The sequence below is a fragment of the Prionailurus bengalensis genome, chromosome A1, assembly GCF_016509475.1.
Source record: "Prionailurus bengalensis isolate Pbe53 chromosome A1, Fcat_Pben_1.1_paternal_pri, whole genome shotgun sequence".
Lineage (NCBI taxonomy): Eukaryota > Metazoa > Chordata > Mammalia > Carnivora > Felidae > Prionailurus > Prionailurus bengalensis.
This window is the reverse complement of record NC_057343.1, coordinates 118,944,657-119,081,862: the sequence shown is the minus strand read 5'-3', so window position 1 is coordinate 119,081,862 and position 137,206 is coordinate 118,944,657. Positions and strand designations below refer to the sequence as shown.

The window sequence follows — 137,206 nt, the reverse complement described above, 5'->3', positions numbered from 1 at the left end:
CCAACCCAAAAGTCACACCACTGAGCCACTCTACCAACAAAGTAACCGTCCCCTCCTCCTTCCTTCACTCTTTAATAGGTCATGCAACCTTCCCCTTCAGGGTCTTTATTTGGACCATGGACTCCCATGGCAGGGTGGCGGGTGCCCCCTTGTGGCTCAAATGGAAAACTTACGTGAACGGTAATGCACTCGCTGTAATCCTTCAAGTTTGCCGAACAAATTTAGTTTTATCTGCCTGACAAAAGATCCACAGAAATCTTAGATGTTCATCATTCACCAGGAGGGATCCAAGAGCGACTCAGGTGTGCATTGTGCCAAGTGCTTGGCCCAAAGGTGCTCCAGGCAGCAGAAATGATTTATTCTCATGGCTTGGGATTTTGTAGGGTGCGAAGTGCTTTAGAAGTCCAAACCAGATTATTCCCCGCATTCTTTGCTGGTGAATATGCCTCAGTAACTTAAGTTACAACTGAACAATTTCAAAGCCCTGTAAGTGCTATGTGGCTAAGAAGGGACTCTGAGTGAGTTGGAACCATGCTTTCCCCCCACCTTTCCCAAAATTAGAAAGGTGGCATTATTGAGTGTGAGGTAGTGCACTGGTGCCAGCTGTCCCCAGTTAATCCAGCGCAAGTATGCAGTGTCTCATCTCAGCTTTATGCAGGGCTTACAGTTATCTGGTCCCGTTATTCTGGTCTGCTGCCACCTGCTGCTCAGGCATGGAGCATGCGGGAGGAGGTAACCTGGGGACACGGTCAGCTAAACAGGCTTTTCAGCCTTGAGAGTGTATTACAATCACCTGCAGGGCTTGCTTGTTAAACCATAGATTTCTGGGCTCCACCCTAAAGATTCTGATTCAGTGGGGAAGGGGCGGGGCCTAAGAACATGTGTTTCTCATAACTTCCTGCTTGGTGATGCTGCTGCTGGGGGCGGGGGGGGCTACCCAAAGCACCTGGATGGCATCTGTAGTTCTCCCTGTGCCACACATTTCTTGACGCTTGATTATTCATCAAAGTCTGTAAATAACCAAGAGTCTCTAACTCAGGGCTGCTCACCTGGGGTACTAATGATATTTTGACCTGATCCTTCATTGTCCTGTTGGGGAGTGGAGCGGAGGCTGGGCTGTACATTGTAGGATGTTTAGTCTCATCCTTGGCCTCTCTCCTCTAGATACCTGTAGCAGCCTTGTCCCCCTCTCCCCCCCCCCCCCCCCCCAGGTTTCGACAAGCAAACGTGTCTCAGACATCACCAGATGGCTCTGGGAGGTAAAACTGGCCCCAGCCGAGTATTGCTGCCCTAAAAGGTGGGCAGATTTTCCTTTCCCATTTGGTGGAGTGTAAAGGCATCCTCAAATGTTGCCTCAAATTCATAATGATACTGACATAAACTAAACTGTCAGCTCTTTGGAATTAAATCACAACAAAAAAACCCCCATAGCTTACATATGTTGAATACCTACTATGTGCAAGTCACCCTGCTAATGCTTCTTAAACTAGCCCCTTTAGAGGAAAAAGAGAGAGGGGCAAACCAAGAAACAGACTCTTAACCATCAAGAACAAACTGACAGTTACCAGAGGGGAGGTGGAGGTGGGTGGGGGATGGGGCAAATAGGTGATGGGAATTAAGGAGTGCACCTGTCGTAGCAGTGCTGAATCACTACATTGTACACCTGAAACTAATATCACACCATAAACTACACCAATTTTTAAATAAAACCTTTAAAAAAATTTTTTAAATAAATTACCCCCTTCAGTTCTTGCCCAAGGTCATGGTTACTACCAGTGTGGCTGTGGGTGGCACAAAGGGAATAAAGGGGTATCCAGACCACCACAGCCCAAGAAAAATATAAAGGAAGTCACAAGGAGGAGCCGTGTGCATATTTTTACATTTTAAAGAAGCCACGTTTACAAAGAAAAAGAAATGGTAAAATTAATTTTAGTATATCTTATTTAACTCAGCATTTATATCCCAACTGTGATCATTTTAACATGTGATCAATATTTTTAAAATTGTTAATAGAGTTTACGTTCTTTCTATGTCTGGTACTTGCTCTCTGAAATCTGTGTGTATTTCACACTTCAATAAAGCACTTCCTCAATTTCCACTAGCTATGTTTCAAGTACCCGAGAGCCACCCGTGCTACTGGCTGCCCCTCTGGAAGGCACAAGCCCAGACTCTCTGCTCAGCTGTCTTCAAGCCTTTATTTGTAGAATAACATGTGCCAATTTCACTTCAATGTCCTTCAGTTTCTGCCTGCGTTTCAGCCATTTTGTCAGACTCACATACCTATTCATGTACTCTACAATCTGTTCCTGAAATATCTCTACTTATTTTAAAACGAGGTCTACAGTTTTATCACAGTAGATGCCTCCTCTGGTGGCCAGACTGTTGACTACTGTCTAATTTTAGTTCTGATAGCTTTTCCAGTGGCTGTTTCCCCACACAGTCTGTGTTTGTACTTGCATAACAGAGATGTTTCATCTTATCTGATGCTAACCACACAGGCACATGTTCGTCATGCTCTTGTGCCTTCTGGTTTATCTCCTGACATCTAAGAATGTTCATCCTCATGCGAGAATGCCGCCTTTCTTGCGCCCCCATGCAAGGTTTCTCCCTGTAGTTTCTCACGCTGTCCCTTTTAAAAGTTTCTGATCACTCAGGAAACGAGTGATTCTCTAGAGAGTTTTGCAATACACCTCTTAGCCTTATCACATGTGTTCATTCACCTTTTACAAGATGAAAATCAAGATGGACTTAGATACTGAGGTCAACTTACACCCATAAAAAGTAGTGATGAGAGTGATTCCTTACGAAATGGTTCCTATGAGCCACGCAATACGCTCAGCACAAGACACGCACTGTCTTACTCATTTTTTCCAATAGTCCCATAACATATGTGCTATTGCGATGGCCATTTTCAAGCTGAGGTGAGGAGGCACAGAGAGTTGAAGTAATTTGCCCATAGTCTCCCAGGTAGCAACTGACAGAGTTGGGGGTCTCTCCAGGTATGTTTGATGATAGAGCAGCTCTCCTCGCCTCTAGGCTCCACTGTCTGAAAGATGTTTCGCAAAGATTGTTCTTGTTCCTGAGTTTGTAAGGATATAGTTCCATAGATCATACTCTTTACCTGGGTTACCATACACCTTCATGGGGAAAAATAAGTATTTTTGGTATTTTAGGGACTGCCTCTGAAGCTATATGCCAAGGCTTCTCAGGATGCTGGGCCCTTGCTGCCTTGAACAGGAGGCTGAGACTCAGGTCCATCACAAGCTCAGACCAGGAGACCCAGCAAGACCCATCAGAGGAAGAAGAGCACAGAGGCAGAAGCCAGAGCAGAGTGGGTTAAGGAGTGAAGTGAAGTGGGATATGAAAGGGGATGGTGAAGACAGGCTTGGGGGGGTGGGGGGTGGGGAGGGCAAAGACAGAGAGAGAGAGAGGGTGGAAGGTGAAAGACAGGGCTCAAAGGAGGGGTTGTGCTTTTGTCTTGCGCTTTTGTTTTGTAAAAGACTTGAGCATGTGGCAGCGCAGAAGGGGTTAAGTGAAGAAGCCACTGGAGAGCTCAGGGAGGGGTAAGTGGGAATCAACAGGGACCCTGGAGAGTCAGGATAAGAAGGTGTTTGGAACCCATGTGGGGGAGACATGTCTGCCAGGTTTAATGCCAAAGCCTTTTTGTGCCTGCATCATTCTGTCACCTCCCAATGTCACTGCCTGATAAAAATACCCACTGTCAAAATTCCCATGGCCAAGTGGCTTGGGAAGTTAATTGTTTATACATTTTCTTCCCACTCGGCATTACTTTGAATCCTTTCCAGTGAGGAAATGCAAAATACATGTATCTGGAAGCAGTCCCGTATGCAGGTGACATGGTTTGATGCAAGGGACACTAAGTCTCCATCTAAAACAACTCTCACCGGCTTTCTTGGGTTCTTAAAATATCCCGCCATTTGAATTATCTTCCTGAAGAGTCCTGTGAAAATACAAACAGGTCAAAACAATCTTGAAACGAACATCTATGTTCATTGTAGCATTATTCACAATAGCCAGAAAGTGAAAGCAATCCAGATGTCTATCGATGGATCAACGGATGCACAAAACTTGGTTTATACATACAAGGGAATAGTAGCCTTAAAAAGGAAGGAAATGTTGGGATGCCTGGGTGGCTCAGTCAGTTAGACGACAGGCTTAGGCTCAGGTCATGATCTCACGGTTCATGGGTTTGAGCTCCACACAGGGCTCTGTGCTGACAGCTCAGAGTCTGGACCCTGGTTGGGATTCTGTGTCTCCCTCTCCCTCTGCCCCTCCCCCACTCACCCTCTGCCTCTCTCTCTCTCTAAAATAAATAAATCCTTAAAAAATATTTTTAAATAAAAAAGGGAAGAAAATGTTGATACATGTTACAACATGGATGAAACTTGAGGACATTATGCTAAGTGAAAGAAGGCAGTCACAAAAGCCCAAATACCGTATGTTTCCACTCATATGAGGTGCATACAATAGTCAAGATCATGGAGACAGAAAGCAGACTGATGTTTGCCAGGGGCCAAGGGGAGGGAGCGATGGGAAGTTGTTGTCTAAGGGCATGGAGTTTCTGTTTTGCAAGACAAAAAGAGCCTCTGCTTTTCTGCCTGCTCCCTGCTTTCCTCCCCAGTGGAGCACTGCTCAGGCTGCACCACTCCCTCCAGGCTCCCGGCTCCTGCTCACCCAAAGCCCCACTTGGCTGTCTCCACCTGCCACTGTGATCATGTATTGCGACCTCATCAACCATGATGGTAAGTCCTCAGACGTCAAGACCTGGGAGATCAAGGGTGGGCAGCCCCTGGAGGTGGAGGAGAAGATGGTCAGGGGGACAGACGTACCACTGGTGACTCACTCATTTATGGCGTTGCCTCTGCTAAAGACCCAGAGAACGAAGGTACCAAAAACAATCGCCGGTGTTGATACTATCAACGAACTATCACTTGCAGTAAACCAGCTTCACAAAAGAAGCCTACAGGAAGTTCATCAAAGACCACATGGACCCAACCAAAGGCAAACTTGAAGACCAGAGACCAGGAAGAGTAAATAAACCTTTGATGAATCCAAATCAAGCGTATCTTGGCTAACGGCAAAAACCACCGGCTGTTTATTGGTGGAAGCCAGATGGCAGCGTTGCCCGGCTAGACTACGGCGGTGAGGATGGTGTGGCTCCTTGTACGACTTTCTCTTAGGACGGTTTAGAAATGGAAAAATGTTAACAAGTTTGGCTATTACTTTAGATCTGTCACCTGGTGTCATCACTGCTGCTGCTTTTGATCCATGCTACCAGGACTTCGAAAAGTGGGAGACGTCATCTTGAGCTCTTCATTCATTTTCACCTTGATTTATTTGGAGTAGAGAAATTGTTTTTAAGAAAAAAAAAATCATGGGGCACCTGGGTGGCTCAGTCGGTTATGTGTCTGACTTTAGCTCAGGTCATGCTCTTGCGGTTCGTGGGTTCGAGCCCCAAGTAGGGCTCTGTGCCGACAGCTCGGAGCCTGGAGGCTGCTTCGGATTCTGTGACTGCCTCTCTCTGCCCTTCCTCTGCTCACACCTCCGTCTCTCTCCCCCTTTCTCTCAAAAGTAAAGACACATTAAAAAAACTTTTTAAAGAAAAAAATATCATGTAGGTTGTCTGAAAATAAATACATTTAAACTAAAAAAAAAGATGGAAAGAGTTCTGGAGATGGAGGGTAGTGATAGTTGCACAATAACATGAATGTACTTAATCCCACTGAACCGCACACTTGAAAATGGCTAAAAAGTCAAATTTTATGTTACATACACTTTATCATAATTTTTAAAATGTTTTTTTAAAGATTTTGTTTTTAAATTTTTTTAATGTTTTTATTTATTTTTGAGAGAGAGAGAGAGAGAGAGAGCCAGCAGGGGAGGGGCAGAGAGAGAGGGAGACACAGAATCCAAAGCAGGCTCCAGGCTCCAAGCTGTCAGCACAGGGCCGTATGCGGGGCTCGAACCCTCAGACCATGAGATCATGACCTAAGCTGAAGTTGGACGCTTAACTGACTGAGCCACCCAGGCGCCCCAAAGATTTTGTTTTTAAATAATCCCTCCACCCAACGTGGGGCTTGAACTCACAACCCCAAGATCAAGTCACATGTTCTGCTGACTGAGCCAGACAGGCACCCCAACACAATTAAAACAAACACACACAAAAAAGCCCATTAAAAACCCAGGTCATTTAACAGGGCCACTTGATCACTTGTTCTCGTCTGCTGTTAGCTTGGCTCAGCTTTGTTTTTCAGTAAAGGACCATTGGTCTCGAGCAGGACCCCGAAGAACAGGTGACATGCATGACGGTCACCAGGAGAGTTCAGGGGGCTCTAGCACGTGCTTTGAGGAAGGCCCAATCTGGCGTTCCCATCCTGAGCTGAGGGGGACACCTCTGCATGTCCTCGGTAGCACGAGGAAAATGTGAAAGCCTCAGGCACCGTGAGGAGCTGCTTTATGAAGGAGAGGACATCAGCCTCTGTTTGCTCTGCCCTTTTACCGAGGGCTGCCTGGCCAGAGGCCTCCCTCAGGGAGAGTAAGACTACTACAAAGGTATGGTTATCAATCAGGTTCCTATGCACCAGCAACACTGGCTAGTCTGGAAAACCTTCTCCCAGCTCCCCCATCTCACAGGCTGGTGGGGCCCTTGACACCATGTCTCAAAGTCAAGGGTGGGTGTGAGGATGGTAGAGCCACACCCGACTGGCCAGAGGGGGCTTCACAGCCTGGTAGCTTTCCTCAATTCGGCCAGCACCACCTCCACCTTCAGCCCTGGGAAGGAGAGGCGTTTTGGTCACAGAAAGCAGCATCTTAAGCCTCTGTCATTAATGAGGGAGACAGAATTGTTATCCTAGTAGGGGAACACTCAAGGAAGGAATAAATTTCATTTCCATGCATCTCCAGCTTGAGTCCCCGGCTTAACAGACGCTATTTTTATCAAATGCTTTCTATTCTCTGACATGCTTTGCTAACTTTCTACTATGAGGCAAATCAGGAAAAGTCCACATTTGATTTCTCTTCCTTCTGGCTTCTCTCTCCCCATTTGCGAGAGGGGTGGTGGCATGGGTGGGGGCCCTGTCCTTTCAGTAGGAGGTAAGTGACAAGGCAGGCATCCGAAAACTCAACCTGGTGCCAAGGCATCCCGGAAACGGGCTCTGCTTCCTCTGCAAATGACATCGCGTCCTGGCTTCACCCCATCCCAGATGGCAGAGCTGATGGGACAGGGAAAAAATACAGATTTTAGAGTATTTACAGCATCCTGGCTCCCTACCCCCACTTCCTGTGACAGAGGATTTAGTCTTGGCAGCTAGGTTTTGGAGCCTTTCTTGTGTGGAATATAGGAAAATGCTGGAAGGGATTCTGAGTCACGCAGCACTGTGAGCGTGGGTGGCTTGATGAGCCCACCAGAGAAAAGGCAGGGAATTACCTGCAAGGGAAAGCAGAATAGATCAGAAGGTAACAGGGAGGATAAAGGAGCTGAGAGCCAGAGATGAGATGAACTGAGGGGAATTCAAGAGAGAAATTAAAGGGGATTGGCATACCTGGTGGGCTATCATGAGAAGGATTTGGAAGAGAGATGAGAGGAGATTTTCCAGAAGCCTTGTTGGTGTTATGAATAGACCCTATCCTCCTGGTTGGCATATTTAAGACATTTCAGTAAAGACACAAATTTATTTCAAACTTTTTTTTTCTTTTTTTGATATGAGGGACTGGGGTTTATTCAAGGCAGCCTGGACTACTGGAGGCTAAGGTTAATAGTGAAAGATGACCACCTTTAACCCTCCTTATCCCATCAACACATCCTGTAGTTCAGATATTTCAAACTGGTGTCCTATGGGCTGGATTTGAACTGCAAACGTGTCTTCTTTGGTTTCTTGAGAGTTAAATTTTTTTTTGTAACCACCATTGAAAATTGTGATTTCACACTTAAAAAGCTTGCAGTTCCTACTTCTTTTGAAAAAAAAAATTGAAAAATCTGGCAACATGAGACTCCCACTTCTATAAAGCAAAAAAGACTCATGCTCTCTGGTTAACCGCAGTGTCCACCACTCACATAAGGTGTGCACGTGCACATATACCTGGCCTGCTTCCTGCATTTATATTTCCTACCATCTGGAAACAGCAGACTAGATAGTTGGGGCCTGCTCTCCTGCTTAGGACAATTACAAAGGCTGGACAAAATAAAAATAAAATCAACCTGAAAGCATCAAACAATTAAAAAGACAATAAAGAGGTGCCAAACCAAGATCTGGGAAAAGACGGGCATTTAGGGAGGCAAACCCAACAACCATCTTTTCCCCCTTGGGATATTTGCTGCTTCTGGAAGAGACAACTGAGAAGCTCAGACGCTTCTTTGTAGGCAGTTTTGCATGTAGGCAGTTTTGCATAGTAAGCAGTTTTGCATAGTAAGGGGATGAAACTTGGAATCCAGTGCCCATCAAAGGAGAGGAGGGCCCGTAATTCCCCATTTTAGGCTAGGGGCCATATGGATTGCACCTTAACACTGGATGAATAGGAGACAGACCACATTGTGCAGGGGCTCAGCTCAGCTGCCAATGAGCTTAATCTTCAAATTGGATTAAGGTGATCCTAGATTGCTAGTATCCCCAAGTACCTAGCAGAAGCAAATGTAAATACTCTCTGGAGGAATATAACACCATACTGTCTCGTGTAACTTCTACCAATAATTTTTCACACACAATTTCTGCACACATGAAACTAACCAGATATATAAGGAAATAATATGAATGAGATCCAGCAGAAACAACTACCATAAAAACCCAGAAAACTGCAGTTACTAGAGTTATCAGACAGACTATGCAAAGGAGATAAAACATTAAAATTTCTGGCAGAGAATTAGAAACTTAAAAAAAAAGACAACGATGATTTGTAAAATAACCAAATAGAAATGTACAATTGAAAAGCATAATAAATAACAAAAGAGCTCAGAGGATGAGTTTAACCACTGACTAGACACAGTTGAAGGGAGAATTGATAAACTGGGCAGTAGGTTAGAAGAAAACATCAGGACAAGACATGAAAAGACAAAAGGATGGAAAATACGGTGAGAGAAGAAGAGATATGGAAGATAAAGTGAAGGCTGAAGTTCTAGGAGGTGATGAGAGAGAAATTAAAACAGCAGCAATATGTCAAAGTAAAAATAGCTGGGAAAATGCCAAGATTCCAGAAGACCTGGACACCCCAAGCAGTAAATAAAAGAAAGCCACTCCTAGGTACATCAGGGTAAAATAGATGAAAATCAAAGACAAGGAGGATAAAAATGTTAAGATCAACTTGGAAAAAAAAAAAAAAGAATAGACTGTTCTCTTGCTTCTTAACAGAAATAATAGCAGCTAGAAATTAGGAGAATTTAAATGTCTTTAAAGTACTGATAGAAAACCTAGAATTCCATACTCAGAGAAAACAGCCTGCAATCATAAAAATGAAATGAAGATAATCTTTGGGATTCTTTACCAGCAGCAGATACTAAAGGAGTGTTCTTTAAGCAGAAGGAAAACGATTTTAAATGACAGGTTATAGATAATAGGAAAAAATGAAGAAGAATGCAAAGGCTAATTTGAAGAATCCAAATGAATTAGACTGTACCAAATAACTTAACAATGTCCATTGGGGATTTAAAATTTTTTAATATATAACAAATATATATAAGTCAGAATGAAGGGGTAAATGAAATTAAAATGGTCTAAGATCCTTGTATTACTGTGGAAGAAGACAAAAATATCAATTAACACTAGACTTTGATTCAGTCAATGACACACACTGTGGTCTAGGATAACCTCTAAAGAATAGTCAAAGGCGTATATAATTTCCAAGGTAATAGACAGAAATATAGAATATTCAACCACACCAAAACAAGCAAGAAAGGAGGAAAAAAAGAATATAGAACATGTGGGACAAATGAAAGCATTTAATAAGATGGTAGATTTAAATCCAAATATATTAGTAATTACATCAAATGTGAATGAACAAAGTACTTCAATTAAAAGTCAAAAAGTATCAGGGCTCCTAGGTGGCTCAGTCAGTTGAGTGTCTAACTCTCGATCTCAGCTCAGGTCATGATCTCACAGTTCATGTGTTCGAGCCCCATGTCAGGCTCTGCACTGACAGTGTGGAGTCTGCTTGGAATTCTCTCTCCCTCTCTCTCTGCCCCTACCCCATTTGTGCTCTCTCTCTCTCTCTCTCTCTCTCTCAATCTCTCTATCTCAAAATGTATAAATAAACTTAAAAATTTTTTTTAAAAAGTCAAGGAGTATCGAACTGGATAAAAAGATATGCATGCTATCTATAAGAAACAGATAAACATTAATTTTAAAAATGTTGAGTGGTGCCTGGGTGGCTCAGTCAGTTGAGCGTCTGACTAAAGCTCAGGTCATGATGTCATAGTTCATGAGTTTGAGCCCCACGCCAGGCTCTGTGCTGACAGCTCAGAGTCTGGAGCCTGCTTTGGATTCTGTGTCTTCCTCTCTCTCTTCCCCTACCCCGCTCACGCTCTGTCTCTCTTGAAAATAAATAAACATTAAAAAAAATTAAAAATGTTGAAAGTAAATGGTAGAAAATATGTAAATGTTAATTAAAATTGTATTAATATTAATAGTATACATTGATATCAAATTATATTTTAAGGCAAAAACATTACTACAGCTAAAGAAAGATATATCATCATAACAAATTCACAAGGAAGATACAGTGATTATAAAACTTGCACACATCTTATAATGTACAGTCAAAAATATGAAGCTAAGATTGGCAAAACCACAGGAAGAAGTGAGCAGGTAAATGAATAAGGATACAGATTATTTGAACACGATTACCAAATGACTTAATGGACTTATATAAAATATCATACCTAACACTTATAGAATTCAGGTTCCCCAAATATTTAGGACTCCTTACCTTCCAAGAAACTAATAGGATTGAAATTCTCTATATCGGGGCTCCTGGGTGGCTCAGTTGGTTTAGTGTCTGACTCTTGATGTCAGCTCGGGTCGTGATCTCGCAGTTCATGGGATGGAGCCACGCCTCCAGTTCTACATTGATATCAGGGAGCCTGCTTGGGGTTCTCTCTCTTCCTTTCTGTCTTCCCCTCCCCTGCTCTCTCTCTCTCAAAATAAATAAATAAACATTAAAAAAAATAAATTCTCCATCTCATTTTATGTAAGATGTGGTCATAGGATTTGTTTTGGTCAATGAAATGGGGAAAGAAGTAGCTTCTAGGTTCTAAAGTAGTAGTAAACGTTATCTCTTTTTTCTTTCCTGAACACAGAGGACGAGTTCCTTGACCTCCTTGAGCTCTGGGTCCTTGATTAAGGATTACACGGAGCAGAGTTGCCTAGCCAATCTGAAAATGGACAGGTTGATGTCCATTAATGAGAAATACAGTTTTGTTATTTTAAGTCACGAAAATTTGGGGATTATTTATAACCACAGTATAACCTAGTCTATCCTAATAAAGGTATAAAAAGAATAGGACTGCTTTTCAGGCACAGAGGTGAGCTTGTCTTGAAAGGATATGGCATAATGAAGTCCCAGGAGTCCACCGTGGGACTCCCAAAGCTCCAGGGAGGTGGGGGTGGGAAAAAGGCTGGGAAGGGCGAGCAGCTCCCAAGAACAGCCTATGAGGACTGACTAGAGGCAAGTTTGGAAGGGCCTTGTATTTAATAATAAGGAATGGGAATTGTCCTAGAAGTTGAAGGATCTCCAGAAGTTGGTGAGTGGTTGAATATTGGTAGTAATGAAGAGGATAAACTGGAGACAATCTAAATGATGTGAAAGGAGGAAATTATGTAGAGGGTTACTAACAATGAACATGTTCCAGAGTTATTTTCCATTCCTTAGAGGGAACCATTAGTAGGATTTGGTGACAATTTCTTTAGTAATTGCATGCATATGCAAACACACACATAAACCAATTTAAAAACACAAATCACATCAGGGTGCCTGGATGGCTCAGTCGGTTAAGTATCCGACTTCAGCTCAGGTCATAACCTTGTAGTTTGTGAGTTCAAGCCCTGTGTCAGTCTCTGTGCTGACAGCTTGGAGCCTGGAGCCTTCTTTGGATTCTGTGTCTCCCTCTCTCTCTGCCCCTTTCCCACTCACACTCTGTCTCTGTCTCTGTCTCTCTCTCAAAAAATAAATAAACATTAAAAAAGTTAAAAACACAAATCACATCAATTATACTCTACGTGCTATTTCCCATTTTGTTCCAGTTATCAATACCTTCATGGTTATTTTCTGTGTCATCTCAAGGAGACTTGCTTCTTTCCTTTTTATTGGGCGCTATTATATGGATATACTAGAATTATGTAACCATTCCCTTATAGACAGATACTTGGGTTGTTTCCACTATTTACAAACAATGCTTCAGGGACCAACTTGCTAATAATACGCATACATTTTTATCTCTTCTTTCTCCAGACAGTAAGACCAGTTTTGCCACTATTTGAACAGTGACAGTTTTAGGCTGGGTCACAGAAACACAACCGGGCAGGCCATTTGAGGTGACAATTTTGGTTAAGGGGTACCTGGTATGCCTCAATTATGCCCAGAATGGTGTCTTGAACATAGTGAGCACTCAGTAAGTATTTGTTGAATGAATGCACAAATGAATCCACATCTACTACAGACACTTGTGTGGTCTGCCCTGCCCTCTTCTTCAACAGGGTTTCTCAAGCTCAGCACTATTGACTTTGAGGGCTGCCTGCTTTGATGTGGGGGCTGTCCTGTACATTGCAGAATGTTCAGCAGGATCCCTGGCCTCTACCCACTAGATGCCACTAGTACAACCCCAGTCGCAGCAACCGACTATGTCTGCAGAAATTGCCAAATGTCCCCTGGGAAAGAAATGAGTCCCAGTTGAGAAACATTGATTTACAACACGGATTTACTTGTGTAGGGACAAAGGCCCTTTCTAAAAACACTTCTGCCAATCCTCCCATATTACAAGGGTTTTCATGGAGATTCTGCATTATTCTTGGTTCAGATGTTATTTCCCTGACATCTCCTTCATGACTTAAGTCAATCCTCATTATTTGTCAATCTCCCTTATACCTTCTCTACTCACCAAATGCTCCTCCTTAGTACTTATCTAAAATGAATTTTAGATATGAGTATTATTAAATTAAGCTATTTGCCTCACTCAACTCTCTAGAGGCAGCCACAAGTAAAAATTTGGCATGGAACATGGAACTTTTTGCTCACCATGTTTCTATCTAGTGCCTGAAACAATGCCTGACATATAGTAGGTGCTCACTTCTCTTGGATGGATGGACAGCAATCTGTTACCAGTCAGCAATGGCCAGCCCCAGGTACAACAGGCTTCGGCCAGTTTTTGTTCCTGTGACTTCTGAAACAATTTTGAAAAACGAGGCCATCTCTACCTACATTTTATTTTTTTTATTTATTTTTATTCTTTTAAAAATTTTTTAACATTTATTTATTTTTGAGACAGAGAGACAGAGCATGAATGGGGGAGGGTCAGAGAGAGAGGGAGACACAGAATCTGAAACAGGATCCAGGCTCTGAGCTGTCAGCGCAGAGCCCGACGTGGAGCTCGAACTCACGGACCGCGAGATCGTGACCTGAGCCAAAGTTGGACGCTTAACTGACTGAGCCACCCAGGCACCCCTCTACCTACATTTTAAAGTTGATGTGTGACATGCTCATCATTAGGTTCATAGGGCTTCAAGATAATACCTTCCAGCATATTGTAAATATTGGAATTAAAAACTTAAGTTGTGACATCATTCTTTAAATATACCTATTCATGGGGCGCCTGGGTGGCTCAGTAGGTTAAGCGTCCAACTTCGGCTCAGGTCATGATCTCGGGGCTCGTGAATTTGAGCCCCGCGTCGGGTTCTGTGCTGACAGCTCAGAGCCTGGAACCTGCTTCAGATTCTGTGTCTCCCTCTCTCTGCCCCTCCCATGCTCATGCTCTGTCTCTCTCTGTCTCTCAATAATAAATAAATGTTAAAAAAAAATTAAATATACCTATTCATCTGTTATTATTTCCGAGATTCCCTATGATTCACTTTCACAGTAGTTTCCCTCAAATTCAAGGAATAGAAGAAACAAATTTTGTTAAATAAATAAAAAAAAACAACCTTGGGGCACCTGCGTGGCTCAGTCAGTTGAGCGCCCAACTTCGGCTCAGGTCATGATCCTACTGTTTGTGTGTTCGAGCCCCGCGTTGGGCTTCTTGCTGACAGCCTGGAGTCTGGAGACTGCTTTGGATTCTGTGTCTCCATGTCTCTCTCTGCCCCTTCCCAGCTTGCACTCTCTCTCTCTCTCTCTCACACACAAAAATAAATAAACTAAAAAAAGAAAAATACCTTAATTAATCATTAAAGGAAGCTGAATTAAATTATTAAAGGAAGTTTCCAGTTTGGGGACCTGGAGCCGGAGATTTTCACATTTGGAGTAATGGCACCTTAGTAAGATTTGTGGAATGAGGGGTACACTTTCCAGTAAGGGTTATTACCAACACAGGCACTTTCTTAGGCAAATCAGTTTTAGGAAGGTGTGCCTAGAGGAACCAATTCCCTAAAAACAATCCTTGTGAAGTCTGGACGGCCATTCTGGGGGTAATGCAGCCTAGAGGCCTGCAGGGGGCAGTATTGGACAAGCTGTTCGACTCGATCTCGGGGCTCTATCTCAGGGGTAATGGGCCGCCCAGCCGGGTCCCCTCTGGCGTGTTTGTGTTTGCACAGTGAATTATTCATAGAAAACGGGCTCCAAGGAGAATGGAGGCCAGACTCCTCTATCCTGTATCTAGAATCAGGGCCCAGGACTGTAAACAGATGAAAACCTTTTTCTCTGTTTCAAGAACTGGAATTAGGAAAGAAATTGAGGAGTGAAGTCATGCATCTGAATCCACTGTGAGGTTTTTTATTTTCCTCTTAGGAAATGAAAACAATAGTGAAATCTCAGTAATTTATAGCTTCAGCACACAGTAAGCACAGTGGCCCAAAACTCCTGCTCTGGAATCAGACAGATGGGTGGCTCGGGTCTTTCCCTGGCCAGCTCACCTTTCCCAGCCTCTGCTTCTCTTGCTGTCCTATCGGAACATGACTACCTTCCTCAGAGGGCTGCTGGGAGGAGAAATGAGCCAGCGCAGGAAAAGGGCTCAGCACATGAATGGCATTTAGCAAGAGCTTAATAAATAACAGTGATGGTCGTGAAGATGATGATACAGCGTTTGTCAGGCATGAGTGTTTCAAAACTTTCCATTCATGTCTGAAGAGGCAAACTCAGAGGTGAAAAACCAAGCCATTTAAAAATTTTAAGTTTTATACCCCTGGGAGATAGAAGCAGAAGCAGCCATCCGGTTGGGAGAGGGGGGAGTCAGGGCCCTTCAGTGTTACAGCCTCACTCTGTTCCTTGACTTTGCTCCTGAGCGCCTTCCAGGTCTGAAGGTCCCACCCCAGTGCTGATAAGAGGGTCTCTATGTCTAAGATAGTGTTGTATGTTGGTTATGGGACAGGTCCACCAGCCTCAGACATAATAGTGATGGCACTGTTCATTATACTTGTCTTCTGTGAAACCTCACAGGATGGGGGTAAGCTAGTTGACATAAAGTTAGTAATGTGGACTAACTGCTGGGATATATGAAAAGTAAGGTTCACAGCAAGATCCCCACAGTTTTGCCGTATACGGGGAGAGGCAACAGAGACTAGCTCAGACAGAGGCACGGAGACAACTTGGATAAGATAATGGTCCTTTCACCTGGCAGCTATCCAGCCCCCAAATAGCTTTTGTATCCAGCCCAAAAATAAGATCACATGAGAGGGGAGAAAGAAATACACAAGTGCCTGTCCTTGGGCTTTCGCGGGTACACCAGCATCAGCCGCACTGGTGGGGGGCCCCCCGGAGAGGGTGGCCTCCCAGTGCACTGGCTGCCTCCCTCCCCTGGCTCTCCCGGGCTGGGAAAACAACCTGTATCAGGGCGGGTGTGGTGTGTGCTTTGCACTCAGCTCTTCTCTCAGGACTCCCTTGAGCTCCACTCACACCAGAGAGGGAGCAGGAGAGAGAGGACAGGCGGAACCAACAGCCTCAACTCCAGGGGAATAAGGGCATCGCCTCCTTTTGGTGAAGGACACTCCCTTCTGATGGAGAATGGGAACTCCCTTCCTCCTGCAGCGGCCTGCCTGCAGCACTCCCGTTAGGTCACCCTGGACGCTGTAGGCTGCTGTGGCTGCCTCGCCCCAGAAAGAAAGTGCCCCAGAGCCAAAGCAAAGAGGTGAGTGCATCCGTTTCGTTTCTCTGAGGGGCTCATGACTACAGACTTCGTGCTCGGGTCCAGCATGAATGCTCTCCCCTGCCCCTCTTCTTCCTCTTCTCCTCCCTGATCTGGGTCTCTGGCAGACTTGAGTCTGTGTGATGGATGCTAGCTTAAAATACCTGTACTCTCTTCTCTTATTTTGAGGCTAATATGTTCCCAGAAAGAACAGGGTAGGTCCAGTTCTTAGCGGGGAAGTGAGAAATGATTCCCACCAAGTGAATTATGTTTGCTGAGATCCAAGAAGATGTTTTCCAAGAAACCATTAGACAAATCCCATTGCAGTCGAGTTCATCTTAGTTTTAAAAAGCCCTGTATGAAATAGGAAACAAAAGGAGGCCGGCTCATTCCTTATTATTGGACAAAACGGGGAAAAAAAAACCCACAAGGGAGATGTGCAGATCTTCCTCTCTCCTCATTCCTTCCACACCTTTTCCTGACTTCTTAGAGCCCTGTAAAATATACTTAACAGATCCCAGAACTCATTTCTTTGGTTGAGAACAAGAGGGATAAAATGCAGGGTTTGGGGAGAATTGCTCTGTAAGCCAAGTCGAGGGACAAAGAAGACAAGGCAATTTTGCAGTGTCGGCTTCCCCTCCCAAGCACATGACATGTACTTGTGCCTGTCTGGGGATGTGTACAGATGTCGCCATCACTAGCAAATGCGCACCACTGACCCTTGTTACACACCACGCCACCCCCTGACTATGGACTACAAATACCTACGCTAAGAAGAAGCCCACAAAACATAGGTGGGAGCAAGACACTTCAACAAAGCAGGATTCTTTCAGCGACAATAGACTGAAACCCGGTTTGAAGAGACTTGTGCCAAAAGAAGGAAATTTGTTTGCTTGTGTAACTGAAAAGGCTGTGGTATGGTGGGATCCAGGTGCCCAGATGGCAGCATCCCAACTCTGTCTCTCTCCGTTTCTTGGCTCTGCATCTCCGTGTCATTGTATCCCAGGAAGACTCACCTAAGGCAGTAGCAAGATGGCCACCAGCAACTCCAGGTTGACACCCTAATGGCAAAGCCACCCTCTAGAAGAACAGGCATGTCCTTTTCCCAAGAGTCTAGAGTCTCAGAGTCACATCTCACTGAACCAGTGTGGGCACTGTGGCCATCCTTGCCATGGGGTGTAGTCATCCCCACCCAAACCACACAGACTGGAAGGAATGAAGGGCTGGGTCCCCAAAGATAACCAAGGTGCTAGTCCTAGAGGAGGGGCCTGGACACAATGCTTGCCACTGTGCATTGCTATTTTTGTGATGGTCTGGATGAAGACTTAAAACTCCTCCAACATCACTTCTCCTCCCTCTTATAGTCCACAAAAATCAGTGACAGAAAGTCTCATAATAAGGATAGTTATTAGTAGAAGTGACTGAAAGACACCATGGCATCTCATTCCTAGAGAGACCCCCACATAGTGCAAAAGAAAACAGAAGGCTTTTCTCGGGCTCAGTGCCCAGACGACCCATCATGACGAGACCTACCTAGGCCCCCAACCTTGCCCGTGTGCAGACAGATCTCCCCTCCTCGGTCCCCTGTCCTTGTCCACCTGTATCTCCCTCTGCTCTGTGGATGTGAACCCACCCTGCCTTTCAAGGGCCAGCCTCAGTGCTGCCTTCCCTGAGGCCTTCCCTGGCTCGTCGAGCCTTTCTGCAATCTCGCACCCTGTAAAAAACTTGAATTTTACATTCCTGGGGGAAACTGGATTTTATCCCTAGCCCTCTCTGTGGTGTCTGACACATAGCAAGTGCCAAGTGACCAATAGAAACCCAGCTTCCCTAAATACCTGAGAGAGGATGGCTAGGTTATGTGAAGTCCTAAATTCTGATTTTAAAAGTAATGTAATAATTATAGCAAACATTAATTGAGCTCCAGCTGTATGCTGCAGCCTCAGAGGCATCATCTCAGGTAACCTTCACAATGACCCTACAAGGCAAATATTGGCATTATCCCTCATTTAACATATGGGGAAACTGAGGCTCATAGAATTAACTTACTTGTCCCTTAAGCGGTGACATGGGAGTTAGAGCCCAGGCATGCCTGCCATCTCATTTCCTATTAAATTTGGCATTTACATACTTATCAGGGGAGCTTCTGGCTGCCTGATTTTCAAGACCAAGGAACACCGTTGGCTGGTCAAAGAGCATGAGTAAGCCTGGGTGTTTTGGACCCACCTTCTGCCACTTGGGGCTCTGAGTGCCTCTACAGGGGGGTCCTTATTAGTTTGTATCCAGGGGTGAAGAGACACTTGCCTACCCCAAAGCCACAAAGGTCAGGGGAGCATGGATTTCACAAAAGGAGATGCCTCTGGGGCCCTGAAGAGGGAGGTACTTTTGAGGAAATGTTAGCTGAAAGTGGGTTTTAGAATTTCAACTTGCCCTTTTGGCTGTCCATCATTGGGCAGATGGCCCTGACGTTTCTACCCTCACATGGTAGCTCGCAGGATTTGGAAAGCAACAAAATCTGATCTCAAAGGAAACCAAAATGTTGAGACTACGGTGAGTATTTTTTTGGCCTACCTATGCCTCTAACAACCAGCCACTGGCCTCTTGTCTGATGCTGTCACCTCTGATGCCAGCGAGGCCCTTGGTTTGAGGGTATGCAGTTTTCCATGACACACACTGACCTATTCGTATGGGTCAGCATCTTCTCAAGAGCAGATCCTATTTGATTTAGGCCATTAATCCTCACAAGGTCCTGCAGGAGGGTCAGAGACCTGGCGCCCTCACAAGTGAGACACGGCAAGACTGATCGGGTCCCAGATTACCTAGAAGCAGAGAAGGGCCTAGCCTGGGGGTAACAGAGCTCTGAGGTCTTAGGATCCAAGCCTGCTCGCTTCTCCATGAGTTTACTGTAAAAAAAAAAAAATTAAAACCAAAAGAATTATACAGGCTAAGTAAAACTCTTTGGGTAAGTCTTTCAGAGGAAAACCACTGTCAGACCCAACAGAAATGAAAATATATGTTCTCACAAAAACTATACATGTCCATGGCAGCATCATTCATCACAGTCCAACCAGGAAAACAAGCCAAAAGTCCATTCACCGATGAATGGATAAATAAAATGTGGCATATCCACACAATGAAATATTACTCAGCGATAAAAAGGAATGAAGTGCTGAAACATGCTGTAACACTGATGAACCTCAGAGACATTATGCTTTTGAAGGGAAAGAAACCCATACTGTATGATTTCATTTCTACGAAACGGCCATAACAGGCAATTCTACAGAGACAGAAAGTACATTGGTGGTTGCCTAGGCCTGGCAGGAACACGGTGTGGGGAGTACTTGCTAATGAGTATGGGTTTCTTTTTGGGGATGACAAAACTGTTCTAAAATTAGTGGTGATGGCTGCACAACCACGTGAATACACTGAAACCATTTAATTGTTTACTTTAAATGAGTGAACTATACGGTATGTGAATTATATTCTCAAAGTTGTTTAAAAACCCAACCATGGCTAATCAAATAATGAACCCAGTGACGGCTTCCCTGAAGGATGTGGCCTCACCCCATCTGCTCTGATAAGCTTAGGTCTTCTCCCACAGAGCTCGGCCACAGACCACCCAGACAATCCAAGTGTTAAGAATACAGATGGGAAAAACGCGATCCTTAGATTTCTCCACAGAGTCTAAGCTGGGAGGATTTCTGTTCCCCTCTTTCCTGTGTGGATTATTCAAAATGTTATGCAAGCAATCTCACTATTCTCTTTTCATTTCTGGGTTTCAAGTCCTGCTCCAAAAAGCATTCTCCCTTCTAAGATTATAAATCTTATTGGGGCTCTGAGTGCCTCTACAGGGGGGTCCTTATTAGTTTGTACCTTATTTAAAATAAATAATAAGATTATTAATCTTACTAATTCATGTTTTCCTCTAAGGTTTGTCTTCTTACATTTAACTTTCTGATTCCTGAGGAATTTAAATGCTAAACTAAGGATCCACATTGTTTTTGGTTTTTTGCCACATAGACAGACAATTCACAAATCAGGAGTTTTGAATTTTGACTTGGGGTATCTTGTAACTTCCAGGAATTAAACATAAAAAAGGTGTGTGTGTGTGTGTGTGTGTGTGTGTGTGTTCAGGAAAAGGGTTACAGACCTTGTCAGATTCTCAGGGGTTTTGTGACTCACAAAAAAACCACTGGACTCCCTACATTTCATAACCTGGGGTCCAGATAGACTATGTATGTATGTTCCAAAGCACGAGGCAGAATCCAAGCCAAGGGGACAATTATTAAACAACTACAGGGGAGGCCTGAGCGATTACTTCTGGGCAAAATTCTCCATCACATGTCAAGTGAGAGTCATCCCACCTTTTGTCCTCATGGTTTACTGAGGCAGAGAACAAGATGGGACTCCCATGGATCTCCCAGGGCCTAGAAAACGTTACGTTTTTATTCATCTGCTGACGAATCGGTGGAGCTAATAAATCATGTTCTAAAAGTAGCTGACAAAACTTGGACCCTCTTGTCACAAAGAATTTGAGGAGACTTACAGACATAAATATAAGTAAATAATGAAGTGGAAAAGCCATGACAAATAAGGTGGCAGTCCCTCAGGTGCACACTCATACATTCATATGACAAATACATATGCACACCCACTGTGGGCCAGGCACTGTCGAGACTGAGGGTTCTCAGAGTTTGGTTCCTGGACGCAGTTTCACCATCATCTGGGAACTTGCTAGCCGTGCACATTTCCAGGCCCACTCCAGACCTCCTGAATTAGAAGCTTTGGAGTTGGGGCCCAGCAATCTGTGTTTTAATCAACCCTCCACGTGATTCCGACGCACATCCAAGCTTGAGAACCACTGGTCTAGACACAGAGGATGTAATGGTGAAAAGACAGATGAAATCCCTGCTTTCCTCATGGAGTTTATATTCCAGTGTGTGTGGCAGAGGGGCCAGGAAACAAACCAGTAAACAGCTAACTGAATATCATAATGTTCCATGGCAGTAAGGTCTGTGAAGGAAAAGAAAGGAGGATGTGAAGAACAGTGATAGGGGCTGATTTAGAGCAGGTGGTCAGGGAGAAGGTGATCTGAAATGAGACAAGAATGATAAGCAAGAGCTTGCCATACAAAGAGGGGCAGAAAACAAATGTGTACACCTCAGGAAGCAGGAGTAGCAGGGGCAAAGGTCCTGAGGTAGGACGTTTGGCCTAGATGAGTAGTATGACTGGAACAAATGACCAAGCAGTTCATAGGAGGTGGACTTAGGGAAGCGGTTGGTGATAGCAAGCTTAGCTTTCATTCTTAGAGCAAGTCAAAGGCCCTGGACAGTTGTGAACAAACAGGTATATGATCTGATTTATCTTTTAGCAGGATCCCTCTGGAATGAACTATAGAGAGTAAGTTGGGTAGAAGCAGGGAAATCAGCTAGGAGGATTTTGCAATAGCCCAGGAACACTGGCGCTTGGACGGACTACACCAATGTGCAAAGATTTATTACTAAGTGAAAAGCAAACAACAATGCAGGACATTGCTCGTAAATTGTTTTTGAGCATATACACATTCAGGTGTATGAAGCCGTTTCCCCACTAAAGGGTCCAGGAAAAAAAAAGTTAATAGTGGTTATCTTTGGGGAGAGGGCTTAATGAGGGTCATTTTATACCCTTCTGTACATTGTGCATGTGGCCATGTGTGCAAAGCATTACTTTTATTTAAAGATAAAATATTTTAAAATAAAAATTTAAAAATTGAGATAAAAGAAAACATAAAATAGAAGAGGCAGTGGGTGATCAATATCACAGAGAAGAAGAAGCCCACCCCTCACGGGTTAGTCCCTTCCAAGTACAATCCCCGGAAGAAGCCAGAGAGCCAGGCTGACCCTGGGGTGAGCTCCTGTTCTTGGATTACCATAGGATCAGGTGACTGCCCCCTTGAGAACCACTGGGCCCTGTTTCTGTCCTGCAGCTCTGTGACGTTTGTGGCTTTCAGGTCTCCTCAGGCAACTAATACAATTTCCTGTAAACGTCTGCGGCATTTCCCTATGCCCTGTGTGTCAAATCCCTCCCCTCCGTCATCCTGGCAGTTGGTTCGCCATGAGGCCAGCATGCCCTTCATTTAATTGCATGATTTGGCATAAACAGAAGGAAATACTTTGCTAGGGGAGAGAGTAGAGTGCAGCATCTGATTTCTCCTGTCAGCTGATTAGGATTTGTTGTGTCCCAACAAGGTCAAATGGAATTAGAAAGAAAATGCAGTGTGTCTGGTGTGTGTTTCAAATAACTGCATCATTTATGGAAACAGGACAAACGAATGGGGAAATTTTAAAGCCAATACTGACTGTCAGCTTCAAGATTCAAGGCACAAGAAGCCACTGCTTCTATGTTATGCCCAGAGAGAGAGAGAGAATAGTTGCTGGGGGCATTTTGAATTCTGCTGATTCTATCTATCATGCTTTGGTTCCACTCTCATGTTGGGGCAATTAAAAAGTGATGTCTGCTTTTCAGAGGCCCCAAGCACAGAATAAGTCAAGGCATGGAAATGCCACATTCTACTTTTAGCACTCTTCTAAGGCTCTTATAAGAGGTTTAGAGCCACGTTCTGTGATAGCAACTGCTGAAGCGTTCCATTGTGAATCAATCTCTTAGGATGTGGAAAGAAAAATCTCACTTCCAGAAGCAGCCACAACATTTCAGGTGTGGATGACTCCGGCCATGGCCACACCTCTGTGGATAAAACTGCAAGGCTTCTACCAGGATTTCTGTTGGTCTTGCAAATCTGTCATGTTCTTCCTTTCACAGACCCACCCCCTGCAGTGTTAGTAGGCCTGCATATAGGGTGTTTTTTTTTTAATGTTTATTTATTTATTTTGAGAGAGAGAGACCACAAGCAGGGGAGAGGGGCAGAGGGAGAGATAGAGAATCCCAAGCAGGCTCCATGTTCAACACGGAGACTGATACGGGGTTTGATCTGCCAACCCTGAGATTGTGACCTGAGCCGAAACTGAGAGTTGGACACTTAACCGACGGAGCCCCCCAGGCATCCCCCTGCAGATAGGTTTTAATCATTGCAGAAACGGCTTTAAATGTGGTCTAAGAGCTTTGAGGGAAGGTATGTTTCTGTTACGTGACCTGCATAGGATCTAGAGTATTATGGATGCTTAATGAACAGCCTCAACAGCTATTATTTCCTGGCCCAGAGCTGGAGGGCTATTCTGAGGCCAGACCTTCAGACAAGGCAATCTCCAAGTCTCTTCCCAGGCTAAATAATAGGCCAGAAAGCATTAACATTATCATGTCTCATGACTCAAAACATCCAAATGTGTATTATTTAAAAGACAAATTTAGACGTTTGATATGAAAGTTGAAATAAATGTGGAATTTGGGGGATATTAAAGTGAAATTTTTAAAAATTCAATATTGAGGGGAATTATATTACAGTAAATACTCTAAGGAACTGAGGATTCATTATTTCCCAGTATTTGGACAGTAACATTGCTGAATATCAGATATGCAGTAAAGAAATTAGTTTAGGGGCGCCTAGGTGTCTCAGTCTATTAGGCATCCAACTTTGGCTCAGGTCATGATCTCATGGTTCATGAGTTCAAGCCCCACATCGGACTCTGTGCTGACAACTCAGAGCCTGGAGCCTTCTTCAGATTCTGTGTCTCCCTCTCTCTGCCCCTCCCTCGCTTGCACTCTGTCTCTCTCTTGAAGATAAATAAACATTAAAGAAGAAAGAAAGAAAGAAAGAAAGAAAGAAAGAAAGAAAGAAAGAAAGAAAGAAAGAAAGAAAAAGGAGTTTATATCAGTAGCCAGGGATTATCTTTGTGGAAAATCCTTGTAGGTTTTTTTTTTTTTTTTTTAACAGCAGTTCACAACTGGATAGAATGGAGAAATAACACTAAAATAATGACTTACACTTGTGTTACCCATTTTCAAGGTGCTTTCACACATTTTGGCACACTGGATGGTCCCATTACTCCTGTTGGCTTGCAGGGAAGATGCGGTTAGCAGTCTCATCCATCCCCTTTAGGAAGGATGGAATGGGAACCTGGCCGAGCTGCACAGGAAGGGTCAACCACACAGTGTGGGCAGGTTCAAGGGCATGACCCTGAGCTAGGGACACCTGCTTTTAGTCACAGCAAAGGCTTTTATTAGGGGATGCACGCTGGGTGAGACCCTGAGCCGCATCTCTGTCCTGAGAATTTTTAGTTAGCTATTTAATGGGTTTAATTTCCTAATTTACTGTTTCCTAACCTTAAGATCTATCTTTCCATGTGGTTGAAAGTTAACATGCACACTGGAGGTAGCATAATAATTCTCCAGTATTGAGAAGACGATTATCCGAAATTTTTTTTATCTTTCTGTGCTTCAGAAGGTCCTTTGGAATTGTGTAGACACTCAGGAAGATTATTATTTTTGAAAGCAAATTATGAGTATCTTTGAATACATAGACATGGCAGCTCACGGAGGTTCCAATTAATAAAATTTAGTGAAATCATTTTTTTTCTGTACTTTTCAAGTCCCTTTCAGGAGAGCCATGGCTTATCCATCCTGTTCCAGGGAATGAGCTTCTCGGAGGCTCATCTCCTCAAAAGGCACAAAAACGGCTCCCTGGATGCCACGTGATGCCTTTGGAGAGAGGCTCCCACCTCCACCTTCCAAGGGGAGGTGGAGACCAGAGAGCATTATTTTTTTTTTAATGTTTTTGTTTTTGTTTTGATAGAGTAGGGGAGGGACAGAGACAGAGGGAGACACAGAATCCGAAGCAGGCTCCAGGCTCTGACCTGTCAGCACAGAGCCCGAGATGGGGCTTGAACCCACGAACTGAGAGATCATGATCTGAGCCAAAGTCGGATGCTCAACCGACTGAGCCACCAGGTGCCCCCAGAGAGCATATTTCTAGCTCTCACAGGTCAATCCGTACCTGTCTATCTGAATCAGCAGGCAGGCGGGCTGGGACAAACATTCATGCATACAAACACATACCTCCCAGGCTTCCAATGCCTACATAAGGAGTAGAGACCTTCTTCAGTTATAGGAAACTATTCATCATGTTTCCATTTAGTCTCTTCAAAGATACCTCCTGATCCACATCCTTTTAATCCAATTTCCAGCTTCATTCCCTACCTGCCAGCCAAAGAGTTATTTGTACAGGCAGCTTCCTCCCTTCCTCACCCTGTCCCGGCCAGCGGCATGAAGATGATGCCTGTGGTCCTTTAATGAAATCCCCGCCCCTGGAGCTGGGCTCACCTGAGGATTCGTTAGCCCGGTTCAGCAGTGACAGGCTTGACCACTGGTCAGGAACGACAGAAATACTCGCTCCACAGCCCCATCCAGCCCTAGCCTGGACAGCCATTGCCTTGGATGGCTTTGCAACATGCCCGTTGCAAGGCTTGGCCCTAGGAATGGCACAAACAGACACACACACACTCTGCCACACGCAGACACCTACACCCTGCGCAGGGATGCCAGATGACAGAACAGAAAAGGACTCTTTCATCCGGCAGCCTTCTGATTCCAGAGGAGCGTCTCTGAGCCACGACCTGCTGTTTCCCTGGTGACTGAGGCTTCCAAATAAACAGGATTCTGCTCAGACAGGCCAGTAGTCTCCATTCGGCTCAGCCATTTGCCCCAAGACAAACCACGTTAAAATAACACCCAGGATAGCTGCCGTCTGTCGTCTCTGCCTCCCTTCCCTGCTGGCCAATAGCTCTGCCTGCTGCTGGCTGTCCAGAGTTGGGGGCACTTAGAGCTCTGTGTATGTCCCTGTGGGTGGGGTCAGTGCGGGCTAGAGTCTACAGGCAGGTCCCCTCTGCTGATAAACAAGGTCAGAGATAGACCCAGAGGCTGGCATTCTCAGCTCCCCAGCCTGCCTCCCTGCTTCCCACACGGCCCTGCAGGACTGGTAGCCGGCTCTGTGGCATGGTGTCTGGAGGCAGACCAGCAACCTGATGTGCATGCCACGGCCCGTCCCCTCTCCCCACACAGAGCTGCAGTAACCGAGAAGTTCAGAGAGCCGGCGTGGGGCTGCTGGGAAAGCAGCCGCAGCACAGTGACAGTGACACGGAGCAGACGACACCCAGTGAATTTCCGTGTTGCCCTTGGACGAAGAGGCACAGTCCTCAGCCTACAAGGTTTTCAGGTAAGAATCTGAGTCTCCGTTTCGGGGAGGAAAGAGCAGGTTGTGGGCAGCGCTGAGGGCGTGCGTATGTGTGTGTGTCCAAGTGCAAGGATAATATTACATGGAGAGGGGGGGGAAAACGGGAAGACTGAAGGCAGTGGGATGTTTTAAGCAGATACCACTGGAACCAGTTCCCCGGCAAGTGGATCCCCAGAGGCTCGCCTCTGGCTGGGTTGTTTAATCCGTGGTGCTGGCCGCTCTGGGGAGAGGCATCGCCCGTGGCACAGGCATGTAAAAATAGCACCTAGACTTCAGAGACTGTAAAAACGATCCTGCACCATGCTGCCCCAGCACCTTTATTCCTCCACTGCCGGGCCGATGAGGACTGGAGGGGGCGGAATGTCCTCATTTACTGATGCGCTGGATACAACCCCTTCGGTTCCGCAGAAGCCAAAATCGGTGGCTTTACTAAGTCTGGAGGGCGTGAGCCCGCTGTGTCACACTCACCCTCTTGGGGAACCTGGACATTCAGCTGCCTCAGGAAGGCTGTTCACTGAGCACCTCAGACTTTATCCAAATTTTGATACAAAAGTGGGGCTGAAATACAGGATTAGCCGAATGTGATACGATAGGCGGCTATTCGGATGGCCCCGTGGCTCACCTGGACTACTCCTTACCTTCCTTCTGATCTTTGAATATCACACGCTCATCTCAGTGCCCCTGCAGACTGGCACTGGAGGAGAAGGTGCGGGAATGGCTAGCCACATCCACGTCACTATTACATGCCCAAAGTGTGCAAGGCTTCTAGAGAAGAACGCTTGAAAAATTCAGACCTCCAGGTCTGGGGGAGAATTTAGGCATCAAGTGCCCATTTTTCAGAGACCCAAGAGGAACTCACCTTATCTGGGCACTGGGGTCTAAGAGCTCCCTGCGTGACTCAGCAGAATGTAAACATTCAGTGCTTTCTCTAGCTGCTTTAACCACTGCGCCGCCCCCCCCCCCCCCCCCCCCCCCCCCCGCCCCAACCTCCCCACACACTCTTCTGCATTCTTTTTCTGCTTTGGCACTTTCCCTTTCATTCCCTACAGAGATGTGATTGTTTATGATGTAGTTCTGCAAACAGCGGTGGGAGAGGCGAGCATCCGCCAGAGGACGACCGGGGCTTTGTGTGAGGCTCAGCCAGCCCTGATGGTGGCAAAGGGTTGAAAAGAAATAAGCCCGGCTTTGCAAAGTGGTGTCCAGTGAAGGGCTGGCCGGCTGTTTACTGGGACTGTCTGGGTGAATGAGTGTGGATTTTGGTGGAGACTGTGATTCACAGTCACAAATTCCCTTTTCCTTTGTTTTCTTTGTGTTGGTCATTGAGGGCTTCTGAGGAAATTCCCCTTTTCAGATTGTATATCTGAAGGCAAGATCATCAAGGGTGCTGCTGAGGGCAGCTGGTGAGCACTGGAGGCTTTCTTCTGTTGACCCTGCCTTTGCTAGTATGAGTAAATGGCTTTGCAGATGAAGTACTTGATCAAAGGCCAAACTGATACACAAATAATGAAGGGAGAAAAACAAAGTTTCTTGTAAACTCTCTCCCAGATCTGCTGTGCATACATACAGATACGGCTTGCCTGGTTCCGAAAAGGATTTAAGGAAGCGCTATGAGGTTGCTTAAGTGGTTTGACGTCATAGGCCAGTAGCATCAACCACGATGATGATGCTTTCAGTGGTGAGGGTGGACGGCATCTTAGGCTCCGCCTACACTAAGTGATGGGATGCCTGACCCAGGATGGAGAGTGTGCTCGCTCGCCTGGCTCACATGCGTTCTGTGGATGCTAGTAAACCGTGGAGGATCACGGAGCTGCCAGGCCTGCTGGGCCACCCTCTAGGAGTGAGGGACGGTACAGAGTGTAAGGCATTCCCCATCCACCTTATCAAAGGGTGTTGCTTGGCCAACGCAATGCTCCTTGAGTTAAGCTGCTGGAAAAGCAATCTGTCACGGGTGCCGCAGGCATACCCGGTTTTAGGTAAATCTAATGCCTACACGTGAAACGAATTATAGGTGAATGAAGATTTTTTTCCCCCTGTTTTTCACTAATCAACACATGCTCACGGAGTACTGACAAGGGGTCCCATCTCAAGGTACAACTGGATTGAGCCCACTCAGACACAGAAAAGAGAGGGCACGTACCTGGGCGGGGGGCAGGTAACAGAGAGTGAGTGTGGACTGACAGGATGTCCAACTCAGCTGGGAGGCAGGGTCCAAGGTATGGGAACAAGGGCAAGCATCCAGGCCAGGAGTCTACAGAGAGAGAAGAGGAAGGAAGGGAATATGAAGTGTCTGATTCCTAAATATTCTGAATTAAGAGAGGCAGCCTAATATAGTGGTCAAGTGCATAGATTCTGCAGCGGGGCTCCCTGGGGTTCAGATTCAGACTGTGCCATTTATTAACCCTGTGGCTTTGTGCCTCAGTTTCCGCATCTGTAAAATGGGGTAAAAAAGTACCAACCTTGTCGCTGAGAGGCTCAAATGAGTCATGCTCTTAGTGCCTGGCTTATAGTAACTACTATGTATTTGCTATTAGTGAAAGGTGAGTTCTGAACACGCTGTACACAAGTCCTTTTGTTCCAAAGTCCAAAGTGACACTTTATGTTTCCTGTGCCCTTACTATGTGCCGGGTACCCGACTTGGCTTTATGTATCTGACCTTGCTGAATTCTCATAACAACCCTGGGAAGTAGGAATTGAGGCTTGCTGGGCTGGGCCATTTGCCGAAGTTCACGCAGTCACCAAGTGACAGAGCCACATGTCATACCCAGGCTGTGCTCCCACCTGATTTGCCATGTATGTTTTATCGGATCACTGGAGGACAGTGGAGACAGGTGGAATTTGATGACAGGAATTCACGACAGGTGATATTTGAAGACCTAGGAAAGTAGGCCAGGATTTGGAAACTCTCCTAAGAAAGGCAGACCCCAGGGGGTGCCTGGGTGGCTCAGTCAGTTAAGCATCTGATTTCAGCTCATGCCATGATCCGTGATCTCATGGTTCGTGGGTTCGAGCCCCACATCAGACTGTGCCAACAGCTCAGAGCCTGGAGCCTGTTTCGGATTCTGTGTGTGTGTGTGTGTGTGTGTGTCTGCTCCGCCCCCATTCACACTCTATCTCTCTCTCTCAAAAATAAATAAACGTTTTTTAAAAAATTTAAAAAAAGAAAGAAAGGCAGCTTGGCCCCCCCAGCTTGGCCCACAGTCAGACTCTCCACTTTGAGGACCTACAGCTTTTGAGACCAGGTCTTCAGGAACAAGACACGAATGCAGTCACGGGGGAACAAGAGGGGCCTCAGGTTTTCCTGAACCAGTCAGCAGATGATGCCCAAGAAGAGAGGAAATGGTGCCTGACGACAGACACAGAGGCAGAGGCACAAGGCTGCTGGGCCAGCACCCCGCTTCAACTCTGCAGGCCTGAGGTCAGAGGTCAGCTTGAGCTCAGCTCGACGTCAAGACTGGGTGACTCCAGTCGTAGAGAGAGAAGGGATGGGCCATCCAGAACTTGGTGTCTGTAAAAGACTCGATCTGCCGGTGCGACCCCTCTAAGGAGAACGTTTAAAATGTGACAGAGATTTGTTTTCTGCATAACTGCTCACGACCTCTGACTTTGTCCAAGGAATGCTAGTGGTGGGGACAGGCGTGAGGAGCAAGCCCCTCTTGCACCAGAGCTGTACAGGTGTGGGGGGGGGGGGAAACCTCAGACAAGACTCCCCTCTGTCTCTCCAGGACCTATAGTTTGCAAACAAATGTGCATGAGAATCACAGGGGAGCTTGGTTAAAAAATCAGGTACCCAGGTCCGGCCCACCGAAGTCCCGACTTAGCCAGGTTCCGGAGGGACCCACGATTTTGCATTTCCTGGGTAGGACCCAGGTGATTCCATCTTTGGTCCACAGGGGACAGTTGAGGAAACCCAAGTCTGACCATGGCTCTGGTTCTTTTCCCTTCATTGCTGTGAACGAAAACACAGAGTCATTTGGTCTGAGTCAGGGACAAGTGGCCTCTTCCTTGTCATCCCCTCCTTCCTGAATTACCATCTTCCTCGGACTAGCCCTCCACGTGTTGCAACATCCACGACAGTGTCCACACTGCACGCCGAGTTGTTATGTGCCAGGCACAGGGCCAACCCCTTCATGCTATTCCCTCACTCAACCCTCACAACCACCCCATAAGTTAGGTGCAATTATTATCCACCTTTTACAAGTGAGGGGAAAGCCCTCGCTGCTAGAAAGTGGCCGATCTGGGGTATGAACTCTGGACAAGCAGATTACCAGAGCACCATCATGGAACCTCCTATCAGCAGAGTTTTACCTGTTGGTCACTTCAGCCTTCCCTTCTCGCTCTTGGGTGCCTTTCTCTGGTTTACGTTCCTCTCTGGTCCGCTTCCATTCCCAGGCCCCCGTGTAACTTCCTCAGAAGATGATGCGGCCCTGTGCTCCCCTACTTTTTTCTCATTCAATCAATCAGAAAGGGCTGGGGCAAAGGGCAGGTGGAAGGCAGGTGTTAGGAGCTGAACTACGTCCTCTCCTTAAATTCACATGTTGAAGTCCTAACCTGCAGAGTATCAGAATGTGACCTTATTTGGAGACGCCTTTACAGAGGATATCAAGTTTAAATGATGTCATTAGGGTGGGCCCTAATGCCAGCATGACTGGCATCCTTATAGAATGGGGAAATTGGGACAGAAAGACATACCTAGAGGGAAGATGGCATGAAGACACGGGGAAAAGAAGGCCATCTACGAGTCATGGAGAGAGGCCTGGAACAACGCTTCTCCTCCCAGCCCTCAGAAGGAACCAGCCCTGCTGATACCCTGACCTTGGACTTCTGGCCTCCAGAACTGTGAGCCAATACACTTCTGTTGTTTAAGCCGTCAGTCTGTGGTACTTGTTGGGGGAGCCCTGGAAAACTACTATGGTGAGAGCCTAGGTTCACCCCCAGGTCCTGAGTTTGGAGTGATCTAGTTTGAGGCCAACACATCCTACCAAGTTATGACAACTTTCTCGTCTCTTTAACTCAGGAGTCAACTTCTGTTGACTTTAAACAGTGTTCATGGGACTCACAGATAGTCTAAGTCCCAGGAAGGAAGAAGGAATGAGCAGCAAGGATGACAAGGGGAGGAGAGAGGAGGGAAGGGAAAGTAAAGAAATAAAGAAGCAGCCTGATAAAGAGGACAGAGAATGGGGACTGGGAGGGGGGTTACTTGAGGGTCACTAGTGCCTTCACCTCAGGTTCATTCACCTCATTTGTGAGCTACTGCCAGTGTGCCAGGGAGCATGCTAGACACTGGGGCTGTGATACAGCCTGGAACGGACGGTTCCCGCCTTCCTGAAAGCTAGAGGCTAGAGAGGGACACGGACTCAATCACGCAGTAATTCCCCTGCGTGTCTCAGGAAAGCATATGCAGTACCGGACCCATTCATGGGGTCTGGAAAGGTTTTGGTGAGTTCGTGACGCTGGGGTTGAGATGTAGGGGATGGGCAAGCGTCCACTGGGTGAGGGATGAGTGTTTCAGACGGAGGGAAAATACTGCAAAGGTCACACAGTGTGAGGAAGTGCGGCATTGCCAAGGGGTGGAGGAAAGGCCAGTATGGCTGGAAGAAGGAAGGGAAGAATGAATGTAGGGAAGAAGGGGAAGGGTCAGAGAGCAAGGCCCAGGAGGGGGCCAGACCATGGCAGCTGGGTTGACAGTTTGGGTCCTTCAAGTGAGAACCACAGAAGGCCAGAGAAGGAAGGAATCCTGGATACGGCAAACTCCTTTCAGCAAAGGGAATGCTGGGATAGAGACGTCAAAGGCATGCTTTAGCAGTGGGTCTTTCCAAAAGCAAGACATCAGACTTTTTGAGTTCACAAACTTGGGGTTGGCTGCTTCGCCTCTAGGGAATGAAGTTCTAGCCATTGTCGACCCTCAACAGAGCACATTCTAGGTGTTTGTCAAGGCTCCATTGGGAAGGGTCAAACGGGGACAGTTCTGTCCTGTCAATGGTTAATGAGCCAGCTTGGCAGCTCGGACAGGTTGGCTGGGCAGCCCCCCATTTGGCAACACTTAGAGGACACAGGGGGGCCTCCGAATATAACCCGTCTGCTTGCTGTACTTTGTCTGAAGGTGCAGGAGCAGGCATGCATTCCAGAGGCACATTATTCAGTGGGGGCTGTGGAGAATGGCAGAGATTCTGGTTATGAAGGGGAAAGAGGTAAGGGCAGGGAGCCCAGAGAGACCGCTGAGGGCACTAGGGGTGCAAGTGGGCAGAGAAGCATCTGAAAGGAGCAGTGCAAAGGACCTGATGCCAAATGCTGCCTCACTGGTGAGCTCACGGGAGCAGTGGCAAGATGGGCCCGCAGCCGGCGAGTTCCCACTTGGGTGGTGCCTGAGCGCCCCACTACCACACGCACGCCATCTCCATCGCTGGGAAACTTCTCGTCAGTGCCAGGTATCGTTGGCGTAATGCACTCAGGAGCCCCCATGTAAAAGTGAACGCAACACCTTTGCCAGGAGCTCCGCCTGCCAAAAAAAAACTCTCTTCCTTTTTCTTCCTGGAGAGGGGCTGGATCTGGCTAAGCAAGGATGAGTTGTGGGGGCAAACGGGGCACACTTTGGAAAATAGAGGGGATTTTCAGGAAGGTGAGTAAGCAGCGCAAGGCCTCTTGGGGAGCAGGATCCCCTGACTCTGCTCCTCTTCTCCCACCCACTCAAACCCCACTGGCCTCTTTTCTGTTCCTCTGAGGTTCCATGTCCTTACCAGCCTCTTGGACATTGTGACTGCTGTTCCATCTGCCTGGAATGCTCTACCTTGTTCTTTTTTTTTTTTTTTTAATGTTTATTTATTTTGAGAGAGAGAGAGAGAGAGAGAGGGAAAGAGAGTAAGCGAGCATGAGCAGGGGAGAGGCAGAGACAGAGGGAGGGAGAGAATCCCAAGCAGGCTCGGCACTGTCAGCCCAGAGCCCAACCCAGGGCTCAAACCCGTAAACCACGATATCATGACTTGAGCAGAAGTCGGATGCTTACCCGACTGAGCCACCAGGTGCCCCAACCCTGTTCTTCACATAGCAGGTCTTTTCATCCTTGGGCCTCACCTCTCTCAGCAACTCCCCCAAAGAGGCTTCCTTTCCCGTCTCTATCATGGGACTTGCCTCAGTCTGTATTTATCTTGTCAACTTTTTAAACACTTGCTATTGTCTGGAACGTGAGCCTCACAAGGGCAGGATCTCATCCATCTTGTTTCGTGCTGTATCCCTGGGACAGAGCCTAGCCACAGAGGTGCTCAGTAAATATTGGCCCAATGAATGAATGAGTGACTCATAGAATCTTGGATTGAGAAATCCAAGGCCCAGGACAGAAGTGGGATCTCCGGCTCTCTGCTGCTCCTCACAGTTCTAGAAAAGGGTGCACCACATGTGAAAGCAAAGCTGACAAGTTTGTGTCTAGGGCCTGTGACCCTGACTTAGGGGACCACACCCCTCATGGACCCCAGGCCATATGCCACCTACTCTGGCTTAGCCAGCCTACTCTCAGCTCTTCAGAGAACTCACTTTCGTTGCCTGGAAAAATCCAGCTTAGTGGTATTATTCATGCTTAGAGATGAATAACTTCTTTTGGCTGATGGGCATCAAAGGGAAACAAGTGATGTCAGGCACCTAGAAGGGAGACATCGATCTGGCGTGTTCCGGGCCTCACACCCATGGGGGCAGATGGACCACAGCATCTCTGCCTTTGCCATCGGTCTGATGGGAACACAAGCAGTCTGTGTTGATTAATCAATGTGTGCAAAGTGCTGCACCAATACCTCTGGGGCCATAAAGAGCCTCTAGAAAACAAGACTCTTCTTTTACTTCCTCAGAATCTCCATCAGAGTTTAGAAATGGCAACTGGGGGAGAGCGGAGATGAAGGCTCCAGTCATTCCCTGGAGCCCACACAGAGCAAGTCTGCAGCCCAGAGAACATTCCCCTGGTTCAGAGTCACGGGCTGAGTCGGCCCAGGCTTCTTGGCCTTTGGTGATAAGGTGTTTAAGTTCCAGGAGCAAAGGCAAAATCTCCACTCAGTTGGCCAAAAAACCTTGCTGCCATTTTCCCTGGCTGGTCCTGGATGTCTTTGCTGAGGGCTCTGGAAGCAGAGTCCTAACTTCCTTGGAAAGAGAGCTAACATGGAAGCCCAAGACTCTTCTCATTATTTCATTATTTCAGGGTGACAGTCAGTGGTGCATAATGGTAGGGTAGCAAAATGGCCAACAGCATGGACTCTGGCGCAAGACCGGGTATGAATTTTGGCTCTGACCCTCAATAGCTACGTGGCCCTGGCCAAGTTTCTGTAAAATAGAGAGAATAGGGGCACCTATTTCCTCAGGTTGTGGCCAGGAGAAGTCCATACTGGGTTCCATTGTCAGCACTAGGAGCTGCTCTCTCACAGGGCTGCCCTAAGACTTCAGTGAGACAGTACATGTAAAGCCCCAAAAATATTTCAGTATGCAACACACAGCACAGTATTTGCCCAATAAAATATTAATTATTGCTACCAACAGGTTTGCAGTCTGGCTAATGCTTTTCTGGAAGCCTTCATAAGAATGTATTTGATGTTAAAAATGGTCCTGGGGCATGAAGGTGGTCACCTGCTGTCCTGCTGTTCCTCCATCAGCTTTTTTTGTCGCAAGGGGCAATTATCACCCTGTGCTTTCTCAGCACTTAAAAGCCTCAGGTCAGGAAACTAGAACTAGCCGAGAAAGCAACAGACCCCTTACAGAGCTGAAGCATGGAACAGACACAGGCCATTTGTTCAGCAGTTTTAGGCTGAGGGCGTTTCCAACAAACAATTAAAGAAGGAGTCAACCCCAGCAGTCTCCTTCTGCTCAATCCACAAAAGGGCTTTGGGATTCCCACGCACAGACAGGCACGGGGTTTCTCAGGGCACAGACTACTCAGAAATGCTGCTCAAGGGCCCTGGCCCGGGGCTTTGAGCTCAAATCATTTGAAAATCAACTACAAGGATGAAAGGGACACTCTGCAGGAGGCTGGCCTGCACTGGATCTTGCATTCAGGCTGTCCAGTACTCCGCCCCTCCCTCCGGAGTGACCTTGGGTACGGAACTGGTCCTTTTTAGACTTTGGGTTCCTTCTCTACAAGAGCTGCCTCTGGAGAGTGGCTTGGAGGTTAAGCATGGTGTGCAAAGCTCCAGCTGTCTCTCTCCATACCCGTTCCTCTGTGGCCCTCTTGACCATCACATAGCTGTGGATATGGAAAAAACCCAGTGGTGATCAATGTTGTAAAGGCTTGCAAATATTTGCTTGCACCAGGTGACCATGAGCGCATCACTTGGCTGCTGGAGCAGCATAGAGAGATGGATTATGGGAAGGGGTCCAGGCCACAGTCTGAAGGAGGGGATGTTGGCAGCCCCCACACTCAGCTCGGCCCATCCTTGCACCACAGGGACCAGGCCGAGATTATGGATTTTTAGCCTGCTGTTCCCCTGGGTCGTCAGACTTCTCACGAAGGCCTGAAGATTGATGGTCTTCCTTAAAAGAGGTGGACCCCTTCCTGACCCACTCTGACCTTCCCCAGATGCCTCCCCACCTCCCACTAAGGCCCGAGGATTTAACACACAGCTGGTTCAGGGTGGATCCAACTGTAGGCAGTGCACGTGGGGGGAGAGCGTTTCCAAGGCGATGTCCGAGTTGTCTCTAGTGACCCATTGACCTGACCCTCCCCGCCTTACGCTGCCCCAAAACTGAGCTAAGACTTTGGAGGGCGGATACACCTTAGGATGTCTGGCGGGAGCCCTATTATGGTGGGAGGTTCAGATCCCACGCTGGGATGGGCCCTGGGGAAGGTCAGGGGGAGGGTGAGCCAAAGCTGGCTTCATCGCCTCTGTTACCTCCTGGCCTTTCCTTCTTCTACTGGAGAGGCAGTCAGATGCGGGGTGTGGAGGCCCCCGTTTTAGCAACTGTAAAGAACGTCTTGTCGAAAATCTCTCAACATGTCTTGTTGTAGGATGGAAGCATATCCTGAGTTGGCCACTTTAAAGTCTTTTTATACTGGAGATCAAGAGAAAGACCTCTGGTGACTAATTAGGAGTCCTACATTCGCCAGACTATTACAGCCCCAAAGTCAGTGTTTCCCCAGAGTCAAGGTCCCTTTCTCTTCCTGGCCAGTCCCACATCCTGCTGGGCCTGCGTTGGCTACTCATGTTTCTCATTATCTCTCCCCCATCCTCTTTAAAGGCTTCTCACTCCACCCAGGGGTTTTATTTTTAAACTTGCACAGTAATGCTAGGGCTGAACAGGACACACTGCCCACATTCACGGGAAACTGGGCTGCCTGGAAAAGCAGCCCCCTTTTCGGAGACTTCCTTCCTCCCTCTCTCCCTCCGTTCCTTTCATCTTCAACGGGCACCTTCTCCATGAGGGGCTCTGCCAGAGAACACAACAACAAAGCAAAAGATCCGGTTCTGCCCTTGGGGCGCTTACATTCTAACAGGGTAGGGAAGACCGGGGATAGACAGACGGAGTATGTAAACACACACCAAATAAGCCAACAAATAAACAAATGAAATAAGTAGAAATTTGTTAAGATCTACTCTATAAAAGGGACATACAAGGCACCAGAACAAGAGAAGCTGTTACAAATTAGGTAGACAGGGGGGCGCCTGGGTGGCTCAGTCGGTTGGGCAGCCGACTTCGGCTCAGGTCATGATCTCACGGTCTGTGAGTTCGAGCCCCGCGTCGGGCTCTGTGCTGACAGCTCAGAGCCTGGAGCCTGCTTCTGATTCTGTGTCTCCCTCTCTCTCTGACCCTCCCCCGTTCATGCTCTGTCTCTCTCTGTCTCAAAAATAAATAAACGTTAAAAAAAATTAAAAAACAAAACAAAACAAAACAAAACAAAACAAAAAAACAAATTAGGTAGACAGGGGAAGCCTCTCTAAGGTGGTGACGCAGAAGATAAGACCAAAAGAATGAGGGGCGCCATGCATGCAAAGAGTAAAGTGAAGAATATTCTTTGTGGAAGGAAGAAAATGGGGTAAGGCCCTGAGGTGAACAAGTGCTTGGTGTGTTCTAGAATCCAGCAGAAGGCCAGGATACTTCAAGCATCATGCACAGGGGGAAATGGTCAAAGTGGAGAAGTACTCAAAGAACAGATTATGCAGACATGTGGAATCATGCAGAAAGTTGGGGCTTTTTTTCTGAGGGCAGTGGAAAGCCACTGGGGATTAGAATTGGGGGGTGACATGCAATGATTGACTTTTAAGACTCTTATTGGGTCCTGGATGGAGAGCAGATCTTAAGAGGGGCAAGATAAACAGCAGGGCGTGAGGTAGGAGGCCTCAGAATCATGCAGGAAGGAGATGATGGTGGCTAGTCTGGAGCAAGGCAGTGCCACAGCTAGAAACTTCTTGGAAGAGCCTGCCACTGGACAGTCTCCTTACGAAGAGTCATAAGACAGTATCCCACACTCATAAGACACAACAGAACACTAGGCCCCAAAGGCAAGAGGCAGTCAACATAAGCAGTAGAGTTTAAATATCCTATTGTCTGTCACTAGCCATATGTATTAGGTTTCCAAACCCAATTAAGTAGATCTTTGTTCAACCGTGGCTCCTACGACTTTCTGAAAGGTATAAATGCTCCTGTATACCATGGCAACTCCCTCTGTCCTTTACAGCTTTGCCTTGGATAGGAGGCCAAATGGCTTTGACCGAGTGATCTCACCTACATGCAAAATTCAAAGGTGACTTTATATGCCTGAATGACTTCAATAGGGGTCTCTTCTGTCCAGGAAAAACATAACGATTTTTACTCTTTGCAAGAAAGTAGATGAGAAACAAAACAGAATGGCAATGGAGCCATTCAACAGAGAGCAACAATAGTAGTTATTATCTGGTGTGTACTTCAAGGCACTTTACTTGTAGCAACTCATTTAATCCTCCAAAAGACTGATGAGGTAGGTACCACTCTTGATCCTTTTTGCTGAGAATGGAGATAAGGTTTAGGGGGAAGTGATGTTGGAGTGCAAGTGGCAAAGTCAGGGCTCTCAGGCTGGTTGACTCCTATTGGCTGAATGAACTCCTAATGACCAGGGCTCAGGAGCCGTCTGCTTTGTGACTACTCTGTTTTAAAAATTGCATTGAGGGGTGCCTGGGTGGCTCAGTTGGTTAAGCGACCGACTTCAGCTCAGGTCATGATTTTGCAGTTCGTGAGTTCGAACCCCGCATTGGGCTCTGTGCTGACAGCTCAGAGCCTGGAGCCTGCTTCAGATTCTGTGTCTCCCACTCTCTCTACCCTTCCCCTGCTCACGCTCTGTATCTCTCTGTCTCTTAATAATAAATAAATGTTAAAGAAAAAAATTTTTTTTAATTGCATTGAGGGGTGCCCGGGTGGCTCAGTGGGTTAAGCATCTGACTCTTGATTTTGGCTCAGGTCATGATCTCACAGTTTGTGAGTCTGACCCCTCTGGTGAGGGCTCTGCCCTGACAGTGCAAATCCTGCTTGTGATTATCTCTCCCCCGCACCCCGTCAATAAATAAATAAACTTAAAAAAAAAAAACGCAATAAAAAACTCCATTGAAAAAGACCTGAAGGAGATCATCCAAAATGTTAGTGAAGCAGGGATATGAGTAGATTTTCTTTTTTGTTATTATTTATTTTTAAATTTGTTTTAATGTTCATTTATTTTTGAGAGAGAGGGAAACAGAGAGAGAGAGAACGTGAGCAGGGGAGAGGCAGAGAGAGAGGGAGACACAGAATCGGAAGCAGGCTCCAGGCTCTGAGCTGTCAGCACAGAGCCCAAGGCAGGGCTCAAACCCACGAATCGCGAGATCGTGACCTGAGCCGAAGTGGAACGCTTAACTGACTGAGCCACCCAGGCATCCCTATAATTCTTTTTTAATGTTTGGAATACATAGTGCCTGGTACACAGTGAATACTCAAAAATAATTTATTTACTGAAATTATTGGGTTAATAAGTTACTTAAAAATTACTTTTACATCATTAATATATTTCATTATAGGAAATGTAAGCAATACCGGAAAAAAAATTTACCCATTATCCAGAGAAAATCATTATTAAAATATTGGTAATAGCAATGTCCTTCTAGTCCTTTTCCTGTATTTATGTATGTCTGTTTCTGTCTGTCCCTATCTATGCATATAGATAGTATGTGTGTAAAACAAAAATGGGATCATACAGTACTTATAGGCTTTTAACTTACTTTTCCACTTGGCAATATACCATGGGCATTCTCCGTTGCATTTTATATTCTTTTAAAATAGAATTCTTAACGGTGGCAGTGCATTCCCCTATAATTTATTTAATGAGCCCTATATTATTGCATATTCAGTTTGTGGTACCCATATTAATAATGCTGTCTTGAACTTCCTTCCAAAACACCTTTACGCATACCTATATTACTTATCAAAGAAAGAAGAGAATTATATATTGAAATACAAAAAGAGAAAGATACCTATCTTGGGGTTTTTTGGGGTAGGCCAACTAGCATATTTCTTGCATCTGTCCTTCAGAATTCAAGCAAAGGCGATGTCAGTTACCATACCCTCCGTTTTCCCAGTCTTGTCATTACTCACCTCTCAAGCATGTTTCCCGTGCAGTTGTGTCTCAATGCAGGTAGATTAAGAAAAATCCCAGTCGTGGCTACAGTGTGGGCCCTGACGTTACGCAGCCAGGCATAAGTTCCAATCCTACCCCTAACCAGATATGTGACTCCGGGTAAGTCCATTTTCCTGAGCCTTAGTTACTTGGTGTGTAAATGGCATATCCCCTGGAGGATACAACGAAGTAAACCAGGTAAAGCTCTCTTAAGTATGTGCCCAGCCTAGAAGGAATGCTCATAAAATGGTGATTACTATTATTATAAAGATAGAGGAAGAGTTTTCTCCGAAGTTCAGTGCTTTGGAAGACTCCCTCCCAACCTACACTGCAGGATCCCAGTAACATGAACTTAACTTAAAAAAAAAAAAAAAATCACTGAACATACCCTCTGGCTATATTACCCTTTTCCTCTTTATAAGACTAAAGTGTTAAAAAGCAATTAACTTTTTTCCCCCTTCCTTGCCAAAAGCCAGGTTTGTTGGATTAGAGATATATTTAAATTACGTTGTTCACAGCTGCATTTAGCATTTAGCCAGCTGTGTTTTATAAATGTCTATCCTAAAATAAAAACAAAGCAGGCAAAAAAAAAAAAAAAAACCAAAAAGCAGAACTGTCTACATGGACCTTAAACTGCTCTCAGTGTTCTATAACAAAACAGAAATTATCTAACTCCTAAAACACAGACCACAGAAAGAATTGACCTGAGTTGTATATTGTACACTGTTAACACAGACACACTGTTGGCACATAGTAGGTGCTCACTGAACCTTGTTGAATATATTTATTGAATACATGTTTTCCTTGCAGACAGCAAGTGGGTGAGAAATAAATCAGTATATTCACTTCATCTAAATACTGTCAGTGCCTATTTGGAGGGGCAAAAGAAGAGGGTAGAAGATTGAGTGAACAGATGCTTTTTGAGTCTGTAAATCGAGTGTTGGGAAACTTTACCCTCCTAATTCAAGGCCCGTGAGATACATTTATGATCCCGATGGGATTGTGTAGGGATTTCTCTAACCTGCCGTCAAGGAGAGCACATATGAATGATAAAGCACTTCTGATGGCCAGACCAAGTTTTTCCATTTTGTCTAACTATGGGAAACACTCTGGAAAATATTAGTGTATGTGCAATAGTGTATCCTCAATATCAAAATGGCTCGAGAGATCATGGGGAACACGTATGATTATAAGGCAACCCACCACTGGGCCAAGGCATTAATTATAGAGCAAACCCCTAAAGACAAATAACTATGAGGCACCCCACAATTTCCAAAGAAATAACTGGGAGTGCTGGAACTGCCAGCATCTACTGCTCTTAGGCATTTCTCTCTTCAGATGCTTGGCTGGTACTGGTTGACTGCCTTCCCGCACAAGAGCTCATGCTGTGGGTGATCCAAAGATACAATGTGTTCTTTGCTTTCATACATAAGCTAGGGGAGGACAGAGACAAGCCAACAACTCCATGGAAACTTAGAAAGAATGAAATGATTGCTAGGCAAAACACTGCATGGGTCCTTGAAGGGAGGAAAAACCTTATTTACTGGAGATATCACAGAACGCTTTGCAATGGAGAGGTAACATTTGATAGAGGCATTGAAGGATAAGAAGAGTTGTAATTAGCAGCAACTGGAAGGGAAGGGCATTCCAGGCTGGGGAACAGCATACACTAACCATGAAGGCCTGAGAATACTTGGTATGCAACAAGGAGAGGGAGAGCCCCAGACCGATGAGATGGGGAAGGATAAAGTAGGAGGTGGGGCTTTTCAGACCAGATCTGGGGTTACTGAAATGCTTTGCAAAGGACTTTGGGCAATGGGAAGCAATGGAAGGTTTCTGATAACGGAAGCACTGGCACACGCAGGTCCTCTGTTAGAAGAAAGGCTTCAGAGGCAGCAGAAAAAGAGATTGGAACAACAAAGCTTGGAGGCAGGAGACCAATCCTGAAGCTCTGTCTTCCATTTTCCATCTGCTTAACCTCCGTAGTCATGCACAGTGTGGACCACTGCCAGCCTCCCCCTTGGATGCCGTGATCCTGTACCTTTGGGCCTGCCTCCTGTGGCTTCTCTGAGAGAAGGGTCTTACATTGCAGATCTTGGAGACAGCGGGGCATCCCCCACCTCTGTTCACTTCTTTCCTCAGGCTCCGGGTTATTCTCCCTTGAAGATCCCACCTCACTCCTCTCCTGCATCTGCCCCCAACTCTGGCCCCTCTGCAGAGCCCTACTGTCACTGCGGGCCCCACCCTCAGCTCCGTACCGATGGGCGACTCTTATTTCAGACGTAGCACACACCATAGGTAGCTAGCTCATGTCTGCTCTGCACAATGGGACTCTCCTGGTTACATCCACTCTGTCGGTAAACAGCGCTCCATCCCTGTCTCCTTCCTGCACACTCTGAGTCATCATCTGATGATCCCTTTGCTAAGTTCCCATCATCTGCCAAATCCTCCTCATTGTCCTCCCCAAGTGGTTTTGGACCCATCATCTGCCTTCTACTCACAGCTCTAGTTTAGGACCTTCTATTTCAATTCAGCAACTCTTTACAGAGCACCAGGAACTGTGCTGAGGATATGACACTGCACAGGAAGCTCATGGCCCCTGCCCTTGACTAGCTTACAGTTTAGTAAAGAAGATGAGCATTAAGCAACGACTTGAAGACTGATGAACGTTTCAGGGAGGGAAACACAGAGCACCGTGCTCCTTGGCCTCCGCTCTGCCTCTGCCCTGCCCTCTCCCAGCACTGCCATTTTCCTATAAGTTGTTACCGAAAGCATCTTCCAAATTCCCTTCTCGGAAATCTCCACTGGCTCCCCAGGGCTTGCAGAGAAGAGTGCAAACTCTTCAGAATGGCACGGAGGTCCTCTGTGATCTGACTCCACATGAGTGTGCGGGGACCCCGTGAGTCCTACACATCCCCCTGCCCAGCAGAACCTGTCCTCCTGCGGGGAAAAGGCCACCTCCACTCCCCATGCCTGGGCCTCTGTTCAAGCTATCCTGGGATCCCGTGTCCATATGCATGAAGCCTATGTGTTCTTCTGGTTGAGCTCCCACTGCTTCCACCAAATCCTCCACAGCCCCTTCTCTCTCAGGCTTTCACCCCCCGCCACGGCATTTACCGCAGGCGGTCTCATTTACAATTTCACTTCCCACCTTCCATCAAGGACAGGGAGTTGGTCTTATTTGTTCTGAAAAATCATAACAAAAATAATAGCTAAACCTACCAGATGCTTTACAGGCAACAGGAGTCATGTGCTTCACCCTTTAAAAAAAAGTTTTTTTATTTATTTTTTAAATTTACTTTGAGAGAGAGAGAGAGAGAGAGAGAGAGAGGCAGAGAAAGAATCCCAAGCAGACTTTGTGCTGCCAGCGCAGAGCCCCATACGGGGCTCGATCTAATGAACTGTGAGATCATGATCTGAGCCGAAACCAAGAGTCAGACGCTTAACCAACTGAGCCACCCAGGTGCCCCACCTTGTTGCATCTTTATAACAAGCACGGGGTGGGGGGTGGACACTATCCCTGGTCTCACTGTACAGGCTAACTTTCTGGATTTAAATCCAGGAATCCTGACCTAGGAGCCCATGCCTTTGACCATGACTCCACCTTTATTCCCTCACTGGGTTTTGTCAGGTCCCTTATACGTAATGAAGGTCACTCCATATTAAGTGAATGGGGACAGTGACAACCAGGGCAGTGAACCTCAAGGTCATGCGACAAATCACAATGTTTGAGAGATGTCAAAGGCAGAGCAGTGAGTGACCACACCTCACATGTATTAACTAGGTTACAGAAGCGGGTTTCAAAGAGAAGCCATTTTGACTGATGCGGGACTGGGTGACAGCTCGTGGCATCCCGATTGGTTTAATCTGATTTGATTCGGGAGGTGACCTGGCCCTCTTACGCAGCCCCATAACACAGGTGCCCCGAGCAGAGCACTCTCCTGTCACACAATCACCTCGCCTCTCTGCCTGAGCCTGTGAGGAGATACTTAACAAGGGCAACGCCCTCTCCCCGACTCACTGGACTGGACCTGTCTGTTTCCTTAAGGAGAGAAGAGTGGAGCCCAGGCCCTCCCCTGAGGGCCTGCCCTGCTCAGCTCCAGACAGACCTGCCTTTGTGAGTAAGGGCAGGACCTCTGTGGCATCCTACTGCATGGGAGCGGGGCCAGAGGGGAGAGCCAGGATGGGAAGGTTGGGAAAGGGGAAGAGCTGCTTGCCCAGAGGGCTATGCACAGGCAGCCACCATGAGACCAGCCAGGGTGCCTCCTCCATCCTTTGTGGGCACAAACAGGGGAGTGTATGAACAGGCAAGAGCCAGCCCTGGAGGGCCGGGAGGAATGTGGCCCCAGGTTCCAAAGCCTGGCCGTACAAGGCACTTTGATCTTTCATATCCCCCCGGAAGAAAACCTCTGCAGTGTGGACATGTGGCAAGGGAGAAAGCCCACTCCTTTCTATCTACTGCTCGGAGGGACTGCCAGGTGCCCAGCCTTTCTTTGCTTTCTTCCTTCGCCTGGCTTGAGTTTGGCTCATCTTGTTACAGTCTGGACATCTTTCTGATGCCACACTGTCTTCCATATGCTGGCTTAAATGCCGCATTTTGGGGATGGGGATATGTCTGATAATATACAGATGGGCAGATAGACAGATAAATAAATCATTGTGGGGAATCTCGTGTAGGAGGCCGTGCTTTCTAGTCTCGATGGGACTAGATTCAGCGATGCCACACTACGGCTGCTTGTGTGAAACCTTACACCCCAACACAGCCAGCACACTGCACTACGCCCTTAAGATTTCTAAGTGAACAGAAACACGTTTGGAGAGGCTGGGACTTTTTTGACCTGCTCCTAAGACCATGAGAGCCATTCTGTTGTGTTGCAAATCCAGCAAAAAAGTCCTAATTCCACAGCTTCCCCCAGGAGCATCCACAGGGCCCCTGCTGCTGTTCCAGGTCTGATTCCATGATAACTGGACCTGGAGGGGAAACCAGTGGCTGTTAAAGATAAAGAACTTTCGGGGCGCCTGGGTGGCTCAGTCGGTTGAGCAGCCGACTTCGGCTCAGGTCATGATCTCGCAGTCCGTGAGTTCGAGCCCCACGTCGGGCTCTGTGCTGACAGCTCAGAGCCTGGAGCCTGTTTCAGATTCTGTGTCTCCCTCTCTCTGACCCTCCCCCGTTCATGCTTTGTCTCTCTCTGTCTCAAAAATAAATAAACATTAAAAAAAATTTTAAAAGATAAAGAACTTTCACTGGGGTGCCTGGGTGGCTCAGTCAGTGAAGTGTCCAACTCTTGATCATGGCTCAGGTCATGATCTCATGGTTCATGAGTTCGAGCCCCACGTTAGGCTTGCTGCTGTCTGTATGCACAGAGCCAGCTTTTCAGATCCTCTGTCCCCCTCTCCACACCTCCCCTGCTCATACTGTCTTTCTCTCTCTCAAAAATAAACATTTAAAAAAAACCCTATTATTAAAAAGAAAAAAAAAAGAACTTTCATCAAATGCCATCCTAGAATCACTCAGGTTACACTGGAATTTCCACTGGCAGAGCCGTACATAGAAGTCTGGGTATTCCTGCCCCTGGGATGGATGCGACCAGGCAAGCCAGTTATTAAAGGTACAGCAAGGCAGACTGCAGGAGCGGGTCTCCCCTCAGAAGAGAAAGGCTTGCCAGAGAGCCAATCTGGGGAAGAGTCATTAGTTCCGGCTTCTGTCCTCATGATGTGAGGAGAAATATCAGGGGTGAAGAAAGGAACTGGCAGAGACTCTCTGGGCAGCCTCCCCTGAGGAAAACCTGTTTATAGCGTTTGCAGAGGAAGTCTGGGCAATGTTTTCAGAACCATGGAGAACTTTGTTTGTTTCTTTTAAATTTTGTAAAGTTTATTTATTTATTTTTGAGAGAGAGAGAGAGAGAGAGAGAGAGAGAGCAGAAACTGGGGAGGGGCAGAGAGAGAAGGGGAGACACAGAATCTGAAGCAGGCTCCAGGCTCTGAGCTGCCAGTGCAGAGCTTGACGCAGGGCTCAAACCCACGAACCACAAGAGCATGACCTGAGCTGAAGTCACATACTTAACCAACTGGGCCACCCAGGCCCAGGCCCATAGAGAATTGGATAGGAATAGAGAATTTGGATGGGAAACACCAGGGAGATTGGAGATATGGGGAGGTTCTGGTGTGTGAGTTATTGATGTGATAAATGTAGACCTTGACTGATTTTGATAAGCCAGTCTCATTAGGGAGAGGTAAAAGGCACTTGTAGGCTACTGCAGGTTGAAGGACAGAAGCAGATAGCTGGGCGAAGTGTGTAAGTGTGCAAGACAAGACAGGAGGATGACAGGACAGAGAAGAGCCTCGTTGGGGAGCTCTTGGGTCATTAATTGCTTGAGAAACCCCAGCCAGGATCTGTGGTGGTCTTTTCCAAGGGAGATGACGGTGCCCTCTTTTCCAAGGGAAACAGTTCCTAAACAAAAGTGTCCAGAGATGCCAAAGTCCTAAGGAGGGGAGTGCTGGAGAGACGGAAAGCTGGCTCAGGAAGAAGGATGGCAGTGGGGGAGATGGTTCAAGGTCTTAGGCTGCAGTCCTAGATACCCACCATCGCAGAACAGGAAGGCTGATTTGGGTTCTGAGATCCCTGCCCACCCAGAGTCCGAGCTGGCTGTTTTGTGGTGGGGCTCCCCAGGTATCTCAGGACTAATAATAATAACACTTTTTAGAAAATGTGATCTTGTTATCTAAGTCAATGTACCATTTAATTATTACTCTTGTCATCATCATTATTCAATGTATATACAACTGCAGTGCTGTGCTAAGCACTTTACAGAACTCTGTGCCATTTAATCCTCACATAAATCTAGGAGGGTGCATAATACTGTTATCCCTCTTATAGAGGAGAGGACACCAAGGTTCAGAGAGGTGATGTCACATGACCCTGGTCTCACTGTGATTCGTAGCCAAGTCAAGACTAACCCTCAGTGGGGCTGACTCCAGGACCCAGGCTCCTGTCCCCCAGGGAAAAGGCTCAGCCAGCTAGAGTCAGGAATGAAACCTCTAGACATTGACGGAACCATGAATCTAGCACAGGTAGAATAACCACAAAACACCGCAACTGCCTTTTACTGGATGTCTACTTCCCTATCTCATCAAATTTAAGACACCATAAATTGAATCATACACCATCATTTTACATACAACTGTGAAAAAAAATGCTGTACTTCCTGATTTTAGAGGTGGTAAAACACCCACAGAAAAGTGCCTCTGAGGCCTGGGAAGTATTCTAGGCGCCATACTGCTAGGAGCTTTGCCTCTACTATCTCGTTTCATCTCAATGACAGTCCTTTCTTCTCACCCCTGCTTTTACAGATGAGGCACAGGGTTCAGTGTGGTGCAGCCAGTGTGCATGTTCAGTGACACAGAGCCAGGGAGCCACAGAGCCTGGGCAGCGTCCTGGGCCAAAGTCCCTGCCCTTGATCAGCAGGCAAGATGGCCTCTGAAGGAGATGGGCTATCTTTGTCAGCTGGTCCTCCTGGTGGGTGGACAGCTGGGCAAATCAAAAACACAATGGAGGCGACCGACCTCAAGAATAAAGAAAACCTCACCTCGTTCATCTGTGCCTGGGTTCACTCTAATTCTCAAGCTTCCCTGAACTCCAGGAGTGTGTCTTCTAGTTGTAAAGTCAGTTGTAAACTTACAACTTCTAGTTGTAAAGCCACCCCCTTTAGGAAGATCCTCCAAGATCTTTATTTTCTAGCTCATAAGCCTCCTGGGTCTCGGCTCTATCTCTGACCCATCTTTCCTTCTCCCCAAGCTCTAGTTAGCAATTTGCGCTGGATTCTGTGGCGTCATCCTTGACCCTGAACTTTATTCTGCCCACATCTTCCTTGTCTCCTCCCATCTCTTGAAGTGTCTAAACTCTCTGACCCTGCCTTGCCTTGTGCAAGAGCCACGTTCATGTCTCAGTCAGTTCCTAGCCGTTTCACATCTCCTTCTCATTACAGGTTTTCTAGAAACCCTGTGTATTAAAATGAAAACATGGGGGTCAGGGCACCTGGGTGGCTCAGTCGGTTGGGTGGCCGACTACAGCTCAGGTCATGATGTCACGGTCTGTGAGTTCGAGCCCCGCATCCAGCTCTGTGCTGACCGCTCAGAGCCTGAAGCCTGCTTCCAATTCTGTTTCCCTCTCTCTCTGCCCCTTCCCTGCTTGCTCTATTTCTCTCTCTCTCAAAAATAACAAACATTAAAAAAATTTAAAAAAGAAAAAAGAAAACATGGGGCAAGACAGAGGTGGAATGAGGAGGTTGTATGTGTAGGAAAAGTCAACTGGATGAGTTTTCTTGCTTTAATTTTTGACCCCAAGACCTCCATCACCCACCGTGGGCTGCGTATCTACAAGCCCGCCTCTCGGGTTCCCAACTGTGTCATCATTGTATATCTTCTCGCCCTCTATCTTGACCCCTTGGTTATCCTTCCCATAATTTTCCATTGTGAAGAAGGCTGTTGTACGGTAATGAAATCTCCCCCATCCCTTTGAAACACCCTTGTTCCCTCCCCTCCCAGCCACTGAGTCACTCTTTCCCTTCATATCTCTTCTCGAAGACTTCCCGACACTGGACATGAAGGATGGTACTTGGCGCTTTCCCCTTTCTCGATACTACCCTCCACCTCAACAAGAACTTAAAATCACAGCTTGGAATTGCTCCTTGGAACCAGCAAATGCACTGGAAAATGCCGTGTTCTTTTTGTCTTTCCTGACCTTCTTCTCACTCACCCCCAATCCTTTAGAATCTGTCTTCTTTTTCTTTGCATGACTGTCTCAGCTCAGCCTAAATGCCCACAAAGCCCCAGTAAGGGCAACTTTAACAAAATCCCCACTTTCTGTGTATGTAAACCTTCAGTGAATGTTAGATATTACTTGTTTTCAGATTTGATCAAAGTGCTAGACCTGCTCAGGACAGGTTTCCTTTGCTGTAAGTTCCCCCAGGGCAGAGACATGTGTGTTTCATTCATTCACTCCATACACCATGAGGCTGCAGTAGACATGTCCTGAGTGAATGATGCCTATAGCAGTCATCTCATGCCTAGCTGGGATTCTGTGTCCATTTGGTATGTGAGTTCCATGACATGGAACAGGTTAAACATGGTGGACATAACAACCAACAAAACAAAAGTTCCTGCTCTCTTGGAGCTTACTTTCTAATGGGAAATAACAGTTTAAAAATCATTAAATAGGGGCACCTGGGTGGCTCAGTCACTTGAGGGTCTGACCCTTGACTATAGCTCAGGTCATTATCTCATGGTTGTGGACTTGAGCCCCGAGTTGGGCTCCATGCTGAGCGTGGAGCCTGCTTAAGATTCTTTCTCTCTCTCCCTCTCTCTCTCTCTTTGCCTCTCCCTCTCCCTCTCCTACTCTCCCTCTGCCCCTCTCTCCTGCTTGTGCTCTCTCTCTCTTTCCCTCTAAAAACAAATCAACCTAAAAAATAAATAAAAATCATTAAATAGATGTCTAGCTACCTAACACTGGATCTAAAAAGTGTGTTGGAAAAAGTCCTAAAATAACTGGAAGTTGTATTCATATTTGTCCTAGGAGAGCTAAGGAACTGGAAAAGACATTCAGTTAGAGAGATGAGAACATCTTTTAACAGCTTTCTTGAGATATAATTTACATACCACACAATTTACTCACTTCAAGTGTTCGATGCAATGGCTTTCACTATATTCACAGAGTTGTGCAACTATTGCCATTAAATAATTTCAGGACACTCACCACACTAAAAATAACCCACTCCTATGAAGCAATCACTCGCCATTCTACCCCCTCCCAGGCCCTGGCAACCACCAATCTACTTTCTGCCTGTATGGATTTGCCTACTCTGGACACTTCATACAAATGAATCACACAAAATATAGTACTGCGTGGCAGCTTCTTTCACACAGCATAATGTCTTCAAGGTTCACTCATGTCATAGCATGTTATCAGTACTTCCTTCCTTTTTACAGCCCCGTAATATTCCATCGTATGGACGTACCACATTTTGTTTCTCTATTCATCATTTGAAGGCCATTTGTGTTGTTTCTACTTTTTGGCTTTATGAATAATGCTGCTATGAACATTAGTGTACATGTTTCTGTATGAATGTATGTTTCATTTCTCTTGGGTATATCCCTAGGAGTGGGATTGTACTTTCATATGGTAACCCTATGGGTGACCACTCGAGGAACTGTCAAACTGGTTTCCAAAGTGGCTATACCAATTTTACATTTCCATCAGCAATGGAAGAGGGCTCTGATTCCCCCACATCTTTGCCAACATTTGTTATTAACCATCTTTTGATTGCAGCCGTTCTAGCGGATGTGAAATAGTATCACATTGTAGTTTTAATCTACATTTCCCTCATGGCTAATGATGTTGAGCATCTTTTCACACAAGTGGCTCAGTCACTTGAGGGTCTGACCCTTGACTATAGCTCAGGTCATTATCTCATGGTTGTGGACTTGAGCCCCGAGTTGGGCTCCATGCTGAGCGTGGAGCCTGCTTAAGATTCTTTCTCTCTCTCCCTCTCTCTCTCTCTTTGCCTCTCCCTCTCCCTCTCCTACTCTCCCTCTGCCCCTCTCTCCTGCTTGTGCTCTCTCTCTCTTTCCCTCTAAAAACAAATCAACCTAAAAAATAAATAAAAATCATTAAATAGATGTCTAGCTACCTAACACTGGATCTAAAAAGTGTGTTGGAAAAAGTCCTAAAATAACTGGAAGTTGTATTCATATTTGTCCTAGGAGAGCTAAGGAACTGGAAAAGACATTCAGTTAGAGAGATGAGAACATCTTTTAACAGCTTTCTTGAGATATAATTTACATACCACACAATTTACTCACTTCAAGTGTTCGATGCAATGGCTTTCACTATATTCACAGAGTTGTGCAACTATTGCCATTAAATAATTTCAGGACACTCACCACACTAAAAATAACCCACTCCTATGAAGCAATCACTCGCCATTCTACCCCCTCCCAGGCCCTGGCAACCACCAATCTACTTTCTGCCTGTATGGATTTGCCTACTCTGGACACTTCATACAAATGAATCACACAAAATATAGTACTGCGTGGCAGCTTCTTTCACACAGCATAATGTCTTCAAGGTTCACTCATGTCATAGCATGTTATCAGTACTTCCTTCCTTTTTACAGCCCCGTAATATTCCATCGTATGGACGTACCACATTTTGTTTCTCTATTCATCATTTGAAGGCCATTTGTGTTGTTTCTACTTTTTGGCTTTATGAATAATGCTGCTATGAACATTAGTGTACATGTTTCTGTATGAATGTATGTTTCATTTCTCTTGGGTATATCCCTAGGAGTGGGATTGTACTTTCATATGGTAACCCTATGGGTGACCACTCGAGGAACTGTCAAACTGGTTTCCAAAGTGGCTATACCAATTTTACATTTCCATCAGCAATGGAAGAGGGCTCTGATTCCCCCACATCTTTGCCAACATTTGTTATTAACCATCTTTTGATTGCAGCCGTTCTAGCGGATGTGAAATAGTATCACATTGTAGTTTTAATCTACATTTCCCTCATGGCTAATGATGTTGAGCATCTTTTCACATGAGGAGAATACAGGTGACACTTGAACATGGGCTGACCTCCCATGCAGTTGAAAATCCATGTATAACTTTTGATTCCCCCAAAACTTAACTACTAATAGCATACTGTGGACTGGGAGCCTGAATGATAATGTAAAGAGTCAATGCACATTTTGTATGTTATCTACTGTATTCTTACAATTAACTAAGCTAGAGAAAAGAACATGCTAATAAGAACATCATAAGGAAGAGAAAACATATGTGGAAAAACCCACATATAAGTGGACCTGCACAGTTTAACCCCATGTCGTTCAAAGAGTTCAAGTGTATTTACATTATGTCCGTGAGGCAGCTACTGACCTGGTTCTCGGCGCAGTGCCTGCATGTCAGGTGCTCAATCACGGTTGTTGAATGAACACATGCATGAATGAAACAAAGGAAAATGCCTTGAAGGACAATGATTCCTTTAGCTATGGTAGGCCTGGGAGAGGCATGGCTGCCTGAGGGAGAAAATAAGGCAAATATGAAGCTATGTATCTTGATCCCTCCCACCCCATCCTGCTGCCTTTAAACCATGCTCCACTTGGAGTCTCCTTGCCCAGAGCCTGGGTCAGGGGGCCTGTCACACAGCGCCAGAGAAGGAAAAGGGAACAGAGAATAAAGAGGACAGTCAGCTCAGCTGCCAAGATTTGTGAAGAGAAGACTTGCAAAATTGCTTGAGCTCCCATTTAACACAGCAAGGCCTAGGCCTGGTGGACAGATCGTGGTGTTCCTACCACCGTGTAGGGGATGCCGTCTGCCACGGGAGCATCTGAAGATGGAGGTGGAAAAGAAGGTGTGTGTGTGTGTGTGTGTGTGCGTGTGGGGGAGTGCAGGGTGGAGGTGGCTTGCCCGTGGAAACATCCCGATGAGCCGAGTGCAGGATGGCTGGCCCTGTAACATGGGGAGGGCTGGAGGGTTGAGAGTATGGGTGAGTATGATCCAGGGGCAAGTGGGCGTAGTTCATACTCTGTATCTCCTGTGATTCCTGCATGATGCAGATGCTGAGATGACAGCCAGAGGCCACTGTGGGGTGACCCTGCTGTGGGGCCAGGGGGAGACCTCCTGGCTGGGGAAACAAGGAGCCCATGGCCAACAGGAGCTGGTCAGCCAAGGAGCCTCCCTGAATTCTGACTGCAACAAGAGAGACCAGGACCTCAACTTGAGCCGTAAAGGCGGTGAGTAGGCAGTGATAGGGCAGGCAAAGGGTTCCACGCTGAGACCTTGGGCCCCAGAGGCCTATGAACGAGTATCTCAGCTCTTCCAGGGAGAGACTCAGGGACCTCCACTCCTCTTACTGCTAGATGATACTTCCAAAAGCAGCGGGAGGGCAGCCAAAGGGGAGGGAATCTCAGGGGCAGAGTAGTGCCTAACAGGACTGCTTAAAATCTTGTTTTTTTAAGATTATTTATTTATTTTGAGAGAGAGAGAGACAGAGAAGCATGAGCAGGGGAGGGGCAGAGAGAGAGGGAGAGAGAGAATCCCAAGCAGGCTCCAGGCTGTCAGCACAGAGTCCGACATGGGGCTTGACCCCAAGAACCATGAGATCATGACCTGAGTCGGCATCAACAATTGGATGCTCAACTGACCGAGCCACCTAGGTGCCCCAGGACTGTTTAAATTCTTATACTGGACAAGACTGAACTGTTTTTCAGCCACCTAAGAGCTGAGGTCTTGTGAGGAAGCCCAGATTACAGGCAAATGGAGAGAAACTACAGCCATACTGTGTGACCTGCCACCTGGACCTGTTTATGGCCACTTAGCACAGCCTTGAACCAGGCTAACGTACGGCAGTGGGAGCAGGGAGATGTTCAGAATGTGAATGAAGCCTGTTGTGCGTTGTGTCTGTGGCCACTTCTGTGGGCCTGCTATGGAGCCAGGGAGCATATGAGCAAGAGAATTTCTTTTCTTCAACCAGAAAAATAGCTTGAAGTGCATGTCCTTTGTCGTCTTTGGCTAGGATTCTCTTAGAAGCTTTTGGAGGCATTTGGATGGGCTGAGCTAAAGAAACATCGGTCCTGTGACAGCGGCACCTCCCAGTTTTTGAGTCCTAACTTTGTTTCAGGTGCTCTGCTCTTATACGTGTCATTGAATCCTCCCAGCCACCCTCTGAGAGTAGGTACTGTTATTAGTCATATTTTACAGGTAAAGACATTGAGGGCTTGGTGAGGTTTTCCAGGATCTACTGTGGGGAGTGGCTGGACCAGTATTTGAACACAGGGATCTAGCTGCATAGGCTGGACATTTAAGCACTGTGTATACTGCCTCTCGTTTTCCTGCCTTAAAAAACTCCCTTAGAATTGAAACAAGATCTGGTTAAGAGCTGTTTATTGAAGAAAAAATGTAAAATGTTATTGTTTTCTTAATTTCTAAGGAAAAAATGTTTGCCCAGAATATAGTGAATAATATTACATTAACTTTATATGGTGACAGATGGTAATTACACTTATTGTGGTGAGCCTTTTGTAACACATGTAATTGTTGAATCACTACATTGTATGCCTAAAACTAATATATTATTGCATGTCAACTATACTTCAATTCAAAAAAGACTTGCCCATTTCCCAATAATAAGGATGAGTAGATAGAAAAACTGACATGTAACTAAAGTGGTAGAGAACCTGAGTGAGAATTCTTTTTAGTCACTCTTCTCTAGCACAAACCAACTCCTGCAAAGTCAAAGCCTGAGCTTTGTTGGTTATAAAATTATCCCCCAAAGACAATAGACTCAGTTCAGCTTAAAGCATGTGTGTTTTTACTCACCCATCTATCCATCCATCCATCCACCTATCTATCCATCATCTACCCACCCATCCACCCACCCCCCACCTATGTATCTGTCCATCCATTTACCCATCCATTCACCCACCCACTCACCTATCCCTCCAGTTACCCATCCATCCATCCATCCATCCACCCATCCAGTTTTTCATCTCACAGTTATTGAGCCTACTACATGCCAGGCACTGGGGACCCAAATGAACAACTGGGGACCCAGTTTGAACTGTTCTCATTGAGAAGATCATAGTTAGGGCAGAAGCACCCCCAAAGACAATGTATACAAGTACTAGATGATGGTTCAGCCTGCGTGGAGTGCAGAGTAGACAGGAAAAGGGAGTGAAGAGAGGCCAGAATGAGAAGGAGGGATTTTGTTTAGAATCTTTTCTCCCTTCAGGTTTCAGGTTAAATGTCATCTCCTCAAGGAGTCTTGCCTGACCATTTATTCTAAAGTTGGATTTACTCTTTATTCTCTTAGTTCCTTGGTATTGAATTCTTCCTTGTCCTTTAATGTGTGTGGTGCATGTTGAGGGTGGGGAGTCTATAAGGACTCAGTTACAATGTGGTCCCATAAGGGCAGGGACCACGACTTGTTTTCACAAAAGTATCTTCAAGGCCTGACAAATCATGGGTGCTCAGTTTGTTGCCTGAATGAATAAAGGCTGAAACCAGATCATAAAGAGCCTTGAATGCCAAGCTAAGAAGTTTGAACTTTGGCCTGTAGGCAGTGAAGAATCATGAAGTACATTTGAGGAAGTGTGAGGCCCAATCAGATTTGTGGTTTGAAAGGACAAGGCTGGAGGTGTCGTGCATGAGTTAAGAGGAATAAGCTACAGAGGGAAAAATTAGAAGCAATTGCCTTGGATAAGAGGTCAAGATTTTGCTGGCCTGACTCAAGACAATGATGGCAGGGAAGGAAAGGAAGGACAACGTAAGGAATAGTTAGGTCAAATCATTAGGAGAGGCCTGTGGGTAGTGAGGGAAAGGGAGTATGACTAAGGTCTGTGGTTTGGGTTACTTTATAACCACTGTACTGTCATTAATTAAGGCAGAGGCAATTTGGGATTTTGGAGACATGAGTGGAACCTGAGGAAGACAGGATACTCAGGGAGACAAGGAGAGCATATATACCAATGACGGACCCCTGAGGAATGCTGGACTTCAAAAGATGGCTAACGGAGAGGAAGCCAGGACAGGATGCTGAACAAGGGCAGCTAAAGAGAAAGAAGAAGATCTAGAAGCTGGTGCTGTTGTTGAAACTAGATAGAGGAGAAGGGTCTAAAATGGAATGAAAAGCTCTCCTGCCCGCAGGGCCAGGAGATTCCACAAGACAGAGCAGTGGAGACCCTGGGTCAGGCTGACACTTAATTCTAGCCACGTGGGAAGGTGGGTGTAGTGGGCCAGATCTTCTGGTGGTTGAAGAGAAGACAGAGAGCAGGAATTCTAAGTGAAACTTCCCAAGTAGTAAGCATCAAATCGATTAAGAATAAACACAACCAAATATGTGGCTCTAGCAAACTATATAGCCTTAGGCCACATCTGGCTCATGGGTCACAAGTGTGCTACCCTGGTGTTGGAGGAGATCACAGGCACTTTGGATAGAAGAGTGAGGTGGAAGGAGGACTCCAGAGGCGCAGGGAGGACTGTGAGATGTTGGGGCTCTGGCATCCTTTGGGATGCCTGGGCCTGCAGGAAGCAACAGGACTCAGGGCAGAAGTGGGCGGGGGAGGGGAGGCATGGGAAGCATTCTCCAGGAGGATGGATTTAGCGAGTTTGGGAGCTGTAGGAAAGGACTGAGTGGATAGCATTTTTGCCCTCTTTTCAGAGGGCTTTAAAGATGTTATTGGTTTTTCCTTTAAGTTAGAAAATACCTGCAAAAGCAAAATAAAACATGAGTTCCTCCTTACCCACCCCATCCCATTTTCTAGAGCTCATCAGGTTTTCAGGTTTCTACCTCTGTATCTACAGATACACACATAATTTTAAAATTCAGGGGCACCTGGGTGGCCCTTGGGGTTTGGTCAGTTAAGCGTCCCACTCTTGGTTTTGGCTCAGGTCATGATCTCACGGTTCGTGAGATTGAGCCCTGAGTCGAGCTCTGTGCTGACGGTGCAAAGCCTGCTTGGGATTCTCTCTCCCCCTTCTCTGTCCCTTCTCTGCTCACGGACTGTCCCTCTTTCTCTCTCTCAGAATAAAAAAAAATTTAAAAATCAGCTATAGAATAATTCCACATATATTGTTCTAGGGCTTCCTTTCCCCCCCACTCATCTATGGACATTTATGTCTAGCTCTCTTTTTTTTGGCCGCCTGGTATTTGCTTGGCTGTATAATTTATCATTCCATTACTGGGGCACATGCCTTCCAAATTCCTGCTATTAACAACGCTGCTGTGAACCTCACGCATTGGCCTCTGGGTACTGGTGTGAGTCCTGCCATAGGACAAATTCTTAATATTGAATTTGCCAGTCACAGAGCCTGCACGTGGTATGCCGTCTCCTCCAAGTACTTGTTGAAACTGTCTGCTCTTCCCTCAGGGCCTGGGAATAAAAACTGTAGGGAAGAAACTGTGTTTCCAAAGAAGTTGGTAAATGGAAACAAGGCTTTAAAGTATCTTTTAGGCTTTAAAGCTGACAAAGATACAGCTTCCATGTTAATCAGGATGCTGTGGGTAAGTACCACACTCACACAGATCGGTACCTTTCATTCATTCACTTGATAAATATGGAACACAGACACGTAACCCTCAGAAACATCAAGTAAGTCCACCCTGCTTGATTTGACCACCCATTTTCTACGTGTAGGGTCGATATTCGAAGAATACACCAATTCCTGAGGGACCATTTAAACATAGTGAAAGAGTCCATGGTGTGGGAAATTTGTTCACAGATTTTCGGGAGACCAAAGGTTGAAGGCCATTAAAAAGATTTTTTTAAACATAATGATCCTCTTGGGGTTTGGTATTCAATCTGTGAAATCCTCAGTTTAGTAATACTTTCAGAAGATGCTTCGTTGGCACAGGGGATGAAAACTCTCTCTCTTATGCCTACAAGACAACACAAAAACGTAGAAAAAAGGAAAGACAAGTATAACCAGTCTCTTCTAGAGATTCGAGATTTTACCACAGCCGTTGGCACACTTAGTTCAGAGCGCCCTCTTCTGGACCTAGGGTTCCATGGCACCATCTGGGGCCCAGCCCACCAAGGGCAGTCAGATTTTCAACCTGATTTTCAGTTTGGAAACCTGCTCTAATCTCCATTTCTAACTTCACCGTATCTTTCTCCTACCTCAGCCACTGGAACCCCAAGATGTTCGCTTTCAATATTTGTGCTATATTTTCAGGTTACATAGGATTCTGTCTCCTCTTTAAAAATGACTCTTTGATTGCTATTTAAAAAAACAAAAACAAAAACACCCTCCTTTGATCTGATTTGCGCCAGTGGGATTCCACTTAACTTGTTAACTCTCAGGAATACATTCAAAATTTTGGATGAGTGGGAACTAAGTCTAGAAGCTAAAGGAGAATGGCAAATAGTTCTATGTGCCATTACCCAAAATGTTGGAGCAAACTATGTTTAAAATGAAGGCTTTCTGTCCCACTCTAGAAAACTGTCAGAACCTTAAGTTAGCCTCACTCAGTAAATTCCAGAATTAGTTTAACAGATATTTGCAAAGCAAAGTTTACGTATCTGCCAGGGAACCTGCTAGGAGCAGGTTCACAGTGGGGGACAACGGAGGGTAGTGTCCCTTTAATTCATCCTGTGTGATAACTAGTCGGCGTTTTTATTGCAAAATGCTTGGCAGTCCACGAGCCAACGTCATAATGGGTCACTGGAGCCTCACTGTTCTTCACGTTACTGTTAATCTATCATGTGCTAGCTACTACTATTAAACTCAACTAGGTTAATCCTCTTACTCAGAAAAGGTTTCTAACATCTTAAAAGGGACTATTCAGCCCTCGGAAGAACAGGCTCATGATCTGTTACGATAGGAAGGAGGAGGCAGGATGAAAGCAGCTTTTCTAAATAGCTGCGTGTTTTCCTTGGAGCTGGGGTGGGTAGGGCTGAGGCTGGGCCCCGCTTGGATGTGGGAGCCTGCGGTTACCTGGCACTTATCTTCATAAAACTCTGCTGGGTGAGCACCAGGCCTGTAACCCACAGACTGCCCCTCGCCCTCCTCATCCCCCGGACAGAAGAGAAGCCCTGTTTGTTCTCTTTCCCCCGCTCCCCAACCCCGTCTCTCAGGTATGGAAACCCTAGGACCCATTTGCCAGACCAAAGGACATCAGCGCCTGGAAAGGGCCAGCCCCAAAGACGGGGGTGCTTCCAATGCAACCAGACCACAACATTTACAGAGTCAAAGTCAGCAATGACAGCAGTGGGGAAGAGGCCAGGCGAAGTCCCCCAAGAGAGATAAGGAAATGACGCAAGGCCGAGGGCCGTAAAGAGCCAAATCCCAGCACAGCTTCCAGTGAGAGTCCACTAGTTATTTCCGCTCCGACTTTTTCTAAACTTCGGATGAACCTCTGAGAGGCAGATGTGCTTTCTTCCTCACCTCTCTTGGCTTTAGGACTGTAATACGATGCTTCTTTGGGAGAGTCATGGCTCCCTCTATGCCACAATCCAAATTATAAGGGAACTTGGCTTTTTTAAAAAGCTAACCTTCTCTCTAACATCGCTCCAGATTTCCAAGAGTGGGGGGGTGGATTCAGAATGACGGTATTTTGTGGGCTCTGAGTTCTGAGTTTTCAGGCGCCCTTTCTCCACTTACACTGTTCCATTAAATCCCGTCCATTCAATTCAACTCACCAAATATTTACTGAGCTGAGCACCGTGTTAGAAAAAGACCTGGACGCTGCCCTCAGGAAATTCACAGACCAAGGGATGAGAAAAATGAATCAATAAATCATTTCGGTCTGGCGTGGGAAGCGTAGTAGTGGAATTATGTACAAGGTAGCACTTTCAAGCCCCTGCTCTCGTGGACTAAGGGTCCGGAGAGGGAGCTAGATGTTAGCCAGAAAATTGCACCAGTAAAAGTAGGATTTCAGTCCAGACCAGTACCCTTGAGCAGAGGCAGGCAGGGCTATCTGAACTTTAATGGAGCATCTTGCTGGCGGGGGGCGGGGGGAGGCAGTAGGGCATCCTTGAAGAATTTGCAGTTGAGATCTGAAAGATGGGTCAGGGAGGATTTGGCGCACAGTGGAGGAGAAAGTGGCCCAGGCAAGGGGAAGAGCGTGTGCAAAGGAACTGTGGTGGGAGAACATGGTGATCCAAGGGACCAGACCGAAGCTGGTATGGCTAGAGCCCAGGGCTGGAAGGGGCATGTGGGGTGGCTGGGCCAGAGAGGTCAGCCACGGCCCTGGCTTCTGTCTGCCCATGTCCTCATCTGTATCATGGGGTCAGAGCAGCACTTATACGTCAGAGGAAGAAGTGAATCCCATTTAGCACCTGGAGGAGTATGCTCTAAGCAGCAGCTGTTCTTTCTGTTGTCTTCTCATCCTCATCATCGCACCAGGATGAGCCTGTGGATGAGGACCCTGCTGGCCCCAACCGGGCATTTCTTTTTAACGCTACACACCTCCACAGAGATCTCAGAGGCCACAGAAATTAGCATAAATCCTATAAGGGTAACAACTGCAGGCTCTCTGGAGACATTCTGAATGAACGACCGGCTGGGCTGCTGACCGCAGGGCTTAAAAACAACCATCAGCAGTTTATCCTCAAATACCCAGAAAAAACCGAGACAGAGGAAGGAGGACAGTGCCTCCTGAGAGAAAGCTGTCTATAAATGGAAAATTACACTGAGAGCAAACAAATCTTATTTGATGTGGACCCATTTTTGACTCTGTCTGGAAATCCAGGGCAGAAGGAAGTGGAGGGGACAGGGAGGGAGCAGGTGTGCCCCGGCAGAGGGTGCCGGGGCCAGTGGGTGCTGTGACCAGGAAGATGAGGAAGAGCTGGAGCCGGCTGCCAAGGCACCCACACCTCAGGCCAGACACCGGTCAGACCCAGACGTTCCCGGGCTGCCTCTGTGCCGTGACGCACGCCCAGAGCTGCAAATGTTGGCCAGGCTGCAGTGGGGAGCGGGGAGGTGGGGGCGGGGTGGGGCAGAAAACACGGGAGAAGCTTCAGGGGTGGATGATGAGCAGAGCTGAGTCTCCTGGGCTCTTCTGTTTCCTAAAATGGGTTGTTGTAGCATTGGATGGGATAACCTATCTGGTAAGTGCTCAGGAGATGATACCTTAAAAAAAACCCACCAGTACTCTCTTCGGAGCAACTCAGAGCCTCCATTAACCATGGCTTTTAGTTCTGGTTCCAGGCTTGTGAGGCATGAGGAAGTTTCTGACCGCCCCCCCCCCCCCCAGTGCCTCATATTTCTCTTTAGAAAAGAATCGTGACCTTCCAATTTAAATGGCTCTGCTGCAAAAATTGTAACAATAATAAGTTTGGTGACACGTTTTTCTCTATGTGCCAAACACTGGCAAGAATCTTCCTGGAGGGTTATAGCCTCAATACTAAAACCTGGAGTCAGAACATTTGGGTTCAAATTCCAGACCGTTCCCTTCCTGGATCTGTGGCCTTGACCAATGATTTAACTCCCCTAAGCGTTAGTGTCTTCATCTGTAAGGGAAAGGGCAGGCGGTTGTTCCTAAGACCTATGTGACAAGTTTTAGGAAGGATGAGGTAAGGTAGGGCAGAAAGAGGCATTCAGCAGAGTGGGTGGTATTGAGCACTTAGAACATTCATGCTTATCATTATTACAAATTCTCTCAGCCTCCGCTACCCAGAGCCCTGTAGACTGAGGCTAAGAGAAGGTAGTATGTCCACATGTTAGAATATGATTCAGCACTCAAGAGAAATGAGCTATCAGAGCACCTGGACGGCTCAGTCAGTTGAGCATCCGACTTTGGCTCAGGTCATGATGTCTTGGCTCATGAGTTTGAGCCCCACATTGGGCTTGCTGCTGTCAGCACAGAGCCTGCTTGGATCCTCTGTCCCCCTCTCTCCCTGCCCCTCCCCCCTCTCTCAAAAATATACATTAAAATAAAAAAAAATGAGCTATCAAGCCAGGGAAAGATGTGGAGAAGCCTTCCATGCATGTCATAGAATGAAAGAAGCCAATCTATAAAGGCTACACATTGTATGATTCCAACTCTACAACATTCTGGAAAAGGCAAAAGTAAAGACACAGCACAATGATCGGTGGTTTCCAGGAGGCTAGGGGGAAGGGAATGAATAGACAGAGCACAGAAGATTTTTAGGGGAGTGAAACGATTCCGTCTGATACTCCAGTGGCGGCAGATACCCACCTGTCGTCATATATTTGCCCAAACCCACAGAATGCCCGGCACCGAGAGTGAGCATGCTACAAACTATGGACTTCGGCAGGGTATGATGCGTCAGGGTAGATTTATCACTGAAACAAATGTACCGCTCAGGTGGGGAATGTTGCTAACAAGGGAGACTGTGCCATGTGGGGGGAGGGGCAAGTAGAAACCCTCTGCACTTTTCTCTTAATTTTGCTGTGAACCTAACAACTGCTTTAAAAACATAAAGCCTATCAAAAAAAAAAAAAAAAAAAAGTTAAGTGACACAGATCCTAAGAGGCAGAGCTGGGACTCAAACCTCTGTATGTGAAGTCTAAGCCAGGGATCCTGAGCACTGCTCCCTGGCTGTGATGGTAGATTTGGGCTTGCGGGGGCTGAGGCACATCACAGGAGAAAAGTGAACAGAGACACAGGACACAGGAAGGAAAGGTAGTGGCCACCCTGGGTCATCGTTCTCTGTTCCTTGTCTGCAGACCAGAGCCTCCCCCCCACCCCCTCCGACCAAACCCTTGCAGACTTTCCCTCTGCTCTGGGTCCTTCGCCCTCCAGCCACACGGCCCTATAGCCATGTGCACGCTATGAGGGGGCATGTGCATGTTAAGGTATATATTTACACTCAGAGTTTAAAATCTCTACGCTTCGGACCCAGCCCCCCACCTCAAACAACACAGGGACTCCCCAGTTTCCACTTTGATACATTTCTAGAACCGGCATCTTACAGCTGATTGTATGTGTTAATCATATTTCCCCATGAGAAGAAGAGAGTGGCTGAGGACTACATATTGAAGATCTCCATCCATGTGACAGGAAAGAAGCATCTGGATACTATAAACCTCAGCTGTAGTTTCAAAAATGGGCTATGACCCAAACTATGAGATGTGTACGTACGGATTACGAAGGGGGATTAAACTTCTGCACTCACCACTACTGTCCTCATTCGGTGGCCACCTAAAAAGTTTCAAATTCTAGGTTAAGCAGGTTATGTGCCTTAAATCATTTGATCTTCATAAAATTATTCAGTCAGGTATTATTATATATTGCAGATGAGGAAACTAAAGCTCAGAGAGGTTGTGTAACTTCCCAAGGGCACACAGACACTAAGTGGTGGACTCCACGGCCTTTTTAAAAAAAAATTTTTTTATGTTTACTTACTTAAAAACAATTTTTTTAAATGTTTATTTATTTTTGAGAGACAGAAAGAGACAGAGGGTGAGCAGAGAAGGGGCAGAGAGAGAGGGAGACACAGAATCCGAAGCAGGCTCCAGGCTCTGAGCTGTCAGCACAGAGCCCAATGCCGGGCTTGAACCCACGAACCATTAGATCGTGACCTGAGCCGAAGTCGGATGCTTAATGAACTGAGCCACCCAGGCGCCCCAATGTTTATTTATTTTTGAGAGAGAGAGAGACAGAGTATGAGCAGGGGAGGGGCAGAGAGAGAGGGAGACACAGAATCTGAAGCAGGCTCCAGGCTCTGAGCTGTCAGCACAGAGCTCAACGTGAGGCTCGAACCCAAGAACTGTGAGATCATGACCCGAGCTGAAGTCAGATGCTTAACCGACTGAGCCACCCAGACACCCCTCCAAAGCCTATTTTTAACTGCCATGGTCACCTTTGCTGAACTTCTGAACTTCCTACATGTATTATCTTGATAAATCCCCATGGATTTCCCCTTCCCTGCCACTCCAAATATCATTTCCTAGCACAGTGCCTGGCACAAAGGAGCTGTCAATCAGTGTTATTCTCCATTCTTTTCCTTGCATACTTCTCTTCACCCCCATCCCCTCTCAGAGGAACCGTCTGTCTCTCTGAAACTTCCCAAACTGGAGAATGCCTGAGAATCTCCTGGGGAGAATTATTATAGTGTAGAACCAGTAGATCTGAGGCCGGGCCCAGGGATCTGCATTTATAACAAATGTCCCATGTAATTCTAATTTTGGCATCCCTTGGATCATACTTTGAGAAACACTAATCTGCAGGTTTTTAAGGAAAATGAATTTTTCTTATTTCAAACACCTGTTCAAAATACACATGGTAAGAAATTCAGAAAGTTCAAAAGAAACGACAGTAAAAAATACACCTCTTCATGTGCAAGGGTGTTCGCAGCAGCAGTGAAAAGCTAGCATAAATGTCTGTCCCTACAGAATATATGCACTTACAGTGGAGGCCATTTGTAAGATCAGAGCTTACTTATAGAATTTACTCCTATAACATCTGTTGATGTATCTGCATGGGTGTGTCCAAGTGGATAGATCTCAGATATCCTGTTGAGTGAAGAAAAGCCAACTGCAGAAGTAGGCAGCACACTGTTTGTGGGCATTACACACACCCTAAGCTCATAATAGTAGCTGCCTCACAGGAAGAGAGAAATATTATGCAAAAAGGAAAGAGAGGGAACTTCACCTTTCTCTCTAATGTCTTATCTCATACACAGAAAATATCTGACATAAATTTGAGAAAATGTTAACATCTGTGAAGTCTGGCTAGAGTGGACACAGGTGTTTTCTCCCTAGTTTTACTTCTCATTTCTTACTTCTTCAATTGAAAAGAAAGCTGCCCCTGCCTTTCCATGCTCACCCAGCTTCTTTCGCCGAAGGCAGCCTATTATTTTCCCTGGCACCCGCCTAGGTCGGTCTCCGTGTTAACACGCACAGGAGTGTAGTCTACACTTCTTCATCTGATTGTCTCCGATTGTCTCCTACGCGCTGCACGCCTGGCCTTATCAATTAAATTCTCTTTGGATCTGCAGTCAATTCGGTCCCTTTGCCTGCAGGTTTCTTCTTCTTGACAAACATTCTCAGGTCTCTCATTCTCATTCAAGAAAAGCTTCTTTCCCTTCCTACTCCCTCGAGACATGAATTTTCTTTTGGTGGGACCACAGTTGTTGCCGGGAGGGTGGTGTGGGCTCACTGCTTCCAGCTCCTCACACTGGTGCAAGCCGCTCCTCCCCTCTCGTGGCTCCCCCATCCACCCATCTCTGGAGACAGAACTCATGGTTATTTCTTGGACTATGTCCCCTGATGTTTCTGCACAGCTGATACGTTGGGTTGCCCCTTTCTTGACCTTGTCCCTTGTCCTGACTTAATTTAGAAGCATTCCTCATCGGTGTCTTTCTTTTCTCACTTCCACACCTCAGCTCCCCTCCTCTCGTGCCATCCTGGGGCTCTTCTGTGGCCCATCAACTCTGTCTTCTCTGGTCTCTTGTTCTTCTCTCCCCGGACGACCTCACCAAGCCCCTACACGCCAACCCTCAAAGAGCATTTCGGTGAAGACACCCACTTCCTCTTAAATTCTCATTCTGGGGCTTCAGAACACCTTCCCAATGGTCTTAGCGACAAGCCCACCTCAATGTCCTACAGATATAACAACCTTACCCTGCCAAATTCAAAGCACTTAATCCTCGGGAATTCTGTATTTCTGCTAGGTCAGTGCTTCTTATATTTAATATGCATACAAGTCACCTGGGGTATCTCATTAAACTGCAGATTCTGGTTCTCTAAGTCTGGGGTGGGGCCTGAGATGCTGCATCTTTAACAAGTAACGGTGTGAAGCCTGTGCTGCTGGTCCAAGGACCCCACCATGAATAGTAAGATACTAGCGAGATTTCCATTCTCAAGACCAAGGTCTCAACTCTGTCTTAAACTTAGAACTACCTGGGGATCATGCTCGGTATAACATGGTTAAAAAATATGCCTGCGGTTAAAAGATTCAAATTAATTAACTCTTCTTTTGCCTGGCCCCAGCCCAGACAAATGAATCAGAATTTCTGGGTGTGTGGCCCAGACCACCTGCATTCCATGAATAACTATTAAGTACCTTTGCAGGCTAGGATTGTGCTAAGGACTGAAGGGACAGTGCTAAGACAAAGCCCCCATGGAGCTTACATGTTCGTAGGAGTGGTGGTGATAAAACGGAAAAATAAACATCGGTATTAGAGAGCATTTCAGATAAGCGCTATAAAAGAAAAAGCTGGAGTTCTGCGTAGAGAAAAACTGAGAAGGGGCTGTTTGCTTTAGGAGGGTCAGCAGAGGAGGCCCTTGTGCCAAGGTGACATCTGAGCTGAGCTGTGAACCGTGAGCAAGCTGACGCGTAAAGGCGTAATGAAAGAGAAGCATTTCAGGCTGAGGGAACAGCATTCTGGGGGAGGAAACAGAAAATGCAAATCTGCTGTGGAAGATCCACTTGGTGAGCTCAAGGAAGAGAGGATAGCTGGTGGTGTAGGTGGGGCTCAAAGAACAAGGAGGGAGTGGTGACAGGGGGTAAGTCCTGATCACGAGCCTGTGGGGCACTGTGTTTTGGAAGACGCTGGAGGGTTTTACCCAAGCAAGGTGGTAAAATCTCACGTAAGCAAGCTGCTGTAGGAAGCCAAGGGTTAAAACAGGAGGCAGGTGAGAAACGATGGCTTGGAACACAGTGGTAGTAACGGAGAAGATAGAAGAAGTCAGATGGAGGATAGAGCTTGGAGCGAGAAATCATAGAGCTTGGGGAAGGAGATATAGAAAAGGCTTCTCTGTTTTTTGGCTGAGACACTGGGGACATTTATTTAGATCTGAAATACTTGAAAAAGAAAGGCTGAGGGACGACGTAGGGGAAATCAACTCCTCTTTCTGGGTCATCCTAAGTTTAAGATAATTATTGGACATGCGAGTGGAGATACTGCCCAGGAAGTGAGATATGAGATCTGGCTACACTGTCTTTCTTGCCTTACTCCCTGCCCCCAAGAACCCATTATAGATGAGCCACCCCTAACTCAAAGGGTTCTCGCTCCGCTTCTCACCTCATTTTCTTAACTCTGTTCCTTGTCCATGCTGTATGCTGTACCCTCCGTCCTGTGTGCCTTCAGTCTTGGCCTTTTGAGACCCTAGTCCCACATACATACCGTCCCAACTAACCACTGCTCCCTGATATCGCTGTCATCAGTAATCTGTGCCTCCTGGGAACTCCCATAAAACCTGATGCCTTATTTGTGACATCTGTCACATTTCTCCCCCCATGAGTTACTTGTGTGTGTTTACCTCCCCTGCTGGGCAGTAAGTTCCTGGAAGGCAAGGCTTGCCTCCTATTCTTTACCATATCCTCCATGTTATCCAGAAATGTGCTCAACACACAGAAGGCTACCCATTAAATGTGTCGAATAAAAGAATGATTAAGACATGTCCTGAGAGGATCACCTGAAGTTAATCTAGTCATCAGTGATCAAAGGTGACAGTTTTCTTAACCCTGGAGGAACTGATGATTGTGGAGTCTCTGCATCATTGGTTATAGAACCACCTGGTACAGTGCTAAAAGTCTTGACACATTATGCCATCATTTATCTCTAAATAGTAATGCATGCTTTAGGCCAAGAGTAGATCCTTTAAAAAAAAATCTGAATCTAATTTATGAACTCACTGAAGAGGCCTATTATTGGAAAAGCTGGTGGTATGTTCTTTTCCAAGGAAAAAAAAAAAAAACAACTACCTTCATAATTATCACCAATGCTGCCCAAAGCCTAAGTTGGTAAAACTGGCCTGTAGTCCACTTTGCTTTTCGTGGGTGCGTGTCTATTATGCTAGGGCACTGGAAACTGGTGTTGAGCCCGGATTAGTTTACAACCTCTTGCCCAATCTGTCCATGAGGCTTCGTTATAATCAGATTGATTTATTATAGTGCATTCTGCCTCATGGCATGCCAGGTCATGGATTCTGAACTGGGGAAGAGACAGTAACAGCTGAGATATTGGGTAGTGGGCTCTCAGTATACAACCTGACAGACACCAAGAAAGTGAGGGAAAAACAAGACAGTAATGGAGTGTAGTGACCATGAAAGGGAGGCTGCGGTGTGGCCTGAGCTCAGAGGGTGCCAGAGGTAAGGGACCACTCCTGGAAGAAGGGCATGGAGGCTGAGTGAGATTAACAGAGAAAAAACCAGAAAGGATGGAGAAGTAATGGAGGCGGGTGGAGGGAAAGGGTAAAAGAACATTATTGGTACTGGCAGTGATCATCTACTGAGTGCGGATTATATGCCAGGCATTGTGATAAAAAACTTTATACAGATGGTCTGATTTACTTTTCCCATGACCTTGTAGTAGGTACTATGATCTAACCCATTTTATAGGTGAGGAACTTGAGGATCAGAGAGGTTAAATAACTTACTCAGGGTCACGGAGCTAGAGTAGATGAGCTGGGATTCGGACCCAGGTCTGGTGAATGCTGAAGCCTATGGTGGTAACCACCGCTTTATATCACCTGCTGATACGGATTCAGGGGCATTTCCTCCCACCAAGCCTCCTGTAGGCTGAGAAACACAGTGTCTCCCAACACCCCAAAGAGCAAAGTACTGAGTGGTGAGCTAAGTTGGAGGTGTAATTCAAAAGCCCTGCTATGACTGAGCGGTCTGCTGGGGCTGAGGGTGCTGAGGGCAGAGATGCTCTCATCCATCATCAGGGAATACTCACTCCATTGTGTCGGGCCCCACCTAAATGTTTTCTTATTGTCTGCTCTTCACCATGAGTAATGCCACTTTCCATTTTAAGCTGGGAGCTTCAGGAGATGACCACGTTATAAGCCAGAGTTTAAAGCTAAGTGCTGCCTGGGGGATTACTCACCCACTTTAAGACGCGGCCAACTTCGCACCCTCCCACTCAAGATGCTGCTGGAATATGCTCTTCCTTGCCAAAGCCTAAAGGAAATCTGGCTTCCCCTAGAATGAGACTGGGAATGGTGCCAGGTTATCAGAAAGCTGGCAAGTTAACTGATTCTTCAAGTGGAACTACTGTAGTTATTCTGGTCCCCACCTATGTGGTATGGTTTTGGTGCTTGCTCATTCATGTGGCATTTGCTGAGGTCCTACTACGGACTAGGTACTCTGTTCCATGATAGAGATACTGCAGGGATCTAGATGGCTTTAGTCCTCGTCCTCGGGGAGCTAACAATCTGGGGAAGACGGGCAGACACTTATAATAATATGTCATAACCAGTAGGGTGTAAGAAATGCCATAGCATGAGAAGCTCAGAGAGTTTGGGGCACTAACAGCTGAAGGATTTATGCCAAAGTAGGAGCTGGCTAGGCTTCTTAATTGTAAGCAACCAAAATCGATTTTGACTGTGAATAAACAGGAAGAGAATTCAGAGACCGTGGAGTTGCCCAAAGAATCACTGGGAAGGCATGGTGGTCCAATATCACAGGAAGGGACAGGCCAGACCAAGACGCTGTGTGTGTGTGTGTGTGTGTGTGTGTGTGTGTGTGTGTGTGGTAATCCCTCAAATTGGGGATGTGGCTATAGATACTGGGCAGTCAAAGGCATGACAAATGTCCAGGACAGCAGGTAGAAGTAGGGAAGGAGGAGAAGCCTGTCTCAGAATGATCTAAGATAGTCTGAGTCAGAGACACCAAAAGGAACAGTTTAAAGAGAGTGCTGGCTTATTAAGGGAAGCAGGCAATGGGGCCAGGCAGCCAGGCTCCCAGGGGCTTCCTTAGTGAGTGAAGTTTCCTGCTCAGCAGACGGTGAAGCTTCTGTGGGGAAACAAGCCCTGTGCCAGCAGGTAAGGAAGAACTACATTTTAAGCCTTCCCCTTTTCTGAGGGTTCCTGGGGCCATTCTGGAAGGCCCTGGTTCTCAAAGGATGCCCTGAAATTATAAAAACCAGCTAAATCAGAAAAATGTTCTCCATATAATAGTTGGAAAAGATGCCTGGGACAAGCCAAGGAGATAATGGTAATAGCCAACATTTACTGTTTGTGCTAACATGAGCTTACTTGCATTAATTCATTTAATCCTCAAAATAAGCCTATTCGTTTATAGACAGAGGCACAAAGATGATACGTGACTTGGCCAAGGTCCCATGGTTAGCAGACTGTGGAGCTGGGGTGCAAATGTAGATCTGCTTTCCTGTAACTAGAGTCTCCTAACAGGGGCCACAAAGACAGAAAGGTCAGATGCAGAAAAATGGTCATGTTTCTAGAAGGAGAAATTATTTTTTTTCTATGCTCAATATGTCATAAGGTATTGTAAGCCTAGTCCCTTAGCTACACCTGTCCCCTGGGTGCCATTTTGAATCTTAGGTTTAGCAATTGCTCCCTACTGAGAAATTTTCAAATTTTATCTCAAAGGAAAAAGGTCTATTTTCCTAGAAGGTGCATCAAGTGAGGAACTTGCAGCAATAACTCAAGGTATGGACCCCTAGACTACAGCAAGAGGTATATGTAGCATTTTTAGTGGATTTCCAAAATAGAAATTTCTCCATTTACACAAATAATACATGCTACTTATAAAAAGTTAGGGAAATGTGGAAAATATAAAGAAGAAAAAAAATCATCTGTAACCTTACCTGTCAATGATGGCTGTTGTCGCATTTGGGGGTGTGTGCACATATTTGTGTTGTGTTGTGGTGTGTGTGTGTGTTTGTGCAATTTGTACTCTCACTTTCCAATGCATATATATGTAGTACTGTCTTTTAAAATCATTCTTCATCGCTGAAATAATTGTTATTGTCTTGATTTCATCCTTTTTCTCAAGGAAGAATTGTGTCACAGTATTCAATTTTGCAAATCTATTAAGTGAAAATCAGTTCACAGAGTAGAGCATGGTATGGAATGCAACTAATTTGTTCAAATAAGATAACATGGGGTTTGCTGGGAGGCACTGGATACAGTGTATGTGAAAGTGCCTGTTTATTTTTTTTTAAGTTTATTTATTTTGAGAGAGAGAGAACATGAGCAGGGGAGGGACAGAGAGAGGGTGAGAGAGAGAATCCCAAGCAGGCTCTGCACTGTCAGCTTTGAGCCCGATGCAGGGCTCAAACCCCCGGACCGGTTTGAGCATGACCTGAGCTGAAATCAAGAGTTGGACGCTTAACCAACTGGGCCACCCAGGTACCCCAAAGTGCCTGGTTCTTTAAGGACGACTTGGTTTTTTATCATTTACTAATATTTCTAACTGGTAAACATTACCTGAAATAAGTCTACCATAATGATTAACCTGATCATTTATTATATAACCACTTAATTTATTAGCAGAGATTTATTTCACCATCTACCATATGGGTAACATTCAAAAATGAATGTTACCTGGGGCGCCTGGGTGGCGCAGTCGGTTAAGCGTCCCACTTCAGCCAGGTCACGATCTCGCGGTCCGGGAGTTCGAGCCCCACGTCAGGCTCTGGGCTGATGGCTCAGAGCCTGGAGCCTGTTTCCGATTCTGTGTCTCCCTCTCTCTCTGCCCCTCCCCGGTTCATGCTCTGTCTCTCTCTGTCCCAAAAATAAATAAACGTTGAAAAAAAAATTAAAAAAAAAAAATGAATGTTACGTAGGTAGCAATTAGAAGGTCCATTTCTAGGACTGAGCTCCAAGTAGAATCCTGGTTCTGATTCCACTTTCTCTAGCCTGGGGGGCCTCAACTCCTTCCACACCCGCCAAAGGCAGTTCAGAACCCCACAGTCCAACATACACAGAAAGTTGGCTTTCTCAGGCAGGAAAGCAGCTTGGCCTTTCCAGTCCTCTCTGAGCATCTCCTCTGGGAGCCCATACGCTCGAGCCAGCACACAGCCAGGTCTACCAGGTCGCTGCTCTTGTCAACTCTTGGCACCTGGTGCCATCCACCTCTTGTCCTTTCCCAACTCATCAAGACAAAGTCCTACCAGGTCAGGAGCCCTGTGTGTTTCCTCTATGCAGCCCAGACATCTGTTTTGAGTTGAGAGTCAGTGGCCGGTCAAGCGCTTGCACGATGCAGCTGGATTTGCTGATGTAAACAAAGTAGCTTGCATGTGAGTTTCCTGACCCTGAAAACGTCCCACAGGACCATCCCCTCCGGCCTCCATCAGGATTTTAACCTTAGTCCGAGGGGACAAGGAAAATGAATTTGGGTTTAGTTAATAAGCTACAGCCAAGCGAGAAGCAAAGCACTCGTGTCCTCTGTTTCCTTCCCTGTCTCCATGTAACCCTTTCCTTTCTGGGCCATTCTTCATCCTCAACTCAGGCGCTATCATTGCCAAGCAACCCAAGGAGCCAAGGGTTAGCGACTCCTCTGCTAACAGTGGGCGCTTTCCTTCACTCCTCCCGGCACACAGCTCCTTTCTATCCTCGCATGTCTGCTTTGGGATTCCATGCTTCATTAGATTACTTCCAAAAGCAAACAGTTAACACATAAATTTATGTCTTAAAGGCTAATAAACTCTGGCCCCACCATCTATTCTACTTTTTAGCTCCATGAAATTCACGCAGTCCTCTTTCCGTATTCCATTTGCAAACAAAAACGAAAACCAAAATAATAATTCAGATGGGAAGACCTCCTAACTCTGGGAGCTACTTAATTTCTTAATTTCTCAAGAGCTCAGTGCTTTCATCTACTAAAATGAGAATAACAGTATTTGTGTCGAAGTGCTGCTATATGAAATCATGGATAAAATCTAGGAAGCACTTGATAAGACAGCACATACAAATTAGGCTTTATAGTTATGTATTTCCTATTTTTTTAAATTTCCTAACATGCTATATTTTGATCATACTTACTTTTACAATTCCCTTCTGTGGCATTTGGTACTGATTTTATATTTCCAATACCAAACTTCCATTTGATATAAATTCCAGTTTGAACACTAATTCAACTTTAAAAATACTAATTAAGTGATAATTAAAGATACATTCTAGCTGCATATATATAGGACAAAACATTCTGATCAGGACAAAACATTCTGTATATATGCAAAATAAACTCAAAGGAAGAAATGACCAAGGAAACAACAAACCCCAACCAACACTTAAATCAACCAACAAACCCAGGCAGCAGCAATCTTTGGGCACACACGGACATCTGTGGCACAGGGCTGGAGGGAGCGTAGAAAATGGTTTTCAATGGTTTTTAATCACCAACAAGAACAAAACAGCCAAAATAGCCATTGAGTCCTCTCTGCCCTGCTTCTTTCTGTGCCCCCCACAACTTTCTTTTCTTATCCTGCCCCCTCCACTGGAAAGCCTCAAGGCATTCAATGTTCTCCACTAGAACCATCCAAGTGTGGGTCTCCCTCAAAAGTTCTATACTCCAGGGGCACCTGGATGGCTCATTTGGTTGAGTGTCCGATTTTGGCTCAGGTCATAATCTCACAATTCATGGGTTCAAGTCCCATGTCAGGCTCTCTGCTGTCAGCACAGAGCTTGCTTCAGATCCTCTGTCCCCCTCTCTCTGCCCCACTTGCACGCACTCTGTCTGTCTCAAAAATAAACATTAGGGGGAAAAAAAAGAGTTTTATGCTCCAAATTACCATTCCTGTGACCCAAATCAAGACTTTTTAAAAATAGGTATGTTTTCAAAGTATTAGCCAGAAATCTTAGGTATCTGATTTAATAAATGTCAGCAGACATTCACTGAGCGTCCATAAGTGCGAGGCAAGCATGTATCCATGGGGGAAGGGAATGAATAAGATCTGATGCCTGTCCTCGTGAAGCTGAAAAGGCCTTAGGGAGGCCAACAACAGATGCAAATAGCTCTAAGTGCTGGGTAGAACATAGCGACCACCACAAACAGCTCTAGCCAGCAGGCTGCAGGAGGAAACGATGAAGTCGAGCTTGGGATGATCAGGGTAGGTTCAGGAGAGAGGCAGCACTGGCCCTCAGAGAAGCATGTGTCCTTTGAAAAGATTATATTAAGTCCTGCGCACCCTCCTCTCCCCCCATTGGTGAATTGTTTTTGAGTCCTTTGCCTCTTCCGGACTAACACCTGGAAGAAAGTTTAGCATCTTGACTTTTCTTCCCTGAAATGTGCCAGCTCCTTGCTCACTGGGATCACTCAGTCTCCTCCCGCTGGTGAAATGGACGCGGATGCACGTGGCCGTGCACACATCCCTGACCCCACCCGCTGAACTCCTGCTCATCTTCAAAGGTCACAGCTAAGGTCACCTCCTCAGAGACACCCGGACCACTCTCCCCCTACCAGTGCACTTCCCCCTTCTGCTGATATTTGATTTCAACAGAGGAAAACAGGAATTGTCACTGCTTCAGATTTTCTTAGTCAGCTGGACACTTTTTAAAACTGCAGTATCTCCCCCTACAGGAATAAAAAAAGACAACGAAAGCGAGGACTTTCTGTTGCCTCCTTGTCCTTAGTGCCTGATTTATAAATATTTGTTGACTGAATTAATGAATAATAACAGATCAATTTAACTCTTCTCTTCCCTGGTTTTTTCATCTCTCTTGATCTGTTAGTTATAGTAGGGAGAGATCAGCGGTTTTAGAAAATATGTAGGATTAATGTCATATGGATATAACCAATCAAAAACACTCTTACTTGGGGATGCCTGGCTGGCTCGGTCGCTAGAGTGTACAAATTTTGATCTCAGGGTTATGAGTTCAAGCCCCACATTGGGTGTTCAAATTACTTTAAAAAAAGATCTTAAAAAAAATATTCATACTTGGGTTCAGTATGGCAAGTGGCTAATTAGCATAGTTTCTCAGGCTTTGGTTCATGAGGGGTTTCTAAGCACAGTGCGTGTCTTTTAAGCAAAAGTTATACGCTGCACAGCACAGATCATCATTCCCCTCTCTTCCTCATTTTTTTCAGCAAATATTTATTAAGCACATATTACGTACCAGCACTATGCAAGGCACTACAGATAAAAAGCTGAGCACCAGAAACAAGGGCTCTGCCCTAAGGGGGCAAAGTCGAGAGGGAGAAACAGTTCAGTAAACAGCAACGGGGGGAGGGGCGCCTGGGTGGCGCAGTCGGTTAAGCGTCCGACTTCAGCCAGGTCATTATCTCGGGGTCCGTGAGTTCGAGCCCCGCGTCAGGCTCTGGGCTGATGGCTCGGAGCCTGGAGCCTGTTTCCGATTCTGTGTCTCCCTCCCCCGTTCATGCTCTGTCTCGCTCTGTCCCAAAAATAAATAAAAAACGTTGAAAAAAAAAAAACAGCAACGGGGGGGAAAAACAAGAGGAGGATAAGGGACACCCCCCACCCCACAGGGCTGGGTGTGGACCTGGGGCTGGTGGTAAACGAAGGCTTATCTGAGTAATATTCAAAGCGATGTCTGAAGGAGAAGTAGGAACATATTGGGGGTGGTAGACAATGTTGGCAAAGAGAGCTCCAGGCCAAGGGAAAAGTGGTTGAAAGGCCCGAGGGTGAGAGAGAGCTGGGCACATATGCAAAATGGAAGTTCACTCTTGTTTGAGGCCACCGGAAGGTCCGATGCCAGGGAATGTGGGCCTTCTTATTCAACACCAAGACCAAGAGAGCATGGAAGTAGTGTGGGTCACTGGTTGTGCCTCAGGAAATTACTGGAATTTAAGCTCTATGGGGTAAAGACACTGCCAGCTTTGTTCATCATTGAGAATGGGGCCAGGAACACAGCAGTTTCTTAATAACCATTTGCTGAGTAAATGAGTGAGTGCCCTCGAATGACCTCAGCCATCTTCTATGGTGTCACCAAGCCCCAAGGTGTCATAAAACCAGGAAGCATCTTGAGAGCTGGCTGGTCCACTCCCTCCTCTCCAGGCTGCCTGATCTGCCCTTAAACTCTCAGAGATGACAGGATCTTGTATATTTCACAAAGTATAGTAGCATGACTCGGAAATGCAGTTCTTGAGGTCATACACAGGCAAGTGAGAGACAGATGATCTGTCCAGTCATTTGGTGAGTCACAGCAGGATGGACAAGAGCAGGGACAATAGTCCTTAATGCCCAGACCGGCAGGTCAGGCAGCGAGGGCACTCTGGCTCCCCCGCACTATTTGTCATCTTGTTAAGATGCCATGGTGCCTCACTTCCAAATTGGCTACTGACGATCAATGAGGCCCACATTCTCAAAGCAGCACCATCTCATGGGGAGAGATACATTTCCTGGTATATCTGGCAGTGAGGAATTTAAAATCCAAGTTTATCTCACCTCTCAGTGCCATGCACTGACTGAATGCTGCTGTCTCTCTCAGAGAAAGCTACGGTGCTTGTGATCTAAGATAACCTGGCTGGGAAGCCATGAAGAATGGACACCACATGTTGGCTTATGCCCACGTCTATCACCCTATCTGAGGTCCCGCTGCCTCTTACTTGGGCTACCTCACCTATTCCCTGCTTCTGCCTCTCCTCCCATACTTCTCCACTAAGTAGCCAAGTGGCATTAAAAAAAAAAAAAAAAAAGCTAATCTGATTATGTCATAGCCCAGCCTGCATCATGCAGTAGTTTTCCACAGTCCTTGAGATAAAAATCTCCAGGGCTCCTCGTCGGCTGACCCTGCCAGCTGCTCCAGCCACAGCCGTATCTCCTCATCCACAACCGACTCTTTTCTCCCCAGGTGAAACATGCTCTTTCTGGACTCAGGACCTTTGCACATGCTCTTCCTGCTACCTTCTTTTCCCTTACTCACTAGGAATATAAATTCCACTTCCAGGAAGTCTTCCTGTCTCTTAGGCCCCATAGGTCCCTATCATCTAACTCCCATGGTACCCTGGACTTCACTGCAACACTCACTTCACTGGAGTCCCTTTTATGCTGGGTTTCCTCACTAGAATGTGAGCTTGAGGAGGTCCTCATTGCAACTGCCTTGTTTCCCACTATATTCCTCATGTCTGGCACACAGTGGAACTCATCAAGTGAATAAATGAGTGCCCCGATCTGTGAACTGTTGGAACAACTTTACCCATTAAAATAAGAGGCAGAGAGAAACGGAAACATAACAGAACCTCATTACAGTCCTAAACCAGATAACCTTGCTCACCCTGGAGGCCCGATTTCATCTCATTATGGGCTTGTGTGCTGTGATTAAGCCCAAGTTTATTCTTCAGAACTGCTTTCTGGTTTGGTTTGGAGAACTAAGGGCCTTGCCACCACGTGCCCATGATCAGCCCGTGATCAGACACCCAGAGTTTTGCGACAACCCGAGTCAAGACGGGGTGCGCTGGTGTGCCTGCCGGAGGCCTGTGCCTCTTGCTGCAGAGACAGGCAGCCCACCTGCCCCAGTGTCACACAGCAGAACAAGGCTACAGGGACCTGGAGCCTTCATTCATTTTGCCTTACCCTCTGTTTTATTTTCTCCCTACCCCACCCCCCCCCCAGCAAGGACAAACAATAATTCAGTAAAGGAAATATGAGTAATGGAAAGAAAGAGGAAAAAATAAACATATCAAAATGGGCAATGTCCCTCAGGCCACTGCTTTTAAAGAAAACAAGGAGAGTAGATTTGGAGATATTTCAGTGACTTTGCTAAAAAGGAGAAAAATCATCAAGCTGGCCTCTCCCTTCTAGGCTGAATTCCTTATCTCTCTCTTAGAAAAAAACTTTTTCCATGTTTATTTATTTTTGAGAGAGGGGGAGAGAGGGAGAGAGAGAGAGAGAGAGAGAGAGAGGGAGAGAGAGAGAGAGAGAGAGAAAACACGTGCCTGAGAGGGGGAGGGGCAGAGAGAGAGGAAGACACAGGAACTGAAGTTTGCTCCTTCCTAATGCAGAGAGCACGACGTGGGGCTCTTACCCATCAACCGTGAGATCATGACCTGAGTTGAAGTCAGACGTTTAACTGACTGAGCCACCCAGGCACCCCCTTATGTCTCTCTTGATGTAGCAAGAAAGGATTTCCCAGACCAGGGATTCTCACTCTGGTCTGCATCAGATTCTCCTGGGGAGACGTGCTGAGCTTACAGGTGCCAGCCCCAACTCAGGCCCAGTGAGTACAAATCCCTGGAGGAGGGGCACTCCCATGATCCCCACGCAGGGGGGACCCACTCAGGAACAAAGCTCAGGAGGCAAAGGCAGAGTTATGCCCTATGCCTGGTGACATAAGGTATAGCTTAAGTAAAAAACTCACACGTGCTCCCGAGGTCCCCAGAGTCAGGGACTAAAAAGCTTGTTCAAAGTAAAACACCATCTGCACAATGACAAAGATTTCTGATTTCACCTTCTGGCAGAAGGCGGGTGGGGCACATATGCTATTCATGGTATTCATTTAAGGGGCTGAGCTGACCTCACAGACAAGGACTTGAACTAGGTCCAACAGAAAGGTGATGCCAGCGTTCAAACATGATGATGACAGTAACTCACATTCATGGACACCTTAGTACCTGCTAGGTGTTTTACACGCATTATCTCATTAATCCTCCAGATCACCCTATGAGGTATTATTATTATCTCCATTCAAGGGATGAGAAAACTCAAAGCCCAGGGGAGTGGGTGACTTACTTGCCTAAAGCCACCCAGCAAATAAGTGCAGACCCACATCAGGGCCCAGGTCTCCCTGACTGCAGTCTCTGGTCTTAATGTTACAGTGTAAGTTTCCTTTAAGATGCCCAGCCCTTGTCTTCCCGATGCTTCCAATGAATGGAAACGGCCTAAGAAAATCAGAAGTGTTAGTGCAAAATATACAGCCTTAAGAAACAATGAGCAATCAACCTGTGGACCCCTGGTGAGTCTTCTCCTGTTTTGGTTATTAGCTGGACAGAAGCTTTGTTATCTGGATTTCAGGAGTCCTGAAAGGAAAGCAAAGTCCTCTTACCAGGGCAACCATCTCCCTCTACGGAAGGGTGGAGTGAGCGTGCTTTTGAGAAAGCCAAGCAGCTTTCATGGCGCGTCCCCCATGGCTCACAAAAGAAGAGGCAAGCAGGAAGCCCCACAGCCCAAACCCGGGAGGGAGGCTGGGTCTTCTGTGAAGACCCAAAATATCAAAGACATTAATAATACCGTTCATGGAGAGCTTGTCACACGCTAGATACTGTGCACATTTCACTTCACGTGCTCCTATCGAATTTGATCTTTACAACACTATGAGCAGGTACTGTTCACGCGAGGAAACAGATTCAGAGAGCATTAGCAACTCGCCTGTATTCACACATCTATAAAGGGATGAGTCAGAGATCATACCCATTGGTCTGAATCACAGCGAGCTCTTAACTAGTATCTTGGCTGTCTCTTCTTTTAAACACGAGGACAGACACCATTTGGCGTGCTTACGTGAGCAAGACTTCTCAGTTGTCTGCCATTTGTATTTGGCTGTGCCAAGCCTCACCTCCGCCTGGGAGACAAACCAGGTTCTTATTTCAGTAAATGTTTACTGACTGCCTTCAATACACTGTGCTCCGTGCCAGGCCCCACATTTAATAAGTGGGAGACGAGGTCGCCCTTGCAAGAACTTACTGTGAATTTACAAATCTACAGTGGATTAAAGGGACGGACATAAAGCACGTACAGGTGATTTTACCAGAGGTCTGGGAGTTGCTGGATTAAATGGAGTCATCGATGCCTGGGGATTTGTAGAGGAGGTGAGCTTTGGACAGAGGTCAGGGCTGGTTTGTTGGAGCTGAGAGTAAGGGTGGTGCAGCAAGGGAGTAAAGTGGCCCAAGTGTCAGTCAGAAGACAGCTCCAGTGCTGCCTCGGGGCATTCTGTTCCCCCTTAGTCTAGGCCCACTGGACTCTGGCAAGTGCCCAAGCCCACGCTGGAAAAGCAATCCTGGGGCTGAGTCACGTGTCCAGAAACGCCTGCAGTAAAATCCTATGAAGGGTAATGTGCATCCTCAGAGCAACTTTAGGCAAAGGCAGCAAGGCTCCCATTTTATGAGGCGACTTTGAAACCAAAGTCAGCAGGTCTGAAACTTTCAAATCAATTTCTCCTCTGCTTCAAAGATCACACATCTAAATCAGAAAGGATGTACATGTAAGTCAAGGGGTGAAAACGGAACTTAAGCCTGTAGCAGGTAGAAACTTTCTGAATATTTTGAGTAAAAACCTTAACAAAATGCATGTGCTTTCCCCAGTAATTCCACTTCCACAAATCCTCCCCAGGGAAGTAACAGCGACTTTGTTTATAATGGTGACAAACGAGAGAGGATTAGAGTTTTCATGTCTACATAATGGAATCCTATAATCCTATGTAGCCATTACAAATGGAGGTGTGTAGGGGCGCCGGGGTGGCTCAGTTAAGCGTCCGACTTCAGCTCAGGTCACGATCTCACAGTTCGTGGGTTCGAGCCCTGCGTCAGGCTCTGTGCTGACAGCTCAGAGCCCGGAGCCTGTTTCAGATTCTGTGTCTCCCTCTCTGCCCCTCCACCACTTGCACTCTGCCTCTGTCTCAAAAATAAATATTTAAAAATTTAGAAAAAAAATGGAGATGTAGATTTACGTTTATTGATGAGGAAAAAAATCCTAATGTATTTAGTACAGGCTGGTTATAAATAAGCAGATTATAAAACAATCTATGTATACAAATTTTACAAAGAGGAATCATGTGATTCTTCAAACCACGCCTGAATCAATTTAATAGAATTGAAATCATATGGAATAAGTTATCTGATCACAATGTAATTCACTTAGATATCAATAACCATAACATATCTAGGAAAACTGCAAATATATTTTTTTAACTTCTTTATTTGGAGAGACGGAGAGACAGAGAGAGAGAGAGAGAGCACGAGCACAAGCGGGGCAGGGACAGACAGAAGGAGAGAGAGAGGCTCTGCAACCAGGCTCTGCAGTGTCAGTGCACGGAGCCTGATACAGGACTCGAACTCATGAACTGTGAGATCATGCCCTGAGCTGAAATCAAGAGATGCTTAACCCACTGAGTCACCCAGGTGCCCTGGAAAACTGCAAATATTTTCAATTAAACAACACACTTTGAAAGAACCCACCAAAAAAAAAAAAAAATCAAAGGAGAAATTATAGAGTAGTTTAAACTTAATATATAAAGTACTGGTAATGGAAATTTGGGAAGGGAACTAAAACAATTATTAGAGGGAAACTTTCTCCTTTAACTGCTCATATTAAAAAAAATTTCTGAAGGTCTAAGTAATACTAATGACCCAAGATTCTGCATGAAAATAAATAAATAAAAGGGCAAGGTAAACTAAAAGTAAGCAGAAATAAGAAAAATTAGAAATAAAGTTAGCAACAAAATACAAATCAGGCAAACAACATAGAAACCTAACAAAGCAGAAAGCTGTCTTTTTGTTTCAGAAAATCTCAAATATTCCTATAAATAAGCTGCTTTGTAAAAGGTGTATAACTCTATGAATTGACATGTTCACAGAAGTTCTCTTCACCTGGTAGGATCAGGAACAATCTTAAAAAATTTTTATTGATGTTTATCTGTATTATGTTTTTTTCTCTCCCTCTTTTATATTTGAGAGCTTCTAAGGGGACTGACATCCTCTGCTTATTTGCTGAATTGCTAGTACAGTAAAGTAACACACCCTATTAACCCTTCGTTTCCCAAAGTAGGGGCATGTGCCCCTGTTGATACAGAAGTTCTGAGTGATATGAAGATATCTTTCCATAACACTGCAGAGAGAAAGGGAACCCTCTTTGAAGTTTCCTTCAGTCATTTTGATTGTAGTCAAGGAGACAGCTTTGGTTTCTTGCAATTAGGTTTTCAATTGCTTTTCTCTCTTTGTAAGCCAAAGAGGTGGGTGGGCAGGAGACAGCATCTGAGCAGAAGTCAACCACAGCCGGCCTTGCACTGTATTTATCTTGAGGACTGCCTTCTGTGTATGGGATGCTTCTGCAGTTACACCGGAGGGATAAAGCTTCCTTTAAATAAGGAAATTAAAATTTAAGGAAAACCACATGTCAGTAATTTAAATCAAATTCAAAAATAAGGGATGTGGTAAGGGGATAACGATCAAAATGCTGAGGCTAGCACACCTGTACTGAAGTCCAAGGAAAGTGGTGCTAACCTCTGTGAGGGTGAAAGGCCTCCAGGATATCAGTGTGCACTGGGATATCCCCATAGTTCCCCCAGGCCTCGACTTCAATCTTGTCATTTTAATATAAAAACAACAGCAGGGACATAACAAACGAGCAATTTGCTCAGGTAATGACCCAGGCAGTAGGGAGACGATTTCAGAACAGGATTCCAAGTCCAGATAAATCCTGCTGGGAGGATGACTGACGTGGGAGGTTTCTAAGAGCAGATAACATTTCTTTGCAATGTTTGCCCAGAGGAAAGAGGCCCTTCCACAGGAAGAAGGTCAATTCCGGTCTATTTTTATAAAAGCATTTCAAGTGGTTAACGGACTTATTTCCTGTGGTTCCCAGGAATCCTGCAGCAGGTTCCCAGGAGGATGTTGGTGATAGGTAGCAGAGACCTGATGAGTGGCAATCAATAATTATCTCTATATTTGCTTCACTTTTTCCAATAAAAATAATCTAGGGGAAAAACACTTGCTCTAGAAGAGCAAAGTTCATGACAACAAAGAGCAGAATGGGACATGAAAGTCCCTTCGCGTGCGGCAGAGTCCTCAGGTCAAGATTTTGGAAACTGAAGATTGGTTTATTCACTCATTCCCTTTTATTCAACAAACAATCGAGCAACTGCTCTGTGCCAGGCACTGTTGAGGGGCTGTGGAAAAGATGGTGAATAAGCATGGCTTCTGCCTTCCAGGAGCTTTCTGTCTACTGGTGGGAGAAGGCATCAGACAGGCCAGCAATGCCTGGGTAGATATATACTTAATTACAAATGGCGGGAAGCATTGGGAAGAAAAGAAGAGGACGTACAAAAGAGAATAATGGAGGCTGGGGGGAACAGAACTTAGATGGGGAGGTCAGGGAAGACCCTTGAGGAGGTGGCTTTGGATGTCATCTGAAGAGTTAGCAGGAGCCAGCCAGGAGAAAGGGCCAGAAAGCAAACAATCTGCACGAAGGCAGGCAGGTACAAGGGACCACCCTGGACTCAAGGATCCAAGGGCAGACAGGACTGGAGGACTGGCTAGAGCATAGTGGGCAAAGGGAAGGAGTGGTGGGAGGTCAGGCCAGACCATACAGGGTCTCGTAGGCCACGGGAAGGATTCAGATTTTACTTGGAAATGAAAAGCTATGGAAGGTTGCAAGCAGGGGGTGAGGTAGGTTTTCAAGGATCCTTGTGACTCTATGTATAAAGATGATGGGGGGGGCATGCTGAGGACAAAAGAGGAGACTATTTCAGAAGTTGCGACAGTGGACTGGACTGGGCGTTGACAGTAGGTACTAAGTACATAAATTTGACAGCCTTTAACTTCAACATAAGAGTTGAGAAAGTTGACCAACACACAAGCCTGGGACTAAGGCGAGGCAAGGGAGGTACTTGCTTTGGGCACAAAGCAAGTTTACTCAGAAACCAAGATAAATAATATTTTAGTGCAATATTTTTTTTAAGTTTGTTTGTTTAAGTCATCTCTACATCCAATATAGGTCTCAAACTCATGACCCCGAGATCAAGAGTCGCACGCTCCTCTAAGCCAGTCACCCATTTAGTGCAGAATTTTTTTTAGAAAATCAAATTTAGGGCAAAACAGTCCTTGATGAACAAAAAATCAAATTTCTTTTAAAAAGACAGGATCCACAACGGTGCTGTGCCAAGCCACAGAAGGAGCCTGGGGCAAAAGGAAAAACCTTGTAATACTGATCCTGGTGGTATTTAAAATTTTGATATTTTGTTCATATCCTCACTGTTATTCTGGCTAGCTGACCTTCCCCACCTGTAAACCAGGGGGCTACCATGTAATCCTCAGCTCGTAAAATAAATACTATGCAAAGAAAATGGAGGACATAAACCATCACAAGCCCCCTGGTGGTACAGATGCTATTCTTTGTCCTGATTCTGGAGACTCCGAGACAGAAAGTACATAATAGTTGCTCCATCAATACTTCTGATACTGTTAATGGCTAATATTTATCAGGCTCTTAATATGTCAGGTACTTTGCCAGAAGCCGGTAAATACAATTATCTCATTTTATCCTCACACCAATCCTGTGAGGCAGGTATAGTATCATCCCTCCCCTACCATGATTGGTATATATTTGATAAGCATTTAGTAAATACAGGAAGAAACAAAGATGTATAGATGGAAGGGAAAATGAGAGAAAAGGAAGGGACAGGCTTTATTCTATGCCTTATGAGTCCTATATGGATCACAGTGATCCCAGCTCCCTGGGCAAACACTATTTTCTGACAAACACAAAACACCACACTTAAACAGACCTGCACAGAAAGGGAACTACACTTAAATATCACCTTTCTCCATAGGGATTATTTTTGATAAGTTATGTTTTTTAAACCAAACAGCTTTTCTAAGAAAATATTTTTCTTTTTTTTTATTTAAAAAACACATTTTTTTAACGTTTATTTATTTTTGAGACAGAGAGAGACAGAGCATGAACAAGGGAGGAGCAGAGAGAGAGGGAGACACAGAATCTGAAACAGGCTCCAGGCTCCAAGCCGTCAGCACAGAGCCCGGCCCGGGGCTTGAACTCACGGGCCGAGAGATCATGACCTGAGCGGAAGCCGGACGCTTAACCGACCAAGCCACCCAGGCGCCCCTCTTTTTTTTTTTTTAATGTTTATTTATTTTTGACAGAGAGACAGAGCATGAGCGGAGGAGGGGCAGAGAGAGACACACACACAGAATCTGAAGCAGGCTCCAGGCTCTGAGCTGTCAGCACAGAGCCTGACGCAGAGCCCGAACTCACAGACCCTGAGATCGTGACCTGAGCCGAAGTCAGAAGCTCAGCCGACTGAGCCACCCAGGTGCCCCAACTAAGAAAATATTTCTTGACTTCATCCACTCCCAAATATTCACTGAGCAAAATTATAACATACCAGGCACAGATCTAGGAACTAACATACGTGAGCAAAACAAACCTGATTACGGGTCCTCATTAGATTCATAGTCCACCGTGTGTGTGTGTATGTGTGTATGTGTGTGTGTGTGTGTGTGTGTGTGTGTGTGTGTGTTTGGGAAGGGGGTTGGCATGAGACAGTCAATAACTAGTAAGCGAACACATACATAAAGTCATAAATTATCATAAGTGTTACACAGGACTCATACACAGGGGAGTGCAGGGAGCTATCCTAGACAGGGTGGGCCAGACACATTTAGGCACAGGGAGGCAGAAACCCTGCTTCACATGATACTTACGTTGCTGAAAATGCAGTGTTAAGAAGTTTTGCAAATCAAACCAACCAAACTCCCACTATAGAGTGTGAAACTTTACAACCTAATGACTTACTCCTATGGAGGACAGTTTTGGAAAAACAATACCACTGACTTATTTTCTATACAAACACATCTCTGAGAAAGGTATTCTCACCACTGAGGGGTCAAGAATACAATATTGGCGGGCCACATGGGCGGCTCAGTCGGTTAAGCATCTGACATCAGCTCAGGTTATGACCTTGTGGTTTGTGAGTTCAAACCCCTGATCGGGCTTGCTGCTGTCAGCACAGAACCTGCTTCAGATCCTCTGTCCCCCTCTTTCTGCCCCTGCCCCCCTGTCAAAAATAAACATTAAAAAAAAAGAACACAACACTGGGGAACGGTGGAAAATGTTCTGCCTCCTGTCTGCCCCACACCCATCTAAATGTCTAGATTTATGGAAATTCCAGAGGAGCCCCTTGAACCTGACAACACCAAGGAGGAACCAAGGAATGCAGGACCTTTGAAAGCCAGCAGAAATTATGTGCAAAAAGATGGCAGCCAAGAGAAGTAAGGAGAAGTCCATCTGACATTTCTTCTTACCTCCTGTTGCCTAATCTACTCTCAAAGGCCAATAGTGTAGAAATTCTTCATTTTTCAAACAACCCCACCCAAAAGAGTAGCACTTTGATCTCTAAAGCATGAGAGAGGAGCAGTGGATAGTGCGGGGTATAAATGGCTTGGAAAGGTTATGTAGAAAAAAGAAATAAACAAGAAGAGAAGCCATGAGGAGTTGCAGGGATGAAAGCAAACCATGCTTTGAACCACCTGCCAAAATGAAAGCAGACTCCCGTGAGAGGCCATGTTTGACAGACGAGCACACTGTCAAGCTTCCCGGTACCTACCTATGAGTGGGACGCACAGTGTGCACCTTCCTGGAGATGCTAGATACCGGGCGCAGATTTATCTGAGTTTACCTTCTTGGATACGAGATTCCAACACACTTCCAAGCCCTTTCATCCCTTATCAGACACCAGTCCTTGCCCAGAGCCTTTGCTCGTATTCTCTTGCTCCATCTCCTTCCCATAAAACCCACCTGGCTCCTGCCAACAGCTGGGGTGTGTGCAGGCCTGTGTGGAGAATGCCAATGACACGGTCACAGGACCATGAGAGCATTGGGCATGCTGAAACAGGGCAAACTGGGGAGACGGGAGAATGGTCCCTTTTGGACTTTTTGTGTGGGTTCAAAGAGAGTTGGCAAGTGGAAGGAACCTCTAAAAATAGCCAAAGTCCTTAAAAAGAAATAATGCAAAAGAAAACAAGGTTTATACTGTCCTAATGTAGGCTCTGCAAAAACTAAGCCCTGGAAGGCTGGCGCTGGGGTAGCTTATTATTTGCTTCCTGTTCTTTGGCTGAGACACCCACTGGGTCCCTTTGCAAATCCTGGGCCCTGCTCCCCACCCCCTGCCTCCTGCATGGTGCTGGAAGGCTCCGCAGGAATGCAGCTCTCTTGGGGCACAGCTGGGGCCTCCGAGGCCCACTTTCAAGATCCAGAATAGACTGTGACATGTGAAACGAGCTCCGTGGGGTTTTACATTCCTCCTTCGTATCCAAGCACCTTCAACACAAAACCTCACGCCGGGATTGCTAATCATTCTTCCAGAAACGCCTGGATATCATCTGTCTGGCAGAAATGTGAGTTTTGTCTTTTTTTACTTTTCAGTGTTTTCAATGAACATGGGGCCCTTGAAATGAGGCTGCCCAACAGAGGCGTGACATAATAAAGTGATGTCTTGGGACTCAGGGTTTTGCTCTTGGCTAAGCCACAGATTTGCTTTGATATGCTGTTTAGCCTCTCTGTGTCACACTTCTCTTGGCTAGAGAAAAAGACAAAGTGTTCACTATCTCATGTAATAGGAGGAATAAAAAATACAAAATGATTATAAAATACCTCTTATATTATCTACACCACAGGCACCTAGAGATGCCTGCTTACCCACATGAAATGCTTTGTGAAACTCCAAGTGCCATAAAAATGCAAATAATCCATGCATTAAAACATAGGCTCCTACTGGGGTGCCTGGGTGGCTCAGTTGGTTGAGTGTCCAACTTCGGCTCAGGTCATGATCTCACAGGTCGTGAGTTCAAGCCCTGCATCAGGCTCTGTGCTGACAGCTCAGAGTCTGGAACCTGCTTCGGATTCTCTCTCTCTCTCTCTCTCTCTCTCTCTCTCTCTTTCTCAAAAATAAACATTAAAAAAAATTTTGGGGGGCGCCTGGGTGGCACAGTCGGTTGAGCGTCCGACTTCAGCCAGGTCACGATCTCACGGTCCGTGAGTTCGAGCCCCGCATCAGGCTCTGGGCTGATGGCTCAGAGCCTGGAGCCTGTTTCTGATTCTGTGTCTCCCTCTCTCTCTGCCCCTCCCCCGTTCATGCTCTGTCTCTCTCTGTCCCAAAAATAAATAAACGTTGAAAAAAAAAATTAAAAAAAAAATTTTTTTAACACAGGCTCTAATTAACAACCATAACAACACCTTCTATTTCCTAGGCATTCACTGTATGTGAGACCCTTCCCAGACCTGCCTTTCTCTATTCCTTTGTCGTGGCACCATGAGGAGATCAGTATCGTTTTTTTTTTAATTTTTTTTTAACATTTATTCATTTTTGACAGAGACAGAGTGTGACTGGGGGAGGGCAGAGAGAGAGGGGGACACAGAATCAGAAGCAGACTCCAGGCTCTGAGCTGTCAGCACAGAGCCCAATGCGGGGCTCAAACTCACGGACTGTGAGATCATGACCTGAGCTGAAGTCAGACGCTTAACCGACTGAGCCACCCAGGCGCCCCGAGATCAGTATTCTTAATAGCTTCAGTTTACAGAAGAGGCAGCTGAGAATCAGAAAGATTAAATGACTTGCTCAGTCATGCAAATAGTTAATGACACAGCAGAAACCAAAGCCCAGGTCTATGAGAACTTCCCTTTTCCATGGCCTTTCCAGCCCAGTCTGAAGTAGGACTATCCACTGGGTTCCCAGAGTGGGCTCTGGGCTCACCCCAGTCCTTTAAAAGCAATGGCAAGTGATTCTACTGTGATAAAAGCTAAGAGTGACTTGACTGCCACTGGGCCAATCAGAAAGTGCAGGTGAGGCCATTATAGTGCTTCGAAAGGGGACAGTTCTGTGTCAAGGGAGGAACTTGCAAAGACTCCACTCAAGACACAAGTATCTGTCGATGGGGCGACCTGACTTATGCAAGCTACGGGACTGGAGAATAAACAGAATAGAGAAGCTAAGGATCACTCAACCAAAGGGATTTTTTCTGTTTCCCATATTTCTGTGGCAGTTACAATCATGGACGCTGCAGTCAGAAAACCTACCTTCCAATTGCAGCTCTAACAATGATTTATCTGTATGACCTTAAACGAACTGTTTAAACTCTCCAAGCCTTGGTGTCCTTAGTTGCAAACTGGGGATAAAAAAAGCAATGCCTTGAGTTCAGTTCAGGGCAAGCCTCCCTGTTCATTTAATTAAATCTTGGGACATGATCAGGCTACGGAAGACGATTACATGGAAGATATCACTCTATTCATTGATCTCCCAGCCTACGAAAGAAAGAAAGAGAGAGAGAGAGAGAGAGAGAGAGAGAGAGAGAGAGAGAGAGAAAGAGAAAGAAAGAAAGAAAGAAAGAAAGAAAGAAAGAAAGAAAGAAAGAAAGAAAAAAGAAAGAAAGAAAGAAGGAAAGAAAATGCCTATCTCAAAGAACTCTGAGGATTAATTAAAATAATGTATGTGGGGCACCTGGGTGGCTCAGCTGGTTAAGCATCCGACTTTGGCTCAGGTCATGATCTCACGGTTCATGAGTTCAAAGCCCCGCATTGGGCTCTGTGCTGACAGCTCAGAGTCTGGAGCCTATTTCAGATTCTGTGCCTCCCTCTCCCTGCCCCTCTCCCACTCATGCTCTCTCTCTCTCTCTCTCTCTCTCTCTCTCTCAAAAATAAATAAACATTAAAAAAAATTTTTTTTAATAATGTATGTAAAGCACTTAGGACAGGATCTGGTACATAGTAAATGTTCAAGAAAGTCACTATTTTATTATTTATGGGCTTATTTGATTATTTATGGGTATGTTCAGAACAGACTGTTGGGAAACATATGGTAGGGAAAGCCCCCAGCATTTCCAAAGAGATAACAAACACTTACTTCAAAAGACTAAGCTTGGAGAAGCCAAATTTTGTAGCTCAGGAGGGAAGAAAAAAGACCTAGCAAACAAACCATTGTCCTGTGAGTTGGAAGGTCTGCTGTCTTTGAGAAAGGAATGTCCTCGTGGGCTGGTTCTGGAGATTGTAACTTGCACAACATTTTCAAAAGATTTTTGGAGGCACATCAGTAAGGAAAGGCTAGAGGAAGGGACCAGGGCTGATGGAGCCCCTGCAGAATTGCTCTGCATTTGGCTGGAAGCCCAGGCCTTTAAAGCGTCAGTCTGTAGGAAGGATACTTCCATTTAAGACGTGTGCTGGTCTTCAGGATGGCCGAGAGCCTGCAGGATGCTCTGGACCTGGGTGTACCATTAAAGTTCGGGCACAATTGGGGCCTCAGAGCATGTCGCGATGCCAGGGAGTGCTCTGTGGTTCCTCTCACAGCGTGTTTTGTCTAAGCATTAAAATAATTCCTGACCTCCAACAGAATGATGCTCTATGGGAGTCAGCGTTTTGGGGGCAGAGAAGCCACACAGAGAATTAAAGATCCAGAACCCAGGGAACAAATAATGGGTATTGGAGATCATTGGGAAAGTGTGTGTATCTGCTTATATCTTTTGCTCCTCATAAAGGAGTGTGGGGGCTAAGACTGGGATTGAGCTGTTGGGTGATACAGCTGGACTGGCTTTACAGGCTGCACTTCCGGCCAGCTATCTGTGGTCCAAGCATCTATGCCCCTCTTATTGGAAGCTCGGCTTGATTGATCTGGTATGGCCAGACTCTAACCTCCGTATGACAGACACTGTGATTTCTACTGCAGGCCCGGAATCCCTTATCTGAAAAGCTAGACAAATTGCTGAACCCAGGATTTGGGGGATTTTAGAAAGACAATTGGTTGCATTTATCGTATATTAAGGAAGAACTTCTGTGGGGTCTGGAGCAGTCCCCTATAATCAAACACATTGGTGATTCTGCACCAGATCACACACATATGAACACATAGGTGATAAATAAAGACTTTAAGCAGTCTCAGGACCGTCTGGGTCAGGTTTTGCCACAATCTGAGTTACGAAAGAATGTCTAGTTTTCAGAGCATGTTGCATTTCAGAATGTAGATTAGGGATTTGAGGTCCTTCTTTTCATTTCCTTTTCTTTCTCTTTATTTTCTTTCTTAAATTTCCCCAACGGTCTGCCTGTGGCAGGTGCTGAGTACAAGTGGTTGGCATCTAGAGTATAACATCTTGATCTCCCTCAAAGAATATTTGATTCTGGAAGCCAGGGGACAGTTTATTCTCAGTAACTTGGGGATTCTTTAGGATTAGAAAGAATCTAAATTAAAGAAGAGGAGAGAGAGACTACTGAATCCACAGGTTCTCTGTCATCCTGGACAGTAATACACAAACCTGTGAAACACACTGAGGATGGTCACTAGTACATCATATTCAGCTGCTGAGTAAATAAGAGGGCATCACTTGCACATCAGGGGTAATGGTACTTAGAAAATGATATGTTTTATTTTTTTCAAATAATAATTTGAATAATTTAATAAATTGAATAATTTTCAAATAATAATATGAATGCTTACAAGTTTTCAAGTGCTGGGCTTAGCACTTTATGTGCCTGATCACTTAACACTTACAGCAACTGTGTGGTAGCTACTGTTATGGGGTCCTATTCTGCAGATGAGAAAACTGAGGCCCTGTGAAACTGAATGAGTTTGCTAGTGAGTGTCCACCCAGGACTGAAACCTGAGTCTAGCAGCATGCTGGTAAACCAGCTATCAGAGAAAAGGAAGGAAGGAAGGAAGGAAGGAAGGAAGGAAGGAAGGAAGGAAGGAAGGAAGGAAGGAATATTTTGAATATTCAAAAATTGGCTTTCACAAATCTATAGGAACCATCTCCTGTACGACACTACCAAGCCTACCCCATGGCCATGTCCAGAGTTTGCTGCCAGCTCTGGAAGACGAGATTTCAGCTCATGGAACAGAACTGGCCTGGGAGAAGCACACCGAGATGCTAGTCCCGCCAGTCAGCCATGGCTAGATTCCCTCCCCAGACCTGGTATAGATCACTGCGGGTGGAGGACGGGGAAAGACAGAAGAACACTCTGTCTCTTTCTTCAGGCAAGTTTTCCTTCACCAGAGAGTGTGAAGTGAGTTCCTGCCAACCTGGCACTCCCAGGCAGAAACAATAAAACCTAGAATTCTTTTAAGGCCCTACAAGCTTTTTTGTGGTTAGATAGAGAGTTCAGACTTGAGACTAAATGGTCTGATCTTTTCTTGAGATCCTTCAAGTCCATGATATTGCCTTCAAAGAAGTAAGGAAGTAACTTCTACAAGATGGAAAAAAGACTGGGTCTGGTTTTTTTTTTTAATTAAAAAAAAAAAAGGTCATTTATTTTGAGAGAGAGAGGGCGTGGGGGACGGGCAGACAGAGAGGAGAGGGGGAATCCAAAGCAGCCCCAGCAGCACTTCGAGCACAGATTTCACAACTGTGAGATCATGACCTGAGCCAAAGTCAGGACTCAGACGCTTAACCAACTCACCCACCCTGGCTCCCCTGGGTCTGCTTTAACCAAGCAGCCTAGTTTGAACCCACTTAAAATCCATTTAGGTTCTTGGTTTAGCCTCTCTGTTAATACCTGAAAGACCTCACCTACTAATTAGGTCCCATGATAGCATGTTTCCACTAGAGGCTCCCAAGAAGGAACTGGCCTGGGATTCAATCAACAAACATGCAGAGAACAATGATTATGTGGAGGCATTTGCTAAGTGCAAGGCCTAGAAAAAACAGGCACAGCTTTTGTTCCAGAGCTGCAGAGACTAATGAAGGAGACAGTCAGGTAACCTTAGTTACATTATATTCATTCACTCATTCAACAAATATTTATCAAGGGCCCATTAGATGCCAGGCATTCTGCCAGGCACTGAGAGACCATGGTAAGCCAGACAGATTGGTTTGTACTATTGTGGAGCTGACAGTCCAGTCATAAAGGGAGACATTAATTAAATAATCACAAGAATGAATGTGTAATTAAAAAATGAAGTAAGAGCTCTGAGGAAATGTTAAACGGTCCTTTGAGAACTGGAGGAACCTGACCCAGTTAAGGAAAGTCAGGAAAGTCTTCCTTGCGGAATTGGCAACTGAACTAAGGCTTGAACAAAACGTAGGAGTTAACCAGGCAAGGAGGGTAGAGGGAAAGAAAGAAAGAGTGCTCTAGAGAGAGGGAGCAATGTAGGCAAAGATCATAGGGCAAAAAGGGACACAATGGTTTCAAGCAAATGGAAGGCCAGTTTGGGTAGAGAACATGGTGGAAAAGGAGGCAGGGGAGGAAGCCAGGGCTAGTCCTCAGAGCCCTGCAGGTAGAATTTTTTTTTTAAGTAAATGTTAACTTTTGTTTATTTTATTTTGTTTGTAATTGAAATGTAATTGACACACAATATTATGTTAGTTTCAAGTGTACAACATAGTGACTCAACATTATATACATTACAAAGAGATACAGATAAGGCCTTAGTCTTTATTCTGAGAGCAATGGGAAACCAGTGAAAGATATAGGTGGGAAACATACGCGGGAATTATACCCAGTGCTTCCATAGGGTAAAAGAAATGTTGCTGTGGGAGCATTAGGAAATCAACTCAAACATAAACTGGTATGTGTGGTGTGACAGAAGAAAAGGGAGGTTAGGGCTGGGGATGTATCCAAATCAACATTCTGAAAGAGAAATATCTGAGATGAATTTTTGAAGGGTGAGTATGACCTAGTAAGGCCATGGTAGAAGGTGGAGGGAGTAAGGGAGAGAGAACGCTGGTCGGTGAATGTGAGAGTGTGTGTGTGTTGGGCGGGGGGGGGGGGGGGGCGGGGGAGCTACAAGAAGAACAGGCCAATAAGAGATAAGGCAACAGAGTTAGGCAGGGACCTGATGATGAATGCCTCACAGGTCACGGTAGAGTCTGGGTTTTATCCTGATGGCAGCAGAGAACCCAGTGACGCAAAGATCTTCAGCAGGAGAATGATGATTAGACTCATGCCTTGGAAAGGATATTAGTAGTGGAATCAAAAGTGGGTTGGAAGGTTGCAGAGGTGAAGAAGACAGACGCCGTTTGCCTGCCTTAGCAGCCCAGGTGAGACAAGGTGTTCCATCTGTGGTGAGCAGCCATAGTGAGGATGGAGAATAGAGGATGAGTTTAAGAGACATTAAAAAGGTACAGTTGAAAGGGTTTTGTCACTAATGGGATGCATAGGAGTGATTTCTACTCTCCCCACAGAATAGTCTGAACAAAATGGATTCTTCTACTTGTGTTGAGTCTTGCTTTATGACCTGGTACACCGTCGGTTTACAAAAATGTTCTATGCATCCTTGGGAAGAATAGTGTTCACTAACTGTTGGATGCAGGGTTCCCTGATATGTTCACTCAATTAAACTTGTTAATTGTGCATTTCGATCTGCAACTTTATTAATATTTTTTGTCTGTTTGCTTTATCATTTATGACAGAAAGGTATTAAAATCTCCCACCATCGTGGTGGATTTGCCAAGTTCTTTATATTTTTGTTAATTTTTGTTTCATATAGTTTGAGGCTATGAGGCTATGTCATTAACTATACACAAGTTTAAAGTTTTTACATCTTTCTGTTTAATTATTCTACTTATCATTATGCAGTGATCCCTTTGATCCTTGATCACTCTTTTTGCCTTAGACCTAGTTTCTATGATATTAATATAGCCACACCAACTTTTAATTTTTGTTAAGATTGGTCTGGTATCTATTTTTCATCCTTTTGATTTTAACCTTTCTGCCCTTACATTTTAAACATGTCTTTTATAATCAGAGTATAGGTGAAATTTTTTAAATCCAGTAGCAAGGTGCCTGGGTAGCTCAGTTGGTTAAAGCATCTGACTCTTGATTTTGGCTCAGGTCATGATCTCATGGTTTGTGAGACCAAGCCCCACATCAGGCTCTGCACTGACAGCATGGAGCCTACTTAGGATTCTCTCTCTCCCTCTCTCTCTCTCTGTTCCTCCCCAGCTGGTGCTTGCTCTCTCTCTCTCTCTCTCTTTCTCAAAATAAGTAAATAAACATAAAAAAATCCAGTAGCTAGTAAATTTAGTCCACTTACATTTATTGTGAATATAAATATATTTGGATTTATTACTGCCACATAATTTTGAGTACTATTTTTGATTTTCTATTCTTTTTCTAGATTATTTTGGGTAAGTACAGATTTTTTTCACCTCATTTCCCCTATTCTTACCACTTGCTGGTTGGAATCACTGCATTCTATTTGTTTTCTTTTAGTGGTCAATCTTTTTTTTTATTAAAAAAATTTTAATGGCTATTATTTATTTTTGAGAGAGAGAGAGAGAACAAAGAGAGAAACAGGGGAGGGGTAGAGAGATAGTGAGCAACATAGAATCCAAAGCAGTCTCCAGGCACAGAGCCCCACACAGTGTTTGAACTCACAGACCACAAGATCATGACCTGAGCCAGAGTCAGATGCCTAACCAACTGAGCTACCCAGGTGCCTGTAATTTTTTAAAAGTTTATTTATTTATTTTGATAGGGAGAGAAAGAGAGTGAGAGAGAGAGAGGGAGAGAGCATGAGTGGGGGAGGTCTGGAGAGAGAGGGAGAGAGAGAGAGAATACCAAGCAGACTCCATGCTGTCAGCATGGAGCCCAACGTGGGTGGGGCTCAAACTCATGAACCGTGAGATCATGACCTAAGCTAAGATCAAGAGTCAGATGCTAAACTGACAGAGCCAACCAGGTGCCCCTTTTTAGTGGTTACTCTTAACATTTAACATGCATATGTGACTCAATAAAATGTAAGGTTAATTAACATCTCTTAAGAGTTAATGCTTCTGGGTGATGCCACTGATGGAGACAGGGAGCAAGAACTTAGAGCCTATTTGGAACCAAAAGTTAGACCTATTTTACATATGCTTGGTCAGAGGACACTTATCCAATCATCATCTTGACAGATGTCTATACATCTACCTTTGGTAGCATTACACATTTGGTAGAATATTTGTAAAATATTCCCTTTCATGGGTATTCTGCATTATTTAAGCAGTGACAGGGGTTAAAATTTTAAAAAAACCCTGGGCGCCTCGGTGGCTCAGTCAGTTAAGTGGCCGACTTCATGTCATGATCTCACCGTCTGTGGGTTCGAGCCCCACGTCACGCTCTGTGCTGACAGCTCAGAGCCTGGAGCCTGTTTCAGATTCTGTGTCTCCCTATCTGCTCTTCCCCACAACTGCCTTTCCTGGATCCTTAGAACCCTAAATTTTATCTGTTAGCTTAGTTTCCAGGGCCGAACTGAACACACATGTCTCCTAAATCGGGGACTTGATAAGTGTCCCTTCAACAACTCTTGATGAGCTGAGAACTGAGTCTGAAATGGCCTGGATTCTCTCTTACATAACCATAGCTTACCTTTACCTCCTTCATCCCCTCTGCTATGTTTGTGCCTTAAATGATGGAGGAAAGAGCTTAAACAATTTCTCTCAAATATGAGAGAGAATGAAAACTTCTATTTTCATTCCAATTGAAAAATTATTTTAAACGAAGCATTCAGTGGCAGCTAACCTAGACCACACCAGGCTTCAACTAGTTCAACATAACCAGTGATTCACATCTCTTATAGGTCACATCACATTTTTCTAAGTGCTGTTATGAATACTGTGAAAGATTATTAACCCTTCAGACATGTGTCAGTTTAGGTTCCCTTTGAGTGGTTACAGATGACAAAATATGCCAGCCTTACCACGGATGTTCTAATACGCTTCGTGTTGCCCTTACTTTGGTGTCACTGATAAGTCAAGAGAATCTTCCGGCTTTTCCCCTAAATCTCACCAGTGCCCCGAATCTCAAAGGGCTGGGCTTAGCACACAGCGATGACAAGAAGTCCACTGGGCTTGATTTTTTCCATGTCCCAACAAATATACACAGATATACCCCTGACAGCCAACAAAAAGAGAATAATAACAAGAAGCAGAATTTATAAATTTCCATTAGGCTTAATGCCTGATTTCATGTAGTTAATGGACTCATTTATTAGAGCAATTTGTGAAAACCCCCAAGGGCCCACGAAGGCTGTTGCTTAATGGTTTTATCATGTCATAGATTTCTTTTATCCCTATCTTCTAACAAATCCTGAAGAGGCAAGGAAATTAGGACAAACGACTGCCTCAAATGTAGGTAAATTGTAAACAGAGCCAATAAATACATAAATAAATAAATAAATAAACAAATAAATAAATAAGGCCTTTTTGTGCCTCTGGGGTTTCCTTCAGCAACAAAAAGGGATTTTACTTTTTGTATGTTTCAGCTGATTCAAAGATCCCACTGCCATAGACTATCAGCTTCAGGTTGACTCAAAGCTTATTTTCAGGAGTTAACATGTCCCCCCTTCAGGTTTCCAGATATGGATGTGAACTGCAGAGTCATGGGAGCAATCTGAAGTTAGTACAGCCACCCCCACTACTGTCCCTCTTACTGGTGGTGGAGGTCAGCGGGGAGCAGGCAAAGAGCAGAATCGTGGCTTTATAACAGCAGATGGCACTGTAATGGAAAGGAAGGGACACCTGAGGGCCTGCTGGTCTCTGGCCGAGGTTGCTAATCTGGGGAGAGCTCCACAGTGGTGAAGTCTACGCTGCATGGCTTATACACACATGAGCACGTGAGCATGGGACAATCCCTGGCCATGGCTGCTGCCTCTACCCACAGGAGCCTTCTGCTGTATCTGTTCCCGTTCATCCCAAAGGGCTGGAAGCACGAATGCAAATAGATACAGCCAAATCTATACCCAACACTTAGACGACAACTTAGTGGAGACTCCCCGCCGGTGCTGGATCTAGAAGGGAAGCCATCCTTCACTTGCACCTGATGCACAGTCAGGGGCCCATGGAGACCTCCACTTGAGGAAACCCAGGGACAACAAGAAACCAAAGTCCATCCCCCGAAGACTGACAACATGAATGGCTATTTGTACAGTTAAACGGCAAATATATATCTACCAATATATAATTATTTTCTCCTGTACCAAATTAAGTAGACAACTTAGCAAGTGCTTGGGGGGAGAAAAGGAACAAAAAATCTTTTTTATCTCTTGGCTGTACTTGAAGGAACGGGGAACTGATCACGGTTGCATGTCAATGGAGAGGTGACGGGTGAGGATGTCAAAGCTGAAAAGAGCTAAAGAGCTTTATATCAAAAGGGGATCCAGAAGCGAGTGGAATGAGAGGGAGCTTGAGAAGCTGGGTGAAGAAGGGCTGAGCAGAAAAAGACAGAGAGACGAGAGAGAGGGAGAGGGAGAGAGGGAGAGAGAGAGAGGGAGAGGGAGAGAGGGAGAGAGAGAGAGAGAGAGAGAGAGAGGCCCAGAGATGTAGAGGCTTGTGGATGAATAAGAAGGGTTTGGAAGAGAGAATGTGGGTTTGGGAAGCAAAAGCAAGGTGCCACGGGAGATAAAGTCTGTGGATGTAAGTAACATTTTCAATCTGTTACTGTATTATCTGAAATGAGCTGGACAGAGTTTCGCCACGTGTGAAAAGGATATTTGAGATGGCTTGACTTTAAACATAGTTTATATAGTGTATGCAAAATTCCCTTTGGGGGTACTCAGAGGGACGGCAAACCATGGCTGGAAGTGGGGACAGTAACGAGCTCACGTGAGTACAGACTGGAAGACACGTACCACAGATGTTAAAATGCCTGGAGCAAAAGAAACAATGAGATGCTTCCAGCATGAACCCCAATTCCAAAGTCACCAGGACAAATTACTCAAATTGTTGTCTCAGTTTATGATGGAATTGCCTTCCACATGAGCAACTCTATGAGGTTGCTCTGGGGATGGATGGATGGATGGATGGATGGATGGATGGATGGATGGTTACTTCAGGGGATGCGGGAGGCTGGCAGGCCTTCCACGAAGTTCACAGTGTTCCCTGGTGATGTAGGGTCTCCTGGGAAATGAGGAGATGCCTGGAGTCCCACCGTAAGGTTGACAGGGACAAAAGTGGAGGGTGTTGGTGGTGATGGCCAATATCTGGACGATAAACGAATAACGTAATGAATAATGAACTCATGGGGGCAGATGTATGTGCCAGACCGTGGGTAAAAATCCCACTTCTGGCAATGACACTGCAATATCAGTGAAGTCACTTCACCTTTTCCTGGTGTGAAGGGCAAGTGATGGCTTTGTTTCAACACACCCCTTTTGAGGCTCAGTTCCCACCACCCAGTAGCTGTTGACCTTGGACGGGCCATTGAATGTCTATAAGCTCTGGTGTCATTTTACAAAAAAATGGGGATAATGAGTGTCTGTCCCAAAGAGTAATAATGAAGGTTATAGGAGTTACCTTATAGCCCGGATTGCAAGTTAATGTTAATGATGATGATCACTACCATTATGAGGCCACTCAATAATCAGTGTGTGCAATCAGGACCTACTCACACTTGTAAGGAAGTTCCCGCACTAGTACCCCGGCTCTTTTTCGCCTCTTCCTTGTGTGTCCTTGGAATCACCAGCGCTTTGTTCTCCTAAATGGTGGGACAAGTAGATGTTTTAAAATTCTGTTTATTAGTTTGGCTTTAAAAAAAACTTCTTAGTTTATTTTTGAGAGCAGGAGAGACAGAGCGTGAGCAGGGAAGGGGCAGAGAGAGAGAGGGAGACACAGAATCCAGACCAGGCTCCAGGCTCTGAACTGTCAGCACAGAGCCTAACGTGGGGCTTGAACCCACTAACCATGAGATCATGACCTGAGCAGAAGTCAGAGGCTTAACTGACTGAGCCACCCAGGCACCCCTATTAGTGTGGCCTTTTAAAACTTAGATTCATGTCACTGGGTGTTTTAACATTGATACTACAAGTCTCTCCATAGTGGGTGTATACAATCTTAGAGGATTATAATGTGCAATATGATGGTTTCTGTGTCACACTAAGTATGTCTCATTAGCAAATACTTAAAATGAAGCTGGCTTTTGTACAAGGGCCAGACCTACCTTCTCTATGTGACATGAGAATGTATGGAAAGCCGAGGAAGCAGGCAATCACTGGCAGAACCTCCAAAAGATCTGTCTCATAAAGTTTCCTTTGGGACAGTGTCTGCCCTTCAAAATCCCGCATAACACCCCCAAGTGTTTGTTCCCTGGTTCTGGTTCTGTTCCCGCCAGCAAATCCAGAATTTGCCGTTACAGGTGAACCCTTGGCCGTCTCTATGGTGGGCGGTCCGAGGGCCCTTCCGTACCTTTTCCTACAGGTCCCAAACAGTCGGGCTATCTGAGCTATCTGCGTACACGGGGCAGGCAGTCCCCAGCCCACACAGTGGGAGGAGAAGAGCAAAACCTCAGTGCTGGCCTCTCGGCTTTCGTGGGTTTCAGCCAGAACCCAGGTGTTATTTTAGTACAACTTCAGTGTTTAATTTGAGGATGTGTGTGGATCAGGAGGGACCAAAACATTATTTTTTTTTCCCCTTGGCCAAATGATTAAATTTGAAGTTCTAAAAAATGCACGGCTTTGTCTAAAGCCGTGGCCAATTGGGAAGTAAGAAATGTCCTGAAGATCCCTCCCATGCCAGAGACCTTTCTTCCTTAACCACTGCCCACCGCACAGACCCGTTTGCTGTGGGCATCGCCTGGGCAGTTTGTGGTTTACTAACCGAGCAGGGGCCCCGTGCCCCGAGGCTCTCCTTCCCGTCTCGGAAGGGGACGCAGCACCTTGGCTGGTGGGACACTCTATAGGGTTGTCTAATTTCTTACAGCCTTGAAAGCACACCCTAAGCAGCAGCCGCTGAGCCATGGCTGAAGGGGAAATCACAACCTTCACGGCCCTGACGGAGAAGTTCAATCTGCCTCCAGGGAATTACAAGAAACCCAAACTCCTCTACTGTAGCAACGGGGGCCACTTCCTGAGGATCCTTCCAGATGGCACAGTGGATGGGACGAGGGACAGGAGCGACCAGCACAGTAAGCACCCATTTCTCTTGTAGCCCCAGACCTTCCTGGTGTCTTTCTTAGTCAAGGACGCGAGAAGGGAGGATATCTGGGTATGGGTACCCTTTTCTCCAAGGTTCTGTTCAGGCAGGGTGACATAAATGTGCACAGGGCCTAGGTGTGGAAAATAAGGAGCCGTGAGAACTACAGCCTACCTAAAGGGGTCCTATTTCAAGACTGTAAAAGGATGGTCTGTTGACCTCACACAACTGCTTTGAGATCAGACGTGGCTGCCAGTGTTCAGCTCTTCGGGGTTTCTGTAATTTAGTGAAGAAAGGCCTGGCCCCCAAGGCCGGTTAGGACCCTGCCTGCTCTACGACAGGAAGGGCCACCTGGGGCGGGGGCAGTCAACCCCACACACAGACGCGGGCTCAGTTTCATGGGAACGGACTCTCCAGGTTATGTTTCCACTGAGCTTGATTTGTGAGATCCTAGTTCATAATCACAGTCTTACACATCATAAATTATGCAGCTTTCGCTCTGCAGATCATGCAGATGTGGTTGTGGTAACCGGGAGAGGTAAAGTCATTCTCCAGACCTTAGAGAAACTGGAGAGCGGGAACAGCTGAAGCCAAATGCCGAGCATCTCTTCTGGGCTTTCCTGCCAGCTTAGCTCTCGGATGGTGCTGATAAATGGAGGTATGACTTTAGAGAAAAGAGTCTTCCTGACTATCTAAGGATAAAAATCTTTCCCTTCTGCTTTAGTACTTCTTGCGGTGAGTGGTGTGCATGTTTGGTGTTAGGTGCCTGTGTCCTGCTGTGATGTTAGCAGGGATTCCCTGAGCACCCCTGAAGCATTAGCTGTTGTAGAGACGCCAAAAGCCAGACCTAGTTCCTGCGTAGAGGGTCAGTGATCTAACGGGTAAAACACCCTGTGAATCAAGGGAAGAAAGGCGTAGAGGAAACCAGGAGGTACATAATCACAGCCCAGGTAGAAAGTAAGGTTCTGCAGAACTAGCTTTAAAACAGAATGCAAAATACTGGCTTTGATGTGATGGTTTATATACCAGAGAGTCTTCATGATTCATGCAATATGTGCCAAAGGCTGCAGGCCGTAAGCACAGATGACCACCTCAGTGGTGCTCATGCTACTCTCAGATGCAAAGGTCATGGGGTTGGAAGCCAGCACGTATGGACCAGAAGGCACTGTCTCTTCCTTCCCAACCACCAGGCAGACCCTTGAGATAAAGAGCAAGAAAAGTGATGTTGAGGCCTGCACCCGCAGGATTAGACTTTTGAAGGGTTTTGTTTTGGTGGTTTGTCGTCAAATAGGCCTAGCGAATGCCTTATATTTGATGAAAACAAGGCACCAGAGCGAGTCAAAAAAGACTCTACTTAGTATGTCACACGTATATATAAGTAACATTTACTGCAAACAAATGGACTTAGACTGTAGTCCACTGTGTGAGGCAAGCTATAGAATTCATGTGATCTGCCCCACACAGCACAGGGAAAGAAGCTTTAATTCCTCTGGGGTTGTTTTTGTTGTTTTTGTTTTTTTTTTAAGTTTATTTATTTATTTTGAGAGAGAGGGAGAGAAAGCACGCTCAAGTTGGGGAGGGGCAGAGAGAGAGAACCCCAAGCAGGCTCTGCACCGTCTGCATGGAGCCCAACGTGGGGCTCGAACCCACACACCATGAGATCATGACCTGAGCAGAAATCAAGAATCGGACACTTAACCTACTGAGCCATCCAGGCGCCTCATAATTCCTCTGGGGTTTTAAATGTTTCTGATAAATCTTACCCGTTTTCTGAACCAATGGGGATGCTCTCTGGTGCTCAGAATCCCAAGGGAAAGACAACCATGATGATGTATTCCTCAGGGTTAGGCTGGCTTTTCTGGGAAATCTTGAAATCTGAGAAAACAAGATGCAACAATTAGGACTTATTCCAAGTACTGGAATTTTAGTACAAATGGCATGCGACTTCACTGTTGTCATCCATCATTAGCATTATGGATTGCATTCTGGGCATGTAACATGGGGACAACTTCTGAATGTGCTCTGAGTTTGGCCGCCTGACCTACGATGTCAGGAACCCTTGGAATGTAGCACAAGAAAATGGGAGGCATGTGTGAGGAGGGCGACTTCCAGGCAATGCTGAGTCGACTCTTTGCCAAGTGAACTTGGGCTAGTTACGTAAGCTTTCTGGCCTCCCTTTTCTCACTTGTAAAATAAGAATAATATTACTTGCCTCCCAGGTTCCTTGGGAGGATGAAATGAGATAATCTAAGGAAAGTGGCTGGCACAGTGCGTGGCTCAGGGTAACAGCTCAGCACACGGCGGTCACTATTGCTGCTGTTGTCATCACCGTCACTGGGACTTCCAGATACTCAAACCACAGCATGTGGAAATACAGTATAACATTTGAGGACCTTCCTTTCATCACTTCTATAACATTGTCTCCCAGGAAGGCCAATGGTCTAGATTCCGGTTTTGATTCAAGGTCTCTCTGGCAAAATGCAGAGTTGTGTTGGCCTATTTATTTACTCTAGAACTAAGAACAAGGACTAAGGAAGACAGAAATCAGAGTACGTGGGCTGAGTAAGCAGAAATCCATCCCTGTACCTGTCAATGCCTGGAGAATGGGATAATCCACATAACTCTCTGAAAAGACTTAGGGGGGCCTAGATTTAGAGTCAGAAAGCGCGGATTCATATTCCCACGCTGTCAGGAGCAGTACTAAACAATGACCATTCTCGCCACTTTGCATAAAATGCTCTGCAAAATAAATGTCAAGTCCCTCAACCCAAGGACCCTTCCAACCATCCTCTCCTGTCTAGAAATTTAGATGTCTCCAGGATTCCCAACTGTGTAATCTTGGGGAAAATATTGAGACTCAGCTTCCTCACCCATGGAATGGGAATAAAATCACTTGTGTGCCTGACAAGGCTGAAAAGTCCTGCAGGCAAGAGGACTCCCTGGTGTGGATATACCCACTGGGTGTGGTTCTGTCGCCCTCTACTGCCCAGTGGCGGTACTGACACTGTCCATCTTCATGCCAAGGGTTATTCTGAATCAATCTGATCTGGACAGGCAGGGTTGGACAGAGTGGGATGACCCTGGCTAAATGATTAGCACAGATACTCCCTCCCATTAGTTTGAACATGACTAGACACTGTGGTCACAGGTATAGAGCTATACTCTAAGACTTCCATTGGAAAGAATATTTCTAAAAGCCAATCAAATATTGAAACAAATCTACATAAATCATACAAAATAGAACCATATGCCTTCCAGCTCTACAAGGTAAAAAATAACCCTTTTCATAGCTTCTCTTTGTCCCCATTCAGCGGATCTGCCCTGGGAAAAATTGGGATATTTTCAAAACTTATCTTCTTCCTACCTCCAGGAGAGTAAATTTCCAAGTACCTGACACAAACCCTTTCTTGGAGTGGTATAAACCTACAAAGGATGCTTGTGCACAGGCCAGTGTAATGTAGCTCTGAGTAAACTGTCCCCACTGGTGGGAATCTCTGGCCCATAGAGAAGATGCTTTTGGTTTATCCCATTACAACTCCTCAAATCGTGGTTGTAGGCAATCATCACTATAGGCTGTGAACATCTGTTACACTGCCATTCTAGGAAAGCCAGGCACAGAATAAAAGCTGCAGACCATCAGACAAGGGAAGGGACATTAAATTGCAGGAAGATCCATGGGGACTCCCTGCGATTTTCTTTGGAAGATGAGTAGAGTGGTGTCACCATGAGAGGGAGGATCCTGGAGGGAACAGGCACAGAGAAGGATGACCGGTTCCATTTCAGACACAGGACATTTGAGGAGTGCCTTGTACCATGCATATCTCCTTGTAGTTATAATTCCACATTTGTTTGTGTGATTATTGAATGGTTTTCTCCCCAACTGAGCTCCCGGAAGATGGGACTTTGTCTCTTACAGCTCAACACTGCAATTTTGCATCCAGTATGTTGAATGGCATTTGGTATAGTGCCCAATAAATATTAATTTGAGGAGTGAATGCATTGTATTGGTGGCAGATAAATTCAAATTCAACAATATATTCAGTAAATACCTATTGAGCTCCTGATATACGCCAGGCATTGTGTTAGATTCTTTTTTAAAAAATTTTTTTTACATTTATTTATTTTTGACAGAGAGAAACAGAGCACGAATGGGGGAGGAGCAGAGAGGGAGACACAGAATCCCAAGCAGGCCTCAGGCTCTGAGCTGTCAGCACAGAACCCGACACGGGGCTCAGACTCACAGACCGTGAGATCATGACCTGAGTCAAATTGGACCCTTAACCAACTGAGCCACCTAGGGGCCCCGCATTATGTTAGATTCGTTCATTTCCACTTAACCCACAGGTTATGAATTGTCATCACTCTGTAAACACTGAGTTAACAGGACCTGTGACCAGCTAGTAACTGGGAAGGGTTGTCACAGATCCATAGCTTCTTCTTCCAAGACTAAGTCTCTTTCCACATACCACTACCACCGTTGACATCAATACTGTGATGGTGGTTTTGCCCCACAAACTGATCAAATAAACATACTGGATTCACAAAGCCTGTCGTGTGGGTCAGATAGATGCAGATGTAGGTCCCTGGCTACTAGTTCCTTGTCACCGTGGGGAAGTTACTTCCCCACATGCCTCAGTTTCTTCATTAAAAAAAAATTTTTTTTTAATGTTTATTTATTTTTGAGACAGAGAGAGACAGAGCATGAATGGGGGAGGGGCAGAGAGAGAGGGAGACACAGAATCGGAAGCAGGCTCCAGGCTCTGAGCCATCAGCCCAGAGCCCAACACGGGGCTCGAACTCACGGACCACGAGATCGTGACCTGAGCTGAAGTCGGACGCTTAACCGACTGAGCCACCCAGGCGCCCCAATTTCTTCATTTTAAAAACAAGGATGACAACAGTTCCCATGTCACAGGAAAGTAGGAAGCTCAAAAATGTTATACACACTGCCAGGCACACAGTAGGTGCTCAAAAAATGTTATTTATCACCCTCATCACCCCTAGGCTTATTTGACCCTCCTCCTGGCTTGCTTGACCCCTAGGCTTACTTGACCTTCCTCCTTACTTGACCTTACCTTTCTTCATCTCTATGTCACTGGGACTATCTAGGTTTGGAACTCTCAAGGGCTGGCATGTAGGAAAAATGTGCCCAGCGCCTGGCCCAGCAAGGCCTGCCCTGTCTAACTTCTCTGGCAGAGTGAGCTGTCTTGGGCAAAGCAAGGAGGGGCTCCATGTTTGATTCTGCTCTTTCTGCTGGAGTCTCCTCTCAGGCGAAGAGGGACATGACTTGTTCCCCGATGGGATGAATATCTACACCAGTAACTGGAGAAGAACAATAAGCTCACGAGCATCCCCAATCTGCTGCCTTCTGTGGCCAACGCCCCCTGGCCTCCCCAAGCACACAGGAGGGCTGTGTGAGGAGCAGGATTACTGGCAGTGCTCACCACACAAATGGAAATGTTCCTGAGCAAAGTGTGTGCCAATCAAATATTTATAAATCAAACCACATCCTAAAGGCACTAAGGGAGTTCACCGGTCAAAGGAATCCTACTTTGCAGCCCTTTAGAAAGGGCAGACTCCTCTAGGGTGCAATCCCTCCTGCCTCCAGTACAGACTTCCGGTTTCTAGTTTACTATGACTCGGCACCTGATGGTAAAGGCACTTTGTTCCCCACCAGCTGGGGCTGGAAGTCAAGACAGCTTTCAAATCACCAAGGTGGGCAGAGCTGGGCCCTGGTGCCAAAGCCAGAGAGCAGGGCAGGTCTTCGGGCAGAAAAACTCCCCTCTGTGGGGTATTCCCATCTTGGTGGGATGTGATGCCAGAGGGATCCCTGCCCCTCTCCTCCCACTCACTCCTTATCTGGTTATACAGAAGAGATTTTTCTAGATAACCCTTTTTTTTTTTTTTTTTTAAATATCACACAGTCCATGGACTAGATCAAAATTTTCCAGGCACCTTTTTTTCAGTCCCAAAGCAGAAGCAGACACCTTTACACATTCTAAGAAAAGTCTTTTTCATATATATATATATATATATATATATATATATATTCCAGACCACTGGAATTTTTTTTTCCACAAGCTCAATTTCTTTTTCTTCTCCATCTCTCTCTAATGCTTTAGGGAGCCCAGCTTGTGGCTACATTTTAATTATAAATGCCATTGACATAAAACAACCTCACCGAGTTCTGAATGAGGCTGACCTCACTTTGGGTAAACACAGCAAAGGACGGGAAGTCTCCAACCCAGAATAAACCAGGCACGTAATCTCTTTTGGCCTCTCTTTGGAGAGCAGAGGTGGAAAGCAGGCTTAAAGGCCACAGACATGCTACCAAAGCAGAAAGGACCTCCCTCTGCACTCATTTGTCCCCTGAACACACCAGCTATAATCTTATCTTTAAAAATTCCTAGGAAGACATTTGCTGGGATTAGCACTGGGTGTTATACGGAGGGGATAAATCACTGGATTCTACTCCTAAAATCATTATTGTACTATACGCTAACTTGGATGTCATTTTAAAATTAATTAATTGAAAACTAAATTAAAAATAAAACTTCCTAGGGCAGGACAGGAAGATGCCAGGACGGCTTGGGGCTTGGAACCATGGTGCAGTGCCCCAAAGCTCCTGATCTTGGCAGTGGCAGGCTCCTAATACCTCTTCCGTCTTTCTCTTCTTGGAAAGTAAGAATCATGTGGATCTAATGTAAATAAACTACTGCTAAGAGCTAATGGAAGGCACTGGGGAGAAGAGAAAACCAGAGATATAGCTCTGCAGAAAAAAAGGTAGACTGCCTAGTTGGGGGCTAGCATATCCACCCAAAAGCTCTGGGTTCATCTTTACATAGGCTCCCAGTAAAGATCCGTGAAGGGGTCCAAACTATAAACACAGGGCAGGGAGGAGCATGATCCACGAAGATGGAAATGACATTTAAGTATTAAAAAACATTTTTTTTTATGTTTATTCATTTCCTGAGAGAGAGAAAGAGGGAGAGAATATGAGTGGGGGAGAACAGAGAGAGAGGGAGACACAGAATCTGAAGCACTCTCCAGGCTCTGAGCTGTCAGCACAGATTCGGACACGGGGCTCGAATTCATGAACCACGAGATCATGACCAGAGCCAAAGTCAGATGCCTAACCAACTGAGCCACCCAGGCTCCCCTGACATCTATTTTTGATAAACAGGCCATTCCCAAACCAGCACTCCCTAATGCATTCCTAGTAAAGAAGACATGATGGTCACAAATCCACCAAGCTAACATTTACGACCTTCTTTTAGGACATTTTTTACAATGCTTTATAAATATGAATTTCTCTAAGAAACGTATTTCTAGAGTATGTTTCAAAAAATTGCTGGCGAGCGGGGGCAGATAAGAGGCGGGCTGGGGATAGAGAAGGCAAGAGCCCCAGGCAGGGGCAGGGCCTCTGTTCTTGTGCGGGCCCTGGGGGCTGTGTGAACTGGTGGTGGTAACAAAGAAATTTAAAAATAAATAAATAAAATAAAATAACAAATTAAAAAAAAAATTTTTTTTAATGTTTATTTATTTTTGAAAGACAGAGCATGAGTGGGGGAGTGGCAGAGAGACAGAGAAAGACACAGAATCCTAAGAGGCTTCAGGCTCTGAGCTGTCAGCACAGAGCCGACACGGGGCTCGACCTCACAAACCGCAAGATCACGACCCGAGCCGAAGTCGGACGCTCAACGGACTGAGCCACCCAGGCGCCCCCCAAATTTTTTTTTAATTAAGAACTGCTTCCATTTCTTCTGCTAGTGCAGAAGTTCCTATTCCCATTTCGGAAGTATGGAACAATACATACTCTGTGGATGAAATGACTTGTCTCATTTTTTAAAAAGTCCTTGCCCCTTCATCCTTGGGATGTGTGAGAGCCAGGGACCTTCCTGTTACAGACTACAAGTCCTAAATTCCCCGCATGGGATAAAGAAAAGTGTTCCTTCCCTTTTGCTCAGGTGTTAGTTAACCTGGTGCAATGTGGCAGAAAAGGAAACTGAGCAGAGAATGTGTGGCCCTAGAGGCCCCTCAGCCCTGTCCTGCCTTATCAGCTTTTCTGGCTCCCTGTCAACCGTCAAGGGAGTCACCTTCATGGATACCTACGTTCAGGTCTACATGGTGCTTGGGTCAAGCCTGAGCTGGGTCGTAAGGCACAGCAGGGGTCATCAGGGGCAAGAACTGGAATCATGGCCAGCTCTGAGTATTTGCCCATCAGTATTTGTGCTGAGCCTCATCCATCAACTACTGCTCCGGAAAGGAGTGAGCCACGATCAGCAGCAGCCCCATCACCCAAACTGAGCCAGGGTCACCCACTGGCTGTTCTTGCCTCAGAATTAGGTTTGTTGGGGCGCCTGGGTGACTCAGTTGGTTAAACATCCAACATGGGCTCAGGTCATGCTCTCCCAGTTCATGAGTTCGAGCCCTGCATCAGGCTCTGGGCTAGCAGCTCGGAGCCTGGAGCCTGCTTCAGATTCTGTGTCTCCCTTTCTCTCTGTGCCTCTCCCCTACTCATGCTCTGTCTCTCAAAGATGAATAAACATTAAACAAATTTTTTCAAATTAAAAAAAAAAAAAGAATTGTGTTTGTAAGGAAATGAAGAGCTAGGACAAAGGGGAAGTTCCTCCCACCAGCAGTCCCCAGACTTGGCCCTTCTTCTCTTCCTCCTCATGGCAGCAACTGGTATGAATTTGGTCTGAATCCAACGCACACTTTCCTATCTTACTCCCTATACATTCATGAGCTATGCACATTGTTTTGTGTTTTTTACAGAATTTCTTCAAGGATTTACTAGAAATATGCTTTTGCAATGTGCTGTTTTCAGCACACATTACTTTCAGCTTTTTGCATCTACCCCATCCATAGGCATATCTGCTCTAACTAATAATACCTAATACCCATACATGAGAAAGAGTCTCTGTTGTAGTTGTTGCACTTGTGTTCGTTTTTAGCTCAAAAGCGAGTGGGGGGAGGGGTTCTGTGGTCTGGCTTTATCATTTCAGGGTCTGAACCCCCGAGGCTCCTGCGGTAGGGTCGGTGTGTGGCACAGGGCACGGTCCCCAGCACGCAACGGACGGTCGGTGAACGCGTGTTGACTGAGAGCCTTTCCAGGCCCCTGGCCCTGCTCCGAGGGGGAGGAGCCTCCGCTTCAGCCGGGCTGTGGGGCCGGCCCCTCCCTCCTTGAGAGCCCCCCTCTCTCACACGCCCCCTTCCCGCTCCCCTCCTCAGCAGCAGCTGCGGGAGACTGTAAGTTTAGAAAACTGGAATGAAGTCACCCTGGGGAGCTGGACGCCTCGTCGGTTACACGAGCGGCCCCGGCTGGGTGTTACTCCTTCCTGCCAGGCCTGCTCGCAGAGGATATATGTTTAGGAAACTTCGCCAGAAAGAAATCCAGTGAAAATGAGCTATGAAACTTGGACATCCTGGAGAAATAATATTTACAGAGGAAACTCTTGAGACGAACTCTCACCAGTGCAGCAACCCTGGTGTGGGGGCTCACAGCCGAGGACTGCGTCCCCGTGCCAAGCAGCCCTGGCTCGTGTTTACCTCCGTGAGGCCCTCACGCGGCCAAGATGGGAGTCCAAAGTCGACTCTACCTACCCCCACAGAAAGATAAATGCAGGCTATGTAAGCCGCAGAACACAAATGAACTAGGAAATGAAAAGCTTTTTGAAAATCCTCCTTGATGATACTGACATGTCAGTGTTTAGGTCCATCATGTGTAACCCATGTACCACTGTGACGGGGGAGTTGATAACAGGGCGCTACACGCGTGTGACGGCAGGGGGTACATGGGAAATCACTGTACCTTCTCTTCATTTTTGCTGTGAACCAAAAACTGCTTTAAAATATAAAGTCTATATTAAAAAAAAAAAAAAATCTTCCTTGATTACCCAAAAGGACCTGCCCTATGGGATTCCTGTAGCATCTAGAATGTGTTTGACTCAATACCTACACATATGGGTGGTAGGTGGGAAAAAGCCCCAGGCGACTAACATCATTCCCTTCCGTAGCTACAAATGGGATCCTGGATGACCATCTGCCATCTTGTACGTCTTGTTTGAACATAAGTGGGTGCAAGAAAGGGAATTTGGCTGGATTTGGACCCATCTTCCCCATCACTGGGTCCCAAGGTGTTGTATGAAAGAGAAGAAAAAGCAGGATACTTGAAATACTCAAAGCTGGGCTCTGGTCACGATTTTTTTCCTGATTATAAGTATAATGTTGAGTAAAATATGCTTTCAGCAAGCTTCGGTCTCCTCACCTGTAGGACAAAGCCACTGCCATCTTCCAACAGGGAATGCTGTAAGAAGCAATGAGGTCACCGTAGCTCGGTGGAAATGACAGTAATGGTCCTCGGCACTCTCCATATATTAGATCATTTAATCCTCAAAACAACTCCATGAAGCAGGTACTATCATTACACATAAGGTAACAGAGCTGAATAATTTGACCAATGATCACATATCGTAGCCAAGCCAGAAATGCAATTCATGTAGTTTGATTCTGGAACCCGTGCTATAATTTTATACTATTTATACCAGGATAGAAACTACCACAATTCCTGGCACATTATAGGTGATCAATACACAGTTAGTTCCTTCCTTTTGTCTCTCTTAAACATACAGGATTATGCTGATAAATTGACAGAAAAATCTATGTACAACTTCTATGTAAACCATCAAGTCCAATGAAAATACAGGGTACCAAAAAAAAAAGTTTTAGTGAGATATGAAACCCTATACCTCTCAACCATAATGCCCCCTTTGCTCTCTCCACCTTCCTCCTCAGCTCCTGCCTATCACTAATCTATGTCCTGTCTCTCTGGGTCTGTACCTTCAGGAACTTTCAATGAAATAGAATCATAAAATAAGTGGTCCTTTGTGACCAGCTTCTCTCACTGAGCCTGTTGTCAAGGTTCATCCACACTGTAGCACCTATCAGTACTTGATTCCCTTTTACGGCCACACACTATTCTGTTGTGTGCATCATTGCTATTAAAGGCATTTACTTGCTTCATAGACTGTTAGAGCTGGGAAAAAACTTTAGAGACTGAATATAAACCCTACCCATGTTACTGATAAAGAGACTGTGGCCTTGAGATGAAGGAGCCTCGCCAAGGTCACCCAGCTGGCTGGTAGAAGAGCCTGTAAAGCTCTCCGCTTGGTCCCTCTTACTTCACTCCACAAAGCATGACTGGAAACATAATTCAAAGTGCACGGCTTATTGATGATGGACCAGTAGGATCATCTCTGCAGATATTAGCCTAACATCATTCATTCGGCACACATATGTTGGCTGAACCGTTGCGCAGGGCACTGTGTGAGGTGCTGGAGACCTACGGGGAACAGGCCAGAGAAGATCCCTGCCCTTTTCCCCAGGTATACACTCTCCTGGGGAGGCAGAAATAAACCAGTAAACTGTTAAATGGCAAAAATAACTGTACGCTGTATAAAGTGCCATGAAGGGAACAAACAAAGGACTAAGCCAGATGATCATGTGAAGATCATAAGGTGGCATTGGCAGGGGCAGTGGGTGGAGGGTCTCTGTACAGCTAGTCATAGGGGATTTGGGCAGGAAAGGCCTCTCCAAGTTGGGAGCATTTAGGCTGGGGCCTGGAGGAGGAGAAGGGCCAATTTCGTCAATATTGGGAGGAAGAAGGTGCCAGACAAAGGGTAGAATGCAGGCAAGAATCCTGAGGCAGGAAACAGCTTGATGTGTTGGGAGAGCTAAGTGAGTGGGGCAAGGTGAGTGAGTGAGTGTGTGGTGTGGTATGAGGCTAGAGGGGAGGCCCCAGTCAGGATGGAGGCCTTGTGGCCCGTTCTATCATGACTACCCTCTCTGAGTAACCCATGTCAGAAGGACCCGTGGGAAAGGAGATCAGTAGCTTCCAGTTTCCTTCCAGTGAATTAAACTCCACTGACCACAGGAAGCTACAGGAGACCCGAGTCTCTGTAGCAAACACCTCCAAAGACAAGAGAACTGCATCTTGGGTAAGGGTGATGGAACTATGTATCACCCTTGGGATGAATCATAAGATAGAGAAAACAGAGGGAAATGAGAAAATACAGACATATTAATAAGGAAGTGGTTAAATGGTTATGGTATAGCCACATGGTAGAACACAATTCAAGTGGCAAAAAGAACGCGATTAACTCTTTCAGTACTGAACTGGAAAGCTCTCCAGTTAATTTCTAAGCAAACAGACAAGCAAAACAAAACAAGGTATATAGTTGTATGTATATCATACCATTTATGTAAAAAAAAAAACAAAAAAAAAGAAAGGCAGGAAAGATAACACGGAGTTGCTCATATATACCTAAGATCTCTCTAGAAGGATACACATAAAATATATCTAGGAGGGGTTTACTTGTTTGTCTCTGTCTTCCCCCACCCCCTGAGAATGAACGTATCCTTGGAGGAAGAACAAGGGTCTCATCCATCCTGTTTACCACTGTATCCCCGTCAGTTGCCAAGTGGGGGCTGGGGGGTAGAGGCAACAGAAGGGAGAGTCCTCAGAGTCTCCTCTTACACGGTTTCCAGGTTTGACGCATGGGAGTGTATTTCTTATTCAAAGAAATTAAATAAAACATGAAAACAAAGAAAAGGCAATGAGGAGTCCCCATCTGCCAACCAAACCCCAATGTTCCTTCCAGCCCACCCTGCCCCTCAGCCCCTGAGTAAGCTGACCTTTAGGGAGGTCAGTTTGTCCTCCTGGAGAACTGGGTGCTCACTGGTCCTTAGGCAGGTTTCACTCCTAATGATGGTTGTGACAGTCTAGTAGCCAAAGAAATTGTCCAGGGAGTTCAGAATTAATTTTGATTCTCAAATGCTAGCCATCAAAAGATCTCTCCCTCCAGAACTACCATGGGAAGGATGAGCAAATGAATAATGAATAATTATTTGAACAAATGAACAAATGAATAATTATTGAATGGGTATCACACTCCAGTTAGTTGTCCAGCAGTGGGCAAAGCTCCTCTGGGGTATCAATCGGTGTAAATGGGGAGACTAACTCAGAGGAACTCATGTCCTTGCCTTCAACCTCACAGTTTCTCAACCTCAGCACTATTGACCTTCTGGGATGGATAATTTCTTGTTGTGGGGGCTGCCCTGTGCATTGCAAAATGTGTCATAACATCCTTGGCCTCTACGACCAGACGCCAGTACCATAACCCTCACTGCAGCCAGCACAACCAAAAATGTCTCTGGACATGGTCAACTGTCGCTTGACGAACGAAATCACCCCAGGGTGAGAACCACTGTTCCCATCCCTGCATTCCCAGGCAACTGCTTTGTCTTCCCAATGAGAAGCTGGCGTTCCCCTCTGCCTCTATCCCAGCTGGGCTGCCACAGAGGCTGGGAGTTGACTGAACTTCACTGTGGGAGAGTTCCCTGAGTTTCAGATGCACCAACCAATCCAACTTCCTGGGAAAACCCTCTGTATGGCAAGCTAGCGGGATCAGATTTTTTTCATAACAATCTGTCCATGAGAAGCTCCCATGCCTAACAGGCTGGGGCTATAAAAAGGCGTCCCCAAAGCAGGCTGATAATTGAAGGAGTACATACTCAGGCTGGCCAACTGCCCACTCTACAGCACCTAGGAAAGCAAATGTCGCTTCCTCCTATGGTTATTTCCTGCCAGGGGACAGGGACAGAGGAAGTGCATGAGGGGTCATTGTGTAATAAACAGGGGGATGGTGGGCACGCCTGCCATCATCTCTCTTTCTCTCAAGAACATAATTCCCAAAGGACAGCTTTCTTTGGAGGGCAAAGAAAAAGGAACTGTATTTCAATGTTTTGATTAATTTGAGGCTCATCCTTGAGGGCACTGCAAAATGAATGAGCAGAATTTTCCATGGCTAACTGTCCTGGCCGCCAGGTCCTATCGCCAAAGCTTTAGTGTTTATTTACTTTTGCTCGTGTTATTTTTATTTCAGTTCAGCTGCAGCTCAGTGCGGAAAGCGTGGGGGAGGTGTATATAAAGAGTACCGAGACTGGCCAGTACTTGGCCATGGACACCGACGGGCTTTTGTACGGCTCAGTAAGTATGAGGCTGACATGCTTCCAGACACGGCCAGGGTTGGAGGTTTCCAGAAATCTTGTTACGTTGAGTGATGCAAAGTGTAAAGCAGCAATTAGTCTCTGTTTGTTATTTTTTCCAGCAAGATTCCCACCCTCTACCCTGCTTTATTTTAGGCTCAGACATGAAAGAGCTTCTTGTGATATTCTCTCAAAATACTCGAATGAATTATCACGGAGACACAGAGGAGACATTGACTGAAATTTTAGTAACGCACCAGTCAGTCATTTCAGAATACCTATTCCCATTTCATTCATTCACTCCAAACATGTTTCTGGAGCACCACCACACTCTCTATGCTTTTCACAAAAATTATCAAGCCCGGACTCTAGCATGGGATACGTCATCCAACAAACATGTATTGAGTGCCTCCTGTGTCTAAGTATGAAGGGCTGTGAAGACAAATGAGCCACATCCCTGTCCTTGAGAAGCACGGTTTGAGAGTTTATTCAGTAGCTAAAAATCCTCAACATCTTCTACTCCCTCTCTCTCCTGGTTGATGTTTTATACAGGTTTGACTCAGAACATACTGATCTTTGTGAGAAAAGAATAGAAACAGACAATCTGATTTTGCCCCTCGTGGTACCTTTGGTAAAAGATCTCAATGGAAAGAGAACTAAAGCCAATGGACACAAGTTTTGAAATTATTTCTCAATTTCAATGATCCTCTCTCTTTATCCTAACAACTGATCATTGAGACTTGGCCAGACTCCTTTTTTTCCCTTTTGGAGATGTCTACAAAAAGGCAGTGGTAGGAGGGAGTTGGTCTGAGGCTCTCTTTAACTTAAATCAAATTGCCAACTGGCAGCAGGCACAGAAAACTGTCTCCCGAAGCTGTAACTTCAGCCAGGGTTTGGGATGTGAATATAGTGTGACTTGTAGCTCCTGCTACAAGTCAGGAGCAATGGGCCACCTCCTGTAGCCTGTTTGCTGAAATCTGTATCAAATGGAACAACTTTAAAGAGTTTGGAGCTAGACTTTGACTGCTACATGGAAGCACATTTTTCTTTTTATTCATTCATTCATTTGAGAAAGAGAGAGAGCACAAGTGGGGGAGAGGGGCAGATGGGGGGGGGGAGAGAGAGAGAGAGAGAGAGAGAGAGAGAGAGAGAGAATCCCAAGCAGGCTCCACACTCAGTGCAGAGCCCAATGTGGGACTCAATCCCACGACTGTGGGATCATGACCCAAGCCAAAATCAAGAGTCAGATGCTCAACAGACTGACACACCCAGGTGGCCCTTGAAGTAGATTTTTCTTAAAGGTGGTTCTTCCGGTTGGTAATAAAATCAACCAACCAACCAATCACTGAATCTTGGACTCACAACTGAATCTCAATTCTCTGCAACTTCAGCAAGTTACTTGCCCACTCTGAGCCTTGTCTAAAATAAGGATAGTAATGGATGGTCACTACCACACACAGGGGTTCAGAGGGGTCAGAGAGACAATGCACAGAACCCACCCACCAATGTTGCTGGCAAATGGGGGAGGTGCTTCATCAGTGAGAGCTAGAAGACAAATAATAAGTTTATAAATCCCTTATCATCATTATTTCCTAGGTTATATTTACAGTTTATGGCTTTTCCTCTTTTAAATCCGTTTTGATGCTTATTATAACCTTCTTTTATTTGTATAAAAATATTGAGGAAGAACACCCAAACCCAATTTCCTCTAGGCTCCCATCATAGTCCTGGCCATCACTGTGCTTCACCTGAAATATTGAGGGTAATCTTAATATATTATGCCTAATAATTGATATACTTCTCCATTAATAAATTACAATTTCTAAAATATCTCAGAGCTCTACCTCATGCTCTCAGGCAGTTTTAGGTATTAATCCATCTTGATACAAATGTTTATGTCTGTGGAAAGGACATATTATTTTTTAAACTAATGAAATATTTTCTATTAATCATGAAAAGTTATATAAAATGATGACATATTTTAGATTTCATAATGAAAGGATACATATATATCAAAACATTAATGCATTTATCTCTAAGGGTGATAAGTAGCCAATTTTATAATATGTGAATGCCTTCCTGTATTTCCCAAATTTCCTACAGTGGATATATGTCACCCAAATAGTTGAGGGGAAAACAGCATGCTAAAATATAAAAAAAGAAAATAATTTTTAAAATAGTCATGAATCAACTGTGCATCTCCAGGCTGCTGGCAATGCACCAAGCGCTTAACAACCCCTGACAAATCCTGGTGGGGTTGGGCTGGAGCATCTCCGAGCTGGCCTGCTGACTCAGCCTGTGACTCAGCCATTCTGAGTGTGTCGACCGCTCTAGTTCAATGGAGACATCAGGTGAGGGATGTGGCCACCCTCAGCTTCATCATAGAACACAGGCCTGACGCCCACTGAGGGGTGTCATGGGGTACCCTCCCTACAGGGGAGCGGGCAACCCACACAGGTCCAAAACTTCCTACCTCCTCCCACACCTGACCCTGTGCAGCAAACACTAACGTCTGGATACGTTCCTCTAGAGGCAGCAGAGTCACCCAGCTAAATATTACAACTATGTCCCGTCTTATTCTAAAATGACCCAAAGTGTCTCACCCAGTTGTCAATGCCCTAGATTGCAAATGAATAAGAAGCAGGAAGCTTCCTGTTACGTAGTTCCTTACTAATCAAAGGGAACTTTACAGACTGCTTTCTACAATCTCAAGAATCAAGTTAAGCTCACCACCTTGCTGGCGAGCCCCTGTAATTTGCAAGGCTCTGTGTCTGGGGGTGGGGAGACACAAAGCTGACAAGACTCCACCTCTTCCCTAAGTAGGGCTCACAGTCAAGTACACAAACATGCCCACAAATTAAGAATAATGAAGAAGAAGCCTGGAAACCACCCGAAAGGGAATCAACAACCACTGTGGGGGAAGAGATAATACAGAGATCACATGCCTTAGAACGGGAGCAAAGTCAGTATACAGCATAAGTATTTTACATCCAAATATAATAAATGTATTCTAAAATCTTGACAAATAGGAAGTTCAAATTCCTGGGGCTCTTCCCACTCTCCAACCAATGAACTCCCAGTGAAACAGTAATCATTGGTAGATATTTTTAAAGCAACTGTACTATTTAATATGTTATAGCACTCTTTCCAGCTTGATAAATTGGAAGCTGCCCTCAATTCCACTGTAGGGATGTACCACTACCTACTTGAACCAATCACCTTTCCATGAAGATTTAGGTTGCTTCGAATGTTACCATTACGTGCAATCCTGCAAAGACCATCGTTGAAAATACTGTTTTACCCTTGCCCAAGTATCTCCTAAGGGTCAATTCCTACCAATGAAATTGCTGGGTCAAAGGTAATACATATTGCCTAACTACCCTCAGAAAATGTCCACCAACTTATCTCACAACAGTGCATGCAAGTGTCTATTTCCTATGCTCTCACCAATATTAAGCATTGTAAATCATTTTGTTCTTTGCAGTTATTATAGCCAACATGTTAAATCATTTTTAACTTGTATTTTCTTGTGAGATTAAATGTTTTCATAGCTTTATTTTCCATTTTTTAAAAAAGAAATTAGAGCAGGGGTGTCTGGGTGGCTCAGTTGGTTAAGTGTCTGACTCTTGGTTTCAGCTCAGGTCAGGATCTCACCGTTTGTGGGATGGAGCCCTGCACTGGTCTCCACACTGATGGTGCAGAGTCTGCTGGGGATTCTCTCTCTCTCCCTCTCTCTCTCTGCCCCTCCCCTGCTTGTGTTCTCTCTCTCTCTCAAAATAAATAAATAACTTTAAAAAAAGCAGATATGGGGTGCCTGGGTGGCTCAGTTTGTTGAGTGTCTGACTTGGGCGCAGGTCATGATCTCACGGTTCATGAGTTCAAGTCCCACGTCAGGCTCTGTGCTGACAGTTCGGAGCCTGGAGCCTGCTTCAGATTCTGGGTCTCCATCTCTCTCTGCCCCTCCTCTGCTTGTGCTTTCTCTCTCCCTGTCTCTCTCTCTCTCTCAAAATAAATAAACATTTAAAAAGGCAGCTATACCGCCATTTTGGTAACATCATCAGTCTATATCCATATGTCCTTATCCATGTCTGTTTGTGTATATGTACATAAAGACATGAGGAAGTATGTTAATCGACTGTTACCAGTTCCTTATACCTGGGTGGGTGGCTTTGGGCAGTTTTTAAATTTTTTCTTTCTTTTTTTTAAAGTAAAGTTGTGATTTTTAAAAAGCACAATTCTTCGTATAAGTAGATCTGTTTATACACAGGAAGAAATAAAGGTATTTTCATTTTTAAAATAACTTTAACTTCCAGGATATGTTTTATGCTTAAGACACATTTTGTGCAAGGATTTATATTCATGACAGCACTAAGGTAAAAATCCTGATACTGTTAGTGAAAATCATCAGGGCATAAAATAATATTAGCAGGTCTTCATTTATCCTTCAAGCCTAAACTTAAAACTCCCCACCATATCACAGTCTGATTTTACCTATTTGGGCTGTTTTTCATGGTCATGTCCATGTGCCAGGACTTTACAGAGACAAAAGGCCCAGCCCTGCCCTTAACGAGCTCATGGTCATTCAGGATCTCCCCAGGGGGAAACTTTAGGGTCCTGAGGACAGCAAATGGAAGGGGATCTTACAAAAACAGCAAATGTACTTTTTTTAACACTAAGCTCTTTTTATTTTTTTTAAGTTTATTTATTTTGAGAGAGAGAGAAAGCACAAGTCAAGGAGGGGCAAAGCAAGAGAGAGAGAGAGAGAGAGAGAGAGAGAGAATCCCAAGCAGGCTCCACACAGTTGGCGCAGAGCCCAATGTGGGGTTTGAACCCAGGAACTGTGAGATCATGATCTGAGCCAAAGTCAGACGCTTAACTGACTGAGCCACCCAGGCGCCCCGATAGCAGATGTATTTTATTTTATTAAAACAATTTTTTTAATGTTTATTTATCTTTGAGAGAGAGACAGAGCACAAGTTGGGGAGGGGCAGAGAGAGGGAAGGAGATATAGAATCCGAAGCAGGACCCAGGGCTCATTATGTGCTGGGTCCTACTCTATGTCCTCATTACCACCCTCAGATATAGGTTCCACTATTATCTCAATTTTCCTGAAGAAGAAACCGAAGCATAAAGAGCCTCAGTGAACTCGCCCAAGGTCACACGGCTAGTAAACAGAGAAACTTCACTGAAAACTAATCACTAGTAATTCTACTCTCTTGCCGTTGTATCTTTTTAGCAGACACCAAATGAGGAATGCTTGTTCCTGGAAAGGCTGGAAGAAAACCATTACAACACCTACACATCCAAGAAGCACGCAGAAAAGAATTGGTTTGTGGGTCTCAAGAAGAATGGAAGCTGCAAACGCGGTCCCCGGACTCACTATGGCCAGAAGGCAATTTTGTTTCTCCCCCTGCCAGTCTCCTCTGATTAAAGAAATCTCTCCTGGGTGCCGACCACTTCAGAGGAGGTCCTCACCCAGCTGACCCCAGGTTGTCCCCTTGACTATTGGCTGCACTAACCCCTGGCCCACAGAGCCTGAAATTGTAAGCAGTGCGCTTCCAAATGCCCAGTTCACTTTTTTGCAGAGCCTTTTACCCCAGCACAGTTTTGAACAGAGGGATCAAATAGCTCCTAGGGGCCAACTGGCTGGCCAGTCTGGGTGTGTGGATGCCCAGTTGCCTCTGGGCACCTGCTGCAGGCTGAGCCTCTCAATGCAAAGGCGGGGCCAAATGAAGTGTGTTCAGGGAGCTGCCAGGGTCATTAGTAACCGCATACAATTCCCTCTACTGAGAAAATCCTGTCTGTGATTCCCCGAAACACTTGGCATGATGCCCTTTCGTCCTTTCAACACCCGACAAATATTAGCAGGGAAGCTTATGGCTAGGTTAGGGGAAGGCAGTGTTCCATGAGTAGAAACTAGGATGAAGAAAATCTCCCCTTGAGAACAGAAGGGATTAAAATGGCAAGGGCAGACTGGGTTCTGGTGGGCTCTCAGTGTAGAATAAATGAAGGATGGGAGCTTCAGCCCACAGGAAAGCAGAATAAATGCATAGCATTGGGAGTCATTACAATGCCGTGACTTTCCCAAGATAATTCGGCAGCAGGAAGCCCCTGGATGATGTCAGATGGACAGCATGAGAAGTGGGTTCTTGATAAAAGCAAAAACATCAGATATTGGTAAATTCATTTGGGTCTGGGGTGTGGGAGTGCTGAGAAAGAAAGGCAACGTGGGCTGAGGGGATGATTTCCTCTAAAGAGGTTGATTCCAGAAGTGAGACGGAAAGATGGAGGGACACCATGACTGTGCCTGGTCCCCAGAAAGCAGAGGCTTTGGGGTCCCAGGCAATGCTTACAAATCACATGCAGATCGTGTTTGAGTGTAGGTTCTGATTCAGTGGTTCTGGGGTGCAGTCTGTGCATTTCTAACAAGCCCCCAGGTGCTACAGATGCTGCTGTTTCCTCTTGCACCCCTCCCCCACCATACTTAAAGTAGCAGAGTCCTGAAGCATGCTGTCCAAAGGAAGGGGGCCCAAGGCCCCCGAGCCTCTCTTGCCTTGCCAATAAAAAACGCATACCCCACGAGTCTTCCTGAACACTCAGGCAGCATCAGGAGCAGTTAGGCCCGTGCTAAGGAACATGGATTTAAGGCGCTTTGGCCCAGTGCCTATAAAATACCCATTTAGAATATATACAAAAGCATACTTCAAAAATGTTAAACCCTCACAAACAGCTTTTCTCAAGAGACCATTTGTGTTACGATTACTTGCATAAATATGCTTCCTGCTTAGAGTAAACTTGACCCAAGTGGCTAGCAAATTAGAAACAACATTCATCTCTGACATATGATACTGTTGCCATGTAAAGGTCTTTAATAGGCCATTTAAATTTACTGTGAGACTGTATGTTTTAATCACATTTATAAATATGTAGCTCAAAGGCAGTTAACTGATTAGCATTCAGCCACTGAGAATGATAATCATAGGACATGATGTATAAGCTCCTCAATTATCTACTACTTGTACTACATTTACCTATAAAAAGAGATTGTACTTTGTTTTCAATTGTGGTATTACAAGTTTTCCTTTGAAAACAGGGACGCTTAAGCAACAAGAGGGTAACTGTGGATACAAACTGATGAGAATATTAGCTCACGTTCTAAGGAATTGACATTATTAACGGAAAAAATAACTCCTTATAATTGCATTGTCATATTTATGATGAAAAAAAAAGATGGTTTGTGAAGGTTCAAAGCAATATAGTGCAATTGAGGAACCAAACTAAGTTAATGCTGCGATTAATAATATCATTCTGCATTTGTACAGAAAAACGACTTCAGAACTTTGTTTTTGTAACTTGGATAAGACCATTCTATTTTATTTTAGTAAATCCTTCCAGGCAAGCTGGAGATAGTGCAGTGTGGTTTAACATTTCTTTACTATGAAGATTTGGCCAGAAAAGGGTATGCAGAGAGGAAATCTAAGATATATAATGGTCCATAATTTTTAGGGTATGAATCAAATTCAAATATAACATTGGCCAAGAAAAATTAAATGTTGCTAACAGATGAGATGGAAGCTTGTGGTTTCAAAGACCCAAAGCAGTTAGAAGAAACACTATCATGGCCTTGCCAGCCTCCACCCGGTCATCATTCATATATTCATTCACTGAATATTTTTTTCAGTGCCTACTGTGTGTCAGGCACTGTACTGGGTACCGGGGCACCTGGAAACAATGTCTGTCTGGTTTTCTGCTGTATTCTCTCCCAGGGCATTATATTTATGATGAAAGATGCTGTGGATTCATTTATTTCAGCCAAGTTAAAAACAGAGACTTTGTAGGTTGCTGCTGAATAAACAGCAAGTCCCAGAAACCCAGGTTCTGGAAGAATTCGCAATACCCAGTATAAGATAACCCCCATCAAAGTATCCGAGGACCTAGCCAGGTAAACCTAATATTTCCAACTGTAGAACCATGACAGCTTTAGGAGGACCGGTTTCAAGTTGGGAAAAGAGCCTGTCAGATCTTGTAAGAAGGAAGTAGGTGGCAGTTGCCTGCTCCATTCGAGTTCCTTACACACAGAGTGTTCCTGTTGCCCTCTCTCTCTTTTCCTTGGGTAAGTGAGGTAGCCATCTGCTTGTCACACGTCTCTCATGTGGATTCATTTTCAGGCCAACTGTTAAGAACTGCCTGATATTCTCTACAAAGCATCAGGAGCATTTACGCTTTTGATTGTTTGCAAGATGGCGGTGGAGGTGGCAGTGATCTGTTTCCTTGGAAGGGATAGTTAGAGCCTCCCCCGGCCAACAGTGTGTGCTTACCAAAAACTGACTACCGCATCATATGTTACTAAAGATGGAGGTCCTCGCTTTGTGTCAGAGGCAATGGAGCCCAGCTCCCCAGCCTTGTTAGAATAGACTGCCTAAACGAACCGAGCCCATGGGCTGCGAAGCAGACCTCTGATGAAGAAGACACCTGTCATTTTACATCACCGTCTCTTTAATTTTGGCACCCTACAAGTATTAATAAACGTTCCACTAAAAGGCGATAATGTCTCTCTGAGTTTGGGAACATCACGATGTCTCATCTTCCCGTGGAAGGTCTGTCCCAGGCATCCGTCAGGTGTGGCTGCTTTGTGTTCGACACATAGCTTGTCACTGGAAGGGAGACCTTACAGGCTGACAGGAAAAGCTAAGGTAGAAACATTTTTCATTTTGTTTGGAAACCTAAGGCAATATTAGTGTTTTTCTAGGGAATACATCAGGAAGGTATATTCAGGGAATTGAAGAACCAAGCACCATAATTAACTGACACTTCTCCTTCACAGTATAAATTATGAGAAAATATGAAAATATGCTACTATTGTACAGCTGACCAGCTTGTGCTAAAGCAAAGATACTGTGACCTGGGGCAAAAATGAAGGACTTTACAACTTTAAGTCAAGGACAAACAGGTTATCTCTTGCATCTCAAGCGTCTTGATGAAGGGTGATGGGTTTGCCCATCAGATCTTCTGAAACTGTTATCATACTACACAACATCTCTTTAAGTAAACTTGTCAACCTTCTGACTTATTATTCTTAGGAGAAAGTATACTGTTGCCTAGACCTTGTGGCAGAATCAGATCATGCCCACAAACACTGACACATATACACACACATTTACACCGGCTCTCACACACGTACACGCACACAAGCACGTGCACGAATTAAAAAGCGTTGTGCAGTGTTTGTCCCTTCTACGAATTACATGCCAAAATCAACCCCTCCTTTTCCTTTCAAAGTCACCTAAACCTCTTATTTTCCTGCTTTTTGGAGTTTGATCCACTGTAAGAACTACATTTTCCATCACAACCCACCACATGCCTACCCTCACACATACCACAACTGAAACAAAGAAGGTCAGGAAGCCATATATATATATATGTATATACATATATATATACATACATACATATATATATGATGCATTTTTTTCTCTTACATTCCACTAAAACATGCTGGTCAAAGATCCATTAAATTGGGTCACAACTCAATAGGTCACAACCACAGTTTTCTGAAAAAACTGGCTTAAAGCAACTGGTCTTATTCCTTAAGATGACAAGACCCATTAGGATCCTGCATTATGACTTCAGTGTTTTCAAAGATGCGGTTTGTTCAAAGACAAAGGGGACATCCTGTTACCCAGGAACCATCTGTTTCGAGGGCCTGGCGAATTCTCTTAGTTGGTTTGCCACTAATCTTGCAGAATGAGTGTAAGGATGCTGGTCTCACAGGCACACACTGCTGCCTCTATTGTCCCCAATGCTGTCATCACGTTTCTGCTTGCACAGCCCTGAGGACTTTGGACCCCTCCCCTCCCTTGGAATTCTCATCATTGTGGGGCTGGAGGTCATCCCCTCCCCAACTTCTGCAGTCTTCACTTCATTACTCCCTCTTGCTCCCCTACCTCCAAATTCCTATCTTATAACCATTTCTTAAATTTGTTTTAATATTTACTCATTTTCGAGAGACAGAGCACAAGTTGGGGAGGGAAGAGACCCAGAATCCAAAGCAGGCTCCAGGCTCCGAGCTGTCAGCACAGAGCCCGATGCGGGGCTCAAACTGACAGACAGTGAGATCATGATCTGAGCTGAAGTCGGGCGCTTAACTGACTGAGCCGCCCAGGCACCTCTATAACCATTTCCAAACAAGACATGAAAAGTAGACTGAGCCAGGAGAAGGCTAGGTGCCCAGGATCTCTGACCATCCCCGCCAACCTCCATCACTTTCTGGCAACTGCTCTCTGACCTACCAGAAGAGTTTGCCACCCATAACTCGGTGATAAGATAAACACCATTGCTACTGGAATGCATCTTCTACAGGGATTCAAAATTTTTCATCTTTGCTGAACCAACTGAAAACATAACTCTGTGCCCCAAGTGTTTGAGAGGGTTAGGCTGGCTGAGCATTGGCCTCTTATGGGTGAACTTGACAACAAAAGACAAACATATAATAAAGTCGTTGCCTTCCATATTTATCTGAGTGACAGACAGCCTATCTGCCATGGGGTGGGAAGGGGAGGGGAGGGGAACCCTAACCATAAGTGCTCTTGTGTCACTGTCACATTGAGGAGTATGGTAATAGTGACACATCAAACAACTGCACTTTCACAAATTAAAAAAAAAATTATTTGTAGGAGCAGTAGTCCAATATAAGAATACTTAAGCCCAACCTAGCAGGTGGGACTTGTTTGTGTCTTCTCCATTTCAAAATCACTAGGCATTTGTTTGACAACCGTTAAAACTGAAATAATGGCTTGTGAAAAATGGCACACCCCCTCCTTCCTCCTCCACTCCTTAAACCTGTCCTCTATGCCCAGAAAGAAACTCCCTTGTTATTGTACATAAAATTTATTCTAAAGCCCAGTTAGAGAACGTAAGAGCTTGAGATCTCGGGATCTGACATAGGACCCTCTGGACCCCAGTGATTCATCTAACAGTCTCTGAAGTTACAAGGGAAATGTACTAAAGCATTACTGGGATCTTTCTGTATCATTGTACCTACTTTGCAGTTGATATATTGACCATGACATACTGCACTGTTAGCTTTCCACCCTAGTTATAAAATTAAAAAAGAAACCAGGTCACTCACAGCCTGAAGCTGGAGGTGGGTTTGCTTTATAAAAGCAAGTATTTTAGGACCTAGTTTGGGGGTCTTCTGACGGGGCTGAGAATGTCTGTGATGTGGGAAGGAGGTATTTCCTAAATTGCTTCCTTCCCTCTTAGCTACCCACTGTCACACAGGCTAAATTTATACATTTAGCAGCTAAACATTACTGTCTATGTTATCATATAACTAATCAAAACCTCACCATGTCCTTCATGGGCTTTTCTATCAGCCTTAATGAAGCCTTGGGCATTCCTTGTTTGGAAGTGTGTTCAATTTCAGGACTTGGTTCGCTTAGTTGCAGTGTTTGGGGATGTAGGTGTAGACAGGCAGTTTGTGCAAGTTGTCACAGAGACGTGTATCGTTGGGGTTTTCATCCTTATTTTCCTACCTGAAGAGAAATTTATTTTAGTCTCACCCAGGGATACAGAAGGGCAAGATGTTAGATTATTTTACTGATAGGCCTTGAACCAAAACTTTTTTTCTCCAAAATAAGTTTTAGGAATGTCACTGTATGCTAACTTGCCTTGTCCAGACTGTAAAGACAAGACTGTTCATAGTTTGAGATGTCAACTATGCTGAGAGTTCAGTAGTGTCCTGTAGAAACGAACAGTATGATCTATGGGTTTCTCAAAACAAAACACTTGCATTACGAGCCAAGAGTCTGACCTGGGAAATAGTGCAGGTTTTAGGACTAGCCAGATTACTTCTGATAATACAGGATAAAATCGTAAATGCAGGGCAGATGTGCACAGGGGACAGATGAGAGAGAAACTTGTTTCCTTATTATCCTTGCTCCCTCTGGAACCTGTCCTAGAATATTTAACCCAAGTGAAGAAGAGATATGGGTTTTATAGATTTCTTGAAAATGTATAACTCTCAAGCAACCTGCACATTTGGAAAGAGTTTGATAGGGCAGAGGGCTACTCCATACAGTTGAGTTCTCAAGAATAAACAGGAGCAATAAGGTGAAAGTGAAGCATTTTTCCTCAATCCCCTCACTAACGCATTCATTCATTGGTCATTTACTGAGTACCTGGCACTGAGATAGCGAGGGTCCGATCAGGAAACTGAAACCCACCAACAATGTGAACAGGGAAATTCTTTTTTTTTTTAATGTTTATTTATTTTTGAGACAGAGAGAGACAGAGCAGGAATGGGGGTGGGTTAGAGAGAGAGGGAGACACAGAATCCGAAGCAGGTTCCAGGCTCTGAGCTGTCAGCACAGAGTCCAACGTGGGGCTCGAACCCACGGACCGTGAGATCATGATCTGAGCCGAAGTGGGACACGTAACCGACTGAGCCACCCAGGCGCCCCGTGAACAGGGAAATTGTAATGGCAAGAATTATTAACTAATAAAAAGAGATTAACTACTAAGGCGTTAAGGGATCTCTATGCAATACTGGAATAGCAGATGTAGGGAGTGGCTTCTATCCCAAGGCTAAGGAAATTAATCACAGAAGGAAGAAACTTGAGAGGGGGCCTTCTCTCAGGGATGAGATTCAGACTTCACTGGCAAAGGGGGTGGCTGTGGCCCAAGGATGGTGGGGGATCTCACTGTGGCGGTTCAGGGAGCTTCCCATTGGGGCACTAGTGGAACCCTCTGGAAGCAGTTTGCAGAGCCAGTGTTGTGCAGGAGGCTGCCCGGTGGCCACAGTGCCATGGGAGCAAGAAGAAAAGCACACGAACCCCAGAGACAAGCCCCTTCCCCTTGAGGTGTCCCTCCAGTGCCCTCTGCTGACAAACCCTAAGTTACATCAGCTGGTAAAGGAGAAGGGGTTCTAGGGCCCAGCTGCAGTGTCACAAAAACAAGGCAAAGAATGGATTCAGAGCAGATACAACAGACTGACAACTGGCATAACCATGATGTAGTTAATCCACTAGACATAGATGAATACATGTGGTCCTTGCCCTTAACAAGCTTATCGTAGTAGTGGATGGAGACAGACCCTAAAGGAAGGCATCCGTGGTTTTGGCTTTCTTCCCTTTAAAAAAAAAAAAATCACTATTTTCTAAGCCCTCTGAGCCTCTCCAAAGACCACCACGTATTTTCAAGGTACTTTCTTTAAATATTTGCTATATTTTCCTATATTTGGTATTTTATTCTATCTTTTTCAGTGAAATAGTAAGGTAATTTGTGATTTTAAATCAACCCAAATCAGTGTAATATACATATACAGACACAGATACATATACATATACAGAAGACGGTAGCTTGGGAGTCAGAGCAACAGTTGCAATCCTGGCTCCTCTGTGTATTGACTTGGTAACTTTGGGCAAGTGACTCGATGTAGCTGCCCTCCATGACCTTCTGCATAAAATGAGGACCGAAACAGTATCAGCTCTCACAAGCTTTTTGAGAGGGTCAAATGAAATGGAGGCATGCAAGTATCGTTAATGCAATATCTGGCATACAAAAAGGATTAAATAAAAGTCTGCAATTATTTTAGAATAAATACAATTCTACATATTATAATAAGATAGGGCTAACGATGATCTTAGAGTCTCCACTTAGGTTCCCAGTGATTGTTTCCAGGAACTTACACTTAGAGAGATCTCGCTTTATAGCAATTCATTGGAAGAAGATGTAAAAGTCTTGACTGACCCCAAGCTTAACTTGTACATGGCACATCTTAAATGAAGTTTTACATGGGCACCTGGTGGCCCAGTTGTTTAAGTGTCTGACTTCGGCTCAGGTCATGATCTCGCAGTCTGTGGGTTTGAGCCCCCCATGGGGCTCTGTGCTGACAGCTCCGAGCCTGGAACCTACTTCGGATTCTGTATCTCCCTCTCTCCGCCCCGCCCCTACTCGTACACTGTCTCTGTCTCTCAAAAATAAATAAACATTAAAACAATGAAGCTTTACAAATTAAAAAAAAAAGTTATATAGGAGATCGCAAATGAATAGTGAGGGGCCAGAAAACCACGTACAAGAACAGAGCTGAGGAAACTATGTGTGATTGGTTAAGAGATTTAAAATGAGATGCTCTAGATCACTTCAGATAGCTCAAGGGTTATTTTAGTTTTCTTGCTCCCGTAGTCAAAATGAATGCAGGTATTTAGAACTTGGCAGGGAAGGGGTTTGGGTTCAGTATAAAGAAAAAAACCCATCAACTTCTGACAACTACAGCCATTCCAACCATGGGTGAGGCACAGCCACATTTAGCAGCTGATCTCTGCAACTCCTGGATTCAGAGACTGGACAGTCACTGGTGGTAGGCTCTGAGACGCATCGCCCAGGTCTCCCTCCAGAGATGAAGCCATCAGCACCCTTCAGGGATGGCCTAGGTGAAGAGAGATGCCTTGCCCGAGGGCACGCCCCTCGGAGGGGATCTGCGCAGGGGCATAATGGCCTGGCTCCTCTGCTTCAGCTCTGGACAGCGCTCAAGGATCATTCTGGCTTCAGAACTTCTCAGTAAGTGCACCAAGGCTCCTACTGAGACCGCCTTACTTCTCCTTCTGCCCTATCCTGCTTCCTTCCCTTCCCGCATTAGATGAAACCCTAATGACTTCCGGCAGGGCTAATCTTCACCTCAGAGTCTGCTTCTCAGGGAGTCCAGCCTGGGACAGTTACCTGCCCAGGATACTAGAGGCACTACTCTGAGCAGGATAACTGCAAAGGTCGCCTACAGCCCTGTGACTTGACAGAAGCCTTGGGCATCTGAAGCTGAATGTTTTAAGTCTACAAAGATCCAATCTGTCTCCACCGTGAATCCATATGGGTGATCCTCAAGAGAAGTCTCAACCTTCTTTTGTACTGTTTGATCTATGGCCGGCCTGATGTCACTTAGGAGGCGCATGTGTTCAGTTACTACATTGTCCATTCAATCACTTGTCAAGTCTTTCAACAAATACTTATCAAGGCCCAAATATGCACCAAGCCTGGTAGGGACAATGGTGCCCAAAAGATCTCTTTTCTGGAGCTTATATTCCAGGGAAGAGAAGCATATCAACATATTTCCAAATTTCAGTCATTGGCATACTGCTTCCAAAACTGTTGCCTATATGCCTATTGCCCAATCACCATACCTCTATTTCCTCTGGCTTATGGATGGTGGATTTGCAGTTTTATCTACTGTAGGCCCAATGTAAGCTAAAATGTCCACAGAAGGATAAGCCATTAGTATATACATTTTTTTAAAATACACATTAAAATAAACACATAACTTTAAAATAAAATAAAAAATGAACACCTGCATATCATTTGTGCCATATATGTACCATACATTAGGAAGGAGTTTATACAAAGGATCACACAGAGAAATGTAAAATTGTAAGTGTGCCAGATGCTTACAAAGGAGAAGTATCCAGAATCTTCAGAATATATAACAAGGGGATTTAACTTACTTAAGGGCTTCCCAGAGGAAGTGAGCTGATATTTGAAAGAAGAGTAAGAGTTGAGTAGGTAAAGAAATACAGTGTGTGTTGTAAAGAACATTTCAGATAGAGGCAGCAGCATATGCTAAGGTCCTGTGGCAGGAGGGAACACAATGCCAATGAGACTCAAGTGTGGTGACCAAGGGATAGGGAGCATGTTGTAAATTGAGGCTAGTTGGCAAAGCAGAGGCCAGCGATGGAACAGGGCAGTTAGGTGGATTCCATTCTCCATCATCTGTAGAGAACCGAGTTGAAGCTATGTATACATAATCATTCTCTCCCCCCTTTCTCTGTCCTACACAACTGAATGGTAACACTTCCCCAGACCCTCTGCCAAAGGACACAAATAAGCAGCATCACCAGGCATGGTTCTGGTCTGGGACTGTTAAATGTATTCCAGACTTGAAACTTGAGGGGCTGAGGTTATATTTGCTAAGTATTTCGACCTTTCCCCCAGGCTTTTATTCATTCCATCCAGCAGGTGGAGTACAGGAAAATGTTTTTCGTTCCCAACAAATCCCCTGATATCGAAAAGGAAGAGCAAGGTTTGCCAGCACAGTCAAGGGTGAGAGATAGAACAAGGAAGCAGTGATTGTGTATTTGAGTCTCATTCATATGGAAAACATGAACTAATTAGCTTCTTACTGCTGTGCTTCCAGAGATTCTGAATTTGACGTTTCTGTCCAAGTTTGGGGAGCTATGCTATTAATCAGTCCAAACACAAATGAAGCGGCTTAAAAAGAATCACATAACCAAAAACCACATCCTTCATAAGATAAAAAAAAAAAAAAAAACCCAAAAAACAAAAACAAAAACCAGAAAGGCAACTTGGAAACTCTTCAGAGATGGTGCCAATTTCTGGGTTTGGAGAGGGGGGTTTGGCTGGCTGGCGGAGATGTCTTAATCTGGGGATGAAAATAAAGAACGTAAATATATTTACACAGATCTCATGAGGAAAACTCAACAGACCACATTGCCCTGTAGAGAGTGGTTTCTTAAAGTCCTACAGTCAAACAGTGACCTTGGGGAAAGACAAAGAAAGCAAAGAGACAGAAAGTGAATAGAGACAGAATAGATTATTTGGGGGGCTCCAGATTCCGTAAGAAATATGAGTGATTCTTTACAATAAGCATTCTGAATCAATCTCATCCCTTTTTCTGGAAGACACAGAGACCTGACTTCCTGACAAGCAAACACAGAAGACAGTTCCTGAATCTCCGCTATGGAGGACGTTACTGAAACAGACATGGGGGTGAGCACTCCACCACTTAGCTGGGGAACATAGTTTATAAACAAATCGTCAGAATGTAACATAAGAGAGCACTGAAAGAAATCCATGCAGGATGCTAGAGGAGCACAGGTGGGAGGAAAAATTCTCTCCCGGGGCAGTCAGGGAAAGTTTTCCAAAGGAAGTGATGTTCAACTTGTGTCAGAAGAGCTGAGCAGGTGTGTACCAGGTGGGGAAGTGAGAAAAGGAAGCAGGACCGTGGGGAGATGAGGGGAGGGAAGCAAGATGATGGACTGTCACCTCACTCATTGATAGGAACTGGAGAGTGCTCATAAAGGACAGTTAAAGAGAACCCTGAAAAGCTCCCAGAGATAGAAGTACCATCTCTCAGTGAGTAACTGGCATGCATTTGGGGGGCACCTGTGTCATATGAACACTGTGAATAATGAAGCCCTGTGATCACATTCAGCCAGCCAAGTGTTTCCAGTACAAGAGGCTTGGAAAACAGGGAATACAGCAGACACCTGCCTCCTCTCACTCCCTAGGGAGCACATATGCATGGAGTAGAATGTCAGCAGCTCACCCACACTATTTATTGTAATCTTTCTCCTTCCTCCCTTCCTCACCACCCCCTCTCTCTCCTGAGTTGGTAAAGGTGATTTCTTTTCAGTTAACTGTGTGTATGTGATGTCACTTTCCTTCCAGGTATAGGGCACAAGCTTGGAGTGACCCATCTCCACTCTTCAGGAGGTGCTTTCCATATCTCTAATACGGGGAGAATATGAAAACCTCCCTCATCAGGTTACTATGAGCCTTAAATGAACCAATCGATGCGGACTGCACAGAACGCAAGGTAAGTGTTAATGATGACTGCTGTTACAATCACTCCAATCAGAGGAGAGGAGACAGCACACGTTAGGACAGAGAAATGCAAAGGATGGTGAGTGGCATAGCTAGCCAGAGGTGAAGCTGGTAAGGCAGACTCCGGGGAATTTGGGAAGGTGCTTTAAGGCAGGATGAAGCTTAAACTCTATGTTTGGGCAGAAGGAACCAACGGAGACATTCTGCAGGTAGGTCAACACTCCACATTTCCATTAAACTGAGATAGCTCTGGCTATCGTGTGGAAAAGGTGGGAAAACCAGTCAGAAAGGTACTGTAAAGGTGTGGTCTTGGGCTGAGGAGATCCTGAATTGATGACAGCGGTGACGGTGATGATTTTCTTAGTGTTGGTTCTCCCAGACAGACCCTGAGACCACGACTTGGGTGCTGGCTGGGAGGAGATCCCAAGAAGCACAGGTGAGACAGGGATGGGAGAAGGGCCAACAATGCCTCAGTGAACAGGTCACTGCTGTGGACAAATGAGGCTCAGTTCCCCTGGCAGCCTCTGGGGAACTGTGGAGAAGACACCTCAGAATTGCCCCAGTGATGGAAGTAGGATCCTTCTCCAAATAACGCCATCCTTCTCCAGTCGACGGCTTCCCCTGCCTGGAGGTGTAAATCTCAGCACTTTTGGGCTGCTGTGCCTCCAGACTGAGCAAACTTGTATAATACCCAAGGAAGTCCTTGGGCAGGGAAAAAAAAGAGAGAGAGAGAGAGAGAGGCAGGTTCTCGAGGGGAATGTGTTGGTTTGTATGGAGACAATCCATAGGTGCTATATGTAACCTCAGAAATAGCTGAAGAGATATGTAGCAGGGGATGATGATGATGATGTTGATGTTGATGTTGATGTTGATGATGATGATACTAGCTGCAGTAAGTAACCTTTTCTGAGTGCTTACCATGGGCCAGGCACGATGCTAAGCATTTCATTTAAATGCATTATCACAGGCTATCCTTACCACCCTTAGGAGGTGCTGGTGCTATTACTGAGCTCATTTTACAGACGGGGAAGCTGGAGCACTGAGTGGTATATGATGTGCCCAAAGTCACATAGCTAGGAGGTGCTGAAGCCCACGCTTGAGCTCATGTAGTCTGACTCCAGCACCCGTACCTTCCATCACCACTGCATACTGCCTCAAAAAGACTGGCGATTAGCTGGTTAGAAGAGATGAATCTGAGAATGATTTGGAACAGTGGTGTCCAATACAATAGCCACTAGCCACATGTGGCTATTGAACGCGAGGAAATGTGATTACTAGAACTAAAACATGGAAGTTTGAGTTTTATTTCATTTTAATTAACATAGTTCTGCATGCCCAGAGACTAGTGCGTTGGACAGTGCAAATTTAGGAGGTGGAATACCCTGTCCCTGAAGAAGGTGAGGAATACTTACACCTTTACCAATATGGTGATGTCACGATGCATCTTGCCACGTGTCACAGTTCATTAATTACAAAGAGTACTTGAAATTCTGAAATTAATGAGTTTTTTATATGTAAGTAACAGTTTTAAAATCAAACTAATGCAGGTACACAGTTTAAAAAATACAGTATTAGGAAGTTTGTAACAGTAGTAGCCCTTCCCATTGCACTTCTGGTTCCTGATCTCTAGAACACAACCAATTTTATTTCTTCTAGATATTTCTCCTGATACTTAACTTCGTATTTCTAAACAGTATCTATTAAACAGTATCTATTAGTTTCATTCTCTGGAAGATACAGATTTAGCTTTTTACACTATACACCACCAGCCACAGACATAACTTCCACCCCATCCCAAGGCCCTTCCAATCCTGCCTATAGAGTCATACCACTGGTTAGTTCAAGATTCAATGTTTACATTACTAACGCATTGAAACTATTAGTTACATATAAGCCAGTGGATGATTTTGTCATTTTTCATACAAGTATCTTTCATTTCTTTCATTTTCATCTTATTCATCACTAATTTAACCCCAAACTTTCTGAAAAACTCTAAAAAGACTCTAAATACAATCAACTACATGTTTTTATCAGTTCAATTTTCATTGAGATGTCCTTTCTGGAGCCCCCGGATCTGTGCCCCACAGCATTTGGCAGTGCTATCACCTAATGGCTTCCTGCCATTATTTTCCTGGGATTCCTTGTGCCTCTCTCTGCTTGAGATTCACTATTTCAGGATCCCATGCAACCTTCTTTCTTGACTTAGCCCCTTTCTGTTTAATATTTCCTCTAGTAGCTTTTTTCACAAATGGTAAATAGAAAGTTTCTTTTTAGAAGGCGTTTCTGTCTTCTGTCTTCATTTGACAGTCTAGCTGGGTATGGAAGTCTCAGTTGTAAATTATTCTCCCTCACAAACGTGAAGGCATTACTCTGTTGTCCCCTAAGCTACAGTGCTGCTGTAAGGAAGTATAATGTCATTTTGATTCCTGCTCAATTGAATGTTACCTCTTTTTTTCTCTGGAAGTTTTCATCATCATCTCTGGCTCCAGTATTTGAAACATTATAATAATGTACCTTGGTGTGGCTCTTGTTATACATCGTGGTAGATTAGTGGTGGACCCTTTCAGACTAGAAACACATGACTTTTGGTTCTAGAGAATTTTCTGGGAAAATTTCTTAGATAATTCTTTTTCTCTCCTACCCCTTATATACATACATGTTCTTTCCCTCTCTCTTGGTCCTATTTCTCTGGAGAACCCTGACTAATGTAATTTGTTAAGTATTAAAATAGTACTACAATTTTTTTAAAGAAAAGCCTCATTTTTAGAGATTCATGATAACATATTTAGGGGTAAAATATCATGATGTATATAATTTACAATGGTTCAGGAAACACACACACACACACACACACACACACACACAAGCAAGCAAGTGGGCAAAATGTTAACAACAAATAAATATAAGTGTATGGGAGTTTATTGTACTCTTCTTATTTTTTTTCTGTTCAAAACCTTCCAGAGTAGAAAGTCAAATCAATTAGAAGATAAAAAACCAGAGTAGTAAGTGGGAACTGACAGTATTGGGAATTCATCTCATTTCTCATGGTAAACAGATAGATTAAGTTTCAAAAGTTCATGGGGAGTGTGGTGGCGCAAGAGAGGTCTTGAGCTGGAGGTAAACAGAAACTATAACTGAACCTACTGCTAACCAGGAGTTTCAAAGAGGTGTACTGTCAGCGAAAGGATGGATCAGGGGGGAAAAAGTCTACCTATTGGCCTGGGGATATGGCTGTTCTCAGCTCTGTAACATGAGAGAGGAAGGTGTCCCTCTAGGAATCTATAATCATGAGCCTAGCCTCAAGCAGAATTGGGCTACAAATTTACACTACCTGCCTCACCTAGGAACCCTTAGCCTTAGAAATTCATGTAAGACAATGGAACATGATAGTCTTTAGACACCAAGTACAAGCAAACAATCCAAAACTTGTTTATAAAAAGTTGAACAAGAGGAAGTCAGTAAACAAGAATTTAAGATGCTGTAATTATTGGATATTAACTGGATACAGACCAGAAATAGGTACATTTAAAGTGGTCAAATACATTTTTCAAAAGGGACTTACAGTGTGACAAATAAAAAGACTATCATGAACACCAGGAAGATTTAACTCAGGAATGAAATAAAACTTCAAATTAACAATAGAGATACTGAAATTAAAAACCTAATAGGTGGACTGCTTCCAGAAATGTCAGAGGAGTGAAGTGGACATAAAGTCCTCCCATAGATAACAATAATAAAATAAGATTAAGGAAATATTTCTTAAAGGGCAACTATTTAAAGATACTTGGGACCCTGGAGAGAGTCCAAAAGCTGACAGAAGCAAGAAAGTTTAATCTCAAAAAACTGCCACAGGAAGGGGTCAGAATTGAGAGTTTATGTCTTCCTGGACTAAGGGTGATGCCCAACCCTTACAGCTCTGCCTGTTAAAAAAAAATAGCAGTGGAAAACCACAGCCTTACCAGCTAAGGTGCCAGAGATCAGAGTTCAAGGCTGAAAACGTAGGTAGAAATCTACAGGAAAAGTACTGGCAGCAGAAAAACCACAGAAGGAGTATAAAACTCTGAATATAAACTCTGCCCAAATCCCTGGCCAAGAGCTAAACTACGCATGTGTGGGAAGAGGCACTAAGGGGACTAGGGAAAAAGTGGGCAGAAACCAGAAAGCAATCAGCTCTTGGATAGGAAACTGTGTGTGGCTCTATCTGTGAGTTTGCTGCCTTTTTTTTTTTTTAAACGGAGCTAACTTCCCAAACATGCACAAGTCAGGTGCCAGAAAGTTGAATCCTATAGTCTTGAAAGGTCAGAGACAGAGCCCCAAACCAGCCAAAGAGCTAGAAATTAGGGAGAGGAGAACCTCTAGAAGAAGCAAGAAAATCCAAAGACAGTGACCTCCATCTCTGTTGAAATCCTTGACTAACCACTAAATTATAAGAAGCAGAAAACTCCCAAAGGGCCAGGTGAAACAAATAGCAATGAGACATCACAAGAACAGAGATATTCAATGCTGCATATCCCAACAGTGGCAAAAGGGACACTGGAGTCCAGACAAGTTAACTGCCTACTAGAAAAAAAAAATACACCTCCGAAGATTACTAGAGAATCCAGAGTTGCCATAACGTATCATCTACAGGGCTCAATTTTCAACCAGAAATTACTAGAAATGCAAAGGATTGTTAAAGTGCATTCTGTATTCAGGGGAAAAGGCAGCCAATAGAAACTGACTGTGAATGCCTCCAGATGTGGAATTTAGCAGACTTGAAAGCAGTTATTATAAAAATGTTGAAAGAAGTAAAGGAAAATATGGTATTGTATTGAACGGACAGCTAGGAATTCTCAATAGAAAAATGGAAACTAAAAAAAAAAAGAGAAATTCTAGATATGAAAAGCACAAAAACTGAGATATAAAAATTTTATTAAACAGGCTCAATTATCTACAGAGGATGGCAGAAGAAACATTCAGTGAACTTGAAGACAGAGTCACAGAAAGAATAAAGATTGAGAAGAACCTCGGAGACCTGAGGGAACGATATTCAAGTGTTCAATATGCATACAACTGGGATTCCAAAGGAAGAGGAGAAAGAAAAAAAGGCCAGAAAAAATATGTGAAGAAGTAATTGCTGAAGACTTCCCAAAGGGGCACAAGGAAACTCTTAGGAGTGATGGAAATGGTCTATGTTTTGACTATAGTGGGGGTTTCACAGGCATACACATTAATCAGAACTCATCTAATTATGCAGTTTAGGTGGGTGTGCTTTATTGTACATAAATGTTATCTCAATAAAGTTGTTTAAAAATGTAAACGATGGGGCGCCTGGGTGGCGCAGTCTGTTAAGCGTCCGACTTCAGCCAGGTCACAATCTCGCGGTCCGTGAGTTCGAGCCCCGCGTCAGGCTCTGGGCTGATGGCTCGGAGCCTGGAGCCTGTTTCCGATTCTGTGTCTCCCTCTCTCTCTGCCCCTCCCCCATTCATGCTCTGTCTCTCTCTGTCCCAAAAATAAATAAACGTTGAAAAAAAAAAATTAAAAAAAATAAATAAATAAAAATGTAAACGATGAACTATTCCTCTCTTTTCCACTAAAAAAAAAAAAAAAATCCTAGGGTGCCTGTGTGGCTCAGTTGGTTAAGCGTCTGACTGTCAATTCCGGCTCAGGTCATGATCTCACAGTCGGTGAGTTTGAGCCCCGTGTTGGGCTCTGCACTGACAGCACAGAGGCTGCTTGGGATTCTCTTTCTCCTCTCTCTCTGCCCCTCCCCTGCTCATGCTCACACACACACACACACACACACACACACACACTCTCTCTCTCTCTCTCTCTCTCTCTCTC

The 137,206-nt window shown here is 45.2% G+C and overlaps 1 protein-coding gene and 1 non-coding gene across 8 annotated transcripts; both read left to right on the top strand.

Moving 5' to 3' along the window:
- Window positions 1–15,852: 15,852 nt before the first annotated feature.
- FGF1 (fibroblast growth factor 1) lies at window positions 15,853–122,316 on the top strand. 7 transcript variants are annotated; one of them, XM_043589791.1, is made up of 6 exons: window positions 15,863–16,276; window positions 26,261–26,414; window positions 77,962–78,081; window positions 99,512–99,716; window positions 113,671–113,774; window positions 119,010–122,316. In XM_043589791.1, the coding sequence occupies exons 4-6, from the start codon at window positions 99,548–99,550 to the stop codon at window positions 119,202–119,204; spliced, it is 468 nt and encodes a 155-aa protein (XP_043445726.1). In that variant the 5' UTR covers window positions 15,863–16,276; window positions 26,261–26,414; window positions 77,962–78,081; window positions 99,512–99,547; the 3' UTR covers window positions 119,205–122,316. The 7 variants fall into 7 exon arrangements, with proteins under 7 accessions (XP_043445759.1, XP_043445751.1, XP_043445726.1 ...); XM_043589816.1 differs by lacking the exon at window positions 77,962–78,081 and having other exon boundaries at window positions 15,861–16,276; window positions 119,013–122,316; XM_043589780.1 differs by lacking the exon at window positions 77,962–78,081 and having other exon boundaries at window positions 15,864–16,276.
- On the top strand, window positions 88,041–88,165 carry LOC122496752. The gene has a single exon (XR_006300926.1). It is a non-coding gene; the product is annotated as a small nucleolar RNA SNORA36 family (small nucleolar RNA).
- Window positions 122,317–137,206: the final 14,890 nt, after the last annotated feature.

What these genes read in the sequence shown, in the direction of transcription:
- FGF1 (XM_043589791.1), top strand. Translation starts at nt 99,548, where the DNA reads ATGGCTGAAGGGGAAATCACAACCTTCACGGCCCTGACGGAGAAGTTC. An exon ending in GGACAGGAGCGACCAGCACA is followed by an intron (nt 99,717 to 113,670) that starts GTAAGCACCCAT and finishes TTTTTATTTCAG; the next exon opens with TTCAGCTGCAGCTCAGTGCG. An exon ending in ACGGGCTTTTGTACGGCTCA is followed by an intron (nt 113,775 to 119,009) that starts GTAAGTATGAGG and finishes GTATCTTTTTAG; the next exon opens with CAGACACCAAATGAGGAATG.